Source organism: Nuphar pumila, chromosome 4, assembly GCF_984573655.1.
Source record: "Nuphar pumila chromosome 4, dmNupPumi1.hap1.1, whole genome shotgun sequence".
Taxonomy (NCBI): Eukaryota; Viridiplantae; Streptophyta; class Magnoliopsida; order Nymphaeales; family Nymphaeaceae; genus Nuphar; species Nuphar pumila.
Window position 1 is genome coordinate 87,161,444 of NC_143252.1, and position 144,179 is coordinate 87,305,622.

Consider the following 144,179-nt stretch of genomic DNA (forward strand, 5'->3'; position numbering starts at 1 on the left):
GAGGAAGGTCCAGTAGCGACGCAGAGAGAAAGCTCCACTACGGTAAACACTTCCCTCTTCTTTCTTTCTTTCTTCCTTCTTCCCCTCTCCTTCTCCATTCTCTTTTCTTCTGATTGCACATTTTTCTTTCTAAAATTTTTCTTCCTTCATTGCTGATGTCTTCTTTTAAATCGTTGTAATTTTGAAAAGATTTTTAAATGAAAAACATGTGAAAACCAGACATCAAATAATAAAAACCGGTTCTCACTAGTGGATGAGACCGGGTCGAACTCAAGGAACGGGAATATTTCGTATTCAAGCACACAATTCTAAACTATTCTTTATTGTTGAATTATTGAAATGTAAAATGTTTTAAGAAAAGTAAAAACAACTAGCTATTACAACAAATGAATACCCTTCGCAGAGGGCGTAAAAAGCGATATTTACAAACCCAGAATCAAATTCCTAATTCTAAACTGAAAAATAAAAATCTTCTATCTTTGTACTTCGTGTTTTGCAATCGCTTATTCTCCACTCCTGTGCTATCCTGCACAAATCAAAAGAACACGAGCAGTACCAGAAATAGAAGTAGAAACAATATTAAACTAGCTCAACCCTAAAAACACTGAAAGATATCATCAAAAGAATCCAATGACAATTAAAGCTATATTAACTAAAACAATTAACTAACTTTCAATTCACTAATACTTGACTAACTGAAATCTAACTATTTCAATTAACTAACAGTGAAGACAATTAACAACTAACACTTCATTACAAAACATGAACATAAACTAAAAAAACAAGATTAAGGAATTGAAAACAGTAAAATGAAGGAGTTATTACAAACCATTATGTAAGAACAAATGCAAAACGAAATGAGACAATTCAGTAAAAAAAATGTAACAGAACATAATATGTATAGAAATGGAAGAATGCAACGAAGGGCAAACAAGAGATAAGAAAAAAACTTTATTCAGACATGTAATGACTGAATAACAGAAAAAATTGAAATGAAAGAAGAGTAAGACAGTAATTTGAAACTAATTTAAAAACATAAAACTGAAAATAAAGAAAACATGAAATTACAATTATGAAAAAAAAACAAGGAATGCAATGCTGAAAAAAACAAAACAGAAAAATTAGGAATAAGAAAAACAGAAAATCAGTTAGCTTTGTACAATATCCACAGGATATATCAGCTACAGTCCAGAAATCGGAAAGCAAACTGATCCATACTTTTCTGAGTTCAATTGATCAATGTTCAAACACTACTTACCAGAAATAAACGACAGGTGATTAAGACTCAGACATTTGATCCATAGTATGTATAAATCAGATCAGATCACCCGGATTTCACACAATCATTTGCCAAAAAAAAAAAAATCATATTAATCATGCTTCAAAAATCAGATAATACTCGATCTGAGAATCAATTAACATTTACACTGGTTAAAGAGCATAAATCTCAGTTTAAAATGCTATCCGATCTCTGATTGGATCCAGAAATGATTAAAAACACTCTTTAAGTTGAACAGAGATCCATATGATCAATCGAATAATTCTGTAGCAGATACAATCCATCAAAATCAGTAACCGTGAAGAAAAAAATGAGATTGCAAAAAAAAAAAAAAAAACAAATGGAACAGGAAAGATGCAGCAAATCAAAAATGAAAAGACTATGCAAAAATCACATCTGATTATTATTAATTTTTTTTTTTCCGTTTTTCTGTAAACAAGTTTAAACAAGAACGGTTGAAATAAAAGGAGAAAAAGAAGAAGCTGAAGAAGAAGAAGAAGAAGAATGCAGAATGGAAGAAGAATAAGAAGATTTAGAAGAAGAAGAAGAAGAAGAAGAAGAAGAAGAAGAAGAAGAAGAAGAGGTGAATCAGACTTACCGGGAAATGGAGGAAATCGGGAAAGAGGAGGCGGTCATCCACCGTGCGCCATCGCCGGAATGAGGATCCATCACCACCGGCTGCTAGAGTTTCAATAGAGAAAAAGGGAGAAGGGGAAGGTAGGGAAGGGAAGCACCGGCGATAGTGGATACTGGGGAGAAAAGAGAAAAGAGAGGGAGAGAGGGGAAAAGAGGGCAAGGTTCAGGCATACAGGGGAGACGCCCCTCTTTTCGTTTTTCTGGGTTTTAAAACCTTTCAAACTGGCTAGAACCAGTTTGAAACAGAAAATGTTTTGAGTTTTAAAAACTTCAAACCGGTTCAAGCCGGTTACTTATTATTTTTTTTTTTTTCAGTTTTTTTTTTTTTTTGCAAACCGGTTTGAACCGGTTTGGTTTATTTTTTAAAAAAAACTATTTAACAGTTTTTATTTGCTAAAACCTAAAAACCTTATTTGATTATTATTATTTATTATTTTTTTAAAAATATAACTATTATATTCTATATATTAAATATTTTTTTCTTATTTTCTATAAAGAAAACCAAAAATGAATAACTAACTTGCAACATGAAATTATGTTTCTCTAAAAAAATTTTATTAACAACTAAAACTACTACGTAAATACAAACATTAAAATATATACTAAAATGCAAAATAAAGCTACTTTTTCAAGCATTTTCTAATTTTCAATCATTTTGGCTCATTTACTCGAAAACTAACATAAAATTGGGTTTTTGAAACATTATTTTATAAAATCATGCATATTTTAATGTTAATTAACCCTGAATTATATGCATGATCAAATACCCCCATGCTTATGTTTTGCTAGTCCTCGAGCAAACTAGAAAAATGCATGAAATCAAACTATCATCTAACTCACTTTCGTAGGAATCACGGTTGCATTTAGCTCATGCAACAAGCCATTTCAACCCCTGAGTTACCCCAGTGGACGAGTAAGGTCTCGTGAGGGTTTGCAGTGATGCTACCCACAAACATCTCTGTCATGTATGCATAATATTACACATCCTCATAATCAGTAGGTAATTAAAGACTTTGTTTTCACAAATATTTCCTGTTACAAAAAAAATCAAACATAATTAGAGTCTTTTATATATACACCACAGAAAAGAATTTCTTTCACTTTTCTAAATATCATAATTATTTATGTTTTATTCTTAGAAAATCCAATAAAAACATATTATTATTTACTTATCCTCACTCATATGTTTTCTGCACCGGTTTTCTCAATCACACTTCTAAGCATTGAACTTTTCTTTCTTTTTAAGCTCTTTTCTCTCTTTTTTTTTTTTTTCTTTTCACATTTTTTTCTTTTTGCGCACTTATTTTTCTCTTATAGCTTGCGTGTGATCTGCTTTTATGCCTTTTGCAATGTCAATATCTTCTATACTTTTTCAATACATATCAAAAGATATCAACTAAAACATAAAAGTGACTTCCTTCATTCACCTTTATAACGTGAGAGTCAAACATTTCAACTTGTATCTGTTCTCAGTTACTTAGGATCACGAAGTTTTCCACTCTCCTTTTCGAAATGGAATTAAAAGTTTCAACTTACATCTAAGTTCCATCTACTAAGGATTATGGAATTATCCAAACAACCTAACGCATGCTATTTTTTTCTCTTCTTGAGCTCATTTTTACGCTTTTGTTCATTTGCTTAGTTTTTCAAAAATATAACTGTGCATATTCATATTTATGATTCAAAATAAATTTTAACATGTATCTATCATCATTTCTTCGAAATCCGCATAAACAACCATAATTTTTAGATCTATGTCAGAAATTTTTTTCGTGGGGCTTAAAAATCCTCTAAAAACATCAGATTTGAAATAACATTCATATAAGTTCAAACTCTTTCTTTAAAAATCTACTTTTCATGAGAGATGTGTAAATATGTGCAAGAACGTAAACAGAAATATCAAGGTGTGCAAACTACACCCTCCCCCATGCTTGATTGACACTGTCCCAGTGGCACTCCCCCATGCTTATATGAAACTAAGTGAATGCACATGAGAGAAAATAATTGAGGGAAAAGAGTAGAATGACCTGACATGAATTAAAAATATATGTTCTATGAATGGAATGAATGCAATGTATATATGACAAAACATGAAACTCATAGAAAATATAGAAAACGAAAAATAAAACCAAATGAAATCTACAAATCCTAACAACAAATGTAAAATTGTACAAAATATGGGTTGCCTCCCATAAAGCGCTAAGTTTCACGTCCCCAGCCAGACGGATCCCTGGAAAAATCCTTCATCGTCCATGAGATCAATGGACATGAAGTCAGACTCAATCGGGCTCTCTATGAAAAATAATGTCATCAGTGACATTGCGCACTATGTTCCCGTCCTGTTTACCTCTGAATGGCTCGAAGTGCCCGATCCAACTCAACTCACCTATCTGATTTTCACGTAATTCTAGGTGATCCTCTTCTAGTGATTCCTTATCCTCCTCATGAGGTGGATCACTCAATAACCAAGCATATTCTGCTTCTACGAGGTCTTGAATGACATCAACCTCGAAAGAAGCCTCCTCAACAGCAGGCCCCATAGCAGCACGAAAAATGTTTAGCCGTATCTTCCTATTTCTGAATGACACATCCATCGCACCAGTGCGGCAATTGATGCACGCATTGGCGGTAGCTAGGAAGGGGCGACCGAGAATAATAGGAGTCTGCTGCGGGCTATCAACTCCCTCCATATCTAATATCACGAAGTCTACAGGGAAATAACAATCCTCCACCTTGACTAAAACATCTTCAAGTATCCCTCTTGGGACCTTGATAGATCTATCTGCGAGCTGAAGAGTCATCGGTGTAGGTTTTATCTCTTTCAATCCAAATTGGTCATAAAAGAAACCCGGCAATATGTTAACACTTGCCCCAAGGTCGAGCAACGCACGCCCAACAGTGATGTTTCCTATGACACAAGAGATGATAGGAGTCCCTGGGTCCTTGAGCTTAGGTGGGGTTTTATGTTGCAATACTGCGCTCACCTGCCCAGTTAAATAAATCTTTTTCTGCACATGGGACATCGACTTCCTTTTCTGCGTACAAAGTTCTTTGAGGAACTTTGCATATGCAGGGACCTGTTGAATAGCATCTAGTAAGGGGAGGTTTATCTGAACGTGCTTGAATATCTCAAGCATCTCTTGCATGTTCAGTCCGGACTTACCTAATGCTCTTGGCCTTTCTAACGCCTCAGGAAAGGGGGCTTTGGGAATGTAGGATGGTGAAGGCTCAGATGGAAGAACCTTCTCGCTTTCCTGAGGTAAAATATTAGGGACAGACTGCTTCTCGCTTATCTTCTCTCTTTCTTCTGCAGCCTCCCTCGCTTGGTACTGCTTCCCACTCCTAAGGGTTACTACTTGAGCTTGCTCTTTATGTGCATCAGCCATATGCAAGCTACGCATGGGTTCCTTTCCCTTAGGGTTGACAATAGGCTGGCTAGGCAATGTTCCCTCACTTCGCCTGCTAAGTGCCTCGGCGAGCTGCCCCATTTGAGTCTCTAATTTTGCAATAGACTGATTATGCGAGCTCAAATTCGCGCTAATATCAGAAAATGCTTGTAGCATCTTGTCCTCGAAGGACTGACTATGCGAAGGCTCATGAGACTGGGGATGAGTATAAACATGTTGGGTTGGGGGATAACTGGATCTCTGAAATCCAGGCGCATAACCGCCTTGACTGGGTTGACTCTGGGAAGGGTTAGGGGGTTGGATCTGTGAGTTGCGCCATGAAAAATTGGGATGGTTTCGCCAGCCCGGATTATAAGTGTTGGAAAATGGATTGGGTGCGGGCCTAGCGAAGTTTTGAGCCATCTGAGCTTGCTCTTGGACAAACTCAGGATACTGTGGCGCAACTGGGCACTGTAAAATATGGTGTGCAGGACTCGCACACAACGCGCACACCTGCATGGCAGGAGAGGGACCCAACAAAAACTGATCTAATTTCTGGCACAGTTGGTCTACCTTGTTGCTTAACTCAAGGTTTATCCCTATTTCAAAAATACCTGCCTTCTTAGTACTATCCTGTGCAGGTGCAGCCCTATCGAACCGTGAAGTTGTCGCATGGTGCATCGAATTTTCGCTTAACGTCTCAAAAAGCGACCACGCTTCATCCTCACTTTTTAGCATAAAAGTGCCCCCACATGATGAATCCACTATTTGCCTGTCCTTCTCGGTCAGACCATCGTAAAAATACTGCACCAGTTGCCAACGAGGCACCTGGTGGTGGGGACACTTACGGAGAAGATCTTTCATTCTCTCCCAAGTCTCGTAGAATTGTTCCCCCTCAATCTGCGAGAAACTGATTATGGCTTTACGAAACTGATTCGTCTTACCAATTGGGAAGTACTTTTTAAGAAATTCGCGTTGCATTCCTTCCCAAGTGGTAATCTGAACCGTATCGAGAGCCTTTAGCCAATGTTTAGCTTTATCTTTGAGAGAAAACGGAAACAACGTTAACCTCAATGCGTCATCTCCAAAGTTGTTGATCCGCACTGTCGAGCAGATCTCCAGAAAATCATCAATATGACTATATGGGTCTTCGTTGCTTAGGCCATGAAATGATGGTAACATTTGAATGATACTGGCCTTTATTTCAAATTGATTGGCTCCTACATCAGGTCTCGTGATGCAGGAGGTGGGAGTGTATATGGTGGGCATGAAGTACTCCTTAAGGGTACGGAACAACGACCGATTTTCGGCCATGGTGATAAGATGAGGAGCTCTCCTAACAAGAAACTCGGGACTCAATTAGCTCGGGTCGAGTGATCGTTGCCTGTGCATACACCTTGAAGTAGACCGGTGTAACACTCGTCCTAATTTTGGGTTTTCTACCTAACTAACGTACCAAGCGGCCAAACCACGCAAACCACGAAGCGAGTAAACTAAAAACAACAAAAACTAAACAAACACCACGCAGTTACACATAACAGAGATTATGCAAAGAAATATAAAATCTATGTGTACGGTACCAATCGTACACAGTCACCTCTAAGGAGATCCTAATAGGTGGGCTGTGCAGAAAAGTAAGCTCGTCTCTAAGATATGCACATACGTGGTTCTAAACCTAAATGCAACACAAACACTAGGCAATAAAGTGAATACTAATATTACGCCGTTCCCCGGCAATGGCGCCAAAAATTTGATGTCTTCTTTTAAATCGTTGTAATTTTGAAAAGATTTTTAAATGAAAACATGTGAAAACCAGACATCAAATAATAAAAACCGGTTCTCACTAGTGGATGAGACCGGGTCGAACTCAGGGAACAGGAATATTTCGTATTCAAGCACACAATTCTAAACTATTCTTTATTGCTGAATTATTGAAATGTAAAATATTTTAAGAAAAGTAAAAACAACTAGCTATTACAACAAATGAATACCCTTCGCAGAGGGCGTAAAAAGCGATATTTACAAACCCAGAATCAAATTCCTAATTCTAAACTGAAAAATAAAAATCTTCTATCTTTGTACTTCGTGTTTTGCAATCGCTTATTCTCCACTCCTGTGCTATCCTGCACAAATCAAAAGAACACAAGCAGTACCAGAAATAGAAGTAGAAACAATATTAAACTAGCTCAACCCTAAAAACACTGAAAGATATCATCAAAAGAATCCAATGACAATTAAAGCTATATTAACTAAAACAATTAACTAACTTTCAATTCACTAATACTTGACTAACTGAAATCTAACTATTTCAATTAACTAACAGTGAAGACAATTAACAACTAACACTTCATTACAAAACATGAACATAAACTAAAAAAACAAGATTAAGGAATTGAAAACAGTAAAATGAAGGAGTTATTACAAACCATTATGTAAGAACAAATGCAAAACGAAATGCGACAATTCAGTAAAAAAAATGTAACAGAACATAATATGTATAGAAATGGAAGAATGCAACGAAGGGCAAACAAGAGATAAGAAAAAAACTTTATTCAGACATGTAATGACTGAATAACAGAAAAAATTGAAATGAAAGAAGAGTAAGACAGTAATTTGAAACTAATTTAAAAACATAAAATTGAAAATGAAGAAAACATGAAATTACAATTATGAAAAAAAAACAAGGAATGCAATGCTGAAAAAAACAAAACAGAAAAATTAGGAATAAGAAAAACAGAAAATCAGTTAGCTTTGTACAATATCCACAGGATATATCAGCTACAGTCCAGAAATCGGAAAGCAAACTGATCCATACTTTTCTGAGTTCAATTGATCAATGTTCAAACACTACTTACCAGAAATAAACGACAGGTGATTAAGACTCAGACATTTGATCCATAGTATGTATAAATCAGATCAGATCACCCGGATTTCACACAATCATTTGCCAAAAAAAAAAAAATCATATTAATCATGCTTCAAAAATCAGATAATACTCGATCTGAGAATCAATTAACATTTACACTGGTTAAAGAGCATAAATCTCAGTTTAAAATGCTATCCGATCTCTGATTGGATCCAGAAATGATTAAAAACACTCTTTAAGTTGAACAGAGATCCATATGATCAATCGAATAATTCTGTAGCAGATACAATCCATCAAAATCAGTAACCGTGAAGAAAAAAATGAGATTGCAAAAATAAAAAAAAAACAAATGGAACAGGAAAGATGCAGCAAATCAAAAATGAAAAGACTATGCAAAAATCACATCTGATTATTATTAATTTTTTTTTTCTGTTTTTCTGTAAACAAGTTTAAACAAGAACGGTTGAAATAAAAGGAGAAAAAGAAGAAGCTGAAGAAGAAGAAGAAGAAGAATGCAGAATGGAAGAAGAATAAGAAGATTTAGAAGAAGAAGAAGAAGAAGAAGAAGAAGAGGTGAATCAGACTTACCGGGAAATGGAGGAAATCGGGAAAGAGGAGGCGGTCATCCACCGTGCGCCATCGCCGGAATGAGGATCCATCACCACCGGCTGCTGGAGTTTCAATAGAGGAAAAGAGAGAAGGGGAAGGTAGGGAAGGGAAGCACCGGCGATAGTGGATGCTGGGGAGAAAAGAGAAAAGAGAGGGAGAGAGGGGAAAAGAGGGCAAGGTTCAGGCATACAGGGGAGACGCCCCTCTTTTCGTTTTTCTGGGTTTTAAAACCTTTCAAACTGGCTAGAACCAGTTTGAAACAGAAAATGTTTTGAGTTTTAAAAACTTCAAACCGGTTCAAGCCGGTTACTTATTATTTTTTTTTTTCAGTTTTTTTTTTTTTTGCAAACCGGTTTGAACCGGTTTGGTTTATTTTTTAAAAAAAACTATTTAACAGTTTTTATTTGCTAAAACCTAAAAACCTTATTTGATTATTATTATTTATTATTTTTTTAAAAATATAACTATTCTATTCTATATATTAAATATTTTTTTCTTATTTTCTATAAAGAAAACCAAAAATGATTTAACTAACTTGCAACATGAAATTATGTTTCTCTAAAAAAATTTTATTAACAACTAAAACTACTACGTAAATACAAACATTAAAATATATACTAAAATGCAAAATAAAGCTACTTTTTCAAGCATTTTCTAATTTTCAATCATTTTAGCTCATTTACTCGAAAACTAACATAAAATTGGGTTTTTGAAACATTATTTTATAAAATCATGCATATTTTAATGTTAATTAACCCTGAATTATATGCATGATCAATTGCGTATTGGTATTTTATTGCAATCGCTCTTGTGGATTTATCGCATTTTTTGATCAAGCGGTTCAACATTGCAAATATTGGCTTTAATCAACGTTGATTCGAGGCTGATATTTCATTCTGAAAGATCCATAGGTTTTTGATGAAATGTATATGTCTGAATGTTTCAAATGAATCGATCTGCATCAATCAATGCTTAACATTGTGATATGCTCATTCAACATTGCATCATTTCATCTGTAATTTCTTTCTTTCTTGTGGTTTATTCTGCATCATATTTTGCCTTTTAGCATTATCCGATTTTCATTTCTGCATCTTTGTAACTCAGCATTTCATCGACCCTTTATCCATCTGCATCCTCTGTCGCATAAGCTTCAAAGTTGTGTCAAAGTTTTATTTCATCAGCTATATATCGTTATACCACTCATTTAGATTCATCATTTTCCCTTTTGTTATTGTTTTCTCTGTATATTTTTAATTCTTCATTTTGTGCATCGTGTTTCATCATCGCATCTCATTGCTGCACCCTCTGCATCATTGGCAATTCCATTGCAACACTTCATCAACATTTTCCATATCCATTTATGCACATATCATATCATCTGATCCATCTAATTTTGCATTCATCATCTTCAACATATCCGCCTTCCTATTAACCCGTCGCTTTGAGTCGATAATCTTTGAGCTGGTCCTCCATGAATTCTATAGTGCTGCTTGAAAATTTGGCAGATGTTGATATTTCAGAGGAGAGAGACACATTATGGTGCAATGTAAGGCAGAAGTTCAACTAAAAGGTTCCTTCTGTAAATGGTTTATGTTTGTATTTTGGGTATCTGGTTTCTGGGATGGAATAACTGTCCAGCTTCTATAAACATCCCAAATTTTTCTCATCCATTCTCAGACACTCCCCCTCATGTGGATGCCAACCTTGGTAGGTCAGTATAGGAGTCCAACCCTGAGTCTGTCTTAGAAAATTATCATTTTACCCCCTTTTATTAGGAAAATTACCATTTTACCCCTAGGTCATCCTAGAGTCCTGTCAGTCAGAGTCGACCAAGCTCATTCTTAAGCTCAGAATAGTTAGAATGTCAGTCATTTCTAGCTCACCTAAGCTCACAGTGAGCAGGTCATGTTCATTTCTACTCATTCTTGCCAAAATGGGTTCATTTCCTCAAAAAATGAGTTTATTTCTAGCTCAAGTTCAAACCAAATGTCTCCGAGTCAGTCATTCCAAGTCAGTCATATTCTTCTGAGTCTAGCCTGAGCTCACTAGGAGTTCAAGTGCTCCAGTTTCATTTCAAATTCATTTTCCACACTCTAGGAGCCCACTTTAGCCCATTTAAGCTGGAATTGACCTAGATTTAGTCAGTTGAGCTAGTGTTTGAGCTCCAATTTTAGTTTATCTTAGTATTATTGACTTTTATTTCAGCTCAAACCCAGTTCTTGTCTATAGCTCACTTCACTCTAGTGACCATTTCTCACTATTTCTCTAAAAATGGCAGTATTTCTTAACAATTCAGTCTAAGAGTTTAGTTGAGTCAGTGTTTTGTCAGTCTTATTGAGTTCTAAAACCCTAGAACCCAGCTCAATCTAGTTCATTTCAGTTCAAACCAGCTCAAACCTTATTTTTTAGTATCACTTTGGGCCCGACATCGACAAAAACTATTTCTTGAACCGTTTTGCCCATTTTTATCAATTTTGCCACTTTCTGAACTGGTACAACTGTGAGTCAGGGTCCAATACTTAAAATTGTTCATCCAGGGTCAGCATTTCGCATGGCATTTCATATCATTTCTCATCATTTTCATCATTTCATGTCATTTTACTACATTTGATTTCATTTTCGAGATCCAAAACTCCAGTTTTGAAAATTCCAAACCAGATTTAAGTTTTAGAGTATTCAAAGTTCAGCTTCGAATTCTGGGTTTCCAAAATTGACATTTTTACCCTCAGAGCTCTAAATTTGGAATGATTTTTCTAGAAAGCAATCTGGATTCCTTTTCAAACTTGATTTTCAAATTCTAAACTGGATTTGCTCTGCAAAGGGTTATAAGATTTCAGATTTCGAGTTTTATTTCAAAGCTTCCAAAAATTGCTCATTTCATCCAATTTTTTTTGGAGAAACCATTCCACCCCTTTGGTTTGCAAAATGAATTCCCAATCTCATGTAGGACCATTCCAATGTGGCGCCACACTTTGAATTTTTTAAAAAGAAAATAAAAAAAAGGTCTTTTCTTTTCCTTTCCTTTATTTTTCTTTTCTTTTTTTTCTTTTTTCTTTTAATTTCCACCTAAAGGAGGAGTGGACCCCACAAGGGGGGTCAACCCCCTCTCCCTTCTTTCTGTCTTCTCTTCCCCTTTTCTTTCCTTTTCCTCTTCTTTTCTTTCCTCTTTTTCCTTCCTTTCTTCTTTTCCTTTTCTTTCTTCTTTCCTTCTTTCTTTTCCTCCTTCTTCTTCTTTCTTTCCTTTTCTTTCTTTCTTCTCTTTCCTTTCTTCCTTCTCCTTCCTCCCTCTTCTTCTTTGGTCGACCCCCTCTCCTTCTTTCTTCCCTCTCCTTCTTCCCTTTCTTTCTTCCTTCTTCCCTTTCCTCCTTTCCTTTTTCCTTTTCTCCCTTTCTTTCCTTCTTTCTTTCCCTCCTTTCTTTTTCTCCTTATTACCTCATTCTCTTTCCAATTCTCTCATCCTATCACACGGCTGGGCACTTGTCCCTTTCCCTCTCTACTTCTCCTCTCTCACATTCTCTAACTCTCTCTCCCTTAGCCTCTTTTCATATTGCTTCAGCAGCCCCTCTCTCTCTCACCTTCAGCCACAACACAAGGTGACGCCTAACTGATTGCTCTAGCCCCTTCCATCACTGCTGCAACCAATTCCAGACTCCTTCAAGCAGCTTCCTTGGTGACGCTCAGCCTTGCTTCAACCATCAACAAGCCACAACATCAAGTGCAAACCTCCTTCAGTCGGTACTACAGTTGCAGCCTCTCTCCATTGGCTCCATCGCCATATGCAGCCACCTCCAAGTAGCTGTCATCCTCACCTTCACCTCCTACCTTCGGCTCCTACAGCAAGTGTAACAGCCCTCCATTGCAACCGTTCCACCCCTTTCAAGTACATGTCCAAGCAGCCATTGTTGCAGCCCCTCATCACCAGCGCACCCACCTTCTTCCATTGGTAACAACAACCTCCTCTAGCCGATCGGTTCCAACCATCCATTGGTAGCTGCCGGCGCATATGAATCCCAAGGTAAAACCTTGTCTTTTATCCTTGAATCTTTTGACAGTTAAAAGCTGGATTCACAAGGTTGGAAAATCTATTTCATGGGTTTACAATGATATGAGGTATCAGTTTCTCATGGCTAATGATGTCTAAAGGAGGGGACCCATCCGATAGATGGATCGGGTCCTTCCTTCTAATGGCTAATATCAAACAAACTTTATATCTCCCTATTCTTTTCTTTTTTTTTAGCATGATTTTCATATAAATCACATGTACTAAGCATCTTTTTTAACTAGTTTTATTGTTCTATAGGTGATTTATCCCATTTCATTAATGATTGCTTAGATAGTTTATAAGTTTTGATTCAGGCGTGAAGTCCAGATATTATTTCATGTTTAGATTTTTGTCAATAAATTCTAATAAATTTGGTTATGAATGCCTCTGTTTGTTTGATCTCCTGCCAAAAATTTGAATCCATTTGAGTTTTGTAATCTCATTAAAAAAATCAAAAACCGAACTGGGTTTTACACCCTATGGAAATTCTAAATCCCCTATAGCAGACTTGTGGACTCGAGATCTCCCTCATGGGAGATCCAATTCATATGTTGTAAAATTAGTAGATCCGTGGAGGAATATACTATTTTACTGTCTTTTATGGAATTTTTATAAAAAGGTTTGTTATCTTTCAAAAATCGAGTTTTGCAGACCATTGTGTTTTACCTATTACAGGCTTGTGAGGGTTTGGACTGATCTTAATCTGTTGTGGCACTCCAATCCGTAGGTTGGATGCTTTAACTTTCAAAAGAGTAATTGTTCCTCAAAATATGCTCTATCATTTACTAGAATTTAAGGATTTTAGGATCTAAATTTCCAATTTTCAAAGATTTTACATGTTTTTCTGTCAATTCCCTGTTAGTTTAATTTTGTCAGAATTAGGGGCCTGATAATCCCATGTGTCTTCTGTAACCATAGGTTCAATGCCAAAACTGTAAAAGGAGAAGTTGTTTCCCTCTGTGTCAGAGACATCCCCCTAAAAGTTTAGATCTTTTATCTACTCTTTGCTATTTTTGCTGCAATTTTTACCAAAAACTGTCAGTTTGGCTTCACTCCCAAACTCACCGAATTCCGATCCCTCTTGTCGGAGCTATTATTCTCCGACCATAGGTTGAATCCTAAATATGTAAAAGGAAAAAATTCTTGCCTAACTGTCCTCTGTTACCGTGTAAAATTTGGTGCATTTCCATGGTAAGTGTCTATTCGAAATTAGGTTGTCATTAGGCTTGGTCTAGAATAAAAGGCAAAATTCATGATTTTCTAGAAATTTTTATTAATTTCCATATTAAAATATGCCAAAAAAATTAATTTTCGAATTCCATTATGTTCTAAGGATTATTCTAGGTTTACAGGTCAAATTTGGGGCAATATCAAGTTCATTTGCCATATGAGCTAGTTAAATTGTTAAAATCAAAAGCGAAACTCAGGCGAAATTTAATGTTTTATGATTTTTTTGTATTTTTAGGGTTTTAGCATGTGTATAATCATCTCATATCATATTAGGTTTGATTTTAACTTCATTTGAATTCATTTGAATTTCAAAATTCTCATTGTTGTAAAAATTATTTCTGAAAACCCTGATTTCAAGGCCATAGTCTTGCCATCAGGGGCATTTTAGTCATTTTTACCTCAATTTCAAATTTCCAAACTTTCAATTTCATATTTTCACATATTCAATCATATCATATCATCTTGTGTTTAATTTTATTTTCATTTGCATTCATTTAGATTTCAAAACTCTCATTTTTATAAAATATCTTTATGAAAACCTTGATTTCAAGGCCATAGTCTTGCTATCAGGGGCATTTTGGTCATTTTCATCCTAATTTCGAATTTCCAAATCTTATTTTTGTATTTTTAATTCATTTTCATCATATATTTCTTATGTTTATATCAAGGAAGTATGAATCAGGGTTTATATCTGGGGTAAAATCCGATAATTTATCGATATTGTCGGATAAATCTAGATAAACCTACATTTTTATGCTAACTTGTTTTCTAGTTTTGTAGGGATATTCAAGAAGAAGATTTCATTTATTTTATTCAATTCAATGTAATATCAGATGTAATATTTGGAATAAGATTTACATTTTCTGCTTAGAATAAGGTGCATTGCATATAGTTTGCTTTCGTAATTTCAATATCCACTCTGGTTGACACAAATGACACGTGCACAAGGTCTTAGGGAGTTGACAAACTCGATAGAATTCATATTTATGGACATAGTTAGAATACAAATAAAACCCAGATTTATGATCTTTGTATTAGCCACATTCATTCTACACTCTTAGGCTAACTTCAAAATGCACTATATTTCTCAAGAACAAAAAAAAGGGATTTCTCAAATTCCTCAAAAAATATCTTTCAAATCCATATTCATTCATTCATTTCATTCAATTTGCATCATTTTTCTGACTTATTTTTCAATTCCACTTTAGAGAAATTGATTTTTTCAGAATTTTCTAAGTCTTTCTCAAAAAGTGATTTTCTCAAAACTCTGAGTTTTCAAATGATGTTTTGAGTGCTTCCCATGTTTAAATCATGATTTTCCAATGTTTAATATTCTTAATTTCAAGGTTTAAAGTTTCAACATCGATTTTCTCAAAATCTTTGAATTATCTTTGAAACTGGTTTTCCCAGAATTCTCAAATTTTCTTTTGGAATCGATTTCCATTTCAAAGGTTATTTTCCAATATAATTCATGATTTTCCAAGGAATTCCTTTTCCAAAGTATTTTCCAAGCAAACATCATGTTTCTCAAACTTGCATTTTTTTCAAAATCTCATAGTACATGCCTGATTCTCTTTGTATTTTAGAAAAATAGAGCATGGTTTAGACATTTGAGCCTAGTTAAAGCACACTTTTGATCCTTGGATCAATTACCCATGGTAAAGGCACCGGGAATGGTTGAACCTTGTACCGACAGGAGAGTCCCATTCTACAGAATTTTCCTGCAAATTTAAAAAACAGAGGCGAGTTATTTTCAAAAACAATTTTCAAAACTTTAGTCGAGTTTGACTCACAGAATTGTTTCTCTCTCTCGCAGAGGGAGGGAAAAATTTTGCTATGATAACAGGTTTGGCGAGCGAGATGAGACCTGTCTTTGCCTGATCAACCATGTGCTTTGGCTCAGTTCAATTATCAAAATCGTGTTCTATAAAGTGTTAGCTTTTACTTTATGATATCTTGTGAACCTAGGAGCTTAGACTCAAACCCATCTGACATGGATTGCATGTAGACTAGGTATGGTTTGGTAGGGCCAATTGAGGAGAAATTCTTCATGCTCACATAGACTTAGGTCTTATACAACTCTCCTCAATCTAGGATTTGTATGTAAACATTGTTTGCTTCTTCAAATATTTCAAAAATCTATCTCTCTAGGTCTTGGAGCCCTCTGTTTGCTTGCATGTACTCATATTTCAAAAACCACCCTACCTATCTCTACCCAATCTTCACGTTGCTGGGCTTTCTTCCAGAACTATAGTTTGGGATAAAGCCTCACAACTGGGCCACTTATTTGGGCTGACACCCCCCTGCCACGTACTAAAGGCCATAGTCCAACATATATCGGTAGGTGCTCAAGGATGTTGGGAAAACAAAAGCCTAGAACCGGAGATGAATTTTTATGCCACGTACATCGAGCCCCAGCTCGAATATATCGGCATAGCATGATTGAATACAACTGATCTGAGCCTAGAGTCAGGATTAGGATCCTACAACCATTTCAAAACTGATGCATTTAGAGTCAGCTTCTTAGGGAATGTTGTATATGCATAATTGTTTGTGCAGAATGTGATTAAATATGTTGTAATCATTTTCCCTTTTATTTTTCCAAAATATTGGATGATTTTCCAAAATACCTCATTTTTCAATTTATGAAGCATTTCTTTGTATTTTCTTAAAACCTTGGACGATTTTCCCAAATTATCTACTTTTTCTTAAAACTCCAGGTGATTTTCCATCCTTTCATTCTTCTGGATCTCAAATTTCCAACTTCATTTTTATATTGTCTGCAATTTTTCAAAAAATTCCTGTATTTTTCTAAGTCTCATTCCAATTTTCCCTGTTTTCCAGTCTGATGGCATCCAGTCAGCTCGACTCTATCTTTTCTGAGGGACACATCTCCTACGAGGTGCGACAAAGTCTTCCAGAGCATTAAACTCTCAGCACCGGATCCTTCATTCCCCGATGGTATTATTTATGGCTCAAGAATTTCTCTCGTATGTTTTTGGATCATTTGAGCGATTGTGGGTTAGAGCTGGCATCTGCAGTGGAAAGGCAGACAATCAATGACAACTTGATCCATGCACTGGCAGAGCGGTGGAATCTGCGCACTTGTACTTTCTGGTTCCCATGGGGAGAGATGACCCTGCTGATGGATAAATTTTCAGAGATTATGGGATTACCTGAGCAAACCGGTCAACCTGGAGATCCATTGAACCAATAGTTCTTGATCAATGTCAAGGATCTGGATCCCCGAGACGCTTTAGCTTGCGTAACAGGACGTAAGTCTTGGCCACTGATCGAGGAAGATGGGAATAAATGTGTGCACTTGCTCGAGATCTACCGACAGTACAAGACATTTGTAGAAGTCAACTCATTATCCCGAATAACTCGCGAGAGAATTCAGCATGCGATGGCCCTATGCACCGTGGGATTGGTCTTCTTTCCAGGCGGACAAAATTATGTGGATATCAAGATAATTCAACTTCTGCGAAGGTGGGGAAGTCGACAGACCAACCGCCTCTCTATAGCCATGGTCGTGCTTGCTTTCCTATACCAAGGGTTGACCCACTTCACACTCGGAGAATCGATTTTAGTCGAAGGATGCACCTATGCACTACAGTCTTGGTTCCTCCAGTATGTGCTGAACAGAGCCAGTTCGTTCAAATATAATGGCAAAGAGCTTCTTTCAGTGACGCAATACCGATTCTTGATCGACAACCTTTAAGAAGAAGAGGTCGTGTGGGATTATTTTGATCGTTAGGAATCACCTCCCAGATACACTTATGCATATGGAAAGTGATTCAAGCTACTTGGTCCATTCTTCTGTACCTATTACCATCCAGAGCAATGTGTCAGACAGTTTTCTCAGAGGCAAAAGCGCGTTGAAGCTCGACTACTATCATGGGTCAGGCCAGAGTTTGATCTCACATCAGCATAGTGGTCTGGAGCATACCATTATGCCAGATATGAGTGGGATTCTTTTGTTACTTTCACTCTTTTTCTGGGTCCTCGAGTGTCTGTTGATTATCAGGAGTGGTGGAAAATTGTTTGTCCACCTCCTCTTTGTCAAATTTATTATTGATAAAATCATGTTTTTCTTCAATAAAATTCCTTCAATTTTCATTCTACCATGGTTTGACGACCTCGCCTAGGTAACAAGGCACATTTCCAGTTGTTTGTTTTGCAAAAAATGGCAGTGCAATTGTCGTGATTCCAACGACAACTCAATTCCTAGTAATGGGACATTCTTCCAATTGTCTACCAAATTCCCAACAAATATTTTCTTCTCATTCAAAATCATCTCTCAGGACCTAACCCTCAGTTTTGCCCTGCAGAGAGCATTTACAATTCTTCATGGTGCTGACAAAGTATGGCAAGAAGACTGCCCCTATTGAGCATAGCAATCACTCTTCCAAGTCTGAGCAGGAGATGTCGTCTCAACGATCTTCCAAGGGTCAAGGCCGGCAGGATAATGATGATGTGGATCCTCAGATGTACACCCTTTATCAAAAAATGATGAAAAAGATGATGAGCGAACAGGCTGGAGCCAGCTCAGAAAAGATTTCTACCAAGAAGAAAACCAAGGGCCGAAAACTGAAAAAGCAAGTAAAGATATCCAAGAAGCGTATCCAATATGAGGATACATCTGATGAATTGAAATCGGTGGGTGACACCAATGAAGAGTTTGAGACTCAGCAGGCATTTCACAAGTCAACTAAGGGATAGGGGTTGGCCCACAAATTCAAAGATCAATCTGTCAATGACTCTGATCAATCACAACTCAAAGATGTGGTCAAAATGGTCAAGGATCTGCAGGCCCGCGATAAGGGCAAGAAAGTCTTTACGAGCGAAGACTTCTACGATGGTTTGGACGGGGATGATAGTCTTGATAATCTCCCCATAAAGTTTATCAAATTCGATGGTTCTGGTGATCTGAAAGCACATCTGGCCATGTTCTTCGCTGAATGTGAAAAATTCAAGCGAGACAATCGGGCACTTTTCCTTTGTTTCCCTTGCAGTCTGGAGGGAACAACAACTAAATGGTATTCAGAGCATGTCAATATGATCAATTTGAAAGAGTTCGAAAAAGGCGGTAAACCTGTTCATCGAACGATTCCTTTTCAATGCTGAGGCACTTTCAACTTTCAGTCATCTCTGCGGCCTCAAGCAAAATGAAAATGAGAAGGCTAGAGACTTTATTCATCGATAGAGGTCAGCTTGTAATAAAATGAGGGATCTGATATCAGAGGGACATGCATTGTCATTGCTCTTGAACAATTTCTTGCAACCTCTGAGAGGTCTCATTTTCATTGCACCATCAAGAACATTCATCAAACTGACGGAACGAGCCGAATGGCTCGAGCTAAGCATAGAAAATGGAGTTTATGAAGGCTTCATCTTTACCAAGAGCAACAATCAGAATGAGCAGAAGAAGAAAGCTCACTTCACTCTTTCTGCCAATGATAGCAAGGGTAACAAGAAAAATCGTGATAACAATTCAGAGCGATCCAAGGGCCAAAAAGGAAAATTCCCCAACAATGATAAGCCTCTTCAATCTAGTCCTCAGAATAAAGAGAAAGATCAAGAAAAACCAAAACACAAGGATTAGAGTACGGATCAAGAGTTCACCCATCTGGACCAGACACTCGAGAGTGTTCTGGAATACATGCTCGCGAGAGATATGATCAGTTTGCCTAAAGCAGCTGATCCCCCAGCAATCATGGGCAAATTCAAAGAGCAGTGTTGCAAATTTCATCAAGCAGTAGGAAATGACACCGAGAATTGTTTCATTCTGAAGAATATTATCCAAGATTGCATCGACAAGAATCTCCTTATTGAAGATGAGGAAGGCACCAATCGATCATCTTGATCAAGTTTTTCTAAGAAATTGACAATGTCAAGGCTATGTCACTTCTATCATTTTGAAGGAACAATGTAGTCTCAATTCTCTTATCAATCTGTTATTTCTCTCTTCAATGCATTAATAAATCTATCAATTTTCATTATGGCTCGATGCCATCTTTTATATTCCTCCTTCGCAAAATGTCTTCTTACAAGGATTGACCTCTTTCAGAGTCCCTCCTGAATCAATCAAAAGTCAGTTGCTTTGTTACCTTCAGAGAGCTTTTGTCAAATATCAATCCTTTCATCCAACATCTTATACCCCAGTTACACTAGGGCATTTTTCTTGAAAATTTGTTTTACTTCAAAATGTCCTGTATGCAGGTAGGATCAAACAAATCTTTCATTTTGCACGCATGTGCACCCATTTATATCATTTTGCATTCTGCATTCATATGCATCAAATTCATTTTCCCCTTCAGGTTAAGGGATAAACTTGAGCTCCCCATTCAAGATAAGGGGATAATCCTGAAAGCAGGCCATGCATAACTAACTATGATGGTCCATTCAAATCATGAATTAAGAATTTTTCATCAAGAATTTCCATTTCTCAAAATTCAAACCCACAAGTTAAACCAATATCCTTCTTAAATTGTGGTCCTTAGGTTGAACCCTTATGGAATCGATAGTTTGTAGGTTGAAGCCCTGCTAAACTGATGTGGTCCTTAGGTTGAACCCCTATGAAATCGATAGTTTGTAGGTTGAACCTCTGCTAAACCGATGTGATCCTTAGGTTGAACCCTTATGGAACCGATAGTTTGTAGGTCGAACCCCTGCTAATCCAATGTGATCCTTAGGTTGAACTCCTATGGAACCGATAGTTTGTAGGTTGAACCCCTGCTAAACCGATGTGATCCTTAGGTTGAACCCCTATGGAATCGATAGTTTGTAGGTTGAACCCCTGCTAAACCGATGTGATCCTTAGGTTGAACCCCTATGGAATCGATAGTTTGTAGGTTGAACCCCTACTAAACCGATGTGATCCTTAGGTTGAACCCATATGGAATCGATAGTTCATAGGTCGAATCCTTGCTGAACCGATATGACCCTTAGGTTGAACCCCTATGAAAATCGATAGTTCTTAGGTCAAATCTCTACTAAACCGATGTGATCCTTACGTTGAACCCCTATGGAATCGATAGTTTATAGGTTGAACCCCTGCTGAACCGATGTGACCCTTAGGTTAAACCCCTATGGAAATCAATAGTTCATAGGTTGAATCCCTACTGAACCGATGTGATCCTTACGTTGAACCCCTATGAAACCGATAGTTTGTAGGTCGAATCCCTGTTGAACCGATGTGACCCTTAGGTTGAACCCCTATGGAATCAATAGTTCAATATCGAATCCATGTTGGACCAATGTGATTTGTAGGTTGAACCCTTGCTAAACCAATGTGATTTGTAGGTTAAACCTCTGTCAAGCCAATATGGCTCATAGGTTGAATCCCTTTGTAAACCAAAAGTCCTTCTCAACCTAGTGGTTCTTAGGTTGAACTCCCTTTGAACCAATTTCATTTTAAAAAATGTGATCCATGGGTTAAATTCCTACTGGGCCACGGTTCTTAGGATGAACCCCTTTTGAACCAATCTCATTGTCAAAAAAATTGATTTGTAGGTTGAATTCCTCTTGATCCAATATTCTTTACAGTCCTTAGGTTGAACCCCTTTTGGATTGGTGTTTTTAAAAAATGTGATCTGTAGGTTGAGTTACTCATGATCTAAGGATGAATCCCTTTGAAACCAATTTCTTTTTCAAAAAATTCAGTCTGTAGGTCGAATCCCTACTGATCAAATATTCTTTGTGGTTCTTAGGTTGAATCCCTACCGAACCCATGTTGTTCCCAGTGAACCAATATTGTTTTTAAGTGAACCAATGATGTTCTTAGTTGAACCGATTCGAGTTCTAGGTCGAACTTCCCAATTTTCCTTCGAAGATCCATATTTTGACTTAGATTTTCTTGTCAAAACTCAACTTTCGAGTTGATCTTTTATCAAATATTGAATCTTCTCCTTTGGAGAAAGGGGAGGAGAATTTTTGTCATGGATGCGTTAAGTCGGACTCCAAATGCTTACTTTCACCAAGGACTTCAAGAACATTTTGTCAATTTGTCGTCAAATACTTGTTGATTTCAAAATCTTTATTGCACAAATCTTTATCTCAAATTACCTTCAACATTACTTCCGAAAGAGCAAAAGCTTTTGCGAAGAGAGATTCAAAAATACAAATTCTTTCCCTTGGCCAACCAAAAAGATGAAGAATAAATCCTCGATATGGCCAGTGAAGAAAATTCAATATTGTCACAAAGTCATAAGTGATTGATATTGATCACAGTCAATGACACATTTTTAAAGACAATTCTTGTGGTAATAAGGTAGTAGAAATATCCTGGGTGATAAAAAAATCCATTCAATTTTAATATCTCTTCAATAAATATCAAACCGCGATTATATATCTGCGAAAGGGATCTCTCAAATATCGTCAAGTTGAATAAGGTGGATGAATAAGACCCCCCGGGCCAAAGAAGATTTGGATCATCTCCAAGATGAAGGAGTTTGTGATGGATTCTTCCAGGGAAAGTTCAGATCACCGCCAAGTTGAAGGTGAATGTGATGAACCTCCCGACAAACCCTAAAAGATAATTGATTTTCGCTATAATCAAGAGAATTTCAACCAATGAGACAATACTGTCAGTATAATTCCTGAGACAAAGAAGGCTCGAAACATCTCCAAGTTGAAGGAGTTTGTGACGTACCCTTCCAAAAAAAAGAAGAAGAAGAAGGATGAAAGCATCTCCAAGTTGAAGGAGTTTGTGACGTACCCTTCCTAGAAAAAAAAGAAAAGTTAGGATATCTTCAAAATGAAGGATGATGTAATAAACTTCTCGCCAAAAACCCAAGAAAGCACAATATCTCAAAAAAGAGTGCAAAAAGATCATCATGAGGAAAATCCCAAGATATCAAACTACCAAATTTTCCAAGAATCTTCTTTAATTTTATGAAATTCTATTATCAATATTCTTTCACCAATTACTTTCACAATGTCAAACTTTTCTTTTCTATTCATATCAAGAAAATTGATAGCTTCCTTGAAAGAAAGCCAATTCCCAGTAATTTGAATTTGAATCTTGATTCTATAAAGTTAAGCCCAATTGAAGATAATACTTCAGGTAGACAAGATGAAATATTTTCACACCAATGTGCATTATTTCCAATTACTTTGAATCAACAACAAATTTTCAACATTTTGACAATATTTTCTAGCTATCCTTGCATGAAGTGAGAGCTTGGTGTCTGCTTTGACACATCCTGGCGTCATTTGTCATCCCTCTTTAGGACTTGATAATGAGAGTTTTTAAGATTCCTTCCCTTCTTTGGTATATATTGAGCGCCTGGACTCTTAGATTCGCACACTTCTTTGTGTCCCCACTGTCTCACCATAGGCAGTCTAATTTCGGTTTGAGGTTGATCCACCAATCATTTTCTTACAAAAGGTCATCAATTTCAAAAGTTATTTAGTCTCAGCAATGAGGCACCCAAAATCAACCCCGTTTCAATCTTTAGGGACCCCATTTTTATCCTTTTGCAAAACCCCTATTGAATTCATCGTGCAAAAGTCTGAAGGTCCCATTATAGCCTCATTCTGATGAGGTATTTCGTCCCCCTTTCAAGATAAGGGTTAGAACATGAACCATTCTTCACAAGAGGCCATTTTTCAAAAGCTATCCAGTCTTAGTCACGGGACGCCCAAATCACTCCCTTATCTAAAGTTTTTAGGGAAAACCATTTTCATTGCCTCTTTAGGGTCTCGTTTCTACATGAGGTATTTTCTCGTCCCATCCAGGTTAAGGGCAAAACCTGAACTTCACTTTTATAAATTGAATCTTTCTTCTTCATTCTCCATTTCATATCTATCATTTTCATCAGGGCTAATCTTCTTCAAACCAGTCAGATCCTTCTAACTGGGGCATTTTTTTTATATAGCCTAAATTTGGTGTGTTTTTCTTTGCCACCAAGCTCGGCCCTATACCGACTTAGTAGCAAAGAGGGGTATCTGTAAATACCACAAATTTTCTTCATCCATTCTCAGACACTGCCCCTCATGTGGATGCCAACCCTGGTAGGTCAGTATAGGAGTCCAACTCTGAGTCTGTCTTAGGAAAATACCATTTTACCCCCTTTTATTAGGAAAATCACCATTTTACCCCTAGGTCATCCTAGAACCCTGTTAGTCAGAGTCTACCAAGATCATTCTTAAGCTCAGAATAGTTAGAATGTCAGTCATTTCTAGCTCACCTAAGCTCACAGTGAGTAGGTCATGTTCATTTCTGCCAAAATGGGTTCATTTCCTCATAAATGAGCTCATTTTTAGCTCGAGTCCAAACCAATTATCTTTGAGTCAGTCATTCTCAGTCAGTCATATTCCTTTGAGTCTAGCCTGAGCTCACCAGGAGTTCAAGTGCTCCAGTTTCAGTTCAAATCCATTTCCCACAGTCTAGGAGCCCACTTTAGCCTATTTCAGCTCATTTTAACTGGAATTGAGCTAAATTCAGTCAGTTGAGCTAGTGTTTGAGCTCCAGTTTTAGTTCATCTCAGTATTACTGACCTTTATTCCAACTCAAACCCAGTTCTTGTCCATAGCTCACTTCACTCTAGTGACCATTTCTCACCATTTCTCTAAAAATGGCAGTATTTCTTGACAATTCAGTCTAGGAGTTCAGTTGAGTCACTGTCTTCTCAGTCCATTTGAGATCTAAAACCTAGAACCCAGCTAAATCCAGTTCATTTCAGTTTAAATCAGCTCAAACCTTAATTTTCAGTATTACTCTAGGCCCGACAGAGACAAAAACCACTTCTTGAACCATTTTGCCCATTTTTATCAAATTTACCACTTTCTGAACTGGTACAACTGTCAGTTGGAGTCCAATGCTTAAAATTTTTCATCTAGGGTTAGCATTTCGCATGGTATTTCATATCATTTTTCATCATTTTCCATCATTTTATGTCATTTCACAACATTTTATTTCATTTCATTTTCGAGATCCAGAACTCCATTTTTGAAAATTCCAATTCAAATTTGAGTTTTAGAGTTTTCAAAGTTCAGCTTCGAACCCTGGGTTTCCAAAATTGATATTTTTACCCCCAAGGCTCTAAATTTGGAAATATTTTTTGAGAAAGCAATCTGGATTCCTTTTCAAACTTGATTTTCAAATTCTAAACTGGATTTTCTCTACAAAGGGGTATAAGATTTCAAATTTTGAGTTTTATTTCAAACCTGCCAAAAATTGCTCATTTCATCCAATTTTTTTTCGGAGAAACCTTTTCACCCCTTTGGTTTGCAAAATGAATTTCCAAATCTCATGTGGGCCCATACCAATGTGGCGCCATACTTTGAATTTTTTAAAAAGAAAATAAAAAAAGGTCTTTTCTTTTCTTTTCCTTTGTTTTTCTTTTATTTTTTTAATTTTTTTTGTAATTTCCACCTAAAGGAGGAGTGGACCTCACAAGGGGGGTCGACCCCCTCTACCTTCTTTCTTTGTTCTCTTTCCCTTTTCTTTCCTGTTCCTCTTCTTTTCCCTCCTCTTTTTCCTTCCTTTCTTGTTTTCCTTTACTTTCTTCTTTCCTTCTTTCTTTTCCTTCTTCTTCTTCTTTCTTTCATTTTCTTTCTTCCTTCTCCTTCCTCCCTCTTCCTCCTTGGTCGACCCCCTCTCCTTCTTCCCTTTCTTTCTTCCTTCTTCCCTTTCCTCCTTTCCTTTTTCCTTTCCTCTTTTTCTTTCCTTCTTTCTTTCCCTCCTTTCTTCCTCTCCTTATTACCTCATTTCCTTTCCAATTCTCACATCCTATCACACGGTTGGGCACTTGGCCCTTTCCCTCTCTACTTCTCCTCTCTCATATTCTCTAACTCTCTCTCCCTTAGCCTCTTTTCCCATTGATTTAGCAGCCCCTTTCTCTCTCACCTTCAACCACCACACAAGGTGACGCCAAACTGATTGCTTCAGCCTCTTCCATCACTGCTGCAACCAATTCCAGACTCCTTCAAGCAGCTTCCTTGGTGACGCCCAGCCTTGCTTCAACCATCAGTGCAGACCTCCTTCAGCCGGTACTATAGTTGCAGCCTCTCTCTATTGGCTTCATCGCCATCTCTAGCCACCTCCAAGTAGTTTCCATCCTCACCTTCACCTCCTACTTTCGGCCCCTACAGCAGGTGTAACAGCCCTCCATTGCAACCATTCCACCCCTTTCAAGTACAAGTCCAAGCAGCCATTGTTGCAACCCCTCATCACCAGCGCACTCACCTTCTTCCTTTGGTAACATCAACCTCCTCTAACCGATCGGTTCCAACCCTCCATTGGTAGCAGTCAATGCATGTGAATCCCAAGGTAAAACTTTTTTTTTATCCTTGAATCTAGTGTGAATCCAGTTCAAAGCTGGATTTACAAGGTTGGAAAATCTATTTTGTGGGTTTACAATGATATGAGGTATCAGTTTCTCATGGCTAATGATGTCTAAAGGAGGGGACCCATCCGATAGATGGATCGGGTCCTTCCTTCTAATGGCTAATATCAAACAAACTTTATGTATCCTTGTTATTTTCTTTTTTAGCATGATTTTCATATAAATCGCATGTACTTAGAATCTTATTTAACTAGTTTTATTGTTCTATAGGTGATTTATTCTATTTCATTAGTGATTGCCTAGATAGTTTATAAGTTTTGATTCAGGTGTGAAGTCCAGATATTATTTCATGTTTAAATTTTTGTCAATAAATTCTAAAACATTTGGTTATGAATGCATCTGTTTGTCTGTGATCTCTTGCCAAAAATATGAATCCATTTGAGTTTTTTAATCCTATTAAAAAAATCCAAAACCGAACTGGGTTTTACACCCTGTGGAAATTCTAAATCCCCCTGTAGTAGACTTGTGGACTCGAGATCTCCCTCATGGGAGATTCGATGCACAATCTATAAAATATAGTAGATTCAAGAAGAAATCTACTATTTTACTGTATTTTATGGAATTTTTATAAAAAGGTTTGTTATCTTTCAAAAATCAAGTTTTTCAGACCATTGTGTTTTACCTATTACAGGCTTGTCAGGGTCTAGACCGACTTTAATCTGTTATGGCACTCCAATCCGTAGGTCAAATGCTCTAACTATCAAAAGAAAAATTGTTACTCATAACATCTTCTATCATTTCTCAGAATTTCAAGATTTTAGGATCTAGATTTCTAATTTTTCAAGATTTTACAAGTTTGCATGTCAATTCCTTGTTAGTTTAATTTTGTCAGAATTGGGGGCATGATAATCCCATGTGTCTTCTGTAACCATAGGTCCAATGCCAAAACTGTAAAATAATAAGTTGTTCTCCTCTATATCAGTGATCTCCCCCTAAAATGTCAGATCTTTTAATCACTGTTTGATATTTTTTCTGTAATTTTTACCAAAACCTGTCAGTTTGCCTTCACTCCCAAACTCACCGGATTCTGATCCCTCTTGCCAGAGCTGTAATTCTCCGACCATAGGTCAAATCCTAAATCTGTAAAAAGCCAAAATCTTTGCCTAACTGTTCTCTATCACCCTGTAAAATTTGGTGCATTTTCATGGTAAGTTTCTATTCAAAATTAGGTTGTCATTACACTAGGTCTAGAATAAAAGGCAAAAATCATGATTTTCTAAAAAAAATTATTAATTTCTATATTAAAAAATACCAAAAAAATTAATTTGCAAATTTCATTCTGGTTTTAGGGTTAGTCTAGGTATACATGTCAAATTTGGATCAATTTCAAGTTCATTTGCCATATGAGCTAATTAAACTGTTAAAATCAAAAGTGAAACTGAGGCAAAATTCAATGTTTTATGATATTTTTGCATTTTTAGGGTTTTAGCATATGTATAATCCTCTCATATCATATTAGGTTTAATTTTAACTTCATTTGCATTCATTTAAATTTCAAAATTCCTATTTTTACAAAAAATATTTTTAAAAACCCTAATTTCAAGGCCATAGTCTTGCTATCAGGGGCATTTTAGTCATTTTTACCTCAATTTCGAATTTCCAAACTTTCAATTTCATATTTTCACATAGTCAATCATATCATATCATCTTGTGTTTAATTTTATTTTCATTTGCATTCATTTGGATTTCAAAACTCCCATTTTTACAAAATATATTTCTGAAAACCCTGATTTCAAGGTCATAGTCTTGCTATCAGGGGCATTTTGGTTATTTTCATCCCAATTTTGAATTTCCAAATCTTATTTTCATATTTTCAATTCATTTTTATCATATATTTCTTATGGTTATATCAGGGAGGTATGAATCAGGGTTTACATCTGGGTAAAATTCGATAATTTCTCGATATTGTCGGATAAATCCAGATAAACCTATATTTTTGTGCTAACTTATTTTTTAGTTTTGCAGGCATATTCAAGAAGAAGTTTTCAATTATTTTATTAAATTCAACGTAATATTAGATGTAATATTTGGAATAAGATTTATATTTTCTGCTTAGAATAAGATGTATTGTATATAGTTTGCTTTCGTAATTTCAATATGTGATGTATGATTCATGCATATTTTTTCAAATCCACTCTTGTTGACACAAATGGCACGTGCACGAGTTCTTAGGGAGTTGACAAACTCGGTAGAATTCGTATTTATGACCATAGTCAGAATACGAATGAAACTCAGATTTATGATCTTCGTATTAGCCACATTCAGCCTACACTCTTAGGCTAACTTCAAAATGTACTGCATTTCTCAAGAACAAAAAAGGGATTTCTAAAATTCCTCAGAAAATATCTTTCAAATCCATATTCATTCATTCAATTTGCATCATTTTTCTGACTTATTTTCTAATTCCACTTCAGAGAAATCGATTTTCACAGAATTTTCTAAGTCTTTCTCAGAAAGTGATTTTCTCAAAACTCTGAGTTTTCAAATGATGTTTCGAGTGTTTCCCAAGTTCAAATCATGATTTTCCAATGTTTAATATTCTCAATTTCAAGGTTCAAAGTTTCAAAATTGATTTTCTCAAAATCTTTGAATTATCTTTGAAATTGGTTTTCCCAGAATTCTCAAATTTTCTTTTGGAATCATTTTCCATTTCAAAGGTAATTTTCCAATATAATTCATGATTTTCCAAGGAATTCCTTTTCCAATGTATTTTCCAAGCAAACATCATGTTTCTCAAACTTGCATTTTTTTTAAAATCTCATAGCACATGCCTGATTCTCTGTGCATTTTAGAAAAATAGAGCATGGTTTAGACATTTGAGCCTAGTTAAAGCACACTTTTGATCCTTGGTTCAATTACCCCTGGTAAAGGCGCCAGGAACGATTGAACCTCGTATCGACAGGCGAGTTCCATTCTACAGAATTTTCCTGCAAATTTCAAAAACGGAGGCGAGTTATTTTCAAAAACCATTTTCAAAACTTTGGTCGAGTTTGACTCGCAGAATCATTTCTCTTTCTCGTAGAGGAAGGGAAAATTTTTGCGATGATAACAACTTTCTGCTGCTCCTGCTTCACATGTTACTTACAACCTGGTGCCATCGATTCTACCCATGGCCCCCGCTTGGTCCTATTGAAAATCTCACCTGCAATGGTCCCTCAGAGCCCCTATAATGTTGAACCATTAGCACCAATGTATCCTTCCTTCCCAAGCATATACAATCCAGTATTCACAGGAAAGTACCTTGTAAACTTTTCCACCATTTCAAATATTTTGTATCGAACTGCATCTGATTGTTTTGCACCTTTGGCAGCACTTGTTGGTAACACCATTTGTTGCCCCCAGGTCCGCACTTTACTGCATATTTTCCAGGGAAACTACAACATAGACACTGACCTGTTGGTTCTGAAAGATCCTGCAGCTAATGAATGCTTCTCAGGTATTATGAGCATTTTAGCTAGCAGAGGGGCAAATAGTACCATTACCATTCCTGCTATTTGCTCTGTCAAATCATCTAATCTTACAGACAGCTCTTGTCCTGTGAGGGATGTAGCCACATTTGAAAAAATTTGTTAATATAAGGGAACTGCTAGATGCTTGCAGTGTGGTTGACCTGCTTAAGGAATGTTGTAGGCCTGTTTGTCAACCTACTATCATTGATGCTGCAGTTCATCTGTCTTCGAGTGGTTCAGCCTTGCTTGCAAATACCAACATACTTGGGGGGGGGGGGGGCTCAGAGACGGATATCTTGAATGATTGTAAATAGGTTGTTTATGCATGGCTTTCAAAGAACCTCTCTACTGATGCTGCCAATACTGCATTTAGGATTTATTTTTTTTGGTCAACAAAGTTTGCCCATTGGAATTCAAAGAACCTACTTTAGTTGTCAAAACATGCTGTAATGGGATTTTTCAAAATCCTTCTTGTTGTAGCTCTTTAAATACTTATGTTGCATCCCTACAAAAGCAAATATTAATCACCAACAGACAAGCATTAAACTGTGTTGCATTTTTGGATCTCAGTTATAGAAAGCATGTATGATGACTAATGTTTATGAACTATGTGTCATCGACTTGAAAGATTTTAGTTCGCAAGCATTTGGACAGCAAGGTTGCCTTCTTTGGAGTTTACCTACGGATGTTATATTTGACCATTCCACAGGTTTTAGCTTTACATGTGACTTGAGTGACAATATTGCTGCATCATGGCCTTCTTCTTCTTCACCCTCATCCTTAATTATGTGCGCTATGGAAATGTCACTTACCTACATTTCCTGCATATTATTTCCATGCATATAACATTCACCTACATATAAGCACATCAATCAACACTTAGTTTAATCACCTATGTTAGCATTAGTCATTGCACACCATAATAGATTAGCATCTACACATTAACACTTAGTTCAAATCACCTGCATATTAGTTAGTCATTTGCATATTAGTTCTATATAGAAATTCAATCCAGTTAGGTATTTACATATGAGTTGCATATGCATTTAGTCCAGCCTATGCATCACATCTCATGCGGCATATGCATTTAGTCCATCTGCAGTTATACATATCATATACATTTTACATTTTTTGTGTGCATCCACAACAGCCCATGAGCTGCTGCAGTCTCATATGCATTCATAGCAGCCCATGAGCTGATGTATCTCCATGTCATGTGCATTCAAAGCAGCCCATGAGCTGTTGTAGCCTCATATGCATTCACAGCAGCCCATGAGCTGTTGCAGCCTCATATGCATTCATAACATCTTATGAGCTGTTGTATCTCCATGTCATGTGCATTCACGGCATCCCATGAGTTGTTGCAGCTTCTTATGCATATCATATGCATTTCCCATTTCGCATATATCATAGGCATTTCTACCTTACATATATTATATGTATTTTCCAATCTAGTATATCATATACATTTTCTATTCCATTTCATCATATCATATACATTTCTTCATTTAGCATAAGCATTATACTTAGATAGATGCATATGCATCCTTTAATTAGCATAAGCATCATACTTAGGTAGATGCATGTGCATTCCTTCATTAGCATGAGTACCATACTTAGGTAGATGCATGTGCATTTCTTCATTATCATAGGCATTGCACTTATGCAAATGCATGTGCAATTCTTCATTAGCATAAGCATTGCATTTAGGCAAATGCATATGAATTTCATTCATGCATTAGGCATTGCATCTTCATTAGCATTAGGCATTGCATCTTCATTAGCATATGTGTTTCCATTATAGCTTAGGCATAACCATATGCATGTTAGTTTCAACGTGGTATTTTCAAACTCTTTTCTATATCTTGCATTTTGTTGCCTTGTGCTAACTCATATTTACAGGAAAAGCATGGAAGACCTTTATTTCTTTTTCTAGATTAGGAATTTCAATATTCAATTTCAATTGTAATGATTTCATATTAATGAGAATTTCTATTCTTCTGTTTAGATTATAATGTATAAGCATATAGTTGCATTTTAAATTCTCGTAATTGTTTGTGGCATTTCATTTTACCTTATTTTTCAAAAAGCATTGTGGGATAACACGAATGGCACGTGCACCATCTTAATAAGAGGTAAATAACCCTAAGTAAATGATTCACATTTATGACCATAGTCAAAATGTGAACAATACCTAGGATTTTTATCTTTTATGGAATAAAATTTGTCCTACATTTTAGGTCCTTTCTGAAAAACATCATATTTTCAAAAATGCATTTTCCGCTTTTATCAGAATTAAAAGTAAAGATTAAATCAAGATATATTTGTGGCCATAGTCACGAATATATTGAAATTTAATCTTGCCTTAAATTCTATAAAAGCATAAAAAAATAATTTTATTCTTTCTTAGAATTTAAATGAAGATTAAATTAAAATATATTTGTGACCATAGTCATGAATATATTAAAATTTAATCTCATTTCAATTCTATTAAAGAATGAATTTTGCTTTTAAAATTCCAATTTTAAACAAATTCTTTCAATGCATTCATCATTTTGCATCATTATTTGCCATCTTTCCAAATTATCTCAAATCATTTTCGAAATTCTAAGTGATTTTGAAATGAATTTTTAGAAATACAGTTTTCATTTCTAAGATTCAAAATCATTTTTTAGCTTCCCTTTTACAAATGCAGATTTACCTTTTATCTCTTAATTCCATTCAGTTTTAAATCTTATATCAAAATTCTATTTTTTAATTCTTATTTTTGATCTTCACAATTTTGAATTTCATATTTTGACTTTGAATTTCATTTTTAAATATTCAATTCTTTACTTCTTTTTCAAAAAATTCAAATTTTGAATTCTATCTTCCATCTCAAATTCAATTCTGAATTTTTATTTCAAATATCCAATTCAATTCTTAATCAAAGTTTGAGATTCACTTTGAAATTCCAACTTCAAAGTTCCAAATTCAGTCTTTTATCACTCTTTTCCAAATCCATTTTTGACTTCAAACATTCATTTTCAATTCAGATTTAAGATTCCAAATGTTGACCTCTGAAATTTCACAAGTTTATATTTCAACTTTTGATTTCAGTTTCAACTTTCAGAACTTCAAATTTCTAATTTCCTTTTAAATCTCAAAAATCACTTCAAACCCAATTTTTTGGATTCAAATTTCAATCTTTTTCAAATCAAGTTCAAATTCTGAACCATTTCCTAAAAGAAATTTTTAAACCTATTTCAAAATCACTTAGAAAACTCCAAATTTTTAAAACATTTCCAAGAAAAGCATACACATTTCTCAAAATTCAAAAGTCATAGCACAAGCCTAATTCCATGTGAATTTAGGATTTCAGAATAATCGCTTAGACAAATTTAGGCAAAGAAAAAAGCATGAATTTGATTCTTGGTTCAATTACCTCTGGTAAAGGCGCTAGGAACGGTTAAACCTCATACCGACGAGCAAATTCCGTCTCTCCATTTTCCTACAAAATTTCAAAATGGAGGCGAGTAAATTTCAAAACATCTTTTTCAATAGGTCAAGTGAGACCTTGCAAAGGGTTTCTCTTCTCCTCTTTCTTTTTCCCCTCAAAAGGAAAAGGAAGAAAGGGAAAAGAGAAAATTTTTGCAACCATCACAGGTTTGGTGACCATGATGGGACCCGTATTTTATTTGATCAAATTTATGCCTTTTCCTTGTTTAAAATTGTCTAAGTCATTATTTTGCAAATGTCAACTTCATTTTCATGCAAACCTTAGGAGCCTAGACTCTGTCCCAGCTGACATAATGCATATAGGATTAAGTATGTTTGGTAGGACCATATTGAGGAGATTTATGCATGCTCACTTAGACTTAGGTCTGAAATACAACCCTCTTCAATCTAGGGATTGAATGCAAACCATGTATGCAAGTCTGTGCTTCTTTATGATTTTCAAAATTCTATTTCTTTAGGACTTTGCATTAGAGCCATCTGATTTCTTGCATGCTTGAATCATATTTGCAAAACATCCCCACCTATATTGTCCCGGTCTTCACATTGCTGGGCTATCTCACTGAACCATAGTTCGGGAAAAAGCCTCACAACTGGGCCACTTATTTGGTCTAATACCCCCCCTGCCACGTACTAAGGGCCATAGTCCAAAGTATATCGGCAGGTGCTCAAGGATGTTGGGAAAACCATTAGCTTAGAATCGGAAAATTTTTTATGCTACGTACTTCGAGCTTTGGCTTGAGTATATCAGCATATCTTGATCGGATTCAGATGATTTAAACCTTAGAGTTAAGATTAAGGTCCTGCAAGCCTTTTCAAATATTCGCATTTAGAGTCAGCTTTTTAGGGAGTGTTGTTCTGCACATAATTTCTTATATAGTTTTGCTTCCGAATATGGATACCTTGTAACTCTTGTTTACTTATGGTATTTCTTTATATTTTCCAAACCCTGGATATTTCTTTCAAAATTTCCCTCTATTTTTTGAAAAAATAGGTGTATATTTCCCTCTTTCTTCAGATCAATTTTCTCAAAACCCTAGAAATCCTTTTCTAAAAATTCTCCTTTGTTTTCCAAAAATTCCAGGTGATTTTCCTTTTTTTCTTCCTTTCTTCTGAATCTCGAATTCCCAACCATATTTTGATCCTGTTTGCTATTTTTTTTTTCAAAAATCATGTATTTTTCTTGAATTTTTCAATCTCTATATTTCAATTCTATTTTCAAATCTCTTCACCTTATCTTCTTCGCATTTTCCAATAAATCCCCTGATCATTTCAACAGAAAATTGTCAGCCCAAATCTTCGATTTTCTTACTCATTCTTTTGTCATGGTTGGCGACCCTGCCTGGGTAACAAGGTGTATTTTAGTTGTTCACTCCCTTTATGGAAGTAATAACGCAATTGTCATGACTTCAGTGATGACTCAATCCCTGGTAATGGGATATCTTTTTTAAATTTTCAACCTAATTCTCAAATATCTCCTTCATCATCTCTCTTTCTTCTAAAATTTCTTCAGTCTAAGCCACCCCTTTTATTCTACAGAGGAAGCATTGGCATTGTGATATGGGAAGAAGACAGTACAACAATACAGAAGAAATGGACTCTCCAAGATCGGCCAGAGGTCAGCATCAGACAGGCGGCAATGACATTGATCCCGCCATGTATGATTTATTTCAAAAGATGATGATCAAGATGCAATTAGATCTAGCTAAGGCAGGTTCAGAAAAGAAGTCATCCAAGAAGAAATACAAGGTAAATCTCATGAGAAAACCTATCAAAGTGACCAAGAAAAGGGTTCAGCTTGACAACAATTCAGAAGAGATAGATTCAACAGAAGAAGACTCAGAGGAAGAGCAACCTACATTTTTCGAAAACCCTCTACATTAGTCTAAGAAAATCGTTGAGGAGCCTGAACCAATGAATAAACCTAATTTTCATATCCCGATGGAAGACCTGATTCAGCTGTAATTGAAAGAGATGACCCGCATGGTTAATGATCTGCAGGCTCGAGACAAAGGCAAGAGAATCTATACCAGCGAGGATTTCTATGACGGCCTAGAAAGAGATGACAACCTGGAGGACCTTCCTTGTAAATTCATTAAATTTGATGGAACCGACAATCCCAAGGCTCATTTGGCCATGTTCTTTACAGAATGCAACCAGTTTAAGAGGAACAACAGAGCCTTGTTTATATGTTTTCTGCGCAGTCTAGAAGGTGCTGCGGTGAGATGGTATGCTAAACACATTAACCCAATTGAACTACGAGAGTTCAACAAAGTTGTTAATTTATTCATTGAAAGGTTCCTATTTAATAATGAGGCATTGCCAACACTCAATCACTTGTACCATCTGAAGCAAAATGACAAAAAAAAAAGTCAGAGACTTCATTTACAGATGGAGAGACACCTGCAACAAAATGAGAACCCCCATCTCAGAGGAACATGCACTCCAGATTATCCTGAACAATTTCTCTCAGCCTCTGAAAAGCCTTATTTCAACTTCACCTTCCAAGTCGTTCATTGAACTTACTGAACGAACTGAGTGACTCGAGATGGGGATGGACAACAAAGTCTATGAAGGCATCACCCTCATCAAGAACAATCAAGATTCAAAGAAGAAAATAAATTTTACCTTCTCCGCCCATTCCGACAGCAATAACACCAATAACACCAATAACAGTAAGGGTGGCAAGAACAAACATGCAGGTCAGTAGGAGAAACTCTTCAAGCAGAATGATAAGTCTGTTCAGTCCAACTTTCAACAAAAAGAAAAAATAAAGCGTGACGGCTGAGGTAGCGAGCGCAAGTTTACTCCCTTAGAGCAACCACTCGAAGAAGTCTTTGAATACATGCTGACCAAGGGATTAGTAAAGCTTCCAAGAGCCACAGATCCTCCCACAATCATGGAAAGATTCATGAATCAGTTCTGCAAATTCCATCGAGCAGTAGGGCATGACACCGACCACTACTTTGTCTTCAAAAATATCGTTCAAGACTGCATTGACAATAATTTCCTTGTTGAATATGAAGAAGAGGACCAACTAGCCATCCTGACCAAGCATTTTCCTGATCATTCAAACTGACAATGCCAGAGCTTCATCATTTCTCAATTTTTTGCTTTTATCATTTTAAAGAGACAATATAGTCTTGTTTCTTTCCTTTGTCACTCTTTCTTCAATGCATCAATAAAATCATCAATTTTCCTCATAGCTTGATGCCATCTTCTTTGCTTCTTTTTCTTTTTGCAAAATGTCTTCTTTTACAAAGAGTGACCTCTTTCGGAGGGCTTCCTGAATCAATAAAAAAGCTCATTGCCTTGTTATCTTTAGAAAGCATTTTTCAAATATCCTTTTTCCCTGTTACACTAGGGCATCTTTTGAAAATTTATCTTTACTTCAAGATGTTCTGTATGCAGGCAGGATCAAACTCTTTTATCGCCAATTTGTATCAATTTCTATCAAATTTTCATTAATTTCCTATTCCAGTTTCCCCTTCAGGATAAGGGACAATCCTGAAATCATTCATGAGAGCGATAAGATTAACTATAGGGGTTTATCCAAAATCGTGAACCTTTGAAAATTTTTATAAAATCTCCATCATGATCACCGAGAGCTTTTAAAGTAATGGTCTTTTTCAAAATCATGAGTTCAGTATTTTTGTCAAAGATAATTTTTACCAATCTTTTTTTAAGAATCAACCCTCAGGTTGAGTCTTTTATAAAAACTGGTTTTGAACTAGTCTTTTCAAAATCAACCTTTGTGTTGATCTCCTTTTATAAAAACTGATTTTGAATCGATCTTTTCAAAATCAACCCTCGTGTTGATCTTCTTTTACAAAAACTAGTTTCAAATCAGTCTTTTTCAAAAACAACCCCTGGGTTGGTCTCCTTCTCTAAATTTAATTTTTACCGATCTTTTTCAAAAACAACCCTTGGGTTGGTCTCCTTTTCTAAATTTAATTTTTATCAATCTTTTCCAAAAATAACCCCTGGGTAGGTCTCCTTTTCTAAATCTAATTTTTATCAACCTTTTCCAAAAACAACCCCTAGGTTGGTCTCCTTTTCTAAATTTAATGCTTATCAATCTTTTCCAAAAACAACCCCTCGGTTGGTCTCATTTTCTAAATTTAATTTTTACCAATCTTTTTAAAAAACAACCCCTGGGTTGGTCTCCTTTTTTAAATTTAATTTTTACCAATATTTTCCAAAAACCACTCCTGGGTTGATCTCCTTTCCAAAATCTGATTTTCATCGGTCCCTTCTTAAAATTCTATCTTCAAATTTGCCTTTTTCCAGCTTAATTCCAGGCCAAAAATCTCTTTTCTGTATTAGAGTTTTCCTCCAAATCCAGCTTTATGCTGGACTTTCCTTCTAATTTCAGCTTTGCGCTGAACTTTCTCTCCAATTTCAACTTTGTGCTAAAATCTCCTTCAAAATTCGGCTTTATACTGAAATTTCTTTCAAAAATCCCGCTTTATGCTGAAATTTCTTTCAAAATCATGCTTTAATCTAGAATTTCTTTCCAAATCCAGCTTTATGCTGGAATTTCCTTCCAATTCTAGCTTTATGTTGGACTTTCCTTCCAAATCCGGCTTTGTGCTGGATTTTCCTTCCTATTCCAGCTTTGTGTTGGACTTTCCTTCCGATCACGACTTTGTGCTGAAATTTCCTTCCAATTCCAGCTTTATGTTGGACTTTGCTTCGAAATCCGACTTTGTGTTGGATTTTCCTTCCTATACCATCTTTGTGTTGGACTTTCCTTCCGATCACAACTTTGTGCTGAAATTTCCTTCTAATTCTAGCTTTTTGTTGGACTTTCCTTCCAAATCCGGCTTTGTGCTAGATTTTTCTTCCTATTCCAACTTTGTGTTGGACTTTCCTTTCGATCACGACCTTGTGCTGAAATTTCCTTCCAATTCCCGCTTTATTCTGGACTTTCCTTCCAATTTCCCAAATCCAGCTTTTTGCTGGACTTTCCTTCCAGATTCAGCCTTGTGCTGGAATTCCCTTCCAATTCCAGCTTTGGGCTAGGCTCTCCTTCCAATTCCAGCTTTATACTGGACCTTCCTTCAAGATCTCTGCTAAGGATTCCATCAATTTAAATATCAAGTAAATTCCTTTACCAAGAATTCCAGGATATTTTGTCAATTTGCTACCAAAGCTATTTATTGATCTCAAAATTTTATTGCACAAAAAGATCACCTCAAAATTACCTCTATTATTCCTTTCAAAAGGGTGAAGCTCTCTGCAAAAAAGAGCAAAATTCAATTCTTTTCCTGTTGGTCAACCGAAAGGATGAAGGAAAAGTCCTTGATATGTCCGCAAAGGAGCGTTCAATGATTTTGAAAAGCCAAAAATGAATTGATATTGATCATAACTATGGCACATTTCAAAGACAATTCTTCTGGCAATAAGGCAGTGAAAATATCCTAATCGATAAAGAATCCACTCATTTTTCTTTTTATAGCAAGCATAATTGATTATCTGCAAAAGAGATCTCTCAATCATCACCAAGTTGAAGGCAGATAGCCGAGTTAGACCTCTGGGGACAAAGAAGATTTGGATTATCTCCAAGTTGAAGAAGCATGTGACGAATCCTTCCAGAGCAAGTTCAAATCATCACCAAGTGGAAGGCTGATGCGATGAACCTCCCGACAAACCCTAAAAGATATTTGATTATCATCAAGAAATTTCAATCAAAGAGACAATATCATCAGTATAATTCCTAAGACAAAGAAGGCTCAGACCACCTCCAAGTTGAAGGAGCGTGTGATGTACCCTTCCAAAAAAAATCAGATCGCCTCCAAGTTAAAGGAGCATGTAATGTACCCTTCCAGAGAAAGTCAAAACATCTCTAAGATGAAGGATGATGTGATGAACTTCTCGCCAAAACCCAATAAAGCTCAATGTCTCAAAAAAAGTGCAAAAAGATCATGGGAAAATTCCAGATATCAAACTGTCGAAGTTGCCAAAAATTATCCTTTCTTATGCAAAATTCTTTCATCAATGTCCTTTCAACATTTGCTTTTATGAAACTAAGAATAATTCTTTTCTTTTCATATCAAGTTAATGGATAACGTCCTTGAAGAAGCCCAATAACAACAAAATTTGAATTCTACTCTTGAATCCATAGAGTTAATCTCGTTGGAGGAAATACTCTAGGTAAAACAGGGAATATCTTCTGCACATATGTGCACATTTTCAACATTTGAATCAGTCACATTTTTACTTTATTGGCAAAATTTTCTTGGCTTTCCAAATATGAAATAAAAACTTGATGTTCATTTTGATATATCCTGGTGTTGCCTCTTCGTTTTTCACATAGTCGAAAGAGTTGCCTTTTCCTCTTTCATAGAGTTGTCTTATTCATCTTTCACGTTGCCGAAAGAATTGCCCTGCTCCTCTGGATCACCTTATTTATCTTTTGCGTTGACTGAAAGAATCGCCCTGCCCCTCTAGATCGCCTTATTCATCTTTCATGTTGTCGAAAGAATCGCTCTGATCCTCTGGATCGCCTTATTCGTCTTTCGCATTATCGAAAGAATCGCCCTACTCCTCTGGATCACCTTATTCATCTTTTGCGTTGTCAAAAGAATTGCCCTACTCCTCTGGATTGTCTTATTCATCTTTCGTATTTGCAAAAGAATCGCCCTGCTCCTCTGGATCACCTTATTCGTCTTTCATGTTGTCGAAAGAATCACCCTGCTCCTCTAGATTGCCTTATTCGTCTTTCGCGTTGCCGAAAGAATCGCGCAGCTCCTCTGGATCGCCTTATTCATCTTTTGCATTGCCGAAAGAATCACCCTGCTCCTCTGGATCGCCTTATTCATCTTTTGCATTGCCGAAAGAATCGCCCTGCTCCTCTGGATCACCTTATTCATCTTTTGCGTTGTCGAAAGAATCACCCTGCTCCTCTGGATCGCCTTATTCATCTTTCGTGTTGCTAAAAGAATCGCCCTGCTTCTCTGGATCGCCTTATTCATCTTTCGAGTTGCTGAAAGAATCGCCCTGCTCCTCTGGATTGCCTTATTCATCTTTTGCATTGTCGAAAGAATCACTCTGCTCCTCTGGATCACCTTATTCATCTTTTGTGTTGCCGAAAAAATGGCCATGCTCCTTTGGATCACCTTATTCGTCTTTCGCATTGCCGAAAGAATCACCCTGCTCCTCTGGATCACCTTATTCATCTTTTGCGTTGCTGAAAGAATCGCCCTGCTCCTTTGGATCACCTTATTCATCTTTTGCGTTGTCAAAAGAATCACCCTGCTCCTCTAGATCGCCTTATTCGTCTTTCACATTGTCAAAAGAATCGTCCTGCTCCTCTGGATCACCTTATTCATCTTTTGCGTTGTCGAAAGAATCACCCTGCTCCTCTGGATCACCTTATTTATCTTTCGCGTTGTCGAAAGAATCAACCTGCTCCTCTAGATCACCTTATTCGTCTTTCGCGTTGTCGAAAGAATCGCCCTGCTCCTCTAGATCGCCTTATTCGTCTTTCACATTGCTGAAAGAATCACCCTGCTCCTCTGGATCGCCTTATCCATCTTTCGCGTTATCAAAAGAATCACCCTGCTCCTCTGGATCGCCTTATTCATCTTTCGTGTTGTTGAAAGAATCACCCTACTCCTCTACATTGCCTTATTCATCTTTCGCATTGTTGAAAGAATTGACTCATATTACCTTATTCATCTTTCGCACTGTCGAAAGAATTGCCTGCTTCTTTTCAAAAAGATCATCTTACTCATCTTTCGCGTTGTCGAGAGAATCACCCTACTCATTTTCAAAAGGATCGCCTTATTCGTCTTTTGCATTGTCGAGAGAATCGCCCTACCCGTCTTTGAAGGGATTGCCTTATTCGTCTTTTGCGCTATGAAAAGAATCGCACTGCAGCTCTTTGAAAGGATTGCCTTATTCATCTTTCGCATTGCCGAAAGAATCGCCTGCTCCTCTTCAAAATGATCGCCTTATTCATCTTTCGCATTATCAAAAGAATTACCTTACTCCACTTTGCGAGGGTTGCCTTATTCATCTGTTCACACTGATAAATTTTTGCCTTATACTTCTTCAAAGGAATTGCCTTATTCATCTTTCAAGTTGCCTCCTGCTATCTCACATTCGTTGCTTTTTTTTTTTTGCAAACCCTTTCGAATCCTTTGTGCAAAATTTGGAAGTCCCATCATGGTTTCCCCATTCTCACGAGAAATTTATATTTTTCATTCCCCTTTCAGGTTAAGGGCTAAACCTGAACCTCATTTTTCGAGGTGTTTCCTTCCATTCAGGTAAGGGTTAAACCTGAGCCTCATTCTGATGAGGTATTCCTTTCAGTCCCATCACAGTTTCCCCATTCTAACGAGGAATCCATATCTTTAATATCCATTTAGGTAAGGATTGTACTTGAGACTCGTCTCACGGGGTATTTTTCAAAAATGTTCCATCCTGGTTTTCTCATTCTGACGAGGAATCCATATATTTCTTTTCCATTCAGGTAAGTGTTAAACCTGAATCTCAGTTTTTCAAGGTATTTGTCGTCCCATCCAAGTTAATGGCTAAACCTGAATCTTCCCAAAAAGCTTATTTTTTTTCTCAGCCACGAGACTTCATCAAAATCTCTCTTTGTCACAATTTTTAGGATCTTTATCCAAAAATTACATCATGATTTCCTTATTTTCTTTTTATCCAATTATTTCATTCTTGAGGATTTCATCCTTTTCCAAGCCATTCAGGACAAGGTGCTAAACCTGAGAATCATTTTTCATAATCAATTCTTTCACACTCGGTTCCGATTTTCTGACTGGGGCATTTTAAAAATTTGGCATGTTTTTCTTTGCTACTAAGCTCGGCTTTCAACCGACTTAGCAGCAAAGAGGGGCATCTGTGAACACTTCAAATTTTTCAAAATTTCAAAATTTCACTTTTTGCCTCTGGCCCCCACCTTATGAGTAATTGGGTCAACTTCTGATCAACTCCTGATTATTTCTCAGATTCACTTCCTTGTTGAAGATCCAAAATCCAATTTTATTTTCTATATTTGATCCAATCTCAGATCCAGATCAGATATCCAAATCCAATTCTTAGCCCGGATCTTCTATTTTCAAAAAGATCCAAATATCAATTCTCTGTATTGGCTCAGGTATTTTATCCAGATCCAATCTCCATTTGGATCCATTCTTCTCATTTCATTTCCTCAGTTCGAGAGCCAAACTCGATATTTCCTAAAAATCTTGGATCTAGATCCATTTTCAAAACCCATTTTTTTTTTAAAATCAATTCTGCTATTTCATAAAACCCTTTCTTTTATAAAATCCTCAAAATTTCAAATTCAATATTTTCGTAAAGCTTTCAAAAACCTCATCTGGATCCCATCTTTTAAATCCCTCATATTTTTCCTCATATTTTTAGGCTTTTTCTTTTCAAAAATATGAGAGGGGCGATTTTAGAAAAATAACTCTTGCCCCCTTTTTGAAAATCCTCATAACTAAAACCCCTTCTCTTAAAAAAATTCTCGAAACTGGAGGGACCATTTTTGAAAATTTTGTAGCGGTCTCCTCCTATATAACAACCAATGTAGGAGACTGTAAACACCCCAAATTTTCACTCACACTTCCACCAATCATTACAACCTATCCTCCAAGATCTTTAGAGAGCAAAATGGTCAATTTCTGAGCCTGGACCCTGCAAAAGTCAAATTTCATCTACAATTCTCAAAATTTACATATTCTGGCTCAAAAACTTCAATTTCAGTCACGAATTTTCAAAATCCTATTCATACCAGGAAATTGAAATCTCCAATTCTCCGTGCAACATTAAATTCCTTGAGACATGTCATTGTGTATCATCGCATAAGCATTTCATATCATTCCACTACATAGCATGTCATTTCGAGGTCCAGAACTCTTGATTTTTAAATATTTCAATCCAGATTCGAGTTTCAACTTTTTCAAAGTTGATTTCAAAACCCTGGGTCTTCAAAATTGCCGATTTCTCTCGCTTTAAACCCGAGGACTCTAGATTGAGAAAAGTTTTCTCAGAAAAACAATCTGGACAGTTTTTAATATCAATTTCTAAATTTTGTCAACTGGACCCGCCCTGCCTGAAGAAGGGAACGAAGCTTTGAATTTAGCAATTTTATCTCAGATTTTACCCTTTTATCAGTAATTTCAAAATATCATTCTTTTACAAAATCGCCCTACAGGGGCCACCTTTCTTTCAAAATTTTCGCAATTAGGCCAAATTTTATTTCTTATTTGCCAGTTAGTCTAGGTTTTTATGAAAATTCCAAAAAAAAGAAGGTTTTATTTTTTTGCTTTTATTTGAATAAGTAGCGATGTGGGGTCCACCCTGAGGTGGCTCCACATAGGCCCTCCTTTTGTAAAAACTAAAAATTCAAAAATCCCAAAAATATAGGAGCCTTGTCCTTGAGGTGGCGCCATTTGGTGCTTCATCTCCCTCTTGCCACGTGGCAATATGGGGGCCACCCAGAGATGGCACCACCCTTTTCTCTCTCCTTCCACCCTCCGCCATGTGTCATTCTCTCTCCTTTTCATTCGTTGCCACATGGCAATGTAGGGTCACCCTGAGGTGACGCCACATGGCCTTTCTCTCTCATCCCCAGCAATTGCCATGTGTCTCCCCTATTTCTTTCTTTTTTAATTTCCTGACATGTGTCACTGTGGGGTCAACCAGAGGTGGCGCCACATGTCTTCACCCCCTACTTATGTTCTCGCCACATGTCCATCTCTCCCTCTTCCAGAAAAAGCAAAAAGGCAATTTGAAATTCAAAATTACTAGAAAAGAGGAGAGCCCCACCCTGAGGTGGCACCATCTCTGGAAAGCTCTCCTCAAAAATAGCCTTTTGGCTTGATTTTAGAAAAAAGCAGAAACCAGAATTCAAAAACCTCTAAGGTGGCGCCATATGCTTCCTCTGCTTCTTCCCTCTAACACATGTCAGTTTAGAGCCACCCTGAGGTGGTGCCACATGACAGTCTCCCATTCTTCCAGGAAAACAAGATTTTGAATTTCAAATAAAAGCAAATCCAGAAGGGGCGTCCCACCTTGAAGTGGCGCAAATCCAAAGTTTTCTATTTGATTTCCTATTTTATTTATTTTACAAAATCTTAAAGTGAGCCCACACATAGGTGGCACCACACTAGAGCTCCCTGCAGAGAAAATCAAGCCAACCTCATTTCAAAAAAAATTCAAATCCAGCTGAGGTGGCATATTTACAAATATTCAATTTATTTTATTTCAAAAAATAAAAATAAAAATAAAAATCCAAGGTGACATTCTCTGAGATGGCGCCACATGGAGGGTCCAGATAATATCTTGTTTGAATTTCAAAATCTCTCAGAAATCTATAAATACCATAGCCCACATCCAGTCTGAGGAGAGCTTTCTTTTTGGATCTGAATTTCAACCTGAGTTTTAATTTCAAGTTTCCTTTTCCTTCCCTGAGTCCACGCCCTCTTTGGGCCCATCTGGGATTTTGCATCTGAGTACCTACCCAGCTCACGCCATTCAAAGCCAGACCTAAGAGCAATGGTTGATTTCCACACGCATCCGGAGGCTTGGTTCAAAAAGCGAGAGAAACCATCTGTAGCTGCCCGTCTTTGAAGCTTCAGAAACACCAAAAGAATACAAGGTGCGCTCCCATTCGAGTTAATTTTATATATGATCATATTCATGTATTGAAATAATATTCTTATATTCACTTATATACTGAAAATCGTATATGATTATATGGATTTGCCATTTTAAAGAAAGGGTTCGTCCGGACGATGGATCAAATCTCTCTTATAAAGGGCATATAATAAATATATAGTCTACTTCCTTGATTCATTCATTTTTTTTGTATTTTATCATAATCATGCATTAAATAGGATAGATTTATATTTTATTTCATTAAAATAGTACATTTTATGAATTTATTAGGTATTTCATGCATTCTATTTCATTTCTGTATTTTTTTATTTTTAGCAGTTAGTCAACACATCATTTTATGTTCATATTTTATTCTAAAAATGCCAAAAAAATCATATTATATGAGGGTTGCTGTCATTGATATTCTGCAAAAAAATCGGAATCATTTTATCCCGTTTACTTTACTCAAAATTCAAAATGCTGGACCGGGTTTTAAGACCCGGGAAACGCTAATGATAGTGCGTCCCAATTTGTAAAATCAAGATATCCCTCATGGAAGATTCGATTCCCGATCCGAAAGATGCTTTAGATTTGGAATTGAGTCTAGTATTTAATCTGATTTTATCAAAGTTTTCTGAATTTGTCTGCTACTTTCAAAAATCTGAGACCAAATGACACATGTCAGAGCCCAATATATACTTCTAAGACTCTAGGTCAACTGGTTCTCTCTGGGTATAACTCCAAATCCAGATATGCAAAAGGAGAACTTCTAAGTGTCCCCTATTCGATTATGAAATTTTAGAATTTTTAGAATGGTCTGCAAAGCAATTCTGTAATTTTAATGTCAGACTGCTGTTTTGACATCCATATCTACTTTTCTAAATTTTACATCTATCACCGTATTTTTATTTCTCTGTCTGTGGATCAAATGTCAATACTGTAAACATAAAAGTTTCTCGTATACATGTTTGGAGTATTCTCTTAAAATTTAAGGATTTTTTATGGCAGATTATTATTTTTTGTTTGTTTTTATAGCAATTTCTGTTAATTTCATGTTTATCAGAAACAAATCCCTGCTACCAAACGCGTCGTAAGTCAAATCTCAGAGCTGTAAAAACCAAAGTTGTTCATTTTTCACATTTTACATCATCCTGTATAATATTAAGCATTTCTATGGTGGACTGCTCCATTATTATGTAAAATACCATAGTTGGCTCGCGCCCGCAGGCGAAACTTGCTCATTTTAGAATTTTATTTGAAATTTTGCGTCTGAGTCATGCCATTTCATGCATTTTATCATTTTATACTATTTCTAAAGGTAAATGGATGTTCTTTGTCGAATTTGGTCTAATTTGAAGATCGTTCGAAATTCGGATTAACCATATCATCCAAACAGGGCTCCCGCAGATCCAGATCCAAGCGAAAAATAAGTGAAATTCACCATTTTGGCAAAACTTCCGATATTATTTCTGATTTTACAATCCCACCACATTTAGCAGCATGTCATCATGTCTCATCATGCATTCCATCATCATTTGGTCCAATTCAAATTTTAAAAATCTCAAATTTCATCAAAATCTCTTAAAAACCCTGATTTCAAAAGATATAATTTCAATATTAGGGGTATTTTGGTTATTTTGACCATTATTCCGAATTTCAAATCTTTATTACCCTATTTTTCTTACATTTTCATGATTTTCAAAACATAATCATATCAAGGAGGTATTAGATTGGGTTTATGTCCAGATAAATTTGATAATTTCAGGATATTATTGGAAAATTTTGGAAAAACCCACATATTTGAGCTAACCCCATTTCAAGCGTGGCAGAGACATTCAAAGGAAGGAGCTAGAGTCTACCATAAATCTGCAATTTTCTTTCTTTTCTTCCATTCTATTTAATGATGCAATAATTAAATGTAACTTTGGAATAAGAGATTAAATTTTTTGCTTAGTTTATAAAGCATTGCATATAGAAGTGTATTTAATATTATTTATCTTGTGATTCATGCATTTTATTTAGAAATCCACTGTGGATGAACATGAATGGCACGTACACCAACTCTTAGGGAGTTGATGAACTAGGTGGAGTCCATATTTACGGCCCTAGTCGGAATATGGACGAAACCCAAATTCAGCATCTTCCTACTAGTCACACCGAGCCTACACTCTTAGGTTGTCTTCCAAAATTCACTGCATATCTTTAATTTTTGCAAAATATTTTAGAATTAACTAATTAAATTACAAGCATATTTACGGCCATAGACGGAATTTGTGGTAATCTTACCTTAGTTTAATTTTGAAATTGCATATTTTCCTGAAAATATGTTTTCATAAAAAGGCATTCATTCAATTAGGATAGTTTGCATCATTCATTCTTTTTCATAGAATCAAGAAAATTCCATTTTCAAGGAAATCGATTATTCAAGGGTACTCTGAAAATTTTCAAAGTTTGATTTTCCCCAAATTAAGTTTCCCATGATTTTCTCGAAAAATATTCTTATCTTAGAATTCATTTCTAATTTTTTAAATGATGTTTTCCATCATTTTTAAGAGTCAAAATCAATTTCCAATTCCTCAAGGCTAGGACTTCCAGAATTTCAATTTCCTAAGACTTAATTTCCTTTCTCAAAGTGGTCTTCCCATGAATCTTCAATCATTTTCCAAAGATAATTTTTAAAGTTGGAGTTTTTCTCGACAAATATTTTCCCTTCAAGTGTTTGTCTTTTCTCAAGAATTCCCACTATTTTCTAAGGATTCTCATTCCTTCATGATTTTTCCAAAATCTTTAGAGACTTGCTTAAGATTTTCAAATCCTTTCATCAGGGTTTCCTCGAAAAATCCATTTCCACCATTTGCCTTAAAAACATTTTTCAACTCCAAAATATCTTCTAAGCATACATCATGTTTTCCAACTTGCATTTTGCGAAGTTCTATAACACATGCCTGAATTCTCTATGCATTTAGGATATAACACAATTTTGTTAATTTAGCTAAGTCAAGCACACATTTGGTCCTTGGTTCGATTACCCCTGGTAAAGGCGCCAGGAACGGCCGAACCTCATACCGACAGGTTGAGTATCATTCTTCAGAATTTTCCCGCTATTTTCAAAATGGAGGTGAGTATTTCAAAACAATTTTCAAACTCTGGTCAAGTTTGACTCGCAGGATCATTTCCTCTCTCTCTCGCAGGGAAGAGAAAAATTTTGTGACGAAAATAGGTTTGGCGACCGTGATGGGACCTGTCCCTGTCTAATCCAAAGTGTGTTTGACTTAGTTCAATTATCGAAACTGTGTCCTCAAAATGTCAGCTCTTTTGCTTTCTGATATCATGTAAACTTAGGAGCCTAGATTGTGACCTAGCTGACATTGATTTCATATAGCTTAGGCATGGTTTGGTAGGACTATATTGAGGAGATACTTTCATGCTCACATGGACTTAGGTCTAAACACAACTCTCCTCAATTTGGGATCTGAATGCAAACAATGTATGCTTCTTCAAAAGTTTTCAAAAATCTATCTCTCTAGGACTTAGAGTCTTCTATTTCTTGCATGTCATTATTTTTTTCAAACCACCCTACCTATCTTTACCCAGTCTTCACGTTGCTGGGATCTTTTCCAGAACCCTAGTTCAAGGCAGAGCCTCACAACTGGGCCACTTATTTGGGTTGACGCCCCCCTACTGCGTACTAAGGGTTACAGTCCGAAGTATGTCGATAGGTGCTCAAGGATGTTGGAAAACACAAGCTTAGAACCGGAGTTGAAATTCTATGCTACGTACTTTGGGTCTCAACTCAAGTATATTGGCATAACTGGATTGGACAAAGATGATCTGAACCTAGAGTTAAGATTAGGGTCCTACAGCTGCTTTTCAAAATGATGCATCTAGAGTCAGCCTTTTAGGGAGTGCTATATGTGCATAAATGGATGTGCAGGATTTGATTGTATGTACTTTACCTTTCTCAATTCCTCATATTTCCCATTTTTTCCAAAATATTAGACCATTTTCCAAATATCCTTATTTTTTTTTCTCCTCCATAAAATATTTCTCTTATTTTCTCCAAACCCTGGACGATTTTTCCAAACCATCTAATTTCTCTCAAAACTTTAGGTGATTTTACATTCTTCCGTTCTACTGAATCTTGAATTTTCCACCTCATTTTTATCCTGCCTGCAATTTTTCAAAAAATCTTGTATTTTTCCTAAGTCTGATTCTGAGTCTGTCTCTGTCTTTCAGTTCGATGGCATCTAGTCAAATCGATCTTATTTTTCCTGAAGGTCATATCTCTTATGAGGTGCGACAAGGTCGTCCTAAACATCAATCCCTTAGCACCGAAACTTCCATTCCCTGGTGGTACTATTCATGGCTCAAAAGCTTTTCTCGCATATTCCCGAGCCATTTGAGCGAGTATGGATTAGAATTGGCGTCAGCAGTAGGAAAGCAGACTATCAATGGCAACCTGATCCATGCAATGGCAGAGTGATGGAACCCACGTACATGTACCTTTTGGTTCATATAGGGAGAGATGACCCTTTTAATGGAAGAATTTTCAGAGATTATGGGATTACCAAAACCAGTTGGTAAACCAGGAGATCCGTTGGAGCATCAATTTTTTATTAATGTCAAGGGTTTGGACCCTCGAGATGCCTTAGCTCGTATGACAGGCCCCTGATCCAGATAGATGAAAATGAATATGTCAATCTGCTTGAGTTGTACCGTCAGTACGAGACATTTGTCGAAGTTAGCTCACTATCAAGAACAGCTAGAGAAAGAATTCAGAATGCAATGGTTCTATGTACCGTAGGATTGACCCTCTTCCCAGATGGACAAAACTACATGGATGTCAGAATAAGGGTTGACCCGTTTCACACTCGGAGAATCCATCTTAGTTGAAGGATGCATTTACGCGCTTCAATCCTGGTTCTTCCAGCACATTCCAGCCTCAGCAAATTCTTTCAGATACAATGGTGAAGAGAATCTTCTAGTGGTGTAATATCGATCCATGATCGACAACATTCAGGAAGAGGACATCATCTGGGACTACTTTGATCAACAATTATCCCCTCCCAGATACACATATGCTTATGGCAAGCAGTTCAAGTTGCTGGGACCCTTCTTTTGCACTTATTATCAGCCGGAGCGATGTGTTTGACAGTTCTCCTAGAGGCAGCAGTACATCGAAGCTCGACTACTATCAGGAGTTATGCCAGAATTTTATCTCACCTCTGCACAATGGTCCGGGGCATATCATTCTGCCCGCTACGGCTGAGACTCCTTTGTTACTCTCAAATTCTTTCCTGGCCCTAAAGTGTTTGTTGACTATCATGAATGGTGGAAAATTGTTTGTCCTCCACCTCTTTGTCAAGATCAATAAAATCATATTTTTCTCATTCCATTAAAATTCTTTTTTTCTATCATGGTTTGATGACCTCGCCTAGGTAACAAGGCACATTTTTCGTTGTTTATTTCTCTTGCAAAGAATGACAACACAATTGTCGTGATTCTTGCGATAACTCAATCCCTAGTAATGCGATACTTTTTCAATTGTCTACCATATTTTCAGCAAATATTTCTTCAAAAAAATAAATTCCCACAGAATCTAATCGGGTCTTTGCCCTGTAGAGAGCATTTGTAGCATTTGATGATTCAGATAAGATCAGGAAGAAAGACAACGTTATCTCAGTACGCATCAGCTTTAGAAGAAGAGATGGACTCCCCGCGTTCAGTCAGGAGTCAGGGCCAACAAGAGGACGATGGCATAGATCCGCAGATGTATGCCATGTTCCAGAAAATGATGAATAAAATGATAAGCGAGCAAGTCGGGACTAGTTCAGAGAAGAATCCATTTAGGCAGAAGTTCCATGGTCACAAGTCTAAGAAATCCATAAAGACTTCCAAGAAGCAGGTTCAGCCATAAGATATCTCAGATGGAATAGAATCAACGGAAGATACCGATGAAGAATATGAGGTGCCCCCAAGATTTCAAAAATATGATCGGGAGCAAAGGGGTGCCCGCAAACTAAGAAGTTAGGCCATAGAAGATCCGCTGCAAGTACAATTCAGGAAAATGGCTAGAGTTGTCAAAGATCTACAAGCCCGGGACAAGGGCAAAAAAGTCTTCACCAACGAGGACTTCTATGATGGCTTAGAAGGGGATGACGATCTTGAAAACCTTTCCCAAAAATTCATCAAGTTCAACGGTTCTGGCGACCCTAAAGTACATTTGGCCATGTTTTTTGCCGAATGCTCAAGGTTCAAGAGAGACAACAGAGCACTATTTCTATGCTTCCCCTGCAGCTTGGAAGGAGCTGCAGCTAAATGGTATGCTGGGCATATCAAACCCATAAAGCTCAAGGAGCTTGATAAAGTTGTGAATCTGTTTATTGAACGATTTTTGTTCAACACGGAGGCGCTCCCAATGTCTAGTCGATATCTGTGGCCTATTTGGTTCGAGTAAGTAGAGTCTGAAGGGTGTTTTACACCTGGTGCTCTGAAGCCATCTGGCCTAGGAGTCACCGACTTGAAGGCTCGTTACATGGACTTCATAGAAATCCTAAGAGATAGAGACATTGCACATGATGAGAGGAAGACTATACGTAAACTATTAAAATAGAAGGTCTAGTGACTCGAGCAATTAAGTATGAGGGATACTCTGTATCTGGTGTCCTAAGGTCATCTGGCCTGGGAGTCACTAATCCAAAGCTCGCTACAAGGGTCACGAACACTGAAAATTTGAAATAGTGCCCAACTGAAAAAAATTAAAAAATATGAAAAATTGAAAATCAAAAGAAAAAGAATGAGCTTAATGAGAAAATTTTATTGCTTAGGAATAATTATGAAATACTGTGCAGAAAATATACAAGTGAAGATAAATAATTAATAACATGATAATACTTGACTTTCTGAGAAAATTCATAGATAATTACAATTTTAGAAAAAGTAAAAGGAAAAAGATTTTACTGTGGTGGCATAAAAATTCTAAATTTGTTATGAAAGTGTAAATTACATGAAATATTTGCTGAAACAAATTTCTTAATTGCCTAATATTTTTGAAAAAGATATTTTTATTTCCTGCATGACATTAATGTTTGTGGGTAGCATCGCTGCAAACCCTCACGAGACCTTACTCGTCCACTCGGGTAACCCAGGGGTTTAAAGGGCTTGTTGCATGAGCTAAATGCAACCGTGATTCCTACGAAAGTGAGTTAGGCCATTTATAATTTGCATTTTATTTATTTTTTTATTTCATATTTTTCTATTTTCTAATTTCATAACTTAGTTTAGTTTGGTTTGTTAAGGGACTAACAAACATTCAAGCATGAGGGTATTTGATGATGCATGAAATGCACATCATGTTAATATAATATTCATGCATTTTTATGTGTTTTTAAGGTTTATAACCCATGAATGTATGCATTTAGATATAAAGAGATCTCGGTTCGAATTTCGCTCGAATCAGAGTTAAATTGAGGAAAATATCGCATTTTTAGGGTTTTGGGTCGATTTTCGATGTAGAGCGGGTCTAGATCCAATCCAAAAACTCAATTTTGGACCTTAGACTGGATCTAAACCTCATTTTTACCCAAACCCATGTGATTTGAAGTGTTTAAATAAAGATTTTTCCAAAAACCCTCTCTTTCTAACTCATTTAGGTAGTTAGTTGCAAATAGGACATAGTTTAGCATTTAATTGAAACTAACTTTTATGTTAGGTGGTTTTTAGAATTAGGCATAAGTTAGGTAGTTTAAATAGTTCAAAATTTTAGGACTTCACGTTTTTGGAGTTGGAGAAAAATGCCCCTCTATTCCCTTCTCTCTCCCTCTTCCACTCTCTCACCTCTTCACCATTTTCTTTTTCTTTTCATCTTATTTCCCTTCCCCCTCTTCCGTCTCTTTCCTCCATGCTGTTTTGTATTTCATTCTTGTATGTTTTTGCTATGTTCTTGCAGGTGTTGCAGACCTAAGGAGGTTTTCTTCGTCGGTGTGTCGTCTACATCCACGGGGAGTGGTCGATCCTCTCTCCCACACGACCTTCTTCTTTTCCTAACCCTCTTGAATCGCCTTCCGGACGGGTGCAACAACACAAATCCATAGCATAGGCATGCAATGCTGTGCTGGGCATGAATCCAACCTCCATCAACCACTTGTGTTCTTGTAAATACCCCAAATTTTCATCCTCATTCAGTGTTTATATATTTCATGTGTCATTGCATATCATTACATACATTCGGCATACCATTTTATTGCATTGCATAGCATTACATGTCATTTTCGAGATTCAGCACTCCTATTCTCAAAATATTTAATCGAGATTCGAGTTTTAAAACTTTTCTTTCAAAATTAATTTTAAAACATGGGGTTTTAATCATCATTCTGTCATTTGCCAACCCCCAGGATCTTATATTTTGAAATGTTTTCTCAGAAAACAATCTGGATTCATTTTAAACTCAATTTTCAACTGATTTCAATTCTCAGATGAGACCCATTTAGGTGGTGTCGCTTCTGGATTCCTTCATTTATCAAAAATCTTAAAATTTTTAGAGTCCTAGTTGGATCAGGACTCTGTATTTTCATCTGTTTGAATCTTTTTGAACCTTTTTAAAACATCATTCTGATTTTAAACCAGTTATGGTCATATCCCTTGTCCATTTTCTCCGTTTTGGCCAAAATCTAAGAGTCCTAGTTGGATCAGGACTCTTTTTCCAGAGTCCCAGTCGGATCAGAACTCTACTTTTTACTACCTTTTCTACCTGTTTTGGAGAAAAACTTTCAAAATCTTTCATTTTGGCCAAAATCCCAGAATCCTAGTTGGATTAGGACTCTTCTTCAAGAATCCCAGTCGGATTAAGACTCTTCTTCAGAGTTTCAGCCGGATTAGGACTCTGTCTTTTGTCTCTATTTTTACCTGTTTTTAATCAAATCTTTCAAAATGAGTCAAAAACTCAGAGTTTCAGTCAAAACAGGAATCTGTTCAGAGAGTCCTAGATGGATCGGGACTCTGATCCTGATTTCAATTTTGAGAGAATCTTTTAAAAATCTTTCCATCTATCAAAACTATTACACTTTTATCAAAGAATTTCAAAATTCTGGGATTTTATTCTAGAGTCCTGATAGAATCAGGACTCTGCCCCAGAGTCCTGGTCAAATCAGGACTCTATACAAAGTTTGTTTTCTCACTCTATTTTCACTGATTTTTAAAATTTCTGTTTAAATTTCATCATTTGCTTATCAAAAAACCAAAAATCCTTGGAGTTCTGATCGAATCAGGACTCTTTCTCAGAGTCTTAATCAGATCAGGACTCTGAACCAAAACTTCAATTTTATCCTGTTTTTAACTGTTTTTCAAAATTCTCTCATTTGTTTTCTCAAAAAATCTAAAAATATGAGAGTCCTAGTTCAATTAGGACTTTGTCTCTAGAGTCTCAGTTGAATCAGAACTCTGTTTTATTTCAATATTTGTTATTGTTTTCACAAGTTCTTTCATCTATTTTTCAGAAAATACCAAAAACAATCTAGATTTTAGTCCGATTAGGACTCTGTCCCAGAGTCCTAATCCAGTTAGGAGTTTGTTCTGAAGTTTGTTTTTACTTCCATTTTTATTTTTTTTTATTTTTTTTTCAAAAATTAGGTCGTTTTGTAGAGTCCCAGTTGATTCAAAACTCTATTTCAGAGTTTCAGTTGAGTTAGGACTCTAACCCTGACTGCATTTTCTGCCTTATTTTACCATTTTTGATAAAATCTTTCAAAAAACTCCATTATTTGGCTTTTAAAATCCAAAATCTCAGAGTCGTAATTGGTTTAGGACTCTAGTCCAGAGTTCTAGTTCGCTTAGGACTTTATTTTCAAACTTTGAGTTCCATTTGTTGATTTTAACCCCTTTTCAAAGCTATTTTCAGTCTTTATTTCAATTTTTTCAAAACTTTGATGTGGGGCCCACCCAGTTGGCGCCATATTTAAAGGAGTTCTGACTCAGTCAAGACTCTGTGCTATTTAAAAAATTTCAATCTCAAAATCTACTTTTAAATATCTTTTGAAAAACCTCTCATTTTCAAGTTTTAAAATCATTTTTTGAAAATTCAAGTGGGGCCCACTCTGGGTGGCGCCACATTTGCAAAAGTCATGGTTAGACTAGGGTTAGTCATAGTTCTAGTTAGTTTAGAGGTTAGGAATCTATAAGAGTCCAAACTTGATTTTAAAAATCATATTTTTTTACTTTAGATTTTAACCTTGATTTTAAAGTTTTAAATTAGGGATTTTGAAAAACGCCAAGTGGCGCCACATTTGGGAAGTTCCCTAAAACATTTAGAAGTTTAATTAGGGTTAGTTAGGGTCCCTTTAGGGTTAGGAAATCACAAAAAGTCATCCTCCCTTGGTGGTTTTAGATAGAGTTTGAAAAAGTCAAAGTTAGGTATTAATTAGTCCTAATTACATGGGTTTTGAAAAAACTATCAAAAGGGGTCTTTAGATGGGTTAAAGGAGGCTGTTTTTCTCTCAAATTTTCGTGGTCTCCCTCCTCTCTCCTGCACCTCTTCTTCCTCCATTGAAGCTGCAACCCCAAGGTAAGTTTTTTGTTAATATTATTTTATTATTTTTTATTAGTTTTTTATGATTTTATATTAGATTTCACCATTGGCACCTCCCCTTTCAAGGATTAAACCATGGATTCAACCTCAAGAATCTCAAGTTCAATTCAAGAAGATGATCTAACCCTATTTCATGCTGTTTTCCATGATTCTAATCCATTAGAATCGTTTATTGCATTGTTTTTTATATTCTTAACCAAGAAAACATGAGATTTATCCGATTAAATGGATTAAATCCATGATTTCAAGGGTAAAAGCAATTCCAGCCATGGATTCCCTATTTTATTTTTATTTTTTAGCACATTACTGTTTATTTCATGTATTACAGCATCAAAATAGGATTCGTTTTACTATTTAGATATTTTTTTTGTTGTTTTCATTAAATAAATCATATTTTATTGGTGTTTCTTAGATTTCTACATATTTTAATTTCAGATCAGTAGAAAGCATGTTAGTTCCTATTGAAATATTTATTAAAAATTTCTGTTTTTTTTATATGATGTTCATGGATATGTCAGTGAACTACTGTAAAACAATCAGAAGTTTTGGGATTCGGGAACCCTATTCATAAAATACAAAGTCAAATCGGGATTTCTGTTGATTAAAATCATTGTTTAAATTCAAGCATAACTTGCAGATATGTTATTTCTTTCATCCAATATTCGATTTGAGATACGTAAAGTGCAGTGGCTTTGTGTTGATGTAGGATATTTACTTTAAAATTTTCATAATTTTTTGCCTCTGTTTGGTATTTTCCCTATTTCAGAAAGTCGGATTCATCTTTTAAAACTCGTTATTATTTATTAGAACCCTAATCTGACTTGTGTTGATCATAGATCTTTAACCGTAGATCCAATTCATAATCTGTAAAAAAAAAGTTTATTATTTTTATGTTTACTGTTTACTGCTAAAATTTTAGAAATTTTTGATGAGGTCTGCTATTTATTTTTGTATTTATAATCGGAAGTACCTGTTTTAATCAATTTTAGATTCGTTATATTTAAGTCCAGATTGCCGGAAGGGTATCTCCCTCATCAGAGATGATTTTTACGATCTGTAGAACGGAGATTCTTTTTTTTTCTGTTTAGTTTACCTTTGTAAAATTTCAGAAATTTTCATGGTGAATTGACCCCTGAGTCGGGTCTAACACTGAAACTGGTACGTGACCATGGGTAAAAATAGCATATTTTAGTGTTTTAATGCAATTTTCGAATTGTAATAATGTCAAAAATATATTTTTATGATTCCGATCTGATTTTAGTGTGATAACAAGTGCATGTACCGATTTTTATCAATTTTGGAATTCATTTGATGCTTAGATGAGCCAAATTGCAAAACAGGGTGCCCGCAGGATCCCGAAACACTGCTAAAACCATGATTTTCATGATATTTCTTGATTTTCGTGTATAAGTTCATGTTTTTAGGGTTTTTTTATGTTTAAAATCATATTAAGATGCTTTATGGTCGATTTTATGTTTATTGAAATCCTAAATCCAAAGTTTTTACCAAAATTTATTTCAAAAAAACCTGATTTCAAGGCCATAGTCTTGCTATCAAGGGCATTTTGGTCATTTGACCTCAATTTCGAAATTCTAAACCCTAATTTTCATATTTTCAATCGTAACACATCACCTTATGTTTGATTTATTTTCATTCAAATTCCAAAACCTCATTTTTACAAAATATCTTTCTGAAAACCCTCATTTCAAGGCCATAGTCTTGCTATCAGGGGTATTTTGGTCATTTTGACCCTAATTTCGAATTTTTAAATCTTATTTTTATTATTTCTTATATTTTATCTGATATTTTATTATATTTATCTAATAAAATCATGGGAAAATGCTTATATCTAGCAAAATTCAGTAATTTCCAGATATTACTGGATAAATCTAGAAAAGCCAACATATCTTCACTAACAAGTTTTCTAGTTTTGCAAGGACATTGAAGACTTTATTTTTATGTATTTAAATTCAATTAGTGATGTAAATTAAATGTAAACTTTGGAATAAGAATTTCAATTTTTGCTTAGATTAGGATTTGTATTGCATATAGTTTGAACTTTGATATATAACTGTTATGCTTGTCATTCATGTGCATATTTTTACAAATCCACCATGGTCTACACGAATGGCATGCGCACAAGCTCTTAGGGAGTTGACAAACTCGGTGGAATTCGTATTTATGACCATAGTCAGAATACGAATAAAACCCAGATTTGTGATCTTCGTATTAGCCACATTCAGCCTACACTCTTAGGCTAACTTCAAAATGCACTACATTTCTCAAAAATACGAAAAGATTTTTTCAATTCCTCAAAATCATGACTTTTAAATCCATATTCATTCATTTCATTCGATTTATAAATCTCGATTCCAATTCAGAGAAATCTATTTTCTCAAAATTTTCTAAGTCTTATCCAGAAATCGATTTTCTCAAAGTTCTGAGTTTTCAAAGGATATTTCAAGTATTTCTCAAGTTCAAACTCATGATTTTCCAAATCCTAATATCTTCAATTCCAAAGTTCAAAATTCAAACTTTTCTCAGAATTATCCAAGTTTTCCCAGAATCAATTTTCATAAAACTTTAAAATTTCTTCATAAATCGATTTTCATTTTCCTCAAAAACATTCTCTAAATCAGGATTGACGATTTTCAAAGGGCTTCTTTTCCAAGTATTTTCCAAACTTTGAAGCAAACATCATATTTTCAAATATGCATTTTCAGAAAATTCATAGCACATGCCTGATTCTTTGTGCATTTAGGAAATAGAACATGATTTAGACAAGTTGAGCAAAGCTAAGCACACTTTTGATCCTTTGTTCAATTACCCCTGGTAAAGGCGCCAGGAATGGTTGAACCTCGTACCGACAGACGAGTCTCATTCTTCGAGATTATCCCGCATTTCAAAACGAAGGCGAGTTATTTTCAAAAACTTTTTCAAAGGTCAGTTTGACTTGCAAAAGTAAAATTTTGTGATGATAACAGTTCTCCCTTTTTCGTCGGACAAGCCAAAAAGGTTAGTCTTATTCATCCCTTCTTCTAGAATACATCGAGTCTTGTGCGTTTGGTCCAGTTGTGTGTCAGCCCATTTAGAATGTTGTGTCAGTCCAATTCACGAGTTTTAATGTGCAAAAATCGATCTTGTATCCATTCTATTTGACCGATTGAAGTAAGATCTCATCGAATTCCATTTTTAAGCATGATCGGTTAAATAGTGTATGTATTGTATATAGTTTCTTTTTAGTTTTAATTTTCTTAACGTTAACTCTGATCTGTAGCAGCATATTAACAGTACAGTAATGTTAGAAAATCAGGTTTTGTGTGGTTGTAAATTTTAATTAAGGGCATACATTAGATAGTGGTGTTTGACTCGATTTATAGGTTAGCCGTGTAGTGTTAAAATTAGGTGTTAGTTTAATTTAAGTGAATGCACAGTCAATGATGGATTATAATATTTAGTTCATGCATCTTCAGTCTGATTTCACATAGAGTCTAACAGTAGGTAACGTTAGATTTTTAGTTTTAGGTGGCTGTCATGTTATGCGTTTTAATGTAATTAATTTGTTGGATTTTTTTAGTAGCCGAGTAGCATAATTTTGTGTATAATGCTTGTTATGTCATTTAGTTTTTATGTAATATGGTTAGGTTAGCTTAGGGTGTAAGACCCGCAATTTTTTCAGAAAATATCTGAATAAAATTCATGAGGCATTTACCGGTAAAAATGGCATTTTTCTCAGAATGCGAAACAAATCAATTCCTGCGAGCCAGTTACACTTAGGATATTCGTCGAATCGCGAATATATGCTCAAACACTCTGGAAGCCATAACTTCCTATCTGAACAAAATCAAAGGATTCCTGCGAGCCAACTTTCTTAATGGCATCAATACGAAGATAATGGCGTACTCAGAATTTTTCGGAAAAAAATCGCCGAAAACCCGAAATTCTTGCGGGACCCACAGAAATATGGGTGGGACCCACAGAAATATTTCTCAGAAAATATTCTAGAAGATTCTAGAATATTCCAGCACCTTCCAGCACCTTCCAGAGCCTTCCAGCTCCTTCCAGCACCTTCCATGGAAGGGATTCTCAGAAAAGCCCAAGGGTAAAGAGGGGATTCTGAAACTTGGGGCCCAAGTTTCAAAACCTATAAATAGAGGACCCCCCTCCTTTAGAAAATCGCCAACCCCTCTCTCTCTCCTCCTTTTCCAAACCTCCCCTACCTAGCCTAGCCCACCTGAGCCCACCTGACCTGGTCTGAGCCTGCCTGACTTAGCCTGAGCCTGCTTGACCTGGTCTGAGCCTGCCTGACCTGGTCCTAACCCACCTGACCTAGGTCTGAACCTACTTGACCTAAGTCTGAACCCAGTTGACTTGACTTGAACCTGGTTTGGTTCAAAGTCAAAGTCCAAGTCCTTTTTCGTCCGAAGTTCGAAGTTGATCCTTTTTCGAAGTCGAGCCTCGTTCGAAGCGTTTGAAGCAATCGGAGTCGTTTCTTCCTCAAATTGAAGTAAGTTCGCTTCATTAAACCATCTCTCTCAAGTACTTGATTGTTTGTATATAGCATATACTTTCTGAAGTAGTATCTTGCTTTAGTTCTTGGTTGAGCCCTCTAGGACACTTCGGTGTTCACGCGCTCGCCTCGTAACTATCGTCGGATATATATGTTCGAATACGCAGTATATGCGTTCTTCAAAATAGTATCTCACCCTAGTTCTTGGTTGAGCCCTCTAGGACACTTCGGTGTTCACTCGCTCGCCTCGTAACTATCGTTGGATACAGATCTAGGTGTATATCTGCTGATACTGCCGACGCGTCTTATATCGCACAGGCCATGTAATTTACCTTTGCCGTAGCGTCGTATGATGCCAAGGCTCCCTGCTTTCTGTACTTCCGATTACTGCACTTCCGATTATGCATTTACTTACGCCGTTGCGTTGAACGATGCCAAGGCTTCTGCTTTCTGCAATGTATTTACTTACGCCGTCGCGTCGAATGATGCCAAGGCTTCTGCTTTGTTATATATGTAGAATATTTCGTTCAGTTACACACCCTGAACAATAGTATATGCATTTCCTTTACGCCGCCGCTGTATAAAGCACAGGCTTCTGCTTATATTACATATATGGCGCGTAAGTGAGCGTTCAAATGGAGATCAACTCCAAAATCGCCCATGCGATTCCCTTACCACTCCTCGTACAAGATTCTGCTTGACGAATGAAGCCCCTATTGGAAAGGCTTCGCCTTTTGGCAAAATGCTCTTTACGTAAAGACTAAATCAATTACGTATGGCCTGGCTATGGCCCAAGGTTCCTGCAACCTTGATGGATGCAAAGTACGCACAACGGTGCGCATCCATTTCCCAAGTTAAGCGTTGCGATTTCCCACCAAAGAGGGGAGATGCCGCTGAAATGGATAAAAGAAACGCACGCTTTCTCCGTAAAAGAGAGGAAGTGCTGCTGAAGGTCCTGAAGGAGCTAAGAATGGCTCAGAAAGAACATAGCAGAAGTGCTACCCAGTTATGGAACGCCTTCTACGATGTAGAAAGGTTCGTCGCACCACTGCCGGTAGAGCAGAGAAGGTGTTGACAGAATGGTTGGCAGAAGAGCTGCCAGAACCAGTTAAGTGGCACAATGATGTCCTTTGTTGGAACGATGTCAGAATGACTCGTCTCCCTGACACCTGTAAGGGCATCATACTTGTAAGAGCCGTTGCGCCAAAGTAGTGGTAGTGCCTTGACAAGGTCCTGAGCTCGTTGCGTAAAGATACGCCGAGTAGCCGATCCGTAGAGATCGAGTCATGTGCATGCTCATTAAGAATTATCAGACAACCAGACTCGTAAGGGCCGCTGAGCCGGAGTGTGTTGTTTCCACCGAAAGAGGTGAAGTGCCCGTCAAGGCCGAAGTGCCGAGAGCAGAGTTAAGCATGCATATGAATAAAACCCTTGTTCCACGGTGAAAACCGTGTGGTTGATTGGGGTCGGGTACATACTTCTCAAAGGCTGCCCTATAGGCATGCAATGTTCGTCAAGTAATTGTAAGACCGGCAGGCCCCTTTCAGAATTTCTCACCGAGGAAGACGGTGATGGCGCAACCTTGAGTGACATATATTTCACCCGAACCTGATAGAGTTCATTGATGGCCTTCGTCACTCAGAGGTATGGAGGTCGTGGTTATCCTTAAATATCTAAGGATTGAACCCAACTACTGCAGTAGCAGAATGCATTCGGATACCTAGTAAGGATCTCTTCCGGTATGCTGTACCGTCCTACTAGGGGGATGGGGTCAACAGGCCTCTGGGGTATCTAAAATACATAGAATAATCAACCCCCAGATCGTCGCGTTGTCGCCCAGATATGAGTCCCCTAAGCCCAGGGGGAGGTGCAATTATCGAAACAAAGCATTAGCTTAGGTACATCGCTACTTTGAATGTATGAGTGGATGACGTTGTTGAGTCAGTCCTGCATAACCTTTGTGAAGGTGTCATGGTCGGTATACTACTGGACCGATTGGGAAAGAACCCCATTGATATCCGTACGACTAAGTGAAGCTCGGAGAGCTGTCCTTAGATTCGTAGGATACGGATGTGCCAAGCATAAAGGCTTGAGCTAGACATCCATTTGTGACTCTGAGGAAGTCAAGGCTAAGTCGTAGAGACTTGAGAGGTTATTCTAACTCACAGCCCTGAAGAGGCTTATGCGAAGTCATGACGACTTGCATGGATGTTCAACTCATAGCCCTGATGAGGCTTGTGCGATATACGCTAAGTCATGGAGGCTTGAGCGTCGTATTACGAACTGCGACCCTGAGTGGTCTACGCATTTACTTGAGTTGAATAGATAGGTGTTTGCCTACTTACCAGACCATCAGTGGTTCTGACCCCGTTTAATGGGGATTTCAGGTGTTGAACCTGCGTGGCGATATGCGGAGCAAGGCGGCATCAAGTTCCAGGGTTTCTCTAGACAGAGTTGTACTGCTTCCTTTTTATTGAACCTTCACTGCTTTTCTAAGAAGTAGTGTTGTAATAAACATGTGCTTTCGATAAAATGGAACACTTTGGTGGTCAATGAGTTGCTTGGCCACATACCTGCAACGTGCTCGGAGTTTTCTAAAACCGACGACTCATTATCGTCTTATTCCGCTGCTAAAAGCTTTTCTAAGTTCCGCTGCAAAGAAAAAAAAAAAGAAATCCATGAAAATTTTAACTTAGCTTTGTTTTGGAAATCCGGGGCGTTACATAGGGTAAGTAAAGTTAGGTCACGTATTCTGGTGTAATAGTTATTAGGTTAGTATTTCCCTTTTTGTTGCATTCTATATTTTTTTTAGTAAGTGTTGACGCTGAATAGGATTTAAAAGAACCGTGTAGGTGTTTTAGAAAGTTTGCTTGATTGTTGTTAGAAAAAATTCCAAGTGTAGAGTAATTACTAAATTAGTCCATTGTGTGCTTTAGTAAGTCTCAAGTGGTAGATGGGTGTCTTTGTGAATTTTTTAACAAATGTTGACCTTTTAGATGTAATGTTCAAAATCATGTAGCATGCACATTGGGTTGCCTTATGTAATTAATTTGCTTTCTTTGTCTAGCGTAGGATGAGATTATATGTTGCCTTATTAGGTTACTTACTAGAATTTTAACTCCGTGTAATTTTGGTAAATATTCACTTTTGATAGGATTTCATTGGTAATTAGAGGTGTAGGATTTGACTTTTATGTAGACATGAATTGCAAAATCGTGAATTGTATTTTTGGTAGCTTTGAATTTTTTGTTCAGCCTTTAAGTAAATTAGCTTTTGAGTCTTGGTACTAAGCTTGGTAAATAGTAATCCTTGGTAGGGTAGCATAGGTAAAGTTTACATGTTATTTTTTTTAGTATGTTTAGGGAGTTGGCATTCTCATCAAAACCGTGTAGTGTTGTCTTAGGTAAGTTTTTTTTTTTTATGGTTGTCTTTAGCCTTAGTTAGAGTTTATATATTGAATGATAGATTAATTATCTTTTGATTCTTTCCTTTTTGTTTTTGGTAAGTATACAACGTGATTGGTTAAAAATGGTAGCTAGTGTGTCTTTGCATCTTTTGTAACACTTGAATTGCTTAGATTTTATAAAAAACCATGTAGTGCTAGGTATTAGTGTAACTTCCCTTTTCATTAGGCTAGATGTTGAATTCGAATTTTGCATTTTGTTTAGTAACAATTGACTTTAGTCAAGGTCTTGTGAAAAATCATGTGGTATATTACCTTTCTTAGTTCTTAATTTAATTTTAGTAATGTAGTTAATTTATTAGTTATTAGTTCAAATTGATTTTTTTGTTAGTGTTTAGTAAGTAATGTTTAGTTAGATCTACCTAGGGGGGCGTGAGCCTAAGTCAAAGTCAAACCTGTATTCGTCCCCCTTAGTGCCTTAGTTAGGTTGACTAACCTTAGTTAGGTAACTAACCCTAGTTAGGTTAACTAATCTTAGTTAGGTTAAATTAGTTTTTAATTTCAATTTAAAGTTATTTAATTAGATATTGCATTTTATTTTATTTTTAGCTTAATTGCAATTTTAGATTTAGTAATTAATTTAGTGTAATTTTTAGAATTCATTATCATAATTGTGTACTGACTTGTTCTTTTCTTTGTGTTAGGTTGATAAGCTTACTACAGATTACAAGGTTAATCTTGTCAAGCACGAGAAAATTATACTTGGTGAAATGACAAAAATGCCCCTATGATCTAAAGAAGTTTAAGCAACCTAGTTTATGATTTGTCTGAGTTAATTTCTAGTTTGTTTTGAGTGTATAGCTTAATTGTAGAGGTTTTAATTTCTTTGTAAACATTTATGATATTAATAAATTGAAGTTTTTAGATTTAATTTGAATATTTTCCTGTTCTCTGAGGATTCGACCCGTACTCGCCACGAAAGTGGAAAGTCGGTTTTTATTATTTTTGGTTGACGATTTTCCAAATGTTTATTGAAAAATACCTTTAAAAAATAGCACTGCTAAAAGTTCAACCAAATTTTGGCGCCGTTGCCGGGGAACGACGATTATATTCTGTTATTTCTGAGATTTCAGTTTATTAATATGTGTTTTGTTAGTTGTTTTGTTTGTTTTAGTCAGTAGGATTTAACATAGTTAGCGAATATAGGATTCACATGCTATTTCTCTGAGGATTCACTAAATTACATGATTCAAGGAGCTAATAGACAGGTGAGTTTAGAGAACATAGCTTATGATTTTCTGTATTTTCTAAACTTATTGATTTAGATTTAGATTTAGATTTATTATTATAATTGCTTAGAGTAATTCTGACATAGTTTAGTTGATTTATGTGTTAGTACTTTTATTTTGTTAATAGTTATTCAGGGTGTATAATTTTGTGCTTGATTTTGATTTTTGTTTCGGATTTCATTGTTGTCATGCATGAACACTATACCATCTGATGCTTCAATGCATGAGTCCAAGTTACCAGACATAGAGCACGCCTTCAGGAGTAGACCATTGACCAGATCAATAGAAAACTATGCATTCGTATATGCATAGTGGTGGTGCAAAGTCAAGTCAATCATCAGCTTCAGAGGTTCGGGCATAAAAATGAGGTTTGGATCCAGTCCAAGATCCGAAATTGAGTTTATGGATTGGATCTAGACCCGCTCTACATCGTAAATCAACCCGAAACCCTAAAAATGCGATATTTTCCTCAATTTAACTCTGATTCGAGCGAAATTCGAACCAAGACCTCTTTATATCTAAATTCATACATTCATGGGTTCTAAACCTTAAAAACACATAAAAATGCATGAATATTATATTAACATGATGTGTATTTCATGCATCATCACCCAACATTGAGCCATCTCTGTAATCTAAGGTAGAATGAAAATGAAAAGGCAAGGGATTTCATTCATCGATGGAGGTCAGTTTGCAACAAAATGAGGGACCCCATATCAGAGAGACATGCTTTATTCCAGATCCTCAACAATTTTTCGCAGTTTCTAAGAGGATTAATCTTCATTGCGCCATCCAGGACTTTTATCAAGCTGACTGAACGAGCCGAATGGCTCAAGCTAAGCATGGAAAATGGAGTATATGAGGGATTCACCTTTTCCAAGAATAACCACCAGGGTGAGCAGAAAAAGAAAGCTCATTTCACATATTCTGCCAACAATAACAGTCGCAATCCTTACAAGGTGCAGAAAAAAAAAGTACTGTTATGGCACAAGCAATTCCAAAGGTGATCAGAAAGGGAAACCTACTCCCCAACACAACAAGCCCCCTCAACAAGATCAAGGCCCAAAACTGCGCAAGAAGACTAAGCATGAAGGGTGGAGCTACGACAAAAAATTCACTCCTCTGGACCAATCACTCGAAGATGTGCTCAAGTATATGTTGTCGAAGGAAATGATCAAGTTGCCTAGACTGACTGATCCCCCTGCGCCCATGGGGAGGTTGAAAGACCAATTCTGCAAGTTCCACAGGATAATAGGGCACAACACTGAGAACTGTTTTGCTCTAAAAAACATCATTAAGGATTACATCGACAAGAATCTCTTGGTGGAAGGAGATGAAGAGGAAAAGATGGACATTCTAAATCAACCATTTCCTCCACACTCTACAATAGTGGTCACTAAACAGCCTTTTTAGCCTCAAGATCACATAACTCCATGTTCAAAATAAGACATCCAAGTACAACATCAAGTTCTCGTGTTGCATCAAGCACGACCTGATAGTGAAAAGAAAATGGACCTTATCTCAGCTATTAGCAAGCTGAAAGTATCTGCAGAACCTATAAGGGCATCCCCTAAGAAAGTAAAAGGGATTCCCGAATTCCTTAAACAATTCATCAAGCCCGTGCCAGAAAAGGGAGAAATGTCAACTCGAAAGCCGCTGACTGCTCTATCCAATGTCTCAATTCTAGATTTGGCCCAAGCTTCCACAAAGCATCAACAAGTACTGGACGATTTGCTTAGGAAGATTAAAGTTAAGCCCAATACCACGCCTGAAGACATGGCTCAAATTATAAATTCAGCCATGACAAATGTGCCAATCACCTTCTCGGATGAAGACCTCCCAAAGCCTCACACCTTCCATAACAATGCTATGTACATTGTCGTTCGAGCAAGGAGAATGACAATACCTCATGTACTAGTCGATGGAGGCAACAACCTCAATATATGTCCCGAGATGACAATAAAGGCGCTAGGCATCAAAGAAGAAGAGTATATTCCAGATCCCATCACCATTTATGGATTTGACAATCACGACCAAACAACAAAAGGAAAGATTTTTCTAGAAGTCTTTATAAACTATTCAGTGCATGCGGTACTCTTTCATGTGGTCAATGTGCCACCCACCTATAATCTGCTTATCAGGAGACCTTGGATCCACAATACAAATGTGGTGCCTTCCACTCTTCATCAGTATATAAAGTGGTCCAAAGGTGGGATGATCACAACTATATTGGGAGAGGACCCAGAAGAAAGGCTCCCACAGCCCATGATTCCTAGGCCCGCGTTCACTGCAGATATCTCTAGCATCAGGGAAAGAGAAGAAGTCAGTCTTGGAGAGAGTCTAGAAATACTCCAGACATCAGAGCCATCCATGGATACTGTAGCCATGACCCGATGGAGAGGTCCTCAGTTCTTCAAGATTGGAGGTCGACTCGACTATAGCACTCTCAGAGATCACTCGTTGTTTCTTCAGTTCATGAAAGCAAAGAAAGGATTTGATTTGCTCCTAAAGCATGGCTACCAGCTCTTCAAAGGACTGGGCAAAAATGAAGACGGTCGCATTTAACCAATGATTTTGGAGCATCATCCTCTCAGAACACGATTAGGATTTTTTGGCAAAAGCTCACAAAAGAAGACTGTTTTTGTTAAGGGAGCACATTGAGAACCATCTTTGTTATTCCTTTTTTTATCCTTTTTGAAATAATGTCTCAGTCTAGCAATGTCTTTGACCAATTCAAAATCAATAAAATTTCAAGTTTCCTTGTTTATCTGGATGCCATCTATCTCCTTACTCTATCTCCTCATTTTACAATTTCATTGTCATTTTATTCATGATTCTTTTCAAATGCTATTTGTATTATGATGGGCGATTTTTTCTGAATCAAGTTTCCTCTCCAAATTTTAGAATGCCTTCTCGAGCAATCAAGAAGCCTGTTCTCAATCCAAAGGCTTTCCAGAAGTTGGCAGCAATTCACCGAGTCAAAGCAAGCACAGAAGATGACAAAGTTGCGAAACAGTCAGATGAGTATGCAGAACTCGATCAGTCTCTTCAAGAATTGCCAAAGTTCACCTCAATTCAGAAGCAGGATGAACCATCCACTCTAGTGCAAGATCCGACTGAGGATGTCAATATCGATTCAGAAGACAATCCCAAGATTCTCAAGATTGACACCAGTCTGAGTTCGGAAGAGAAGAAAAGGCTCACCAATTTTCTCAGACAACATGAAGAAATATTTGCATGGACATATGAAGACATGCAGGGCTTAGATCCCAAATTAGTCAAACATCGCCTCATTTTGAAACCAAGTGTTAAGCCAGTCAAGCAGAAACTGAGGAAAATGGATCCCAGAATAGAACAACAAGTTAAAGAAGGACTTGAAGATTTGCTCAAAGCAGGGTTCATTCGAATTATTGACTACCTAGATTGGTTAGCCAATGTTGTCATTGTTCCAAAGAAAAATGGCAAAGTGAGGATTTGCATAGACTTCAGAGACCTCAATAAAGCAACTCCGAAGGATGATTATCCACTTTCAAGTATTGATCTTCTGTTCGACAGCACGACAGGACATGCCATGTTCTCTTTTATGGATGGATATTCCAGCTATAATCAGATTAAGTTGGCTGCCCGCGACCAATCAAAAACATCCTTCACTACACCTTGGGGCACTTTCTGTTATATCGTCATGCCATTTGGACTCAAGAATGCTGGAGCAACATATCAATGAGCAATGACCATCATCTTTCATGATCAGATGTGCAAAATCATGGATGCATATGTTGATGATATCCTCGTGAATTCCAAAGAAGAAGAAAAAGATCACCTCAAAGCTCTTGATCAAGTTTTTAAGCGACTCATTCTTCATAAGTTAAGACTTAACCCTCAAAAGTGCGTTATTGGGGTCGAATCAGGCAAACTGTTGGGTTTTCTGGTTAGCAAAAAGGGGATAGAAGTGGATCCATCCAAAGCAAAGGCCATCATTGACATGCCACCCCCAGCAAATCTCAAAGAATTGTGTACCCTTCAGGGACGCATGCAATCAATCCGACAATTTATATCCAACTTGGCGATGAGATGCGAGCCTTTCAATCACTTACTCAGAAAAGGAGTGAAGTTTGAATGGGGACCAGAGTATCAGCAATCATTCGATCGTATAAAAAGGTATCTCCTTAATCCTCCTATCCTGAAGCCACCAGAATTGGAAAAACCCCTTTTGTTATACATCTCAGTTAATCAAGTCGCATGCGGCGGATTCTTGGCACAATACAAAGAAGGCAGCTTGATAGAGCACGCCATTTATTATGTGAGTAAGACTTTCATAGACTATGAAAAGAAATACTCTCAAATATTGAAGACCTGCCTAGCTCTGGTATGGATGTGTCAGAAGCTAAGACACTACTTGCTGGCATATGAAGTCAAAATCCTGTTCAAACTCAATCCTCTTAAGTACATCCTAGAACAACCTTTTCTTAGTGGACGGATCGCCAAATGACAAGTCTTGCTAATGCAGTATGACTTAGAATATGTCTCCCAGCAATCAATCAAAGGTCAAGCAATTGTAGATTAATTGGCTGACTTTCCTTTGGCAGAAGAAGTGAAAGCCGAAGATGATTTTCTTGATAAGCAAATATGCAATATTCAGCAATCTCTAGTCTGGAATTTATTTTTCGATGGTTCTAAGAACATGGCAGGAATAGGCATTGGGATCTTATTAATCACTTCTGAGAAGGAGATGATTCCCTTTTCTCTTAAGCTTGATTTCCCATGCACCCACAACATGGCCGAATACGAAGCTCTGATACAAGGTCTAAAAATCCTACTAGACTTTAACGTCAAGAGAGTGCATGCTTATGGCGACTCATTGCTCATCGTCAATCAAGTCCAAGCTGAATGGCAAGTCAAGGATCAGAAGCTACTTCCTTATTAGAAGATCGTCTCAGCTCTTGCCAACAATTTTGAAGAATTTCAACTCTTCCATATCAAGAGAGATTTCAATCAAGTGGTTGATAGCCTAGCCAATCTAGGCTTCATTATGGCATTTAAAAATGGTGAATCTTGTCGCTCATTTGAAATTGGCAGACTTGACCAACCCGCCTTCCTTCCAATAGAACAAGTAAACCAGGCTGAGCAAAAGAAGAAGCATTGGTATTACAATATCAAGAATTTCATAGAAACCGACGAATTTTCTCCAGAACTCTCAAAGAAAGAGCAGCGAGCAATCCAGCGTATGTCTACCCGGTATTTTCATTTTGGCAAACATCCTCTATCATCGTGGATTCAGTTCTGAGTATTCCAGATACTTAGACGAAGACGAAGCCAAAGAAGTCGTGCGAGAGGTGCACAAAGGCATTTATAGTGGCCACGGCGGCTACCAAACCCTTGTCAAGCAAATCATCCGAGCAGGTTACTACTGGAAAACTATGCAACAAGATTGCTACCATTTTGTGAAGAAGTGTGTTCAATGTCAAATGCATGCACCTTCTATTCATGCTCCAGCAACATATTTGCAGTATGTCGTCTCTCCATGGCTGTTTTCTATGTGGGCCTTTGATGTCGTAGGTCCCATCACTCCTACTTCAAATGGCCACAAATACTTCCTTGCTGCAACCGAATATTTCACCAAGTGGGTAGAAGCTATCACTCTCCGCACAGTAGAAGGTTGACATGTGGTCTCATTCATCCACAAGAGCATCCTTTGTCGTTTTGGCATACCACATGATATCGTGTCGGATAATGGCAGTCATTTCAAGAATAAAAGAATAAAGACATTCTGTTCAAAGTTCAAAATCCATCATCATTTCTCCGCTCCATACTATCCTCAAGGGAATTGTCAGGCAGAAGCTACCAACAAGATCTTAATTTGTATCTTGGAGCGAACTATAGAAACAGGTCGTGACTGACATGAGAAGATCCATGATGCACTATGGGCCTACTGGACCACCATTCGCACTGCAACAAATGCTACTCCCTCAGAGCTGGTCTATGAAACAGAAGTAGTATTGCCTCTGCATATTCATAAGCTCGCTTTGAAATTTGCATCACTTCTAGAATTACCTCTTGATCGATACCAGCAGCAGCGACTGATACAACTTGACTTGCTCGACGAGAGAAGGCTAAAAGCAGCAGAACATGCTCAATCCTATCGCCAAAGAATAGCCAGACAGTATGCAAAGTCTGTCATCGAAAGAAGATTCAGAGTCACTGATTTAGTACTTCGATCCACAACTTATCTCAAGCATTGTCCCGGTGGCAGATGGTCGCCAAATTGGAAAGGTCCCTATGTCGTCAAAGAAGCATTACCCCACAACTCATATCAGCTTATCAATGTCGATGGGGTAGAATTACCAGATCCCATTAATGCTTGACATTTGAAAAAACTCTATACTTGAAGCATCTATTCTTTCTTTGTAATTTTCCTATTTTCCTCAATAAGGATCAAATTTCCCTTTTCCTAGTTACACTGGGGCATTTTAAATTTTTATTATGCATGCAGGCAGGATAAACAAATCTCTTATTTTACACACTTGTGCACCCGTGTGCATCAATTTGCATTCAACTGCACTAATATTAATTTGGTTGGTCAGTCTTGAGATTTTGGCAACTAGTCACATCACAATTCTCAATTGTTATTCAAAATTGAAAGACAGTCATTAGCATTGAACCCAAAATCCAGTGCTCGAACTGGTACAATTTTAAAATCCAGTGCTCAAACTGGTATATTTCCAAAAATCCAGTGCTCGAACTGGTACATTTTTAAAATCTAGTGCTCAAACTGGTACATTTTCAAAATCCAGTGCTCGAACTGGTACATTTTCAAAAATCCAGTGCTCGAACTGGTACATTTTCAAAAATCCAGTGCTCGAACTGGTATATTTTCAAAATCCAGTGCTCGAACTAGTATATTTTCAAAATCCAGGGATTGAACTGGTACTATTTGAAAATCCAGTGTTCATACTGGTATAATTCCAAAAATCCAGTGTCATACTGGCATATTTCCAAAATCTAGTGCTTGTGCTGGTACACTTTATAAAACTTAGTGCTTATACTGGTATTCTTTCAAAATCTAACCCTGTGTTAGTATCTCGTCAGTCACATCAGTCAATCTTCTAGGTTCAGTCTTCGTACGAACCTCTCATCAAAATTCAATTCCAAATTTTGGCCTCCGGGTCATCCAATTTCCAATTTTGACCTCCAGGTCATTTAATTTCCAATTCTAATTTCCAATTTCGACCTTCGGGTCACCCAATTTTCAATTCTAATTACCAAATTTCCAATTTTGACCTTCGGGTCGCCCAATTTCCAACTCTTAATTTCCAATTTTGACCTCCGGGTCACAGAATTTCGACTTTTGAGTCAACCAATTCTCAATTTTGATCGTTAGGTCATCCAATTTCAAACCTTCGAGTTACCAATTCTATCTCAATCATTCTCAACCTACGAGTCACCTTTGCCAATCATGGTCGTATTCATTCCGCCTATTGGCCCAATATCCAAATTTCAATCATTTTCTCTTGCGAGAGACCCTTTTTAGGAAGAGTTCGAGGGAGCTCGTTCTTCTCGCATGCTAACCTTTGTTCACTTAGCCCCTTTTTGGGGAGAGTTTGAAGGGACTCGTGTCTTTGTGAACCGTTTGCAAAACAATTTCCAATTTCACACAAGGAACCCTTTTTATAAGGAGAGGCTCGATGGAGACTCGCTTTCCTTGTAGACCCCCAATTTTCACACTAGGCCATTTCGCCATGAAAGACCCTCTTTTTAGAGAGAGTGCTATGGGCTCGCTCTTTCATGACCCCTATTATTGACCTCACTTCTATCGGCCCCCTTTCCATAAGAGAAGCCTAACATTAGGGAGCTTTGACGAAAGCTTAATTTCTCTTCGAAAGTTCATTTTGCAAACACCTCCACTTTCGGGAAGAGAGGAGGAATTCCCATTTCCCATTCAGGTAAGGGCTATGCCTGAGTCTTCTTCTTTGGGGAAAGGAGAAGATAATTCTAGTCACGGATGCATTAAGCCAGACTTCAAATGCTCTCTTTCACCAAGGATTTCAAGAACATTTGCCAATTTATCAACCAAATGCTTGTTGATTTCAAAATCTTTATTGTACAAAACCTTTACCTCAAAATACCTTCAACATTACTTTCAAAAGAGCGAAGCTTCCGCGAAGAAGGATCCAAAATTCAAATTCTTTCCATTGGCCAATCAAAAGGATGAAGGATAAACCCTCGATATGGCCAGCAAAGAAAATTCAATGTTATTACAAAGCCATAAATGATTGATATTGATCCCAGTTATGGAACATCTTTAAAGACCATTCTTGCAAAAATGAGGCAGTGAAAATATCCTGAGCGCTAGAAAAAGAGAGAATTCACCCAATCTATATCTCCTCAAATCACCTAAGCTGCAATTAAATATCTGCAAAAGGGATCTCTTAATTGTCGTCAAGATGAAGACGAATTATGTGAGTTAGACCCCCGGAGCCAAAGAAGATTTGAATCATCTTCAAGATGAAAGAGTTTGTGACGAATCCTTCCAGGGAAAGTTCAAATCATCGTCAAGATGAAGGCGAATGCGATGAACCTCCTGACAAACCCTAAAAGATATTTAATTTATGCTATCATCAAGAGACCACCAACCAATGATCCAATATCGTCAGTATAATTCCTGAGGCAAAGAAGGACCGAAACATCTCCAAGTTGAAGGAGTTTGTGACGTACCCTTCCAAAAGAGAGAGAGAGAGAGAGAGAGAGAGAGGGAAAAGAAAGAGAGAAAAGTCAGGACATCTCTAAAATGAAGGATGATGTAATAAACTCCCCTGAAACCCAAAAGAGCTCAAAAGACTGCAGAAAGATTATCATGAGAGAAGCATCCCAGGATATCAAACTACCGAATCTGCAAAGAATATTCTTTGATTTTGTGAAATTCTATTATCAATATTCTTTCACCAATTGTTTTCATAATATTAATTCTTCCTTTCCTGTTCGTATCAAGGAAATTGATAGCTTCCTTGAAGAAGGTCAATCGTAAGCAATTTGAATTCCAAATCTTGATTCTATGAAGTCAATTTCGTTTGGAAATAATACTTCAGGTGGAAAAGAAGAAACATTCTCACAACAATGTGCCTCATTTTCAAATACTTTGAATCAATGACAAAATTTTCAATATTTTGACAATATTTTCTAGCTATCCTGACGTGGAGTGAGAGTTTGACGTCCATTTTTAACACATTCTGACACCATCCCCCTTTAGGACTTGTTAATGGGAGTTTTTAGTATTCCTTCCCTTATTTTTATAATTTGAGAGCGCGAGCTCTCAAATTTGCACACTTCCCTGTGTCCCCACTGTCCCACCATAGACAGTTCAATTTCGGTTCGAGGTCGAACCCCCAATCATTTTATCGCAAAAGGCAATTTCAAAAGCTGATTTAGTCTCAGCAATGAGGCTTCGAAGATCAATCCCTTTTCAAGCTTTAGGGACCCCATTTTCCTTTTTTTTGCAAAACCTTTATCAAACTTATTGTGTGAGATCCGAAGGTCCCATCATGGTCTCTTCCTTCAAGGATTCCATTCATTTTCCCGATCAGGTTAAGGGTATAAATCTGAGCCTTATTCTGATGAGGTATTTCATTTTCTTGCCCAATCAGGTTAAGGGTACAAACTTGGGCCTCAGTTGATGAGGTATTTCATTTTCTTCCCAATCAGGTTAAGGGTACAAACCTGAGCCTCATTCTAATGAGGTATTTCATTTCTGCCCGATCAGGCAAAGGGTATAAACTTGGGCCTCATTTGATGAGGTATTTCGTTTTCTGCCCAATCAGGTTAATGGTATAAACTTGGGCCTCATTTGACGAGGTATTTCATTCCCCATTCAGGCCAAGGGTTAAACCTGAGCTTCGTTCCATACGAGGTACTTTCGTCCCATCCAGGTTAAGGGCAAAAACCTGAACTTCACTTTCACAGAGTAAATTTTCTTTCTTCATTTTCCAATTCATATCTACCATCTTCACAAGGATAGCACTTCCACACCCAGACGGAGCCTTCCAAGCTGGGACATTTTATATAACCCAAATTTGGTGTGTTTTTCTTTGCCACTAAGCTCGGTCCTGAACTGGCTTAGTAGCAAAGAGGGGCATCTGTAAACACTCCAAATTTTTACTCACACTTCCACCAATCGTTGCAGCCTATCCTTCAAGATCTTCAGAGAGCAAAATGGTCAATTTCTGAGCCTGGACCCTGCAAAAGTCCAAATTTCATCTACAATTCTCAAAATTTACATATTCTGGCTCAAAAACTTTAATTTTAGTCGCGAATTTTCAAAATCCTATTCATACCAGGAAATTAAAATCTCCAATTCTCCGTGCAACATTGAATTCCTTGAGACATGTCATTGTGTATCATCGCATAAACATTTCATATCATTCCACTGCATAGCATGTTATTTTGAGGTTCAAAACTCTTGATTTTTAAAATTTTCAATCCAGATTTGAGTTTTAACTTTTTCAAAGTTGATTTCAAAACCCTAGGTCTTCAAAATTGCCAATTTCTCTTGCTTTAAACCCCAAGACCCTAGATTGTGAAAAGTTTTCTCAGAAAAACAATCTGGACAGTTTTTAATATCAATTTCCAAATTTTGTCAACTGGACCGGCCCGACCTGAAGAAGGGAACAAAGCTTTGAATTTAGCAATTTTATCCCAGATTTTACCCTTTTATCAGTAATTTCAAAATATCATTCTTTTACAAAATCGCCCTACAGGGGCCACCTTTCTTTTAAAATTTTTGCAATTAGGCTAAATTTTATTTCTTATTTGCCAATTAGTCTAGTTTTTTATGAAAATTCCAAAAAAAGAAGGTTTTATTTTTTTGCTTTTATTTTAATAAATAGTGATGTGGGGTCCACCTTGAGGTGGCCCCACATAGGCCCTCCTTTTGTAAAAACTGAAAATTCGAAAATCCCATAAATGTAGGAGCCTTTTGCCTGAGGTGGCGCCATTTGGTGCTTCATCTCCCTCTTGCCACGTGGCAGTATGGGGGCCACTCAGAGATGGCGCCACCCTCCGCCATGTGTCATTCTCTCTCCTTTTCATTCGTTGCCATATGACAATGTGGGGTCACCCTGAGGTGACACCACATGGCTTTTCTCTGTCATCCCCAACAATTTCCATGTGTCTCCCCTATTTCTTTCTTTTTTAATTTCCTGACATGTGTCACTGTGGGGCCAACCAGAGGTGGCGCCACATGTCTTCACCCCCTACTTATGTTGTCTCCACATATCCATCTCTCCCTCCTCCAGAAAAAACAAAAAGGCAATTTGAAATTCAAAATTACTAGAAAAGAGGAGCGCCCCACCCTGAGGTGGCGCCATCTCTGAAAAACTCTCCTCAAAAAAAGCCTTTTGGCTTGATTTTAGAAAAAAGCAGAAACCAGAATTCAAAAACCTCTAAGGTGGCGCCATATGCTTCCTCTGCTCCTTCTCTCTAACACATGTCAGTTTAGAGCCACCCTGAGGTGGTGCCACATGGCAGTCTCCCATTTTTCTTGGAAAACAAGATTTTGAATTTCAAAAAAAAGCAAATCCAGAAGGGGTGTCCCACCCTGAAGTGGCGCAAATCCAAAGTTTTCTATTTGATTTCCTATTTTATTTATTTTACAAAATCTTAAAGTGAGCCCACACATAGGTGGCGCCACACTAGATCTCCCTGTAGAGAAAATCAAGCCAACCTCATTTCAAAAAAAAAATTCAAATCCAACTGAGGTGGCATATTTACAAATATTCACTTTATTTTATTTCAAAAAAAAAATAAAAATCCAAGATGGCATTCTTTGAGATGGCGCCACATGGAGGGTCCAGATAACATCTTGTTTGAATTTCAAAATCTCTCAGAAATCTATAAATACCATAGCCCACGCCCAGTCTGGGGAGAGCTTTCTTTTTGGATCTGAATTTCAACCTGAGTTTTAATTTCAAGTTCCCTTTTTCTTCCCTGAGTCCACGCTCCCTTTGGGCCCATCTGGGATTTTGAATTTGAGTCCCTACCCAGCTCATGCCATTCAAAGCCAGACCTAAGAGCAAGGGTCGATTTCCACATGCATCCTGACGCTTGGTTCGAAAAGCGTGAGAAACCATCTGTAGCCGCCCGTCTTTAAAGCTTTAGAAACACCAGAAGAATACAAGGTGAGCTCCCATTCGAGTTAATTTTATATATGATCATATTCATGTATTGAAATAATATTCTTATATTTAATTATATACTAAAAATCGTATATGATCATATGGATTTGTTGTTTTAAAGAAAGGGTTCATCTGGACGATGGATCAAATCTCTCTTATAAAAAGCAAATAATAAATATATAATCTACTTCCTTGATTCATTCATTTTTTTTGCATTTCATCATAATCATGCATTAAATAGGATAGATTTATATTTCGTTTCATTGAAATAGTACATTTTATGAATTTATTAGGTATTTCATGCATTCTATTTTATTTCTATAATTTTTTATTTTTAGCAGTCAGTCCATGCATCATTTTATGTTCATATTTTCTTCTAAAAATGCCAAAAAATTCATATTATGTGAGAATTTCTGTCCCCAATATTTTGCAAAAAAATAAAAATCATTTGATCCAGTTTACTTTACTCAAAATTAAAAATGCTGGACCAGGTTTTAAGACCCAGGAAACGCTAATGATAGTGGATCTCGATTTGTAAAATCGAGATATCCCGCATGGGATATTCGATTCCTGATCCAAAAGATGCTCTAGATTCAAGATTGAGTCTATTATTTAATCTGATTTTATCGAAGTTTTTAGATTTTTTTTTATACCTCTCAAAAATCTGACACCAGATGACATGTGTCAGAGCCCAATATGAACTTCTGAGACTCTGGGTCGACTGTTTCTCTCTGGGTATAACTCCAAATCCGGATCTGTAAAATGAAAACTTTATGTTCTAAGTGTCCCTATTCGATTCTGAAATTTTAGAATTTTTAAAATGGTCTGCATAGCTGTTCTGTAATTTTAATGTCAAACTGTTGTTTTGACATCCATGTCTGCTTTTCTAAATTTTACATCTATCACCGTATTTTTATTTCTCTGTCCGTAGATCAAATGTCTATATTCTAAACATGAAAGTTGCTCGTATACATGTTAGGAGTATTCTCTTAAAATTTTGGGAATTTTGATGGTAGATTATTATTTTTTGTTTATTTTTGTAGTAATTTCTATTAATTCCATGTCTATCAGAAACAAATCCCTGCTACCGAATGCGTCGTAAGCCAAATCTCAGAGCTGTAAAAACCAAAGTTGTTCATTTTCATGTTTTCCAGCATCTTGTATAATATTAAGCATTTCTATGGTAGACTGCTCCATTATTGTGTAAAATACCGTAGTTGGCTCGTGCCCGCAGTCGATACTTGCACATTTTAGAATTTTATTTGAAATTTTGCGTCTGAGTCATGCCATTTCATGCAGTTTATCATTATATACTGTTCCTAAAGGTAAAGGGATTTTCTCTATCGAATTTGGTATAATTTGAAGATCGTTAGATATTCGGATTAACCATATCATCCAAACAGGGCTCCCGCGGATCCAGATCCAGGCGAAAAACAAGCGAAATTCACCATTTTGGCCAAACTTCCGATATTATTTCTGATTTTACAGTCCTACCACGTTTAACAACATGTTATCATGTCTCATCATGCATTCCATCATCATTTGGTCCAATTCAAATTTCAAAAATCTCAAATTTCATTAAAATCCCTTCAAAAACCTTGATTTCAAAAGATATAACCTCAATATTAGGGGTATTTTGGTCATTTTGACCATTATTCCGAATTTCAAATTTTTATTACCCTATTTTTCTTACATTTTTATGATTTCCAAAACATAATCATATCAAGGAGGTATTAGATTGAGTTTATATCCAGATAAATCTGATAATTTCAGGATATTATTGGAAAATTTTGGAAAAACCCACATATTTGAGCTAACCCCATTTCAAGCTTGGCAGGGACATTCAAAGGAAGGAGCTGGAGTCTATCATAAATCTGGAATTTTCTTTCTTTTCTTCCATTCTATTTAATGATGCAATAATTAAATGTAACTTTGGAATAAGAGATTAAATTTTCTGTTTAGTTTATGAAGCATTGTATATAGAAGTGCATTTAATATTATTTATCTTGTGATTCATGCATTTTATTTAGAAATTCATTGTGGATGAACACAAATGGCAAGTACACCAACTCTTAGGGAGTTGATGAACTTGGTGGAGTCATTTCGACCCTAGTCGGAATATGGACGAAACCAAGATTCAGCATCTTCCTACTAGTCACATCGAGCCTACATTCTTAGGCTGTCTTCCAAAATTTACTGCATATCTTTAATTTTTGCAAAATATTTTAGAATTAACTAAGTAAATTACAAGCATATTTACGGCCATAGTCAGAATATGTGGTAATCTTACCTTAGTTTAATTTTGAAATTGCATATTTTCCTGAAATGTTGTTTTCATAAAAAGACATTCATTCAATTAGGATAGTTTGCATCATTTCTTCTTTTTCATAGAATCAAGAAAATTTCATTTTCAAGGAAATCGATTCTTCAAGGGTACTCTGAAAATTTTCAAAGTTTGATTTTCCCCAAATTAAGTTTCCCATGATTTTCTCAAAAAATATTCTTATCTTAGAATTCATTTCCTATTTTTCAAATGATGTTTTCCATCATTTTTAAGAGTCAAAATCAATTTCCAATTCCTCAAGGTTAGGACTTCCAGAATTTCAATTTCCTAAGACTTAATTTCCTTTCTCAAAGTGGTCTTCCCATGAATCTTCAATCATTTTCCAAAGATAATTTTCAAAGTTGGAGTTTTTCTCGACAAATATTTTCCCTTCAAGTGTTTGTCTTTTCTCAAGAATTCCCACTATTTTCTAAGGATTCTCATTCCTTCATGATTTTTCCAAAATCTTTAGAGACTTGCTTAAGATTTTCAAATCCTTTCATCAGGGTTTCCTCGAAAAATCGATTTCCACCATTTGCCTTAAAAACATTTTTCAACTCCAAAATATCTTCTAAGTATACATCATGTTTTCCAACTTGCATTTTGTGAAGTTCTATAACACATGCCTGAATTCTCTATGCATTTAAGATATAACACAATTTTGTTAATTTAGCTAAGTCAAGCACACATTTGGTCCTTGCTTCGATTACCCCTGGTAAAGGCGCCAGGAACGGTCGAACCTCATACCGACAGGTCGAGTCCCATTCTTCAGAATTTTCCCGCTATTTTCAAAGTGGAGGTGAAATCTACTGATTGTCTACAAATTTTGGGATTTTTACAAGTAGATTTGACTTCTGTCAGAATATGTGGTAATCTTACCTTAGTTTAATTTTGAAATTGCATATTTTTCTGAAATGATGTTTTCATAAAAAGACATTCATTCAATTAGGATAGTTTGTATCATTTCTTCTTTTTCATAGAATCAAGAAAATTTCATTTTCAAGGAAATCGATTCTTCAAGGGTACTCTGAAAATTTTCAAAGTTTGATTTTCTCCAAATTAAGTTTCCCATGATTTTCTCAAAAAATATTCTTATCTTAGAATTCATTTCCAATTTTTCAAATGAAGTTTTCCATCATTTTCAAGTGTCAAAATCAATTTCCAATTCCTCAAGGTTAGGACTTCCAGAATTTCAATTTCCTAAGACTTGATTTCCTTTCTCAAAGTGGTCTTCCTATGAATCTTCGATCATTTTTCAAAGATAATTTTCAAAGTTGAAGTTTTTCTCGACAAATATTTTCCCTTCAAGTGTTTGTCTTTTCTCAAGAATTCTCATTCCTTCATGATTTTCCCAAAATCTTTAGAGACTTGCTTAAGATTTTCAAATCCTTTCATCAGGGTTTCCTCAAAAAATCGATTTCCATCATTTGCCTTAGAAACATTTTCCAACTTCAAAATATCTTCTAAGCATACATCTTGTTTTTCAACTTGCATTTTGCGAAGTTCCATAGCACATGCCTGAATTCTCTGTGCATTTAGGATAGAACACGATTTTGTTAATTTAGCTAAGTCAAGCACACATTTGGTCCTTGGTTCGATTATCCCTGGTAAAGGTGCCAGGAATGATCGAACCTCGTACCGACAGGTCGAGTCCCATTCTTTGAATTTTTCCCGCTATTTTCAAAAACGGAGGCTAGTATTTCAAAATAATTTTCAAACTCTAGTCAAGTTTGACTTGCAGGATCGTTTCCCCTCTCTCTCGTAGGGAAGGAAAAAATTTTGCGACGAAAACAGAGACCATCGATCATCGATCTCTTGCATCTCCCATCCATCAAGCATCCCTCTCATTGATCGAGTTCTCGCAGGCTCTTCCTATTCTCCCTTTTCCCCTTCCTCTCCTCCTCTCCCTATTCTCTCTTTTCCCTTCTCCACCCGAGTTCTTCCCTATTCTCCCTGGTTCGCTCTTCTTTCTTTCTTCTTCCCCTCTCCTCCATTCTCTTTTCTTCTGATTGCACATTTTTCTTTCTAAAATTTTTCTTCCTTCATTGCGTATTGGTATTTTATTATAATATCTCTTATGGATTTATCGCATTTTTCGATCAAGTGGTTCAACATTGCAAATATCGGCTTCAATCAACGTTGATTCGAGGCTGATATTTCATTCTGAAAGATCCATGTGTTTTTGATGCAATGTATATGCCTGATCATTTCAAATGAATCGATCTACATCAATCAATGCTAAACATTATGACATGCTCATTCAACATCGCATCATTTCATCTGTAATTTCTTTCTTTCTTGTGGTTTATTCTATATCATGTTTTGCCTTTTAGCATTACCCAATTTTCATTTCTACATCTCTGCAACTCAGCATTTCATCGACCCTTCATCCATCTGCATCCTCTGTTGCATAAGCTTCAGAGTTGTGTCAAAGTTTTATTTCATCAGCTATATATCATTATACCGCTCATTTAGATTCAACATTTTCCCTTTTGTTATTGTTTTCTCTGCATATTTTTAATTCTTCATTTTTGTGCATCATGTTTCATCATCGCATCTCATTGTTGCATCCTCTGCATCATTGGCATTTCCATTGCAGCACTTCATCAGCATTTTCCATATCCATTTATGCATATATCATCTCATCTGATCCATCTAATTTTGCATTCATCATCTTCAATGCATCCTCCTTCCTGTTAACCCGTCGCTTTGAGTGGATAATCTCTGAGCTGGTCCTCCATGGATTCTATAGTGCTACTTAAAAATTTGGCAGATGTCGATATTTCAGAGGAGAGAGACACATTGTGGGGCAATGTAAGGCAGAAGTTCAACTAAAAGATTCCTTCTGTAAATGGTCTCTATTTGTATTTTGGGTATCTGGTTTCCGGGATGGAATAGCAGTCCAACTTCCTGCTGCTTCTGCTTCACATGTTACTTACAACCTGGTGCCATCAGTTCCACCCATGGCCCCGCTTGGTCCGATTGAAAATCTCACCTGCAATGGTCCCTCAGAACCTCTATAATGTTGAACCATTAGCACCAATGTATCCTTCCTTCCCAAGCATATACAATCCAATATTGACAGGAAAGTGCCTTGTAAACTTTTCCACCATTTCAAATAGTTTGGACAGAACTGCATCTGATTGTTCTGCACCTTTGGCAACACTTGTTGGTAACGTCATTTGTTGCCCCCAGGTCCGTACTTTACTGCATATTTTCCAGGGAAACTACAACATAGACACTGACATGTTGGTCCTGAAAGATCATGCAACTAATGATTGCTTCTCAGGTATTATGAGCATTTTAGCTAGCAGAGGGGCAAACAGTACCATTCCTGCTATTTGCTCTATCAAATCATCTAATCTTACAGGCAACTCTTATCCTGTGAGGGATGTAGCCACATTTGAAAAAAATTTGTTAATACAAGTGAACTTCTAGATGCTTGCAGTGTGGTTGACCCGCTTAAGGAATGTTGTAGGCCTGTTTTTCAACCTGCTATCATTGATGCTGCAGTTCATCTGTCTTCGAGTGGTTCAACCTTGCTTGCAAATACCAACATACTTGGGGGGGGGGGGGACCTCAGATACGGATATCTTGAATGATTGTAAATAGGTTGTTTATGCATGGCTTTCAAGGAACCTCTCTATTGATGCTGCCAATACTGCATTTAGGATTTTTTTTTTGGTCAACAAAGTTTGTCCATTAGAATTCAAAGAACCTACTTCAATTGTCAAAACATGCTGCAATGGGATTTTTCCAAATCCTTATTGTTGTAGCTCTTTAAATACTTATGTTTGATCCCTACAGAAGCAAATATTAATCACCAACAGACAAGCATTAAACTGTGCTGCATTTTTGGATCTCAGTTACAGAAAGCAGGTATGATGACTAATGTTTATGAACTCTGTTACATCGACTTGAAAGATTTTAGTCCGCAAGAATTTGGACAACAAGGTTGCCTTTTTTGGAGTTTACTTACTGATGTTATATTTGACCATTCCAAGGGTTTTAGCTTTATATGTGACTTGAGTGACAATATTGCTGCACAATGGCCTTCTTCTTCTTCACCCTCATCCTTAATTCTGTGCACTATGAAAATGTCACTTACATACATTTCCTACATATTATTTCGATGCATATAACATTCACCTACATATAAGCACATCACTCAGCACTTAGTTTAATCACCTATGTTAGCATTAGTCATTGCACACCATAATAGATTAACATCTACACATTAACACTTAGTTCAAATCACTTGCATATTAGTTAGTCATTTGCAGATTAGTTCTATATAGACATTCAGTCCAGTTAGGTATTTACATATGAGTTGCATATGCATTTAGTCCAGCCTATGCATCACATCTCATGCGGCATATGCATTTAGTCCATCTGCAGTTATACATATCATATACATTTTACATTTTTCATGTGCATCCACAGCAGCCCATGAGATGTTGTAGTCTCATATGCATTCATAGCAGCCCATGAGCTGTTGTATGTCCATGTCATGTGCATTCACAGCAGCCCATGAGCTGCTGTAGCCTCATATGCATTCATAACATCTTATGAGTTGTTGCATCTCCATGTCATGTACATTCAAGGCAGCCCATGAGCTGCTGCAGCTTCTTATGCATATCATATGCATTTCTCATTTCGCATATATCATAGGCATTTCTAACTTACATATATTATGTGCATTTTTAAATCTAGCATATCATATACATTTTCTATTCCATTTCATCATATCATATACATTTCTTCATTTAGCATAAACATTATACTTAGGTAGATGAATACGCATCCTTTCATTAGCATAAGCATCATACTTAGGTAGATGCATGTGCATTCCTTCATTAGCATGAGGACCATACTTGGTAGATGCATATGCATTTCTTCATTAGCATAGGCATTGTACTTAGGCAAATGCATGTGCAATTCTTCATTAGCATAAGCATTGCACTTAGGCAAATGCATATGCATTTCATTCATGCATTAGGCATTGCATCTTTATTAGCATATGTGTTTCCATTATAGCTTAGGCATAACCATATGCATGCTAGTTTTAACATGGTATTTTCAAATTCTTTTCTATATCTTGCATTTTGTTGCTTTGTGCTAACTCATATTTGCAGGGAAAGCTTGGAAGACCTTGATTTCTTTTTCTAGATTAGGAATTTCAATTGTAGTGATTTCATATTAATGAGAATTTCTATTCTTCTATTTAGATTAGAATGTATGAGCATATAGTTGCATTTTAAATTCTCGTAATTGTTTGTGGCATTTCATTTTACCTTATTTTTCAAAAAGCACTGTGGGATAATCCGAATGACACGTGCACCATCGTAATAAGAGGTAAATAACCCTAAGTAAATTATTCACATTTATGACCATAGTCAAAATGTGAACAATACCTACAATTTTTATCTTTTATGGAATAAAATCTGACCTACACTTTAGGTCCTTTATGAAAAACATCATATTTTCAAAAATGCATTTTCCTCTTTTATCAAAATTAAAAGTAAAGATTAAATCAAGATATATTTGTGGCCATAGTCATGAATATATTGAAATTTAATCTTGCCTTAAATTCTATAAAAGCACAAAAAAATAATTTTATTCTTTCTTGGAATTTAAATGAAGATTAAATTAAAATATATTTGTGACCATAGTCATGAATATATTAAAATTTAATCTCATTTCAATTCTATTAAAGAATGAAATTTGCTTTTAAAATTCCAATTTTAAACAAATTCTTTCAATGCATTCATCATTTTGCATCATTATTTGCTATCTTTCCAAATTATCTTAAATCGTTTTCAAAATTTCAAGTGATTTTGAAATGAATTTTAAAAAATACAGTTTTCATTTCTAAGATTCAAAATCATTTTTTAACTTCCCTTTTACAAATGCAGATTTACCTTTTATCTCTCAATTCCATTCAGTTTTAAATCTTATATCAAAATTCTAATTTTTAATTCTTATTTCTGAAATTCACAATTTTGAATTTCATATTTTGATTTTGAATTTCATATTTTGACTTTGAATTTCATTTTTAAATATTCATTTCTTTACTTCTTTTTCAAAAAATTCAAATTTTGAATTCTATCTTCCATCTCAAATTCAATTCTGAATTTTTATTTCAAATATCCAATTCAATTCTTAATCAAAGTTTGAGATTCACTTTGGAATTCCAACTTCAAAGTTCCGAATTCAGTCTTTTATCACTCTTTTCCAAATCCATTTTCAACTTCAAACATTCATTTTCAATTCAGATTTAAGATTCCAAATGTTGACCTCTGAAATTTCACAAGTTTATATTTCAACTTTTGATTTCAGTTTCAACTTTCAGAACTTCAAATTTCTAATTTCCTTTTCAATCTCAAAAATCACTTTAAACCCAAGTTTTTGGATTCAAATTTCAATCTTTTTCAAATCAAGTTCAATTTTTGAACCATTTCCTAAAAGATATTTTTAAACCTATTTCAAAATCACTTGGAAAAATCCAAATTTCTAAAACATTTCCAAGAAAAGCATACACATTTCTCAAAATTCAAAAGCCATATCACAAGCCTGATTCCATGTGTATTTAGGATTTCAGAATAATCTCTGAGACAAATTTAGGCAAAGCAAAAGGCATGAATTCAATCCTTGGTTCAATTACCCATGGTAAAAGCGCCAGGAACGGTTGAACCTTGTACCGACGAGTGAATCCCGTCTCTCCATTTTTCCTTAAAATTTCAAAACGGAGGTGAGTAAATTTCAAAACATCTTTTCTAAAAGGTCAAGTGAGACCTTGCGAAGGGTTTCTCTTCTCCTCTTTCTTTTTTCCCTTAAAAGGAAAAGGAAGAAAGGGAAAAGAGAAAAATTTTGCAACGATCACAGTAGGACCAAACCTTTTTATGATTTCTTGTTCAAGAATATCCCAAGTTGGATATCCATTCCTTTGATCGAACCATCGGAACCATCTAAAACCTTCTCCCTCAAAGCTTATAATGGGACATCTCACCATGTGCTCATACCTCACATTGTGGCTTATGAAAAGTTGTTGTGCCTTGTAGAGCTACTCTATGGGATTCTTTTCGGAGAATGTAGGGAAAGGGAGCTTTATCGATCTTGGAAAATTTGACTCATTTTGATTAACAAAGTTTGTGTGTGCTCTCCCATGTCTTGCAAACCCATTTGCATTTTCGTAAGCATGCATATCCACATCGTATGGAAGATCATTTTTGAAGTTTGCTTCGTTTGGAGAATTTGCATCTACTCGGTTCCTTTGCTCACTCACCCGGTCCGCGTGGGTTGTGCATGAGTGGCCCATTGCCATGAACAACAAAGGTAGGCTGATCATGCATTTATTTTCGCATTTAAATCATTTAACTCATGCATGATCCAATAAGGAATTGCATTAAAATCCCAAGTTTAGTGTTAGTTTCGAGAAAATGCACGAAAAAAGATAAAATTTGGAAAAAGCAAAAATTATAAGTTAATTTTGAGAATTAGGTTGTGTAGAAATTAGTTAGTCATATTTTTCTTTAGGATTTAGATTTTTAATCAAATTAGATTTAAAAAAATAAAGGTGCATTATTTTGTTTAGAAAGTTTAAATAGTTTAGATAAAAAAAATATAGATTTTGAGTTTTTTTTAGAAAACATTTTGTTTTAAGCTCCTTTGTGGAATTTATAGAAATTGATAGGAGTTAGAACAAAACCCCTCCTATTTAAATACCCTATGTAGGGGCTTGAGAGGGGTTGTCCTCCATTGCCAATCTCTTCCCCTCTTCTTCCCAACCCCTCTCTCCACTGGTTCTTCTTGCCCTTTCTTTCCCCCTCCTCTTTCTCTCAACCTCTCTTTTACCGGCAGACTCTCTCAACGGGATCAACGACGACAAAGGAGCGACCATTCTCCCCTCCACCAAATCCGAATTGTGGTAAGTTCTTCTTCCTCTTCTTGTTCTCTCTTCTTCTTCCCTTCTCATTCAATCTCGATTCATGTATTTTGTGTTTGTTGTTTGTTTTTGTTGATTCATATTTTTTTTCAATTCGTTTAAGCATCATAGATCCATAATTGCATTTCCTTCATTCATTTGCATATTTTTTTTTGCATTTCCTTCATTCATTTGCATATTTTTTTTTTCGGTTTCCTGCATACCGCATTTCGCAATTTCAGTTTCCTTTATTTGCTTGTATTGTAGATCATTGTCTATGTGATTTGGTTTCATTGCATTTCAACATAAATCTTCATTGTGTTGATTCAATAGCATTTGCATCATCGCATAGCATCAAATTGCATCTGCATTAATCCATCTTGATCTGCCAAAATTCACCATGAAATCCTCTGATTTCACGGTGAGATCACCTACCATGAAAGCACCTCAAAGGCATTTTGTCTGCCGAATTTGCATTGAGCTGCCGAAATCATCTGTCGGAGTCGTTAGATCAGCCTAAACTTCTCTGAACCACTGACATTTCCTGTTCACCGGCAAAGCAGATTTGATCTGCTGTTCTGAAATCATCTCCTCTACTTTGCTGGAAGTCCATCCCTCCGGCATTGTCCTCATTCCTGAGCCACCGTGAAATGCATCTTCACGGCACCTTATCCAAAATTCCTCTGCATCTACCAGAAGCTATGCCGTGAAAGCAAATCTGATCCACCAGATTTGTTGGACCTTCCCTTTTGCCATGAAAGCCACTTCACGGCACCTAAGCCTTATTTTCGACACCTGAGCTGCATCTTCACGGCAACTTCAATCTCTGCATTAAAATCCCATTTCACATCCACTTCATGGTTGTGGTTTGTTTTCATGCTTCACTGCACCTGATTTTGATTTTTCATGGCTACATCGCATTTTAGCTATTTTTATTTTCACGACATCGCATTTTAGGCATTTTATTTTAACGACATGTCATTTCACATTTTGTTTTGTCATTTACGTGTTCATATCATTGCATTTTAGGTTTCATAATTTTATTTGCATTTTTATTTAGCATATTTTATGGTTGCATGTACTTTACATATTTTTCATTTTTCATTTCGCATTTATATTTTTAGCATAGTGCTAGTTGTTTCGTCTTTCTGCTTGGTGTGTTCGTGTTTTGCAAGAAAGCGTGGAGTGAAAGTAAGCGAGCGAGATACATGGTGGCGTGCATCCGACAAGCGACATGAGGCGCGAGCCTAGAAGACACTTTTGCTTTTTGTTTAGAATTAGGAATTTGAATTTCATTTAATTCTTGGGTTGTAATAAAACCAATTTAAACCCTCTGCGTAGGGTAATATTAATGTAATAGATAAGTAGTTTATTTTCTCATACCTTTCTATTTTTGGCAATAAAGCATAGTTCAGTTGCGTGTTTGAATACAAAGTATCCTCCGTTCTTTAAGATCGACCCAGACTCCACCACTCGTGCGAGGCAGTTTTATTTTTTATGTCTAGCTTTCACGCTGTTTTTACATAAAAATATCATTTCTAAAATCATTTTCCAAAATCGACATCAAATTTTGGCACCGTTGCTGGGGAATGGTGAAATATGAGTATTCACTTTATTGCCTTTGTTTGTTCTCATATTTTAGGTTGCTAGTTTAATTCAGTTCATTAATTAGGATTGTTTAGTTTACATTCTTGTTGATTAATTAGGATTGCTTAGTTTGCTTTTCGTACTTAGGATCAGAACCACATGTTTGCATAATGTAGAGACTAATTTACTTTTCCTGCACAACCCACCTATTAGGATACCCTTAGAGGTGACTGCACACGATTGGTACCTTGCTCATAGTTTGCTTTTCGCAAATTCCTTGCTGAGTGCAAGTGTGTGGTGTTGTGTTTATTTTTAGCTTTTCATTATTGCTTTTTGTTTTACTCGCTTTGTGGTTTGGCCGCTTAGTGCATTAGGATATTTGCTGCATCGGTTTACTCTGTTGGTGCATACAAGGGTGATGATCGCTTGACCCCAAGCTTGTTGAGCATATTGAGGATCCTGAGTCTCTCGTTAGGAGAGCCCATCATCCCATCGCCATGGCCGATGATCATTCTTTGATTCATCCTCTTAGGGAGTATTTTATGCTAAATTAGTACACTTCCGCCTCCTGCATCATGAGACCTGATGTAGAAGCAAACTATTTTGAAATAAAGGTCAGCATCATTCAAATGTTACCATCTTTTTACGGCCTTAGCAACAAAGACCCCTACCGTCATCTCGATAAGTTTATTGAGATCTGCTCCATAGTGCGGATCAACAATTTTGGGGATAATGCATCGAGGTTGAAGTTATTCCCGTTCTCCCTCAAAGATAAAGCCAAGTTGTTTTTATTGTAAAATTTTACTTTTGCAAGTCAAACTGACCTTTGAAAAAGTTTTTGAAAATAACTCACATTCGTTTTAAAATGCGGGATAATTCTGAAGAATGAGACTCGCTTGTCGGTATGAGGTTTAACCGTTCTTGGCACCTTTACCAGGGGTAATTGAACCAAGGATCAATCTGGTGCTTTGCTTTGCTCAATTTGTTTAAATCATGTTCTATTTCCTAAATGCACAAAGAATAAGACATGTGCTATGAATTTCTGAAAATGTAGGTTTGAAAACATGATGTTTGCCTTAAAGATTTGAAATACTTAAGAAATCCTTGGAAAAGATAACACTTTGAAAATCATGAGCCTTGTTGAGAGAATATTTCTGAAGAAAAAGAAGATTGTTTTTTGAAGAAATCGATTTCTGATAAAACTCAAAATGACTTAGAGAAAGTTGATTTCTCTGAATTTGAACTATGAAATTAAAAATATAACTTGGAAAATCGTGATTTTGAACTTGAGAAATACTTGAAATATCCTTGAAAAACCAGAAGGGGTTTTTGAGAAAATCGATTTTGAGGGAAATCAGGGCAAATTTGAGAAAATTGAATTTATGAGATGGAATTTGGAAAATACATCAAAAGGATGGGCGTGTGGCCCTGTGAAATATGTTCATGATGCAATCTAAACCTAGATGATGCATGAATGCGATTTATCAAAGATATTTTCTGAAGAAATTTTGAGAAATCATTAATAAAAGAATTTTTTGTGCCTTATAGAACTTAGATGAAATAAATTTGCCTCATATCTCTGACTATGGCCACATATATGGATTGAATATATCTCATTTGATTCTAAAAGGAGAAAAACATTTATAAAAGATTGAAATATGCAATGGTTTTTTAAGATAGCCTAAGAGTGTAGGCAGATTGTAGCTTAAAAGAAGATGGTAAATCTGAATTTCGTTCGTATTCTGACTATGACTATAAATACAAACTTGATCGAGTTTACCAACACCATAGAAGCTAGTGCATGTGCCATTCATGTAGACCATGGTGAAATTAAAATATGTGTATGAATGACAAACATAACAGTTATATAGTAAAATTTAAACTATATGCAATGCAAACCCTAATTCTAAGCAGGAATTTAAATTCTTATTTCAAATTTATTTACAATTTACATCATTAATTGAATTTAAATAAAGAAAAATAAAGGAGAATATAGCCTTGAGCATCCCTGCAAAACTAGAAAGCTCGTTAGTGAAGATATGTTGGCTTTTCTAGATGTATCTAGTAATATCTAGAAATTACTAGATTTATCTAGATATAAGCCTTTTTCCATGTTTTCCTGAGATAAACATAATAAAACATGAAATAAAATTGAAGAAATAATAAAGATAAATAACTTTGAAATTTTAAATTTAGAATTTGGGGAAAATTGACAAAAATACCTTTGAAAACAAGACTATGGCCTTGAAATCAGTTTTTTTCAGAAAATATTTTGGTAAAACTTTAGATTTAGGGCTCAAAAAGACTCAAATCAAAACTAAATTGAATATGCAGTATCCTAGCATGATTCTAAATATGAACAAACCCTAAAACAAGAACTTTTATGAAGAAAATAAAAATAATCATGAAAAACATGATTTTGCCAGTGTTTCGGGATCCTGCGGGCATCCTATTTTGCAATATAATCAATTCGAGCATCAAATGAATTCCAAAATTAATAAAAATCAATACCTGCATTGCTGATAATCCTAAAACTAAAGATGAATCATAAAAAATTATTTTTGACATTATTTCAATTCAAAATTTGCATAAAAACCCTAAAATATGCTATTTTTACCCGCGGGCATATACCTATCATAGTGTCAGACCCGAATCATGGGTCTACTGTCTATGAAAATTTATAAAATTTTACAAAGAACTATTGAACAAAAAACATAGATTTTCTTTTTTACAGATCAGAAAAATCATCTCCAGTTAGGGAGATATCGTTCTGGCAATCTATGCTTGAATTTAATGAATATAAGATATACTAAAACAGGTGCTTCTGGTTTCGGGTGCAGAGAAAAATAGAAAATTTATTCAAAAATTTTGAAATTTCATAATTGAATAGTATATACTTAGATAAGAATTTTCATTTTTTATAGATTGTCAATCAGATCTCTGGTTATGGAGATACAATTGACACAAGTCATCTTAAGGTTTAAAAGAAGCATAACAAGTTCTGAGAAGTAGATATTACTTTTTGATAGAGGACAAATAGAAGATAGAGACAAAAATATAATAAAATTACAGAAAATAATAGACACCAATATGAAGATACTGTAATTTACGGATCATGAATCGGATCTTGTATGACATAAATATCGCATCTGCAAGTTATACCTGAATTTCAACCATGATTTTAAGGAACAGGAATCACGGTTCAACTTTGTATTTTTCTGACAGAGTTCCCGAACCCAAAAACCTCTAATGTTTTTACAGGGAGTTACTGACAAATTCTTGGGCCAACCATAAAAAAATCAGAATTTTTAAACGGACATTTAAGCACGAAATAACATGATTTCTACAAACTTAGAATCAAAACATACAACTCTCCATTAAAATACTAAAAAATATGATTTAAATATGATAAAAAAACATATAAACAGCATAAAAAAATTGAAATAGATGATAAAACATGTGAAATAAACACTAATATGACAAAAAAAATACAGAAAATCCATGGTTGAATTTGATTTGCACTTTAAAAAGATGGATTTAGCCTATTTAACAGGCAAATCTCACCTTTCATTGGTTAAGAACATAAAAATCGATATTCTAAATGATTCCAATGGATTAGAATCCTGGAAAACATCACCAAATAGGGTTAGATCATCTTCTTGAACCGATTTTGGGGTTCTTGAATGAAAATCATGGTTGAATCCGACATCAAATGGGCGGCAATGGCTAGAATATGAAATAAAATAAAGAAAAACTAAAAAAATAATAAAAGGAGGGAGAGAATCATACCTTGGATGTTGCAGCAATGGGGGAAGAAGCTGGGAGGAGAGAGAAGCTCCAAGAAGAGGATGAGAGAGGAATAGGGTTCGACCCCCCTTGGGCCCTCTTTAAATAGAAAATTTTAAAAGCTCTAATTAGGAAGAATTCTAATGTTTTTAGAACTCTCAAGAGATAGGTCAAATGGGGGGGCGATTTCTATGGGAGATTACTATCCTACCCCTATCCCTAACTACCTAATATGACTCCTAATGAAACCCTAAAAGGTCCAAATGTGGCGCCTCTTTGTGTGGGCCCACATTGGATTTTTAAAACTTCAATTTAAAACTTTTAAAAACCAATGATTAAAAACCTAAATAAAAATGGATTTTCAAAATAGATTTTGACTCTTCTAAACCCCTAATCTAACTAGGACACTGACTAACCCTAGTCTAACCCTGACTTCTGCAAATGTGGCGCCACCCCGAGTGGCACTTGAACTTTTCAAAAATGATTTTAAAACTTGAAAATAAGGGGTTTTTCAAAAGAGGTTTAAAAGTAGAGTAAAAATTGAAAGTTTTTGAAACCACACAGAATTCTAACTGAGTCAGAAATCCTCTAGATATTGCACCAAGTGAGTGGGGCCCACATCAAGGTTTTGAAAATTTTGAAATAAAGACTGAAAATGGCTTTGAAAAAGGAGTTAAAATCAACGGATGAAATTCAAAGGTTTTGAAAATAGAGTTCTAAGCGAACTGAAACTCTGGACCAGAGTCCCAAACCAATTAGGACTCTAAGATTTAGGTTTTTGAAAGGCAAATGAAGGAGTTTTTGAAAGATTTTATCAGAACTGGTGAAAATACGCCAGAAAATACAGTCAGGGTTAGAGTCCTAACTCAACCGAAACTCTGAAATAGAGTCCTGAATCAACTGGAACTCTATAAAATAGACTAATTTTTGAAAAACAAAATGGAGAAAATGGAAATGGAAGTAAAAACAAGATTCAAAATAAAGTCCTGATCGGACTGAAACTCTAGTTTTTGGGTCTTTTCTGAAAAACAGATGAAAGAATTTGTGAAAACCAATGAAATAGCAACAAGTAGTGAAATCAAAATAGAGTTCTGATCTAACTGGGACTCTGGGAACAGAGTCCTAATTTGACCAGAACTCTTAAAATTTTGGATTTCCTGAGAAAACAAACGAGAGGATTTTAAAAAACAGATGAAAATAAGGTGAAAATTGAAGTCTGGTTCAGAGTCCTGATCTGACTAGGACTCTGAGAAAGAGTCCTAATTTGACTAGAACTCTGAGAATTTTTTATTTTCTATAAAGCAAATGATGAGATTTTGAAAAGAACTTTTGAAAACCAGTGAAAATGAAGTTAAAAATGAATTCAGGATAGAGTCCTGATTCAATTATGACTCTGGGATAAAATCCTAGAATTTTGAAATTCTGTGATAAAAGTGTAACAATTTTGGTTTCTGAAGAGATACATGAAAGGATTTTTGAAAGATTCTCTCAAAATTGAGGTCAGGTCCAGAGTTCTGATCCAACTAGGACTCTTTGAATAGAGTCCTGGTTCAACTAAAGTTTTGAGTTTCTAACTTCTTCCAAAAGATTTTGAAAGATTTGGTTGAAAATAATTAAAAATAACAATGAAAGATAGAGTCCTAATCTGACTGAAACTTTGAAAAAGAGTCCTAATCTAATTGAGACTCTGAATTTTAGAACCAAAACAAAAGAATTTGAAAAGTTTTATCAAAATAGATAGAAATGACAGTAAAATATAGAGTCATGATCCGACTGAGATTCTGAAAAAGAGTCCTAATCCAACTGAAACTCTAGAATTTTGGGCTAAAATGAAAGATTTTGAAGGTTTTCTTAAAAAGCAGGTAAAAAGAGTGGTAAAAGACAGAGTCCTGATCTGACTAGGACTCTGAAAAAAGATTCCTGATCCAACTAGGACTCTAAGATTTTGGCTAAAATGTCAGAAATGAGCAGGGGATGAGATCACCTTTGATTTAAAATAGAGTTTTGAAAAAGGTTTAAAAAGATAAAAAGACAGAGTCCTAATCCAACTATGACTCTCAAATTTTTGAGAATTTTGATAAATGAAGGAGTCCATAAGCGACACCACCTAGATGAGTCTCACCTGAAGATTGAAAACAGTTAAAATTGGCTTTAAAACAAATTCAGATTGTTTTTTTGAAGAAAATAAGATCCTGGGGGTCAACAAATGGAAAATATTGATGCAAAAACCTAGGTTTTATGAAATTGATCTTGAAAAAAAAGTTTTAAAATCGAATCTAGATTGAAATATTTTGAAAACAGGAGTGTTGGATCTCGATAATGAGATGTAATAACATGCAATGCAATACGATGCCATAAAGTGATATGCCAAATACATGTGACATGCAACAACACATGAAATGTAAACCCTGGATGAGGGACTTAAAATTTCGAACCCCTGACAGAGACAAAAAATTTGGAGATTCTCATCTAAGAATGAGAACTGACAACTGAAATTGAGCCAAAACGAAAATTGAATCTTGATTACAAGATGAAGTATTGAAATTTATTATAAAATTTGGGCCATGAACAGCCCTGGCTCAGAGGTCGACCGACTGGTTCCCTGAAGACTGTAGAGAGTGGGTCCCAGTGGCAGGAAGCAGGTGTTTGCGAATGAGGTTGAAAATTTGGGGTGTTTACATAAGCACTCGCTAAAGTCTCTCGATACGATTTAAATTACCACTTGGGAAGGAATGCAGCACGAGTTCCTCAAAAAGTACTTCCCAATTGATAAGATGAATTAGTTTCATAAAGCCATAACTAGTTTTTCTCAGATTGAGGGAGAACAATTCTATGATACTTGGGAGAGGATGAAAGATTTTCTCCGCAAGTGCCCCCACCACCAGGTGCCCCGTTGGCAATTGGTGCAGTATTTTTATGATGGCCTGACCGAGAAGGACAGACAAATGGTTGATGCGTCGTGTGGGGGCACATTCATGCTCAAGAGTGAGGATGAGGCGTGGACTTTATTTGAGACTTTGAGTAAAAATGTCATGCATCATGCCTTGTCTTCACGGCTCGATAGGACCACATCTGTGCCTAATGGTCCTAGGAAAGTTTGGATTTCCGAAGTAGGGTCCGAGCGCGAATTGCAAACCAAAGTTGACCTGTTGACTAGGAACTTAGATCAATTTCTAGCCAGTTCATCTTCAAAAAGTCCAGTAGGAAAAGTGTGCAAGCTATGCGCTAGCCCTCCACACTTTGTTTTCGAGTGTTCGACAGCACCGCTATATCCTGAATTCGTTCAGGAGCAGGTTAAGGCTGCCCAAGGTTTTGCTAGACCCGTGCACAATCCTTTTGCACCTACATATAACCAGTGATGAAGAAACCACCCCAATGTTGACTCACCGCATTAGCCCTCCCAGACACAGTATAAACAAAGTAACTTTTCACAAGGTTACTCACGTCTCATATTTCCACAGACCCACCTCCAGTTTAGTCTGCCTTCTCTTTAGAAGCCCACATCGAGCACATCGTTTCAGAAGAAGATGTTAGATGCCTTTTCTGATATTAATACCACTCTTTGTTCCCACACGCAGTTGATAGCCAAGCTAGATATTCAAATAATATAGTTGATTGAGGCCTTGAGCGGGCGCAACGAGGGGAGCCTACCTAGTCAGCCTGTTGTCAACCTAAAGGAAAAGTATCCCATGTCATTTGGCTTGCACCCCACACATTCACATCATGTGTAGGTCAACTATGTTATATCCCTTCGGAGTGGGAAGGTATGTCACCCCAATTAGGAATAGACTGATGATCCCATTGTTATACCCACTGGCCAGTCGATCTCCTCCACCAGGCCTCAGGAGAAGGGACAAGGCCCGCAACACGTATTTTCATCATATATTTCTCGAGCCCCTGTTTCTCAGGCCTTACGACAACCGATTGATTATAGCAAGCAAGAGGCGCACATGCACAAGATGCTTGACCTAGTCAAGCAGGATCACATCCATCCCTTGCTTGATGATACCTACATTGATAGTTGATCGGTTCTTGACTCTCCTTTTGATCGCAGTTTCCATGAAGAGACTAACCTCCTACCATCCAGTGTCGAGAATCATGATATCACTTTTAGGGGTAGACTGGGCAGAAACACAGTGCGCAGTGTCACAGATGACACTCTTTTTCTCAGAGAGCTCGATTGAGCATGACTTCATGTCTATCGATCTTATGGACAGTAAAGGGTTTTCCAGAGATCCGTCTGGCTGGGGATGTGAAACTTTGCGCTTTATGGGAGGCAACCCATATGTTGTATATTATTAGATTTGCCTTTAGTATTTGTAGATTTTCTTAGGTTGTGTTTTTATTTTCGTTCATGAGTTCTCATGTCATGTCATGTATACATCACATTCATTGCAGTTGTAGGATGTGCATTCATATTTCATGTCAGGTTGTTTCTACTATTTTCTCTCATTTATAGTGTCTCATGTGCATTCACTTAGTTTCACATAAGCATGGGGGAGTGCCACTGGGACAGTATCATTCAAGCATGGGGGAGGGTGTAGTTTGCACACCCTGATATTTTTGTCTACGTACTTGCACATGTTTACACATCTTTCATGACAAGTAGGCCTTTAAAGAAAGAGTTTGAACTTATATGAATGTTATTCAAAATATAATATTTTTAGAGGATTTTTAAGCCCCAATTTTTTTTTTTCTGACATGGATCTAGAAATTGTGGTTGTTTATGTGGATTTCAAAGAAATGATGATAGATACATGTTAAAGTTTATTTTGAATCACAAATATGAATATGCACAGTGTTATTTTTGAAAAACTAAGCAAATAAACAAAAGCGCAAAAATGAGCTCAAAAGTGTAAAAAAGCATGCGTTAGGTTGTTCGGATATATTTCACAATCCTTAGTAGTTGGGCTCAGACGCAAGTTGAAGCGTTTGAGTTTCATTTCAAAAAGGAGAGTGGAAGTCTTTGTGATCCCTAGTAGCTGGGAGCAGACACAAGTTAAAGTGTTTGAGTCTCATGTCAAAAAGGTGAATGAAGAAAGTCACTTTTATGTCCTAGTCGATATCTATGACCTATATTATTCGAGCAAGAAAGCTCGTTACACAAACCTTTGTGAACACCCCAATTTTTTCAAAATTTTGTAAATGTTCCCTTTTTGCCCCTAGGCCTCATTTTCTGAGTAAATTGAGTCATTTTCACTTAAAATTCTAGTTTATTGCTCAGATTTGCGAGAATCAAGTCTATTTTCTATTTCTGACTCAATTTTGGATCCGGATCTAGTATCAAAATCTAAATCTGAGCATCATTATCCAAATTTTAAACCAAAATTTACAAAAATACAAAAAATAAATTTTGACAGGCTCAGATCGATCCATCCGGTATCCATTTGGATCCGCTGTCTCATATTTCTCGATTCGAGTTCCAAAACTTGAATATCTCCTCAAAATCCGGATCCAAACCCATTGTCTGAGAAAATTTCAAAAGTTTTTCTCAAAAAATTCTTCTCTTTGTAAATATTTCTCAAAAATACAAAAATAGTTGTAAAATCCCTTGTTTTGCCTAGATTCTAGAACTTTATTCCAAAATAACAAAAAAAAATGTAGAAAATACGAAGAAAATGACAAAAAAAAAATAGAAAAACACAAGGAAAAATACAAAGAAATACTTTAGAGGCCACTTTTTACGAAAATTGTTTCGTATAAAACCTTTTCTGAGAATTTCTTTTAAGAGAGCCTCTTTTCTGAAATTTTTTGAAGGAGCCCCTTGCAACAGTTTCTTCCATTACTCTCTCTCTCTCTCTCTCTCGGCTTCATCTTCCGCGATCGCCTGTCAATGATCGGTTGAGCCCCTCTGGCCTCAACCCTCGATCACCAACTAACTCCCTCTGGAAGCATCGATCACCCCCCTTCATCTCCACCACCGATCTTCAACCGTCTTCTCCCTTCCTCAGCCATTCGATCGCCAACAACCTCCCCCTTTCTGGATGCTTCTTCCTTCTCTATATAAGCAAAGCAACAAGAAACGAGAAGGGCATCGATGGTTAGCATCATCAGGTTTTTTGCCTCTCTTTGCATAAAAAGATATCAAGAAGCAAAAGGGAGCTGGGAAGCGCATCGATCAGTTCATTAGCCTCTCCTTCAAGTTCTGAAGTCCTAGCAGAGCAAGAGGAATCAGCAAGCTTCCTCTTTGCTTTCGTTGAAAGAACACTAAATTCCCTCCTTTAGGATCTCTGCGATAACAAGGTAAGAATCCCTTCTCTGTTTCATTCTTTTTTTTCTCGATTTTCTTTGTGTTGTTTTCGTTTTGCCCCGTTAAAGCATCACCGGTGGCGTTGAGTTGCCTGTGCAACGTCAACCCACCCATGTGCAATAGCAATGGAATGGCTTAATTCCAACATTTGTTTTTTGCTATTTTAGTTCTGTTGTCATTTTTTTTCCCTCTTTCTTATATTAAGTTTCGATGGTTCCATGTATTATGATTCCAGTTTTACATCCTGTTTACATTTTGATCCCCTTTTTTTTTCCATTACAATTTCTGTGTTATATCTAATTTTCAGTTCCGTTTGGATAATTAACCCATGTTTTGATCATCTATTGATCTTCGAGCACCATGTTTTTTTATCGTCCACATATCTAGATTTTCTGTTTTTGATGACATCGCATATAGCATCGGTATTGTTTTCTTTGCATTGTTGCGCACTGTCATTTGCCACCTCCATCGATGTACTTTCGGGTCTTCAGCAGGACATTTGCTCAGCATGTTCACCATTTACCTGATCCATTTGCCCATCGATCGCTTGTCTAATATATTAATCCCCAGATTCATTTATGACATGTTTATACACTAGTCATTCAGCCATTGCATTTTAAATTTTACTATACATCGTTCCTTTAGCCTTTGTTCATTTTCTCTGTAATTTCAATATGGTGGAGGCCAGCAGATTGTTGCTGGCCATTGCTCATCAACATTGAACAACCAGTGTTAAACATGGTTGTCGATCCATATCATTGTTGGACCATCTCAGAATTCCCTTTATTTTCACATCCGCGTTTCCTTTCGTCTACATCGTAACCCCTAGAACATCATGTTAATTTTGCATTAATTCTACGGTGAATCGATTAAGAACCATTGCTTTAGAATTCTCAGATTTTGGATTTTACATTCCAATCTAGGTTAGCTCATTTGCGTTTCTGTGATCAATGCAATTTTTTTTTTCTCTCATTCCTCTTTTCCTTCTCTTTGCCTTTCTAGCCCCTATTCCCTTTTTTAAAGGAGAATAAAAGATAGAAAAGAAGAGAGAAAAGAAAAGAAAGAAGAGAAAGGAACTCTTTTGCAAGGTCTCACTTGACCTAATTTTTTTTTTAAAAATGTTTTGAAATTACTCACCTCCGTTTTTGAAAATTTGTGGGAAATGATGGAGAGATGGGATTCGCTCGTCGGTACGAGGTTTGATCGTTCCTGGCACCTTTATCAGGGGTAATCGAACCAAGGATCGAATAAATGCCTTTTGCTTTGCTAAAATATTATCTAGGAATTTATTCTAAGTCTAAATGCACAAAGAAATCATGCTTGTGCTATGCAATTGCGGAAATGTATATTTTTGGAGAAAACAGTTTGGAAATTTTGAAATTTCCAAGTGATTTTGAAATAAATATGGAGTGAAGAAATGATTCAAAGGTTTGAAATTGGTTTGGAAAATTTGGAGTTTTGAATCTAACTTAGGATCTGAAATAGATCTTGAAGAAGAGCCTTAAAATTTCAAGTCTAGCAATTAAAAAAGGATAAGCCTTTAGATAAAGAGAAAAGGAATTTAGAATTGGAATTTTGAAATAAGAATGAATTTTGAGCTTGAATCTAGAAATTAAGATGAAACTTGAATTTTGAAAAATGGAATCGAGTTTGGAATTGGATTTGAAATCTAGGGTCCTAGATAAAATTGTGTTTGAAATTGGGAATATGAGAGGGAATTGGATCCGAAAATTCGAAACCCAAGATGAAATTGGATCTAAAAAAAACTTGGAATCCTAAATGGAATTGGATTCGAAGTTGGATTTGCGAAGTCCAAATGGAGATTGAAAATGGGATGGGATTTGAGGAATCCAGATGAGATTGGATTTTAAATTTGAAATTCAATATGGATTGGTTTTTGCAATCTGGATTTTAAGATGAAACTTGGAAAATTTGGAATTGGATTCAAGAAATCCAGATAAATCTTGAAGATGGATCTGGATTTGAGAACCCAGATTTGAATTTTGATTTTTGAATTTGATTTTGAATTTCACGGAGATTGATTTGATAACAAATCTCAAACACTTTGATTCTTGATTCCAAAGTGAAATTGAATTTTGAAGACTTAGAAGATTTCATAATTTAGAGATTTCAAAATTTGAAGTAAAGAATGACTTTGATTTAAAACTTGAATCAGGAGATGAATTTGAAATTTGAAATTTGGACTTTGAAATACGATATGGGACATTGAATTGAATTTAAAGTTGATTCTTGAAAATGAATTTGGAATTTCAAAGTTGAATTGAACTTTGAAATTTGAATTGGAATTTGACTTTTGAATGTAAAAATGAACTCGAGTTTTCAAAGTTAAATTGAACTTTTGAATTTGGATTCTGATTTTGAAATTGGATTTGAGATATAGAAACAAATTTGGACTTCCAAAGTCAAATTGGACTCTAGAATTGAATTTTGAAAACGAGACAGAGATGAGTTTGAATTTAAGAATTGATCTGAGAAAGAAGGATTATCTCAAAATTCACTTGGGTTTTTCAAGAAGGTTTGAAATGATTTAAAAAAATATGATGTAATTCTATCCTAAATGATGAATGAATTTAAAGAATTTTGAATTTTGGATATTGAAAAGCATATTTCATTCTTTAAGTGAATTTAAAATAAGATTGAAAATATAATACATCTCTGACTAAGGCCATAAAATGTATTATATAATAATCATATTTAAATTCAAATAAAGAATAAAATATATTTTTGTGCCCTTATAGAGTTTAAAATGAAATTAACTCTCAATTTATAACCTAACTATGGCCATTGATATATATTTTGAGTTAATTTTAAGTCAAACTCTGATAAAGGAAGAAGAGTATTTAGAAAATATGATGATTTGAGAGGAGATCCAGTGTGGATCCAATGTTATTCCATAAAGATGAAAATCCTAAGTTTTGTTCACATTTTGACTAAGGCCATAAATGCAAATCATCAACTTAGGATTTAATCACCTTTTATTAGAATGGTGCATGTGCCATTCATGTTCCCATTTGTGGATTTTTGAAAAATAAGGACAAAATGACATGAAACAAGCAATTTATGATATTTACATGCTTATTCATTCTATCTAAGACTGAAAATTAAAATTCTCATTAATATTTAATTATTACAACTTTAAATTGAAAGATCGAAAATTCCTAATCTAAGGAAGGGTGTCTAAATCATTCAAGCTTCCCTTGTAAAAATGGAAAACACTTATGCTTAGGACCAACGTGCATATGGTTAAGCATGATGAAGGATACATGTATATATATAAATATATATATGCAAAAAAAATGTATGATGAGGCTAAGGAAGGAAAGGCCTATATGGATGCATATGTACCAATGGATGGGGCGCTTATGTAAAAGTTCATGCTGAAGGGAAGATGCATAGTTTAGAGGCCTACACAATGCATCTATTCGGAAAATGTGTACAGACATGCATATGCAAGGTTAATATGAATGGGGGATGCAATATGAAGATATCCAAGGGTAAGGATTGTACGAAATGAAGAAGATCATAAATTGAGATTCATAAAAAGATTTGAAATTATAACAGTTTGATGAAATTCTGATTGCAAATAGGCATCTCAAATTTTGTAAGTTCCATATGAAGATACAGTCGCTATACATCCTTAAGCCGGCTACAGAAGTTGCACTCAGATAAACCCTTCATTCCAAATTAGAAAAGAATGAACAAACATCCAATCACACAGTCTGTGACAAGCATTAATCTAATTTATCATGCAAACACTCAGGTGTACAGTGGTTTAAAACTACTGTGGTGTATGGGAGGCAGTGTGTAAGTGATGCCGCAATGTACACAAGATGGAGCAAAGGGAATGTGGTTGCACATATTGTATATTGGAGGTGTGGTATGACAATACATTCATAGAAAATTGGATATGGGTAAGTGCCGGAAGATATAAAGATACAAATGCAGAGATGTGCAATATATAAATGTGAAATGTGCTGACGAAGGTGGACATACAGGTGGGAGATTAATGTACAATAATGAACAAGCAAATGACAAGTATATACAGGAAATGTGAGAAATATGTGTGGATGGGGAGAGTGAGACATGACATATTACGAGCACAATATTTAAAAAGAATCATTGAAGGCCTATGTAAAGCATGTAGCAATGACACACCTTTTTTTTTTGAGAGAGAGAGAGAACAGGAGAAATCAAGCTAATAGCTTGTGTTCTCTAACCAAGATAAATAGTTTGCCATGATGTAAGAAAGGCACACAATTACAGCAATGAACCTTATGTATAATTTTGCTAACTGTTAACCATCATAGACCAGCTGTGGTTAGATCTGCAACTTGGTTTCTGGGCCCCTCCTGCGGCATCAGATCAGGTATATGCAACTTATAACTTTCCTAGGTTCTACACCCTTATACTCTTTATTACCTGTAAGTTGCAGTTCTATGTTATGAGCGCTACTTTTGAGCAACTCACCAAACATTATATATATTTAGACTACAAACCTGTCTGAGAAAAGTTTGGCAAGGAATATGTATTAAGAAGGATGCTGGGAAATCATCAACAAACATGTTTATATGAGATGGTGGTTATGCTATTGAAACGTGTGGGGTGGAAATGATACATGTAACTAGGAATAGACTATAGCCCCTGCTAGATACAGGAAATGAATGAGCAAGAATCAGGTGCGTAGATGCACTGACCTTGCGATATAAATAGTGCATTTTGCATAAAAGAAAATATTGGTGCATAAGTGGGTGCAACGATGTGCTATGAAAGTATTGTGATGGTGGAGGTGCATGCTGCGGCTACTGTGACTCGATGACCATGTAGACTTGCCAAATGAAAGGATGATGATGGCACTAAATGCAGGGATTCAATACTTATGAATGCAAATGGCCTCTCAGAGCAAAGGATATTCAATCATAAAGCCAAGAAAATGCTATACATCAACTCAGACCACACAAAGGTGCGACAGTATATTCAAGAAAATGTAAGCAAATAAGCAAAAAATCGATGATGCTATAATAACAGTAAACATGAGAGCATTAACTAACCTGTACAGATGAGCAATGTAATGGAAGGTGACAGAACAAGTGAGTGGCATATGCTACCGTAAAAAAATGTATATGTGTTGCAGGTGATAGGAGATACTTGAGATGTGGGCAACCCTGCAACCGGTTGACGTGTAACACCCTTTTGACCTCTTCCATTCAAATTTATAAGGTAGCAGAACAGACGCTATAGGACCAAATGCTTGTGAAGCACTTGGAAATTCCACATCAAGATCCATCAGAGGACCAGGAGAGGGGTGAAACGGTCACAGGGGATGCACCCTTTCTAACAGGTTTCAAGTTAGGAACACCATATAATATATGACCATTGCATCAAACGAAGGGTCAAACGATTGTTTGTATTTTGGTACAGAAGAACTGAGGCCAGAAACATTTTGGCAGCATGAGGAGCAACAGGTATGGGTGAGCATGCAGATGTATTGACACTAAGATGTTGTGAGTATATTGTGAATAGTGTAGTGAAGGTACAATTGACGATGGGATAGTGATGATAAGTGGAGATGGATACAATAATGTGAGAAACATGATGGGTAAATGCACATGTAAGTGGGTGGTAATGAACATAAGGAGGCTACAGAGATGTAACAGTGAACATTCTCACAGTAAATCAGGCATGTTATTCCAACCCATTGACTCAATAAATCAAACCCACAGTTCAGAGTAGTTTTGCAACAAACCGAACATGTTATTGCAACAGATCAGATTGAATATTTGCCTTCTTGGTAAACCAGATTTATTATTACAACTTATCATAAGTCCCTTTCATAATCAATCTACGTGAATCATAAGGCTAATTACTGAAACATTGATATCATAAGGAAGATTATATTGACAAGACATGTGAGCAGAAATTGATGTCATGAATTAAAGAAATAACTTGAAAATACAAACACGATGTGGCATGAGACATTACCTGAATACTTGGTACAGAATACACCTGAGATGGGAAGGCATTGTAAACAGTGGCTACTGAATATTCAAAGGATTACCATCGATGATAGATTGTGAAGCTAAAATGCAGAGGACGACTATAATTACAAGTTTTCTAATCTCCTGCTTATCAAAACCTGAAAAAATGTTAATGAATAGCCACAGGAACGTCTGCCTTTCTAATGAATGGTTGTTGGTAGCCTCATCATCCATAGTGGCCAGCGTGGGATTCCATTACTCAGTGAGTTACTATCTAGTTTATTCAACTTCAGGAATGATCACATGGTAGTCTGTGTTAGGCATAACTTCTGTTAAGAGGGGGGGGGTCCAGTGACTCCAATCAACAGGACACCTGATCTTTTCAAGCCCCATAGGGGCATCATCCTCCATTTTCCCAGGAAAGTTCGCTTGATCAGGAGGGCAAACATCTCTCAACACCGAAGGTGCATAAGTTGACTGCATTTTTCTCTCAAGGTAACCAGAACTTACTCACGTATTGCAAATAAGAACATACTGGTTTTCTGAAATTAAACTCAAGAATCAGGAATACTCAACGCATATCAATGAAGCAAGATAATAGAGAAGATAAAGTGAATGATAAAATAAACAAGGGCTTTGTCTTTAAGGGAAGTGGATTTTTGATGCTCCCTTTTCCTATCAATTATTTCTTCCTCTTTCTTTTTTTAGCCAAGCCATAAAACCCCAATAGATGATCTGTAGAAGCAGTCCAAGGGTATGAGAAACTGATCATCATGCATGATGTAAGGCAAATCAATGGGCATTGAGCAAAACATTGAGATCGAGAGAAATCATTACTCAGATATGAAGCATCTAACAGTATTCACAAAATTGCAGAAGATAGCTAGGATTCAATGTGCAGAACCAAGTATCGCATAAAATCGATATGATTGTTATGATAGCATTGATACGCTATGATATTACAGTGAAAAAAAAAAGAAAAATACAAAATGACAGGAAAATGATATAAACAGATTAATAACAGCCAAAAGATATGGATCAACAACATGAATGAGGAAAATATAAAACAGAGAAAACAATGGCAAATAGGTAAGCGAAACCAAATAAACAAGATGGAAATGAACGATGCTGAATAAGAATGCCATACCTAATGAAACCCAGATGCGATTAAAAGAGGTCCGATATTATGAACAAAAGACAAGATGCATACTAAGGATGCAATTAAAAATAAGGATTCAAATCTGCATAGCTGATTACAACCAATAGAAAAGGCAAAACACGGAATCAAGAATCAAAATCCAAGCCGATTCATAGCGATGGGATCAAGATTTTGATGTAATCAGAAAATCAAGGTAACAAGCGAAAACCAGGTATAAACATGAGAAATGTAGATAATGAAAACGGAAATAGGTAATCAAAACGAAAATAAAACTAAGGATTAGCAAGAAGATTAGATTGGGATTAGTATAAATCTTATCAAATTACTGAATTCGATAGTCTGAGCCTAACAAGAATAAAATCGTAAACGAAAGAGAAATACGAAAGAGATGTTGGAACATGATTGTTCCTCTTGATCTTGCTTATTTGTAACTCGGTTTGTTATATACAAACTGATGTTACAGAGAGTGCATTAATAAACTCAAGCTAAAGAAATAAATAAAACAAAGAAGGAAAATCGAAAAGAGAGAGAAAGGAAAACAAAACAAAACAAAGGGAAATGCAGTAACAAGATAAAAGAAATGAACAATGCGAAGAAGAAGAAGAAAGAAGGGGATGAGGCACTTACTTCTGACTATGGTAAGATTGATCTCTTTTGGGCTCCCGCAGAGGAGATGCCTTGCAGAGGGAGGATCGTGCTTCAGTGTCTTACAGGAAAGGGCCTCAAAGAGGGGGAGTAAAGAACGAGTGAGATGGATAATTGGGTGATTCAAGAGGCACTGAGGAAAACGGATGCGAGAGAATGGATGCCTCCACCCTTCCCCTTGTGCTTCTCTTTATAGAGGGAGAGGAAGATTCGGGAATGGAGCCGATGGTTAGACATCGATGGTTGAGGGGGGAAGGCAGATCATCAGATGGCTCGAGGAAGAACCGACCGTTGGAGATTAGATGAGGAGAGAAAGAAGATGGCATGGAGGAACCGATTCATTTTCATGCGGCAGACAGGCGAAAGCCGTTGCCATTTTTCCGATTTTTTTCAAAAACAGGGTTCTTTTAAAAGAAACGTTTCTGAAAAAGGGTTTTTACAACCTAAAAGGGGTCTCTAAACCTGAATTTTTGCATTCTTCTTTTCTATTTTGATTTTTTCTTTTCTTTTCTTTATATTTTTTGTATTTTTGAAACAAAAACCCTGAAACTATGTGAAAACAAGAGATTTAAAACTTTTTTTTTGTATTTTTGAGAAATATTTACAAAAGAGGGGTTTTCTGAGAATTTGGGCTTCGAATTTTCGAAATTTCTTTGAAAAATAGGTTTGAATCTATATTTTGAGGAATTATTCGAGTTTTTAACCTCGAATTGAGAAATACAGAGTAGTGGATCCAAATAGACATCGGGTGGGCTATCCGAGCCTTTCAGAACTTATTTTTGGTATTTTTGTAATTTTAATTCAAAATTTGGATAACGAGGCTCAGGTTTGGATTTTAAACACTGGGTTGGGATCCAAAATCGAGTCAGATACATAAAAATGGAGTTTACTCTAGAAAATCCGAAGAATAACTGAAATTTGGATTGAAATTGCTTTGATTTTCTCAGAAGATGGGGCCAGGGGCAAAAGGGAAATATTGACAAAATTTTGAAAAATTTGTGGTGTTCACAGATGCCCCTCTTTGCCACTAAGCCGGTTGAAAGTCGAGCTTAGTGGTAAAGAAAAATACTCCAAATTTTGAAAAAAATGCCCCAGTCAGCAGATCTGAACTGGGTATGGAAGAATTGTTTTGGAATCATCATTCTCATGCTTAGTACATTATCCTAAATGACTTTGAGGAGACGAAATCCTCGAAAATGATACAACTAGATAACAGAGAATGAGGAAATCATGATGGGACTTTGGGTGAAGATCCTGAAAGGGTGAAAAATGAGAATTTTGATCATATCTCATGAGTGAGACAAGATAAGCTTTTTGGAATGAATCAGGTTTATCCCTTAGCCTAGATGGGACGAAGATATATCAAGACGAATTTCAAGTTCTACCCTTACCTAAATGGAAAAGGGGTATACGGAGACCTTGATGGGACATTTTTGAGAAAAATTCCTTGTGAGATGAATCTCAAGTATGATCCTTTCTTGGATGGATATACAAAACATGGATTCCTTGACGAAGAAGGCCACAATGGGACTGGGAGAACTACCTTGTTGGGACGAGGCTCAGGTTTAACCCAAACCTGAACGGAACGATACCTCAAGGAGCGAGGTTCAAGCTTAACCCTTAACCTGAAAGGGGACGACCATACGAAATCCTCGAATGAAGAAACCATGATGGGACCTTCGGAGTTTGAACGAACAAATCCGAAAGGGGTTTGCGAAATGAGAAAATGGGGTTCCCTAAAGCTTGGAAAAAGGGGTTGATTTTGGGAGTCTCATTGCTGAGACTGAAATAGCTTTTGAAAATGAATGACCTTTCACAGAGAGTTCAGTTTTTAACCCTTATCCTGAGCGGGTAGGACCGTACGGAATCCTCGAATAAAGAAACCGTGATGGGACTTGAAGAGATACCTAGCCTAAATGAGGCAACTCTTTTGAGGAAATGCAAACAATGCTAGGTCGCATCAAAATAGATATTGAAGATTCATTTCATTCTCGGATAACTAGAAAACTTTGCCAATAAGATAAAATTTGTAGTTGATATGTGCACGTGTGTGCAAAAGATATTTCCTCTTTTTACCTAGAGTATTCCTTCCAAATGAGGTTAACTCTCCGGTTTTCAGAGTCAGATTCAAATTTTTATGCTCTTGAGTTTCTTCAAGGAAGCTATCCATTTTTTTGATATGAATAGAGAAGAAATATTCTTAATTTTATAAAAGAAAGTAATGAAAAGATATTGATAGAAGAATTTTGCATAAGAAGAGACGATTTCTGGTCATTTTGGCAGTTTGATATCTAGAGGTTTTTCCATGATGATCTTTCGGCACAACTTTTGAGACATTGAGCTTTCTAGCTCTTTGGGGAGTTTTATTGCATCATCCTTCATTTTGTTGATGTCCTGACTTTTCTTTTTTTGGAAAGGGTACGTCACAAACTCCTTCAACTTGGAGATGTTTCGAGCCTTCTTTTTCTCAGAAATGGTATGGCTTATTGGGTTGAGAATCTTTTGATGATAGCAGAAATCAAATATCTTTTAGGGTTTGTCGGGAGGTTCATCGCACTCGCCTTCAACTTGACGGTGATCTAAACTTTCCCTGGAAGGATCCATCACAAACTTCTTCATCTCGGAGATGATCAGAATCTTCTGGCCCCGGGGGTAACTCATCCATTCGCCTTCAACTCGACGATGATTGAGAGATCCCTTTTGCAGATATTTGATTGCAGCTTAGATGACTGAGGATATATGGATTAGGTAAACTTTTTTATTGCCTAAGATATTTCCACTGCCTGATTGCCAGAAAATCATCTTTAAACATGCGCCATAGCTATGATCAGTATCGATCCGCTTCTAGCTTTTCAACATCATTGAATGTTTCTTTCGCTAATCATACCAAGGACATTTCTTATATCCTTTTGGTTGATCAACAGAGAAAAGATTTGAATTTTATCTTTTTCCGCAAGAAGCTTCACCTTTTTGGAAAGAATACTAGAGGTGATACGAGGTGATTTCTTTCCACAGTAAAATATCGGAATCAACAAATGTTTCTAGCAAATTGGCACAATGTTCGAGAATTTTTTGTAAAACCATTACTCAATATGGATTTTGACGAGACCTTTAGCTGAAATTTAGAGGAATGGTGTGAAAGTCAGACTTTAGAAATCTTGATTAGTGAAACGCACCAGATTTGGAAATCTCGACCAGTTATAAGAAACTGGATTTTGATAATCCCGACTAGTGAAAAAAATGGATTTTTTAAAATCCCGACCAGTGAGAACATTGGATTTTGATTTAGCTTTGGAAGAAAAAATGCGAAAGTTATATTTTTGAAATCCCGACCAGTGATAACATTGGATTTTGCTAATCCCAACCAGTAAAAAATACTGGATTTTGGTAATCCCGACCAGTGAAAAATACTGGATTTTGAAATCCCGACCAGTGAGAGATACTAGATTTGGAAATCCCGACCAGTTATAAGAAACTGAATTTTTGATAATCTCGACCAGTGAAAACACTGGATTTTGATAATCCCGACCAATGAAAACACTGGATTTTGATTTAGCTTTGGAAGAAATAATGTGAAAGTTACATTTTGGAAATCCTGACCAGTGATAACACTGGATTTTGATAATCCCAACCAGTGAAAAATACTGGATTTGGAAATCCCGACCAGTTATAAGAAACTAAATTTTTGATAATCCCGACCAGTGAAAACACTAGATTTTGATAATTCCGACCAGTGAAAACACTGGATTTTGATTTAGCTTTGGAAGAAATAATGTGAAAGTTACATTTTGGAAATTCTGATCAGTGATAACACTAGATTTTGATAATCCCAACCAGTGAAAAATACTGAATTTTGAAATCCCGACCAGTGAAAATACTGGATTTTGATAATCCCGACCAGTGAAGAATACTGGATTTTGAAATCCCGGCCAGTGAAAAATACTGGATTTTGGTAATCCAGACCAGTGAAAGCACTGGATTTTTAAATCCCGACCAGTAAAACATACTGGATTTTGATAATCCCGACCAGTGAAGAATACTGGATTTTGATAATCCCGACCAGTGAAAACGCTGGATTTTGATAATCTCGACCAGTGAAACATACTGGATTTTGATAATATCGACCAGTGAAAAATACTGGATTTTGGTAATCCCGACCAGTAAACAATACTGGATTTTGAAATCCCGACCAGTAAACAATGCTGGATTTTGAATTTAGCTTTGGAAGAAATAATGTGAATGTTATATTTTAGAAATCCCGACCAGTGATAACACTGGATTTTGATAATCCCGACCAGTGAAAAATACTGGATTTTGGTATTCCCGACTAGTGAAAACACTGGATTTTGATAATCCTGACCAGTTGAAAAATACTGGATTTTGATAATCCCGACCAATGAAAAAATACTAGATTTTGAATGAAAGGTTTAATCCGAAGTTTTGAAACTGATTGAAATTGGGAGGTTATAACCCGAGGGTTGAGAAAATGATGAAATTTTTAAGAGTATTGCAACCCGGAGGTTTTTAGGAAATGATAGAGTTGAGAAATTGAAAACTGAAGTTTAGGAACTGATAGAATTGAAAAATTAAAACCTGAAGGTTAGGGACTGATAGAATTGAGATATTGAAATCTGAAGGTTTGGCTATGAAGTAAATTGATTTGGGAGCTTGATTAGCGTGAGCTGGGACTTTTGAAATACATGACCAGCGATAGTTGGATCCTTTGAAATACATGACCAGTGAGAGTTGGATCTCTTGGAATACCTGACCCGAAAAAGCTGGATCTTTTGAAATATAGGACCAACGAGGGTTGGATCATTTGGAATACCTGACCAGGAAAAGCTAGATCTTTTGAAATATATGACCAATGAGGGTTGGATCTTTTGGAATACCTGACCAGGAAAAGCTGGATCTTTTTGGAAATATATGACCAACGAAAGCTGGATCCTTTGAAATAAGTCAAATTTGGAAGTTCAAGTCAGAACTTGATTTTTTTAGAAGAAAGAACTTTTGATCAGAAGGTTGAATTCAGAAGGTTACCAGTGCGAGGACCGAATTTTTGTAAATGAGCCTAGTATATGATTGAAAATTATGAGAAATGCCCAGTGCGAGGACTGGGTTTTGCAAATGAGCTTCGTATATGATCGAAAAATTTGAGAAATACCTAGTGCATGGACTGGTGATCATGCATATATTTTAGGGATATTTCATATAAAAATATGCATGATTTCATGAGAAAATGATTTAAAAAACCCAATTTTATGTTAGCTCTTCGAGTAAATATGCTAAAATGATTTAAAAATAGAAAATGCACGAAAAATAGTTTTATTTTACATTTTTATACATATTTTAGTTTTTGTTATATTCATAGTAGTTTAGTTTAGTTTTCAATTAAAAAATAAAAAAATAAAAATGAAAAAAAAAATAGAGAAAAATATTTTTATATTCATTTTAAGTGTTTGTTTTTTTTAGAAAAGAAAAAATTTTTAGAATAGTTTTTTTTAGTTCTTCATAAATAAGTTTTGTTTTTAAATCTTTGAAAATTTTATAATAAACTGGTACATAGTTTTTGATTTTTGAAAATTGCAAAAATAAACACCAACCGGTTTAACCGGTTTGCTTTTCAAAATAAAACTGTTTCAAACCGGTGAACCGGTTTGAATTGTTTTTAAAACCCCCAAAACAGAAAAAATAAGGCATCTCCCCCTTCCTGAGCTACAGCCCTCTCTTCTTCTCCTTCCTCTCCACTTCTCCTGATCCTTTCTTCCCCTTATCCCTCTTTCTCTCTTCTTCCCTGTTTTCCGGTGGAGAGACTTCCAGCAACGGCGGCAGCGTACGGGAGGAGGCCGTCCATTCTCCTCTAACCCTTCAGGTTCACGGTGAGTGTTCTGTAACTTCTTCTTCTTCTTCTTATTCTTCTTTTTCCAATTATTCTTCTCTTTCTTCGTATTATTTCTTTCTGAATGATAATCTGCATAATGTTGAATTTCAATTTGAAAAAAAAAAAGGAATAAAACATAAAAAGAAAAAAAAATTCTGTGAAGGAATCCGGCGATAATTTAAGCATCGGATTAGTGTTTGTTTGTGTGAAAAATCAGCACGATCACTTGATCTACTGAGATCTGATGTTGTTTGGTGTTCTGGATTGAGTTTCTTCCATTAAAATTCAGCATCGTGACTGAGCATCCGGCGACACTCTGATTATCGGATAACATTTTTAAATGGGATTCCTGTTTTCCGGTGAGGTTCTTGATTTCTGATCGCCGATGTTTTCTTCTTTTTCAATGATTGTTTGATTGCTGATCTCTGGTGGGAACTATTCACCGTGAAGCAAGACTGATCAGAATCCATTTGTGATGCCGTGGAAATCCATGTTTTCTGTAATGGAAATCCACTTTGCGTTGCTGGAGTAATTGTTAATCGGGAAATTTTATTTCACGGTGGAATAAAAGTTGATGATTTCTGGTGATTGAAAATTATGCTGTGTGAAAACTAATGAAAGTGTTGATCGATTTTTTTCATATGTTTTGGCTTGATTGATCACAGATCTATTGAGTTTCCAGCCTGATCAATTATTATCTACCAAGATATTTGGTGAATATTGATCGACAGATTCACAGGAATTCTGGATTTGGTTTGAGTAACAAAATACTGATTGTTGAAGGAGCTTTGTGGATTGAGTGCTAGTGGATTTTGAGCATTAAAAAAAAATCAGGTGTTCGGGTATCATCTACTGATTTTTCTGCTTAGCTATTAGTTAATTTCTAGTAATTGCTTTGTTAATTGAATTGATTAATTGTTAAAATGATTTGTTAGTGTTTAGTTTTCAACCAATTACATTAGTGTTTAGCATTTAGGTTAAGAGTATTTGATTTCATTAGTATATGTTCAATTTAGCATAAAAATTTCATTTAGTAACAATGCATGCATAGTCATACTTACACTCGTGTAGTATTATCATTGTTTATATCAATATAATTTTCAACATTCATTTCGTGCATTTTAGATAGCATCATTCTAGTTTTATTCTTGTATTGTGTACTGCTTGTGTTTCGTTGGACTTGTGCAGGATCGCAAAGGAATGAAGCTGAAGTGCACCTATGACACGAAGCACATAAAGATAGAAGATTTCTTTTCTTTTCTTTTATTTTAGAAGTTAGGCATTTAATTGGGTTTGTAAATATTGCACTTTACGCCCTCTGCGAAGGGTATTCATTTGTTGTAATAGTTAGTTGTTTTACTCTTCTTTAACATTTTACATTTTAATAATTCGGCAATAAAGATTAGTTTAGATTTGTGTACTTGAATACGAAATATTCCCGTTCCCTGAGTTCGACCCGGTCTCATCCACTAGTGAGAACTGGTTTTTATTATTTGATGTCTGGTTTTCACATGTTTTTCATATAAAAATCTTTTCAAAATTACAACGATTTAAAAGAAGACATCAAATTTTTGGCGCCGTTGCTGGGGAACGGCGTAATATTAGTATTCGCTTTATTGCCTAGTGTTTGTGTTGCATTTAAGTTTAGAACCACGTATGTGCATATATTAGAGACGAGGTTACTTTTCTGCACAGCCCACCTACTAGGACCCCATTAGAGGTGACTGTGTACGATTGGTACCGTACACATAGATTTTATATTTCTTTGCATCATCTCTGTTATGTTTACTTGCGTGGTGATTGTTTAGTTTTTGTCATTTTTAGTTACTCGCTTTGTGGTTTGCGTGGTTTGGCCGCTTAGTGCGTTAGTTAGGTAGAAAACCCAAAGTTAGGACGTGAGCTACACCGGTCTATTACGAGGTGTATGCAAGGGCGATGCGCACTTGACCTTGAGTTGGTAGAGCCGATTGAGGACCCCGAGTCCCTTATTAGGAGAGCCCAGAGATCTGCAACCATGGCTGAGAATCAACAGATTACTCATCCTCTGAGGGAGTATTTCATGCCCAACACTTACACTCCCGCCTCCTGCATCACAAGACCTGATGTAGGAGCAAACCATTTTGAGATAAAGGCCAGTGTGATCCAAATGTTACCATCGTTTTATGGCCTTAGTAATGAAGACCCATATCGTCATCTCGATGATTTTTTGGAGATTTGCTCGACAGTGCGAATAAACAACTTTGGAGATAATGCGATGAGGTTGACCCTGTTCCCCTTCTCTCTGAAGGACAAAGCGAAAAGTTGGTTAAAATCATTAGATACTGTTCAAATTATCACTTGGGAACATATGCAAAGAGAATTTTTAAAGAAATATTTCCCAATTGGTAAAACGAACCAGTTTCGTAAAGCGATAACCAATTTTTCCCAAATTGAGGGAGAACAGTTTCATGAGTCATGGGAGAGATTGAAAGATCTTCTCTGCAAGTGTCCCCACCACCAGGTGCCTCGCTGGCAACTGGTGCAATATTTCTATGACGATCTTACTGAAAAGAACCGTCAAATGGTGGATGCCGTGTGTGGGGGCACATTTATGCTCAAAAGTGAGGATGAAGCATGGTCGCTTTTTGAGACATTGAGTGAGAATTTGATGCACCATGCGACAGCCTCACGGTTCGATAGGGCTGCACCTGCACAGGATAGCATTAAGAAGGCAGATATTTTCGAGTTAGGGATGAACCTTGAGTTGAGCAACAAGGTAGACCAACTGTCCCAGAAATTAGATCAGTTTTTGTTGGGTCCCTCCCCTGCCATGCAGGTGTGCGCGTTGTGTGCGAGTCCTGCACACCATGTCTTCGAGTGCCCAGTTGCGCCACAATATCCTGAGTTTGTCCAAGAGCAAGCTCAGATGGCTCAAAACTTCGCTAGGCCCGTACCTAATCCATTTTCCAACACTTACAACCCGGGCTGGCGAAATCATCCCAATTTCTCATGGCGCAACTCACAGATCCACCCACCCAACCCTTCCCAGAGTCAACCAAGTCAAGGCGGTTATGCGCCTGGATTTCAAAGATCCAGTTATCCCTCAGTACAACCTATTTATACTCAACCCCAGTCTCATGAGCCTTTACATAGTCAATCTTTTGAGGATAAGATTATGCAAGCTTTGAGCTCACATACCCAGTCTATTGCAAAATTAGAGACTCAAATGGGGCAGCTTGCCGAAGCACTTAGCAGGCGAAGTGAGGGGACATTGCCTAGCCAGCCTATTGTCAACCCTAAGGGAAAGGAACCCATGCGTAGCTTGCATATGACTGATGCACATAAAGAGCAAGCTCAAGTAGTAACCCTTAGGAGTGGGAAGCAGTACCAAGCGAGGGAGGCTGCAGAAGAAAGAGAGAAGATAAGCGAGAAGCAGTCTGTCCCTAATATTTTACCTCAGGAAAGCGAGAAGGTTCTTCCATCTGAGCCTTCACCATCCTACATTCCCAAAGCTCCCTTTCTTGAGGCGTTAGAAAGGCCGAGAGCATTAGGTAAGTCCGGAGTGAACATGCAAGAGATGCTTGAGATATTCAAGCACGTTCAAATAAACCTCCCCTTACTAGATGCTATTCAACAGGTCCCTGCATATGCAAAGTTCCTCAAAGAACTTTGTATGCAGAAAAGGAAGTCGATGTCCCATGTGCAGAAAAAGATTTATTTAACCGGGCAGGTGAGCGCAGTATTGCAAAATCAAACCCCACCTAAGCTCAAGGACCCAGGGACTCCTATCATCTCATGTGTCATAGGAAACATCACTATTGGGCGTGCGTTGCTCGACCTTGGGGCAAGTGTTAACATCTTGCCGGGTTTCTTTTATGACCAATTTGGATTGAAAGAGATGAAACCTACACCTATGACTCTTCAGCTCGCAGATAGATCTATCAAGGTCCCAAGAGGGATACTTGAAGATGTTTTAGTCAAGGTAGAGGATTGTTATTTCCCTGTCGACTTCGTGATATTAGATATGGAGGGAGTTGATAGTCCACAACAGACTCCTATTATTCTCGGTCGCCCCTTCCTAGCTACCGCCAATGCGTGCATCAATTGCCGCACTGGTGCGATGGATGTATCATTCGGAAATAGGAAGATACGGCTAAACATTTTTCGTACTGCTATGGGGCCTGCTGTTGAGGAGGCTTCTTTCGAGGTTGATGTCATTCAAGACCTCGTAGAAGCATAATATGCTTGGTTATTAAGTAATCACAAAAAAATTTTCTGACATAGATCTAAAAATTATGGTTGTTTATGCGAATTTCAAAGAAATGATGATAGATACATGTTAGAATTTATTTTGAATCACAAATATGAATATGCACAATTCTTTTTTTGAAAAACTAAGCAAATGAACAAAACCGTAAAAAATGAGCTCAAAAGAAAAAAATAGCATGCGTTAGGTTGTTTGGATAATTTCACAATCCTTAGTAGATGGAACTTAGATGTAAGTTGAAACTTTTAATTCCATTTTCGAAAAGGAGAGTGGAAAACTTTGTGATCCTAAGTAACTGGGAACAGATACAAGTTGAAATATTTGACTCTCATGTTATAAAGGTGAATGAAGGAAGTCACTTTTATGTCTTAGTTGATATCTTTTGGGATGTATTGAAAAAGTATAGAAGATATTGACATGGCACAAGGCATAAAAGCAGACCACACGCAAGCTATAAGGAAAAGAATAAGTACGCAAAAAGAAAAAGCGTGAAAAAAAATGAAAAAAATTGAGAAAAGAGCTTAAAAAGAAAGAAAAGTTCAGTGCTTAGAAGTGCGATTGAGAAAACCTGTGCAGAAAACATATGAGTGAGGATAAGTAAATAATAACTTGTTTTTATTGGATTTTCTAAGAATAAAACATAAATAATTGTGATATTTAGAAAAGTGAAAGAAATTCTTTTTCTGTGGTGGTATATATAAGATTCTAATTATATTTTGACTTTGAAATAACAGGAAATATTTGTGAAAATAAAGTCTTTGATTATCTACTACTTGTGAGGATGTGTAATATTATGCATACATGACAGAGATGTTTGTGGGTAGCATCACTGCAAACCCTCACGAGACCTTACTCGTCCACTGGGGTAACCCAGGGGTTGAAAGGGCTTGTTGCATGAGCTAAATGCAACCGTGATTCCTACGAAAGTGAGTTAGTGATAGTTTGTTTTCATGTATTTTTCTAGTTTGCTCGAGGACTAGCAAAACATAAGCATGGGGGTATTTGATCATGCATATATTTTAGGGATATTTCATATAAAAATATGCATGATTTTATGAGAAAATGATTTAAAAATCCCAATTTTATGTTAGTTTTCGAGTAAATGTGCTAAAATGATTTAAAAATAGAAAATGCATGAAAAATAGTTTTATTTTACATTTTTATACATATTTTAGTTTTTGTTATATTCATAGTAGTTTAGTTTAGTTTTCAATTAAAAATAAAAATAAAAATAAAAATAAAAATAAAAATGAAATAAAAAAAATAGAGACAAATATTTTTATATTCATTTTAAGTGTTTGTTTTTTTTAGAAAAGAAAAAAATTTTAGAATAGTTTTTTTTAGTTCTTCATAAATAAGTTTTGTTTTTAAATCTTTGAAAATTTTATAATAAACTGGTACATAGTTTTTGATTTTTGAAAATTGCAAAAATAAACACCAACCGGTTTAACCGGTTTGCTTTTCAAAATAAAACTGTTTCAAACCGGTGAACCGGTTTGAATTGTTTTTAAAATCCCCAAAACAGAAAAAATAAGGCGTCTCCCCCTTCCTGAGCTACAGCCCTCTCTTCTTCTCCTTCCTCTCCACTTCTCCTGATCCTTTCTTCCCCTTCTCCCTCTTTCTCCCTTCTTCCCTGTTTTCCGGTGGAGAGACTTCCAGCAACGACGGCAGCGTACGAGAGGAGGCCGGCCATTCTCCTCTAACCCTTCAGGTTCACGGTGAGTGTTCTGTAACTTCTTCTTCTTCTTCTTCTTTTTCCAATTATTCTTCTCTTTCTTCGTATTATTTCTTTCTGAATGATAATCTGCATAATGTTGAATTTCAATTTGGAAAATAAAAAAAAAGGAATAAAACATAAAAAGAAAAAAAAATTCTGTGAAGGAATCCGGCGATAATTTGAGCATCGGATTAGTGTTTGTTTGTGTGAAAAATCAGCACGATCACTTGATCTACTGAGATCTGATGTTGTTTGGTGTTCTGGATTGAGTTTCTTCCATTAAAATTCAGCATCGTGACTGAGCATCCGGCGACACTCTGATTATCGGATAACATTTTTAAATGGGATTCCTGTTTTTCGGTGAGGTTCTTGATTTCTGATCGCCGGTGTTTTCTTCTTTTTCAATGATTGTTTGATTGCTGATCTCTGGTGGGAACTATTCATCGTGAAGCAAGACTGATCAGAATCCATTTGTGATGCCGTGGAAATCCATGTTTGCTGTAATGGAAATCCACTTTGCGTTGCTGGAGTAATTGTTAACCGGGAAATTTTATTTCACGGTGGAATACAAGTTGATGATTTCTGGTGATTGAAAATTATGCTGTGTGAAAACTAATGAAAGTGTTGATCGATTTTTTTCATATGTTTTGGCTTGATTGATCACAGATCTATTGAGTTTCCAGCCTGATCAATTATTATCTACCAAGATATTTGGTGAATATTGATCGACAGATTCACAGGAATTCTGGATTTGGTTTGAGTAACAAAATACTGATTGTTGAAGGAGCTTTGTGGATTGAGTGCTAGTGGATTTTGAGCATTAAAAAAAAATCAGGTGTTCGGGTATCATCTACTGATTTTTCTGCTTAGCTATTAGTTAATTTCTAGTAATTGCTTTGTTAATTGAATTGATTAATTGTTAAAATGAATTGTTAGTGTTTAGTTTTCAACCAATTACATTAGTGTTTAGCATTTAGGTTAAGAGTATTTGATTTCATTAGTATATGTTCAATTTAGCATAAAAATTTCATTTAGTAACAATGCATGCATAGTCATACTTACACTCGTGTAGTATTATCATTGTTTATATCAATATAATTTTCAACATTCATTTCGTGCATTTTAGATAGCATCATTCTAGTTTTATTCTTGTATTGTGTACTGCTTGTGTTTCGTTGGACTTGTGCAGGATCGCAAAGGAGTGAAGCTGAAGTGCACCTATGACACGAAGCACATAAAGATAGAAGATTTCTTTTCTTTTCTTTTATTTTAGAAGTTAGGCATTTAATTGGGTTTGTAAATATTGCACTTTACGCCCTCTGCGAAGGGTATTCATTTGTTGTAATAGTTAGTTGTTTTACTCTTCTTTAACATTTTACATTTTAATAATTCGGCAATAAAGATTAGTTTAGATTTGTGTACTTGAATACGAAATATTCCCGTTCCCTGAGTTCGACCCGGTCTCATCCACTAGTGAGAACCGGTTTTTATTATTTGATGTCTGGTTTTCACATGTTTTTCATATAAAAATCTTTTCAAAATTACAACGATTTAAAAGAAGACATCAACTGGGTTTTGAACATGGGTTCGATTTTCAAAATGAATTTAGAAAGTAAAGATTCTTGGTGAAAATTTCGAATTCAATGGACCATCATGTTTTAACTGCATGTGGTCTACTTTCAGGATTTATTCCCTTATCCTGAATGGGTAAAGAAGAAATTTTAAAGAGAATTGATTATAGAAGAAATTATTTGGTTTTGCTTGCATAGCAAAACTTAGAACTAAGAATTTAAAAATAATGCCCCAGTATGATGGCGAGGAATGTCAGGATAATAGAAGACTATTTTTATTGAAAAGGCTCTTGAAAGAGTATAAATGATAACATTGACACTTTTTAGGTGTAGAATTTCTTTAAGTGTAGAGCATTGATAGGATCTGACAATTCCACCCCATCTGCATTGATCAAACGATATGCATTGTGAGGAAGCACCTCATTGACCACGTAGGGACCTTCCGAATTTGGTGACCACTTGCCATGCGGGCGATGCTTGATATGAGCTGTTGATCTGAGTACCAAATCATTAACTCGAAATCTTTTTTCAATGATTGACTTAGCATACTACCGAGCTATCCTCTACCGATAAGATTGGGCATGCTCGGCTGCTCTGAGCCTCCTTTCATCTAGTAGATCAAGTTGCACCAATCTCTGCTGCTGATATTGATCAAGCGGTAATTCTATAAGTGAGGCAAATTTGAGAGCAGACTTCTGGACATGGAGATGTAACACTACTTCAGTTTCGTAAACAAGTTCTGAAGGAGTGGCATTAGTCGGAGTACGAATGGTGGTTCGGTATGCCCAAAGTGCATCATGAATTTTCTCATGCCAATCTCGACCTGTTTTCACAGTTCTTTCCAAAATGCGGATCAAAATCTTATTGGTGGTCTCTGCCTGACCGTTCCCTTGAGGATAGTAGGGAGCTGAGAAATGATGACAAATTTTAAATTTGGAACAAAAGTTTTTCATCCTCACATTTTTAAAATGGCTTCCATTGTCTGAAACAATGTCATGCGGTATGCCGAAGCGGCAAAGAACGTTCTTGTGAATGAAAGAAACTACATGATGGCCTTCTACTGTACGCAGAGTAACAACTTCAACCCATTTGGTGAAATACTCTGTAGCAGCCAGAAAATATTTGTGGTCATTAGAAGCGGAAGGAGTAATTGGGCCTATGACGTCGAAAGCCCACATAGAAAATGGCCAAGGAGAAACAACGAATTGTAGATACGCGACTGGCGTATGAATAGAAGATGCGTACATTTGGCACTTGACGCACTTCTTCACAAACCGATGACAGTCCTGTTGCATGGTTTTCCAGTAATACCCTGCCCGGATGATCTGTTTGACAAAAGTTTGATAGCCAACATGGCCACCACAAATCCCTTTATGTGCCTCTTGGATAATTTCCATAGCTTCTTCTTTGTCTAAGCATCTCGCATACTCAGAACTGAACCCACAGCGGTAAATGATATCGGCAATGATGAAATAATGGGCGGACATGCACTGAATTGCACGCTGCTCCCTTCTTGGCATTTCTGGTGGAAATTCACCAGTCTTAATGAAATCTTTGATATCTTGGTACCAAGGCTTCTCTTTTGGATCGACCTGGTTCACTTGCATGGTTGAAATAAAAGCAGGTTGCTCAAGTCTGCCAACTTCGAAAGAATGACACGATTCACTACCCTTAAAGGATAAAATGGAGCACAAGCTGGCTAAACCATCGGCTATTTGATTATGCTCTATCCTGATGTGATTGAGCTGAAATTCTTCAAAGCTGTCTGCCAGAGCTAGGACGATCTTTTGATATAGGATCAATTTTGAATCTTTCACCTGCCACTCAGCGTTAACTTGACTGACGACAAGTAACGAATCACCAAAGACATGCACTCTCTTGACATTGAAATTTTGTAGAATTTTGAGGCCTTGTATTAGGGCTTCATATTCGGCCATGTTATGAGTACATTGGAAACCAAGCTTGAGAGAATAAGGGATCATTTCTTTTTCTGGAGTGATTAACAAAACTTCAATTCCTATGCCAGACATATTTTTAGAGCCATCAAAGAATAGGTTCTAAACTGGAGGTTGTTGGACATTGTAGATGTGCTCATCAGGAAAATCATACTCTGCTTTTATTTCTTCTGTCAGAGGAAAGTCTGCCAACTGATCTGCGATAACTTGGCCTTTAATTGACTTTTAAGAAACATACTCTAAGTCATATTGCATTAGAAGGACCTATCATTTTGCAATCCGTCCAGTGAGAAATGGTTGCTCAAGAATGTATCTGAGAGGATTAAGCTTTGATAGGAATTTGATTTCAGATGCCAACAAGTAATGTCTTAATTTCTGGCACATCCAAACCAGAGCTAGACAAGTCTTCCCCATCTGATAATACTTTTTTTCATAGTCAATGAAAGTTTTGCTCACATAGTATATGGCATGCTCTATCAGGCTGCCTTCTTCATACTGTGCAAGAAATCCACCACAGGCATTTTGATTGACAGAGATGTATAATAAGAGAGGCTTCCCCAATTTTGGTGGCTTCAAAACTGGTGGGTTAAGGAGATACTGCTTGATGCTCTAAAACGAGAGTTGACATTCTGATCCCCATTCAAATTTTACTCCTTTTCTTAGCAAATGATTGAAAGGTTCACATCTCATGGTCAAATTGAAGATGAAGCGTCGAATAGACTGAATGCGCCCCTAAAGGCTTCGCAGATCCCTGAGATTTGTTGGAGGTGGCATATTGATAATTGCTTTTTCTTTAGCAGGGTCCACCTCTATTCCTCTTTTGCTGATTATAAAACTAAGCAATTTGTCGAACTCTACTCCAAAAACGCATTTCTGAGGATTAAGTCTCAACTTGTAAAGAATGAGTCTTTCAAAGACTTGACCAAGAGCATCGAGGTGATCCTCTTCTTCTTTAGATTTGACCAGGATGTCATCTACATATGCATTCATATTCTTATGCATATGATCATGGAAAATAATGGCCATCGCTCTCTGATAGGTTGCTCCGGCATTTTTTAGCCCAAATGGCATGACTGTATAGCAAAAGGTTCCCCACAGTGTGGTAAAGGAAGTTTTTGAGTGGTCACGAGCGGCCAACTTGATTTGATTGTAGCCTGAATACCCATCCATAAAGAAAAATGTGGCATGACCTGCCGTGCTATCGATCAAAAGATCAATATTGGGAAGTAGATAATCATCTTTCGGGGTAGCCTTATTAAGATCCCTGAAATCAATGCAGATCCGAACTTTGCCATTCTTTTTAGGAACTGCCACGATATTTGCCAACCAATCTGGATAATCAATGGCTTGGATGAAGCCTTCTTTTAATAAATCTTCAAGTCCTTCCTTAACTTGTTGCTCAACTCGAGGGTCCAATTTCCTCAGTTTTAACTTGAGTCGATGCTCAACCAGCTTGGGGTCCAATCCTGGCATATCTTCATAAGTCCAGGCAAATACTTCTTGATGCTGCTTAAGGAACTGGATGAGTCTTGCTTTTTCATCTGTATTTAGACCCAAACCGATTTTGAGGATTCTCGAATCATTTTCCAAACCAATGTTGATATCTTCAGTTGGATCTTGAACCAAAGATGATGGTTCATCCTGCTTCTGAATGTGAGCAAATTCTGGCAATTCTTGAATAGTTGAATCAAACTCTGTTAGCTCTTTGGTCTGCTCTGTTGCCTGGCGGACCTCTGCTTTGACCTTTATCGTATGAATTCTTTCCAATTTTGATTTTTTTGGGGAGAATTTGGGATTGATAATGAACTTCTTTATCAATTCAGGAGCCATGTTTTGACGGTCCTGAAAATGCCAAGAAGGGTTTTTTAAGGGAGAGCATAAACCCAAAGCAAACTTTTGTACAAAAGCAAAAAACAATGGTAGAGACGAAATATAAGCAAGAGTGATAGGCACCCAAATGAAAAGAGAAGATCAAGCTTTCATTTGATTGAGAATAAGATATTTACAAAAACTGACAAAGGACGTAAAGATGGGGACTGTGTTGTCCCTACAAGACCGACTAAAAAACAAAAGCAGAAAGCAGGAAAACTAAGGCATTATCTTCCTGATTTGGTTCCTTTGATAAATACGGTTCCCTCGCCGGAGGCTTGGCCAGCGAACCCCAACCCTGAACTTGTTGAATGTCGAGCAGGAAGTATCGGCTCCACTATGTCGTCTTCATTCTTTCCCATGCCTCGGAATGGCTGGTACGTCCTCCCAGTTTGGCCTTGGAAAACTGAGGGAATAAGGGATGATCTTTGAAAGAGGTCTAATTGATACGTCCTCCCAGTTTGAAGAAGTGAGGTCCTTGCCATTGGACCATGGCTGCAACATTTTCCTCTGTCTGAACATCTTTCAGCTTTAGCATCTCTAAACTTTCGCTGATGTTGATCTCATCACTTTCTCGGATGCTTGGAATGTCCGTTGTAAATGTTGGACGGGGGATCATAGGCTGTGGCAGCCTCTCTTCGGGATCTTCTCCCAGAATGATGGTGATCATCCCTCCCTTAGACTATTTTATGCATTGGTGAAGGGTTGACAAAACAACATTAGCATTGTAGATCCATGTTCGTCCCAACAAAAGATTGTAGGTTGGCAGCACATTGACGACATGGAACAAAACTGTATGCACTGAGTAGTTAATGAAAATTTCTAGAAAGATCTTGCCCTTGGCAGTCTGCCCATGGTTATCGAAGCCGTAAATTGTAATCGGATCAGGGACGTAATCTTCCTCTTTCAATCCCAAGGCTTTCGTTGTCATTTCCAGGCAAATATTGAGGTTGCTGCCTCCATCAACGTGCACATGTGGGACAGTCATACCCCTGGTTCTTACCATGATATACAACGCATTGTTATGGAAAGAATGAGGTTTTGGTAAGTCCTCATCAGAAAAGGTAATAGGCGCATTGGTCATTGTCTGATTCACTATTTGTGCCATATCTTCTGGCGTAGTGCCTGGTTTCACTGTGATCTTTCTCAACAGATCGCCTAGAACCTCTTGATGTTTTAGAGAATCATGAGTTAGCTCCAGGATTGAAACATTGGAGAGCGCTGTGATTGGCTTCTGCAACAGATTGGCTTGCTCTTCAGCTTTCTTAGAGGTTTTTGCTTTTTCTGCAGGGACTTGCTTTTTTAATGAATTTCTTGGGGAATCCAGGGACCCTTTTGTCCTTAGCTAACGAGTTCCTCTGACTCAGGATGGAGATGATGTTCATCTTTTTGGGCGTGGGTTGGTCTCGATACAGGACCATGACCTGATGCTGGAGGCTTATGTCCTCATTGGAGCATGAACATATATGACCTTGTGGTAAAAATGAGCATTCTGAGATGGTTGCTGTGGAATGATTTGGGAATGGAGCTGACAAGATTTCCATCTTTCCTTCCTCTTCATCTTCCATGAGGATGTTCTTGTCAATACAATCTTGGATCAAGTGCTTAAGGACGAAGCAATATTCTGTATTATGCCCCATTGCCCTATGAAACTTGCAGAATTGCTCTTTGAACCTTCTCGTGATTACTGGAGGATCTGCGATCTTGGGAAGCTTAACCATTCCTTGGGACAACAGGTATTCTAGGACTTTTTCCAGAGGCTGATCCAAAGGAGTGAATTCACGATCTCTACTCCAATTGATGTGCTTAGGTTTTTCCTGAAGATCCCCTTTTTGTTAGGAGCTGCTTGAGAGAGGCTTGTCACTGTTCTTGAAGAACTTTCCTTTTCGACCTCTGTTCTGATCAGGTTTTGTGCCACTGTTATTGTTGTTCTTGTTGCCACTGCCATGACTGTTGCCTAGGGTATCGGCTGAGCAAGCGACATGTGCCTTTTTCTTTTGATCCTGAGCATTCTTGACCAGAGTAATGCCCTCATACACTCCGCTCTCCATTCCCATTTCAAGTCATTCTGCTGGCTCTATTAATTTAATAAATGACTTGGATGGGTATGTGGAAATGAGGCTTCTCAAAGGTTGCGAGAAGTTGTTGAGGATAATCTGGAGGGCATGTTCCTCAGAGATGGGATTCCTCATTTTGTTGCAAATACTTCTCCATTTACGGATGAAATCTCTGGCCTTCTCATTGCCTTCTTGCTTGAGGTTGTACAAATGATTGAGTGTGGGCAGAGCTTCTGTGTTGAACAAAAATCGCTCAATGAACATGTTAACAACCTTGTTGAAATCTCGCAACTCAATGAGGTTGACATGCTCTGTATACCATTTAGCAGTTATACCTTCCAAATTGTGAGAAAAGCATAGGAAAAGAGCACGGTTATCTTCGCTGAACTTGGCGCATTTGGTGAAGAACATTGCAAGATGGGCCTTGGGATCGCCGAATCCGTCAAACTTAATGAACTTCCTAGGGAGGTTTTCTAGATTATTATCCCCATCCAATCCAAGGTAGAAGTCTTGCCTGGTATATAATTTCTTTCCTTTGTCTCGGATTTGCAGATCCTCGACTATCTTGGTCAGCGCTTGGATTGGATCTTCTGCGGGGGCACCATACTTAGGTTTGTTCACTAATACAGGCTCTTTAACCATCCTCTTAGACTGTCGCAGATGTTTCGGGATGAACATCAGCTGCTCTTCTTCTTTAGAACCCTCCTCTGCTGATTCTGAGTCCTCAGAGGTGCTGTCACGCTGGATTCTCTGTTTACTGATCCTGACATGCCTTTTTATGGGTTTTCTCTTGATTTTGTTTTTGGACGATGTTTTCTTCGGACCAGCACTAGCCTGCTCAAACATCATCTTTGACATCATTTTCTAAAACACTTTGTACATGGCAAGATCGACATCATCTTCCTCTTCTAGGCCGTGTCCCCTGGACAATCTGGGAGAGTTCATTTCCTCTATCTTGCTGTCACTGTGTTGCTGAGTAGTTTGCTTGCCAGTTCTTGTCTGAACCATTTTTAGATGCCAAAGTTTTCCTGTAGAATAAAGGAATGGTTAGAGTGCGGAAGAAGCTCTTTTTAAAGATTTTTCGAAAAAAGCCAGAATGTAGGGTTTGGTAGACAATTTAAAAGGTTATCCCATTACCCGGGATCGGGTCATCACAAGATTGGTGATGATTGTGTTATCATTTTCATGATAACGGAAAAATATGCCTTGTTACCTAGGCGAGGTCATCAATCATCATAAAAGATATTGAAGAATAGGAGGAATGTCCCATTACCAGGGATGAGGTCGTCACAAGGATTGTGACCATTTATGCTATAAAACAAAGAAAACAATAAAATTTGGCCCAAAAAGCTTTTCAGTAGAACAAAAGTAAACTTTATTAATGATAAATTCAAAGACAAAGAGAGGGTGGGCAGACAGTTTGCCACCACTCTTGATATTCAGAAGATACATTGGGTGCTGGAAATATAGACAGAGAAATGAAAGAGTCCCAAGTGTATTTGGTTGCATGGTATGCTCCAAACCATTGATCTGACTGCAAATTAAATTTTAGCACATTACCCTTCGGGAAGTGAGTGCTGGCTCGAACCTGCCGCTGTGAAAACTGTCTGAGACACCTCTCGAGATGATAATCGACACAGAAGAATGGCCCCAACAATCTATACCGCTTGAGTCGCACATAAGTGTAGCGAGGAACTGACTCTCGCCGGTTAAAGTAATCCTAAACAATCTCCTCGTGATGCAGCTTCTTGATCAAAGCTCGACACTGAATGACTGTCTTTGGCTTCTTGTTGTTGAACCTGAAGGAACTGGCCTTTGATGGAACATGTCGCAGGAACCATGACTGCAGGGCATAGGTGCATCCTTCTACCAGAGTGGTCTCTTCAAGAGCGAAACAAGCCAAGCCTCGGTAAAGAAAAGCTAAGGCGGACATAGAAACCAAAAGTTGACGGGTCTGTTTGCTTCCCCATCTTTGAAAAAGTTGGGCAACTCTGACATCAACGAAATTCTGGCCATCTTGAAAGAATGCTAATCCTGCTGTGCATAGGACCATGGCATTCTGAATTCTGTCTTTGGCTACTCGAGACAAAGTATCAACCTTCTTGTATGCTCTATACTTGCGATAGAGTCCAAATAGGTCAATGAACTTATCTCCACTGATTTCAATGAGAGGCCAAGATCTACTCCTTGTTGTTCTGGTCAAAGCTTCTCAAACATCTACTCATTTGATGTTGATCAGGAACTGTTGCTTGATTGGATCATCTAGCTGACCAGCTAGTTCTGGCAATCCCATGATATCATTGAACTCATCCATCAGTAGAGTCATCTCTCCCCACGGAAACCAAAATGTGCAGGTATGTGGATTCCACCGCTCTGCCATAGCTTGAATCAGACTTCCATTGATAGTCTGCTTGCCTACTGCTGATGCCATATCCGATCCACAGTCATCCAAGTGGTCTGGGAACATACGTGAGATGGTGGCGAACCAAGAATAATACTACCGGGGAAAGAAGGAATGACTCTGGATAACCCGATGATCTGGGAGTCCATCTCTTATCCGACCAGAGACATGATCTCGGGAAAAGATAATATCAAGGGAGTTGGACACCATTTGAATAATACTGAGGTAAAGAAGAATGAAGAGTATCAGATAGAATGCAGGACTTATGGATATACTCTTGAAGAAATGAGAATAGATACAAACCTAGAATTTTTGAAAGACCGAGGAATTTTGGAAAATGATTTCCAGGGTTTTGGAGAAATTTAATATAAAAGAGAAAAGAACGAAGGCAAAGGAAATATATATCTGGGTTTGAAAATAAAGAGGAAAATTTTGAATGATATACCCAGGATTTTGAAAAAAAGTTAATATACATAGGGAAATATGAAGTATCACACAATTACAGTTGCACAACAAGGATGCACAAACAATCACTCCCTAAAAGCTAACTCTAAATGCAATATTTGAAATGGTTTATAGGACCTTAATCCTAACTCTAAGGTTTAGATCATCTGATTCCCATCAAGGTACGCCGATATACCCAAGCCAAAGCTTGAAGTACGTGGCATAGAAATATTTATCTGGTTCTAAGGTAATGGCTTCCCAACATCCTTGAGCACCTACAGATATACCTCAGACTAAGGCCCTTAGGTACGTGGTAGGGGGGCACTAACCCAAATAGGTGGTCCAGTTGTGAGGCTCTCTCCCGAACTACGGTTCAGTGAGACAGCCCAGCAACATGAAGACCAGGACAATATAGGTAGGGATGTTTTCGAAAACATGCTCAACATGCAATAAACCAGAAAGCTCTAATGCAAGTCCTGAAGAGATAGGATTTAAATGAATAGAAGTGTACACTTGCATACATTGTTTGCATTCAATCCCTAGAATTGAGGAGAGTTGTATTTCAGACCTAAGTCTAAGTGAGCATGGATAGATCTCCTCAATATGGTCCTACCAAACCATACTTAAATTCTATATGTTTTAATGTCAACTTAGGACAGAGTCTAGGCTCCTAAGGTTTGCATGGAAATGAAGCTGACATTTGTAGAATAAAGACTTAGATAATATCAAAGCAAAGCAAAGGCATAAATTCGACCGGACGAAAATGATGTCCCATCACGGTCGCCACTCTTGTGATAATGCAAAAAAAAAAAAAATCCTCTCATTTCTCTTTTCCTTCTCTTTGCCTTTCTAGCCCCTATTCCCTTTTTTAAAGGGAAATAAAAGATAGAAAAGAAGAGAGAAAAGAAAATAAAGAAGAGAGAGGAACTCTTTTGCAAGGTCTCACTTGACCTAATTTTTTTTTAAAAAATGTTTTGAAATTACTTGCCTCTGTTTTTTAAAATTTGTGGACAAAATGATGGAGAGACGAGATTCGCTCGTCGGTACGAGGTTCGATCGTTCCTGACACCTTTATCAGGGGTAATCGAACCAAGGATCGAATAAATTCCTTTCGCTTTGCTAAAATATTATCTAGGAATTTATTCTAAGTCTAAATGCACAAAGAAATCATGCTTGTGATATGCAAATGCGAAAATGTATGTTTTTGGAGAAAACAGTTTGGAAATTTTGAGTTTTTCCAAGTGATTCTGAAATAAATATGGAGTGAAGAAATGATTCAAAGGTTTGAAATTGGTTTGGAAAATTTGGAGTTTTGAATCTAACTTAGGATCTGAAATAGATCTGAAAGAAGAGCCTTGAAATTCCAAGTCTTGGAATAAAAAAAGATAAGCCTTTAGATGAAGAGAAAAGGAATTTAGAATTGGAATTTTGAACTAAGAATGAATTTTCAAAGTCAGAATGGACTCTGAATTTTGAGCTTCAATCTAGAAATTAAGATAAAACTTGAATTTTGAAAAATGGAATCGAGTTTGGAATTGGATTTGAAATCTAGGGTCCTAGATAAAATTGGGTTTGAAATTGGAAATATGAGAGGGAATTGGATTCGAAAATCTGGAACCCAAGATGGAATTGGATAAAAAAAAACCTGGAATCCTAAATGAAGTTGGATTCAAAGTTGGATTTGAGAAGACCAAATGGAGATTGAAAATGGGATGGGATTTGAGGAATCCAGATGGGATTGGATTTTAAATTTAAAATTCAATATGGATTGGTTTTTGCAATCTGGATTTTAAGATGAAACTTGGAAAATTTGGAATTGGATTCAAGAAATCTAGATAAATCTTGAAGATGGATATGGATTTGAGAACCCAGATTTAAATTTTGATTTTTGAATTTGATTTTGAATTTCAGAGAGATCGATTTTATAACAAATCTCAAACACTTTGATTCTTGATTCCAAAGTGAAATTGAATTTTGAAGACTTAGAAGATTTCATAATTTAGAGATTTCAAAATTTGAAGTAAAGAATGACTTTGATTTAAAACTTGAATCATGAGATGAATCTGAAATTTGAAATTTGGACTTTGAAATACGATATGGGACATTGAATTGAATTTAAAGTTGATTCTTGAAAATGAATTTGGAATTTCAAAGTTGAATTGAACTTTGAAATTTGAATTGGAATTTGACTTTTGAATGTAAAAATGAACTCGAGTTTTCAAAGTTAAATTGAACTTTTGAATTTGGATTCTGATTTTGAAATTGGATTTGAGATATAGAAACGAATTTGGACTTCCAAAGTCAAATTGGACTCTGGAATTGAATTTTGAAAATGAGACAGAGATGAGTTTTTAAGAATTGATCTGAGAAAGAAGGATTATCTCAAAATTCACTTGGGTTTTTCAAGAAGGTTTGAAATGATTTAAAAAAATATGATGTAATTCTATCCTAAATGATGAATGAATTTAAAAAATTTTGAATTTTGGATATTGAAAAGCATATTTCATTCTTTAAGTGAATTTGAAATAAGATTGAAAATATAATACATATGTGACTAAGGCCATAAAATGTATTATATATTAATCATATTTAAATTCAAATAAAGAATAAAATATATTTTAGTGCCTTTATAGAGTTTAAAATGAAATTAACTCTCAATTTATATCCTAACTATGGCCATTGATATATATTTTGAGTTAATTTTAAGTTAAACTTTGATAAAGGAAGAAGAGTATTTAGAAAATATGATGATTTGAGAAAAGATCCAGTGTGGATCCAATGTTATTCCATAAAGATGAAAATCCTAAGTTTTGTTCACATTTTGACTAAGGCCATAAATGCAAATCATCAACTTAGGATTTAATCACCTTTTATTAGAATGGTGCACGTGCCATTCATGTTCCCATTTGTGGATTTTTAAAAAGTAAGGGCAAAATGACATGAAACAAGCGATTTATGATATTTACATTCTCATTCATTCTATCTAAGACTGGAAATTAAAATTCTCATTAATATTTAATTATTACAACTTTAAATTGAAAGATCAAAAATTCCTAATCTAAGGAAGGGAGTCTAAATCATTCAAGCTTCCCTTGTAAAAATGGAAAACACTTATGCTTAGGACCAACATGCATATGGTTATGCATGATGAAGGATACATGTATATATATATATATGCAAAAAAAATGTATGATGAGGCTAAGGAAGGAAAGGCCTATATGGATGTATATGTACCAATGGATGGGGCGCTTATGTAAAAGTTCATGCTAAAGAGAAGATGCATAGTTTAGAGGCCTACACAATGCATCTATTCGGAAAATGTGTACAGACATGCATATGCAAGGTTAATATGAATGAGGGATGCAATATGAGGATATCCAAGGGTAAGGATTATACGAAATGAAGAAGGTCATAAAATGAGATTCATAAAAAGATCTGAAATTATAATAGTTTGATGAAATTATGATTGCAAATAGGCATCTCAAATTTTGTAAGTTCCATATGAAGATACAGTCGCTATACATCCTTAAGCCGACTACAAAAGTTGCACTCAGATAAACCCTTCATTTCAAATTAGAAAAGAATGAACAAACATCCAATCACACAGTCTGTGACAAGCATTAATCTAATTTATCATGCAAACACCCAGGTGTACAGTGGTTTAAAACTACTGTGGTGTATGGGAGGCAGTGTGTAAGTGATGCCACAATGTACACAAGATGGAGCAAAGGGAATGTGGTTGCACAGATTGTATATTGGAGGTGTGGTATGACAAAACATTCACAGAAAATTGGATATGGGTAAGTGCCGAAAGATATAGAGATACAAATGCAGAGATGGGCAATATATAAATGTGAAATGTGCTGATGAAGGTGGACATACAAGTGGGAGATTAATGTGCAATAATGTACCAAGCAAATGGCAAGTATATATAGGAAATGTGAGAAATATGTGTGGATGGGGAGAGTGAGACATGACATATTACGAGCACAATATTAAAAAAGAATCATTGAAGGCCTATGTAAAGCATGTAGCAATGACACACATTTTCTTTTTCTTTTTTGAGAAAATAGGAGAAATCAAGCTAATAGCTTGTGTTCTCTAACCAAGATAAATAGTTTGCCATGATGTAAGAAAGGCACACAATTACAACAATGAACTTTATGTATAATTTTGCTAACTGTTAACCATCATAGACCAGCTGTGGTCAGATCTGCAACTTGGTTTTTGGCCCCCTTCTGCGACATCAGATCAGATATATGCAACTTATAATTTGCCTAGGTTCTACACCCTTATACTCTTTATTACCTGTAAGTTGCAGTTCTATGTTATGAGTGCTCCTTTTGAGCAACTCACCAAACATTATATATATTTGGACTACAAACCTGTCTGATAAAAGTTTGGCAGGGAATATGTATTAAGAAGGATGTTGGGAAATCATCAACAAACATGTTTATATGAGATGGTGGTTATGCTACTGAAACGTGTGGGGGGTGGAAATGATACATGTAACCAAGAATAGACTATAGCCCCTGCTAGATACAGGAAATGAATGAGCAAGAATCAGGTGCGTAGATGCACTGACCTTGCGATGTAAATAGTGCATTTTGCATAAAAGAAAATACAGGTGCATAAGTGGGTGCAACGATGTGCTATGAAAGTATTGTGATGGTGGAGGTGCATGCTGCGGCTACTGTGACTCGATGACCATGTAGACTTGCCAAATGAAAGGATGATGATGGCACTAAATGCAGGGATTCAATACTTATGAATGCAAATGGCCTCTCAGAGCAGAGGATATTCAATCATAAAGCCAAGAAAATGCTATACATCAACTCAGACCACACAAAGGTGCGACAGTATATTCAAGGAAATGTAAGCAAATAAGCAGAAAATCGATGATGCTATAATAACAGTAAACATGAGAGCATTTACTAACCTGTACAGATGAGCAATGTAATGGAAGGTGACAGAACAAGTGAGTGGCATATGCTACCGTAAAAAAATGTATATGTGTTGCAGGTGATAGGAGATACTTGAGATGTGGGCAACCCTGCAACCGGTTGACGTGTAACACCCTTTTGACCTCTTCCATTCAAATTTATAAGGTAGCAGAACAGACGCTACAGGACCAAATGCTTGTGAAGCACTTGGAAATTCCACATCAAGATCCATCAGAGGACCAGGAGAGGGGTGAAACGGTCACAGGGGATGCACCCTTTCTAACAGGTTTCAAGTTAGGAACACCATATAATATATGACCATTGCATCAAACGAAGGGTCAAACGATTGTTTGTATTTTGGTACAGAAGAACTGAGGCCAGAAACATTTTGGCAGCATGAGGAGCAACAGGTATGGGTGAGCATGCAGATGTATTGACACTAAGATGTTGTGAGTATATTGTGAATAGTGTAGTGAAGGTACAATTGATGATGGGATAGTGATGATAAGTGGAGATGGATACATTAATGTGAGAAACATGATGGGTAAATGCACATGTAAGTGGGTGGTAATCAACATAAGGAGGCTACAAAGATGTAACAATGAACCTTCTCACAGTAAATGAAGCCTGTTATTCCAACCCATTGTCTCAATGAATCAAACCCGCAGCTCATAGTAGTTTTGCAACAAACCGAACATGTTATTGCAACAGATCAGATTGAATATTTGCCTTCTTGGTAAACCAGATTTATTATTACAACTTATCATAAGTCCCTTTCATAATCAATCTACGTGAATCATAAGGCTAATTACTGAAACATTGATATCATAAGGAAGATTATATTGACAAGACATGTGAGCAGAAATTGATGTCATGAATGAAGAAATAACTTGAAAATACAAACACGATGTGGCATGAGACATTACCTGAATACTTGGTACAGAATACACCTGAAATGGGAAGGCATTGTAAACAGTGGCTACTGAATATTCAAAGGATTACCATCGATGATAGATTGTGAAGCTAAAATGTAGAGGACGACTATAATTACAAGCTTGCTAATCTCCTACTTATCAAAACCTAAAAAGATGTTAATGAATAGCTACAGGAACGTCTGTCTTTCTAATGAATGACCGTTGGCAGCCTCATCATCCATAGTGGCCAGCGTGGGATTCCATTACTCAGTGAGTTACTCTCTGGTTTATTCAATTTCAGGAATGATCACAGGGTAGTCTGCGTTAGGCATAACTTCTGTTAAAAGGGGGGGTGGGGGTCCAATGACTCCAATCAACAGGACACCCAATCTTTTCAAGCCCCAGAGGGGCATCATCCTCCATTTTCCTAGGAAAGGTTGCTTGATCAGGAGGGCAAACATCTCTCAACACCGAAGGTGCATAAGTTGACTGCATTTTTCTCTCAAGGTAACCAGAACTTACTCACGTATTGCAAATAAGAACATACTGGTTTTCTGAAATTAAACTCAAGAATCAGGAATACTCAACGCATATCAATGAAGCTAGATAATAGAGAAGATAAAGTGAATGATAAAACAAACAAGGGCTCTGTCTTTATGGGAAGTAGATTTTTGACGCTCCTTTTTCCTATCAATTATTTCTTCCTCTTTTTTTTTAGCCAAGCCATAAAACCCCAATAGATGATATGTAGAAGCAGTCCAAGGGTATGAGAAACTAATCATCATGCATGGTGTAAGGCAAATCAATGGGCATTGAGCAAAACATTGAGATCGAGAGAAAGCATTACTCATATATGAAGCATCTAACGATATTCACAAAATTGCAGAAGATAGCTAGGATTCAGTGTCCAGAACCAAGTATCGCATAGAATTGATATGATTGTTATGCTAGCATTGGTACGCTATGATATTACAGTGAAAAAAAAAAAATACAGAATGACAGGAAAATGATATAAACAGATTAATAACAACCAAAAGATATGGATCAACAACATGAATGAGGAAAATATAAAACAGAGAAAACATTGGCAAATAGGTGAGCGAAACCAAATGAACAAGATGGAAACAGACGATGCTAATAGGAATGCCATTCCTAATGAAACCCAGATGCGATTAAAATAGGTCTGATATTATGAACAAAAGACAAGATGCATACTAAGGATGCAATTAAAAATAAGGATTCAAATATGTGCATAGCTGATTACGACCAATGGAAAAGGCAAAACACAGAATCAAGAATCGAAATCCAAGCCGATTCATAGCAACAAGATCAAGATTCTGATGTAATCGAAAAAATCAAGGTAACAAGCGAAAATCAAGTATAAACATGAGAAATGTAGATAATGAAAATGGAAATAGGTAATCGAAACGAAAATAAAACTAAGGATTAGCAGGCAGATTAGACTGGGATTAGTATAAATCTTATCAAATTACTGAATCCGATAGTCTGAGTCCAACAAGAATAAAATCGTAAACGAAACAGAAATACAAAAGAGATGTTGGAACAAGATTGTTCCTCTTGATCTTGCATATCTGTAACTCGGTTTGTTATATACAAACTGATGTTACAAAGAGTGCATTAATAAACTCAAGCTAAAGAAACAAATAAAACAAAGAAGGAAAATAAAAAAGAGAGAGAAAGGAAAACAAAACTAAACAAAGGGAAATGCAGTAACGAGATAAAAGAAATGAATGATGCGAAGAAGAAGAAGAAAGAAGGGGATGAGGCACTTACTTCTGACAATGGTGAGATTGATCTCTTTTGGGCTCCCCCAGAGGAGATGCCTTGCAGAGGGAGGATCGTGCTTCGGTGTCTTGGAGGAAAGGGCCTCAGAGAGGGGGAGTGAAGAACGAGTGAGATGGATAATTGGGTGATTCGAGAGGCGCTGAGGAAAACGGATGCGAGAGAATGGATGCCTCCACCCTTCCCCTTGTGCTTCTCTTTATAGGAGGAGAGGAAGATTCGGGAATGGAGCCGATGGTTAGACATCGATGGTTGAGGGGGGAAGGCAGACGATCGGATGGCTCGAGGAAGAACCGGTCGTTGGAGATCAGATAAGGAGAGGAAGAAGATGACGTGGAGGAACCGGTTCATTTTTGTGTGGCAGGCAGGCGAAAGTCGTTGCCATTTTTCCGATTTTTTTTCAAAAACAGGGTTCTTTTGAAAGAAACTTTTCTGAAAAAGGGTTTTTACAACCTAAAAGGGGTCTCTAAACCTGAATTTTTGCATTCTTCTTTTCTATTTTGATTTTTTTCTTTATTTTCTTTATATTTTCTGTATTTTTTGTATTTTTGAAAAAAAACCCTAAAACTATGGGAAAACAAGAGATTTAAAACATATTTTTTTGTATTTTTGAGAAATATTTACAAAAGAGGGGTTTTTCGAGAATTCGGGCATCGAATTTTGGAAATTTCTTTGAAAAACGGGTTTGGATCCAGATTTTGAGGAAATATTTGAGTTTTTAACCTCGAATTGAGAAATACAGAGTAGTAGATCCAAATGGACATTGGGTGGGTTGTCCGAGCCTTCCGGAACTTATTTTTGGCATTTTTGTAATTTTAATTCAAAAATTGGATAACGAGGCTCAGGTTTGGATTTTAAACACTGGGTCGGGATGCAAAATCGAGTAAGATACATAAAAATGGAGTTTACTCCAGAAAATCTGAAGAATAACTGAAATTTTGATTGAAATTGCTTTGATTTTCTCAGAAGATGGGGCCAGGGGAAAAAGAAAAATATTTACAAAATTTTGAAAAATTTGGGGTGTTCCCAGTTTTCTGCCTCTTTCTCTTGAAATTCTCGAGGAAGGTCCAAGGCCATCTCAGACTGTTGAAGTTTGATGTCTTCTTTTAAATCGTTGTAATTTTGAAAAGATTTTTTTAATGTAAAACATGTGAAAACCAGACATCAAATAATAAAAACCGGTTCTCACTAGTGGATGAGACTGGGTCGCACTCAGGGAACGGGAATATTTCGTATTCAAACACACAATGCTAAACTAATCTTTATTGCCGTATTATGAAATGTAAAATGTACGAGAAAATTAAAAACATCTAACTATTACAACAAATGAATACCCTTCGCAGAGGGCGTAAAGTGCAATATTTACAAACTCAAATTAAATGCCTAAATTCTAAAATAAAAGAAAAATATCTTCTACTCTTTTGCTTCCCCGTGTCATGTAATCACTTCTGCTCCAATCCCTTGCAATCCTGCACAATTCAAACGAAACACGAGCAGTACACGAAAGAAAAATAAAAACTAACACCTAATTATCAGAATTCGGATAGTGCACTCAAATTTGATAGTACTTAAACCGATTCAAAAATGTAAACATAAAAGCAATCCATGCATCCACCCTAAAATTCTGAGATCATGTGATCAATGGTCACCAAAAATTCTAGCTGCAATGAGGATTATTGAACAATGACAGCAATCAGTAGCATCACCGAAAAACTTAACCAATATATGTGGATCAAATAATATCCGGGTCAACTAAACACAAATCAGATTTCTAAATGATCCAGTTCCTCATTTATTCAAAAGTCAGTAATTTCCACACTCATATCGGATTCAGACATCCGATAAAAAACATTCGCTGATATTTCCAACAGAAGTATTGTTCACCAGAAAATGTAATGAACAGTAATCACCAGAAAATGATAAAAATATCCTTGAAGTTCATCAGATTTCTTTATGAATCACGACTAAAATTCTCGAGTTTCTTGCTTACACAGGTGGAATCAGTTGGAAATCAAATGTTACAGCTATTGGAGATCATTAAAACACAACTCTCAATTGAATTTCAACAATCGATCAATGAGTAAAAATCAATTAGCCACCGGAAAATCAGAAAACTGAATCACAATTCAGTCACCGGAAAAACAGTAAAACTGATTCAAAAATCAGTCTCTCTTTGGTTAACGCAGGGGATTCCGGCAGCATCTACAGCAAATCCATAGTTCCGATTGCAGGCAACTCTCTTTCAAGAAGATTTGAAAAGTGATCACCGGAAAAATTATCGCCGAACAAAAAAAAAACAAAAAACGATCCAGATGATCGATCAAAATTTTTAAAGCACACTATTGTAATCCGGTGACAGGTTTTTAAATCGAAGACACTATGGATTTCAGAATATAAATTGGAATTTTGAATCAAAATTCATCTAACTACAGCATCAATTACAAAAATCAAAAATCGGAAAAAACAATTTGGAAATAGAAATGATCGAGTTTAAATTTTTTTTCTTTCTTTCTGTTTTGATTTCAACTTTTTTTTACTTTTTCTTACAAAGCAATACAACCTGAATTCATTAAGGAACTGGAAGAAGAAGAAGAAGAAGAAGAAGAAGAAGAAGAAGAAGAAGAAGAGGAAGAACTCACCGTGCCTTGAGAGGGGTTAGAAAAGAAGTGGCCGGCCTCCTCCCGTACGCCGCCGCCGTTGCTGGAAATCTCTCCACCGGAAAACAGGGAAGAAGAGAGAAAGAGGGAGAAGGGGAAGAAAAGATCAGGAGAAGTGGAGAGGAAGGAGAAGAAGAGAGGGCTGTGGCTCAGGAAGGGGGAGATGACTGAAATATTTTCGTTTTTGGGTTTTAAAACAATTCAAACCGGTTCACCGGTTTGTAACAGTTTTTATTTTGAAATGCAAACCGGTTAAACCAGTTTGTGTTTATTTTTTTCAGTTTTCAAAAATCAAAAACTATGTAAACCATTTTATTATAAAGTTTTCAAAAAAAACAAAACTTATTTATAAAAAAACTCAAAAACTATTCTAACTATTCTAAAAAAAACAAACATTTAAAATGATTTTATTAACAATATAAAACTATTTTCCCTATTTTTTATTATTTTATTATTTTATTTTATTTTTAATTGAAAACTAAAACTAAACTACTATGACTATAAGAAAAACTAAAATATGCATAAAAATGTAAAATAAAACTATTTTTCATGCAATTTCTATTTTTAAATCATTTTAGCACATTTACTCAAAAACTAACATAAAATTTTGTTTTTGAAACATTAATTTGTAAAATCATGCATATTTTAATGTTAATTAACCCTGAAATATATGCATGATCAAATACCCCCATGCTTATGTTTTGCTAGTCCTCGAGCAAACTAGAAAAATGCAAGAAATCAAACTATCACCTAACTCACTTTCGTAGGAATCACGGTTGCATTTACCTCATGCAACAAGCCCTTTCAACCCCTGGGTTACCCCAGTGGACGAGTAAGGTCTCGTGAGGGTTTGCAGTGATGCTACCCACAAACATCTCTGTCATGTATGCATAATATTACACATCCTCATAAGTAGTAGATAATCAAAGACTTTATTTTTACCAATATTTCCTGTTATTTCAAAATCAAAATATAATTAGATTCTTTTATATACCACCACAGAAAAAGAATTTCTTTTACTTTTCTAAATATCACAATTATTTATGTTTTATTCTTAGAAAATCCAATAAAAACATATTATTATTTACTTATCCTCACTCTTATGTTTTCTACACAGGTTTTCTCAATCACACTTCTAAGCATTGAACTTTTCTTTCTTTTTAAGCTCTTTTCTCTCTTTTTTCTTTTCACGCTTTTTCTTTTTACGCACTTATTTTTCTCTTATAGCTTGCGTGTGGTCTGCTTTTATGCCTTGTGCAATGTCAATATCTTCTATACTTTTTCAATACATACCAAAAGATATCAACTCAGACATAAAAGTGACTTCCTTCATTCACCTTTATAACATGAGAGTCAAATATTTCAACTTGTATCTGTTCTCAGTTACTTAGGATCACAAAGTTTTCCACTCTCCTTTTCGAAATGGAATTAAAAGTTTCAACTTACATCTAAGTTCCATCTACTAAGGATTGTGGAATTATCCAAACAACCTAACGCATGCTTCTTTTTTTTCTCTTTTGAGCTCATTTTTATGCTTTTGTTCATTTGCTTAGTTTTTCAAAAATAGAACTGTGCATATTCATATTTATGATTCAAAATAAATTCTAACATGTATCTATCATCATTTCTTCGAAATCCGCAAAAACAACCATAATTTTTAGATCTATGTCAGAAAAAAAATTTCGTGGGGCTTAAAAATCCTATAAAAACATCAGATTTGAAATAACATTCATATAAGTTCAAACTCTTTCTTTAAAAATCTATTTTTCATGAGAGATGTGTAAACATGTGCAAGAACGTAAACAGAAATATCAAGGTGTGCAAACTACACCTTCCCCCATGCTTGAATGACACTGTCCCAGTGGCATTCCCCCATGCTTATATGAAACTAACTGAATGCACATGAGACGAAATAAATGAGGGAAAAGAGTAGAAACAACTTGACAAGAATTAAAAATGCACGTTCTATGAAGGTAATGAATGCAATATATACATGACAAAACATAAAACTCATGAATGAAACAAAAAGAACATGAAAAACTCACGACAAAGTAAAAACAAAATAAAATCTATGAATTCTAAGCAAATCTAATAATATACAAGATATGGGTTGCCTCCCATAAAGCGCTAAGTTTCACGTCCCCAGCCAGACGGATCCCTGGAAAAAAAATCCTTCATCGTCCATGAGATCAATGGACATGAAGTCAGACTCAATCGGGCTCTCTATGAAAAATAGTGTCATCTGTGACACTGCGCACTATGTTCCCATCCTGTCTACCTCTAAATGGTTCGAAGTGCCCAATCCAACTCAACTCACCTATCTGATTTTCAAGTAATTCTAAGTGATCCTCTTCTAGTGATTCCTTATCCTCCTCATGAGGTGGATCACTCAATAACCAAGCATATTATGCTTCTACGAGGTCTTGAATGACATCAACCTCGAAAGAAGCCTCCTCAAGAGCAGGCCCCATAGCAGCACGAAAAATGTTTAGCCGCATCTTCCTATTTCCGAATGACACATCCATCGCACCCGTGCGGCAATTAATGCACGCGTTGGCGGTAGCTAGGAAGGGGCGACCGAGAATAATAGGAGTCTGCTGTGGGCTATCAACTCCCTCCATATCTAATATCACGAAGTCAACAGGGAAATAACAATCCTCCACCTTGACTAAAACATCTTCAAGTATCCCTCTTAGGACCTTGATAGATCTATCTGCAAGCTGAAGAGTCATAGGTGTAGGTTTCATCTCTTTCAATCCAAATTGGTCATAAAAGAAACCCGACAAGATGTTAACACTTGCCCCAAGGTCGAGCAATGCACGCCCAACAGTGATGTTTCCTATGACACATGAGATGATAGGAGTCCCTGGGTCCTTGAGCTTAGGTGGGGTTTGATGTTGCAATACTGCGCTCACCTGCCCAGTTAAATAAATCTTTTTCTGCACATGGGACATTGACTTCCTTTTCTGCGTACAAAGTTCTTTGAGGAACTTTGCATATGCAGGGACCTGTTGAATAGCATCTAGTAAGGGGAGGTTTATCTGAACGTACTTGAATATCTCAAGCATCTCTTGCATGTTCACTCCGGACTTACCTAATGCTCTCGGCCTCTCTAACGCCTCAGGAAAGGGGGCTTTGAGAATGTAGGATGGTGAAGGCTCAGATGGAAGAAGCTTCTCGCTTTCCTGAGGTAAAACATTAGGGACAGACTGCTTCTCGCTTATCTTCTCTCTTTCTTCTGCAGCCTCCCTCGCTTGGTACTGCTTCCCACTCCTAAGGGTTACTACTTGAGCTTGCTCTTTATGTATATCGGTCATATGCAAGCTACGCATGGGTTTCTTTCCCTTAGGGTTGACAATAGGCTGGCTAGGCAATGTCCCCTCACTTCGCCTGCTAAGTGCTTCGGCAAGCTGCCCCATTTGAGTCTCTAATTTTGCAATAGACTGGGTATGTGAGCTCAAAGCTTGCAAAATCTTATCCTCAAAAGATTGACTATGCAAAGGCTCATGAGACTGGGGATGAGTATAAACAGGTTGGACTGGGGGATAATTGGATCTTTGAAATCCAGGCGCATAACCGCCTTGACTTGGTTGACTCTATGAAGGGTTGGGGGGGTGGATCTGTGAGTTGCGCCATGAGAAATTTGGATGATTTCGCCAGCCCGGGTTATAAGTGTTGGAAAATGGATTAGGTACGGGACTAGCGAAGTTTTGAGCGATCTGAGCTTGCTCTTGGACAAACTCAGGATATTGTGGCGGAACTGGGCACTCGAAGACATGGTGTGCAGGACTCACACACATCGCGCACACCTGCATGGCAGGGGAGGGACCCAACAAGAACTGATATAATTTCTGGGACAGTTGGTCCACCTTGTTGCTCAACTCAAGGTTCATCCCTAACTCGAAAATACCTGCCTTCTTAATGCTATCCTGTGTAGGTGCAGCCCTATCGAACCGTGAGGCTGTCGCATGGTGCATCGAATTCTCACTCAATGTCTCAAAAAGCGACCATGCTTCATCCTCACTTTTGAGCATAAATGTGCCCCCACACGTGGCATCCACCATTTGACGGTTCTTTTCAGTAAGACCGTTATAGAAATATTGCACCAGTTGCCAGCGAGGCACCTGGTGGTGGGGATACTTGCGGAGAAGATCTTTCAATCTCTCTCATGACTCATGAAACTGTTCTCCCTCAATTTGGGAAAAACTGGTTATCGCTTTACGAAACTGGTTCGTTTTACCAATTGGGAAATATTTCTTTAAAAATTCTTTTTGCATATGTTCCCAAGTGGTAATTCGAACAGTATCTAATGATTTTAACCAACTCTTCGCTTTGTCCTTCAGAGAGAAGGGGAACAAGGTCAACCTCATCGCGTCATCTCCAAAGTTGTTGATTCGCACTGTCGAGCAAATCTCTAAAAATTCATCAAGATGATGATATGGGTCTTCATTGCTAAGGCCATAAAATGAAGGTAGCATCTGAATCACACTGGCCTTTATCTCAAAATGGTTTGCTCCTACATCAGGTCTTGTGATGCAGGAGGCGGGAGTGTAAGTGTTGGGCATGAAATACTCCCTCAGAGGACGAGTAATCTGTTGATTCTCAACCATGGTTGCAGATCTCTGGGCTCTCCTAATAAGGGACTCGGGGTCCTCAATCGGCTCTACCAGCTCAGGGTCAAGTGAGCGTCGCCCTTGCATACACCTTGGAGTAGACCGGTGTAGCACACGTCCTAACTTGGGTTTTTTACCTAACTAACGCACTAAGCGGCCAAACCACAAAGCGAGTAAACTAAAAACAATAAAAAAAACTAAACAAACACCATGCAGTTACACATAACAGAGATTATGCAAAGAAATATAAAATCTATGTGTACGGTACCAATCGTACACAGCCACCTCTAAGGGGATCCTAATGGGTGGCTGTGCAGAAAAGTAAGCTCGTCTCTAAGATATGCACATACGTGGTTCTAAACCTAAATGCAAACAAACACTAGGCAATAAAGCGAATACTAATATTACGCCGATCCCCGGCAACGGCGCCAAAAATTTGATATCTTCTTTTAAATCGTTGTAATTTTGAAAAGATTTTTTTAATGTAAAACATGTGAAAACCAGACATCAAATA

General features: G+C 36.6%; 1 non-coding gene and 2 pseudogenes across 1 annotated transcript; 2 read left to right on the top strand and 1 right to left on the bottom strand.

The window, feature by feature from the left end:
* Positions 1-29,443: 29,443 nt before the first annotated feature.
* On the top strand, positions 29,444-30,696 carry LOC149840288 (putative GPI-anchored protein At1g61900; annotated as a pseudogene).
* A 4,623-nt stretch (positions 30,697-35,319) lies between these two features.
* LOC149840289 (putative GPI-anchored protein At1g61900) lies at positions 35,320-106,699 on the top strand (annotated as a pseudogene).
* LOC149840290 (small nucleolar RNA R71) lies at positions 95,326-95,431 on the bottom strand. Its single transcript, XR_016431726.1, has one exon. It is a non-coding gene; the product is annotated as a small nucleolar RNA R71 (small nucleolar RNA).
* Positions 106,700-144,179: the final 37,480 nt, after the last annotated feature.